This window comes from Urocampus carinirostris, chromosome 20 (assembly GCF_059441175.1).
Source record: "Urocampus carinirostris isolate Australia breed hairy pipefish chromosome 20, RoL_Ucar_1.0, whole genome shotgun sequence".
NCBI lineage: Eukaryota > Metazoa > Chordata > Actinopteri > Syngnathiformes > Syngnathidae > Urocampus > Urocampus carinirostris.
The window spans coordinates 18827235-18971413 of NC_142368.1; the positions used below are offsets into that span (position 1 = coordinate 18827235).

Genomic DNA, 144179 nt, shown 5'->3' on the forward strand with positions numbered 1-144179 from the left:
GTGGGAGTCAGGGTCGAAAAGGCTTGCCTTGTATCAACAGAGGTTCACTGACTGACAAAAGGAGAGTGACAGGACTGGGTTTAGATAGGAACAGGGAGCCAATCAGATAGCCTGCAGCGTCTGGCACCAAATGAGCGGGCACAGGTGATCCAAATCGATAATCATGACATGAAAATGTTTTAATGAAAAAGAAAGTGCCTTGGCTCGAGAAACATTGATCTAACTGTTAGATCAATGTTTCTCGAGAATCTTTTGTTAGATTCTAACATATAGTTACCAAGCCAATAAAATTAAAACATTAAAAGTAGAATTTCTACTATATATATATATATATATATATATATATATATATTTAATAATGAATTTTTAGAATAGGGAATGCATTCACTTTATAGATTGACAAATAACTTAAAACCTGGAATAAAATATGTGTTGCAATTCTCATAAAAAATATCTGGGAGTGATAGATGGCCAGAGAGAGAACGAAAAACAAAAGAAGAAAAAGAGAAATACAGAGAAAGAGAAGGAAAGAGAGATAAAAGTAGAGAGAGAAAGCAAAAAAGAGAAAAATGTCACGATTCTCTCACTTGTCCGCTAATTGCCCTCACCTTCGCTCACTCTTTCAACCCCAGCAGCCACTCGTTTCCTAATTATCCCTCTCCCTATCTAAGCACTCCATTCTAGGTCACTCTTTGTCAGTCCTCCGCACATGCAAGGCAAGCACTTTTGTATTCCGACAAGTTCCTGCAGCCTGCCTGATTCTGTCCCCGGTTTCCTGTATAGATCCCCTGTCCCTGGCTTGCCGATCGCCTCCGGTCACCTGACTTGCTTCCGATCCCTGACCACGCTTCGTTCCCCTGTCCCAGCTACCCGACTTGCTTCCGATCCCTGACCAGGCTTGCGACGCTGACTTCCCCGATCCCTTAATAAAGCATTGTGTGAACCGTTACGCATTTGGGTCCACTTCTTGTTCCGGTCGTGACAACAAAGAGAAAAAGAGATGGGATAAATAAAGAGAGTCAGCGTTTCAAAACGAGCCCGCTATTAATTAGGGGGAGTTTTGTCCGCCATTTGTCTTTTTTACTCTGCGGTTTTATAAGCATGTATGTGATTGGACGATTTTTTAAATTTTATTTTGGAGGGAATTAAAACTGGAATATTGTTAAAAAACCCATTTACAACAAAAAAGAATGAATAATTCAATCAAAATCCATCATAAAAAGTTTTATTTTAACAGTACAAGGACACATCTTGCAATAGACGGAATATGAAAAGACATAGAGGCAACTCCTGCTGTCAGTCATGTAGACTGAGTGTCAGCATCTCAGACAAATGTAAAAAAAAAGTAATAATAATAACAATAATGATGAAAAATTGAGCAGATCAAATCAAGTATTCTGTTAATATTCTATATGAAAAAAAATTATATCCAAAAAATTAACAATACACAGAAAAACAGATGGTCCACGGGAAGAAAACCTTTAAGTTATATTAAGTACATATATGGATTTATTTACATGAGAGTGAAATGGAAATAGAAATACATAATACATAAATTGACATCACAAAACATAAAAATAATTGTTGAAAAAAACTCAACAAAACCCCTATTTACATGTTGGCGACATGTAAATAAGAGCAATTTAAATTAGTCCCAACGGAATAAAACCAAAAAGCGCCCAAGAAATACATGTTGAAAACCAAAAACAGCTAAGATGCCCAAGGTAGACTAAAAACAAAAAGACGGAAGTCGATACAAAAGCTAAAATCGTATATAATTCTATCTCGGGATTATACTACAAACCGTCAGTCTGAAGCTTTGTAGGACAGGAACAACAAGAGCGTCTTTCAAAATAAAACTACTGTTGTGACTGTAAGGGAAATTATAGTTTGAATATAATGTACCTTTGTATAATTTTATCTTCAAAAGAGGCTTGACGAAGCCAAAGATTGTATCCTCTGAGGGCCTGCTAACTATTTATCAAGATGACCTTTGCTTTGGTGCCGGGAAGCCTGCTCAAGAGTTTTCCTCCCTACATTCCTTTCTTTTTTTTACTGCTCATTTATTATGCTCACACGGCGACCATCATTATTAGAAACTATAAAAACTCTAAACACACACAAACACACACCTTTAATACATTCGCCATCAGTAAATGATTTTTCGTGCTTTGCCATGCAGTGAGCAATGCGATAGCTTGCTTCAGTGGTGGCGTTTCTAGCAGTGACAAATGTTTTCAGGGTCTGTGTTTGTTTGCCGTACCTGGACACAACGCGTTTTAATGTCTCCGCCTTTCCAGATTCGTCCTTGAATTCATGTTCATGTTTCGTCTCGTATCCACACTTAACACTTGATGTGCGAGGTAGAACGCTCTCGAGGCATCATGCACAAAATGGCACGGTCATTTTTTGCACAAAGCCTCAGTCATCTGTCCACGCTGGCTGAAAAGAAAAAGATTTTTTCGCTGGAGGAGCGTTTGTGATTCGTTCATTTATCGCGCGCTGGTGTTTCTGTGGTTGGGTCAAAACACAGATCTTTCCTCCTCTCCTTGGCATCGTGCAGACACACGCTCACACACGGAGCAGAGGAGGAGGGGCGCTACCGTAAAGCCTCTAAGTAACACAGTGAGCAACTGAAAATGTCTGAATTTCACCTAAAATGCGCATGGAAAGAAAATCATTATTTTGCCGGGCGCTCGCGTGCCTCTGGTTAACCCCTTGCGTGCCACTGCTGGCAAGCGTGCCGTAGGCTGCCGACCCCTGGTCTAAACCAATCAGACTCTTTTCTTGTACCCATGTGATCTCACTTAAGCCAATCATGTGTTGTTCTATGCCTGTGCTTTCCAATAAATGAGTCTCTAGCCATAGGCAGAGCGCGATTCCTTCCTGAGACGATTCTGGAAGCACGCGCCTCTGATGGAAGGGCTATCAGAAACCTAAATCTCCGACTCAGAGTGTGTTCTTTTCTTCATCTTAATCCAATCTCAAGTTTGAACCTTGCCTGGGACGTCCGTAAGACGGATGTACGCTGTAGTGGCACTTGACCGATAGATATTTTGCAAAAACATCACAGCAGCAGGGTCGCAAAAGCCGAGAATAATAAATACTGACGTATCGAGGAAAATACTGTGTACTGGTTTCATGGGGTCTCAGGTGGGCTGGTTCCTGTGGTCCACGATAGCCTTCCAAAGTTTGCACAAGATACCGCCTCTGAACAGGAGACAAAGAGGACGATTGTCATTATAGCACATACAGTCCAGATTTCTGCGTTTTTTTCGGCATATTTATCTGAAACTTTTAGGATAATTGGTAATGAGTCTTTCACAATGCTGTGGAGAAGTTTTGGCCCACTCTTCTTTGCAAAAGTGTTTCACATCCGAGCATGTTCTAACATGAACTGCCTGTTCAAGGCCACACCACAGCATCTCAATTGGATTTAAATCCAGACTTTGACTTGGCAAATCCAGAACCTTTATTTTGTGGACTTGCTGGTGTGTTTTGGATTGTTGTCCTGCTGAATGATCCAAGAGCACTTGGGTTTAAGGACACGAATTGATGGCCAAACGTTTTCCTTCAGCATCTTCTGGTAACATCAATTCGTTATTCCGTCATCCACAGCATTGTGCTAGTCCTGAGGCAGCAAAGCAGCCCCAGATCATCACACTGCCACCACATTGCTTTCCTGTCGGCATTATGTCCTTTTTGTCAAATGCTGTGGCATTTTTTTTACAGCAGATGAAACGGGGTGCACACCTGCAAAATTTTGACTCTCAATACTCACAGAATGTGGGTATTGAGGATAATCAAGATGCTTTTTGGCAAATGTGAGAGGACTCTTTGTAAGGTGGGCTTAGGGTACTTCCCCAAAAGTGTGTATCTCTAAACCAGATCACGTTTCTGTTTCGAATATTGGTACCGCCCAAAGGGGCGTTTCTTTCTTTCTCTGTCTTAGTTCTGCCGAAATAAATGCAGTTTGGTGGGGGAAGGGCCCCCCAGAGTTAGGAGCGCGGTCAAGGAGACAGACGTGAGTAAGTTCCTCCTCTCCTGGCCCCTCCCCCTTTCCAACTGCAGTTGTAACAAGTCGAATGCCTGGTGTATCTTTTTTAGCGTTAGCAACTTGTAAATAGCTCACCCACATGTAAGAGGTCGATTTAGACCCCACACTCTTTGTGTTCTTTTGTGACAGCAGTGTTTTTGAACCGGGAACTTTCCCATGGATGCTACTTTTGTCCGGTGTTTTTCTTATAGTGTAGTCAAAAACCTACCAGCAAGGCCTGCAGTTCTTTGGATATTTTTTTGAGGTTTTTGCAACTTCCTGGATGCATCTTAGGTGGTCGACCACTCCTGGGAAGGTTGGCCACTATTCCCAGTTTTCTCCATTTGCGAAAAGTGGCTCTGACAGTGGTTCACTGCAGCCCTACATCCTTAAAAATGGCATTGTGACATTTTCCAGATTTATAGATTTCAATCACTCTTTTCCTAATTTCTTCTGGAATTTCTTTGGATGGTGGAATATGAATTGTGTTCTCGAGATTTCTTGGCTTGTGGAATTGAACTCAGCTTTACCAAAACTGTCACAGTTAACTTGGGATTTAACAAGGGGGGCAATTGCTGTTCCGCATAGGGTCAGATAGGCCTAGATTTTTTGTTTGCCACCTTTGTAATTGATATATATGCAAAAAAAACACAAAATTCTGGAAGGGGGGCAAATACTTTTTCACGGCACTGTATCTTCTTTCACATAATTTATCGGATTAACATCATTACATATTTATCATGTTCACAACGTCTACAATAAGGAATATATCCATATTATTTTTCACTGGAAACAATCTTTTCCCAGGGGAGTATTGCACGAAACCAAGATTAAGCCAGGATGTGTTTTATGTTTATTTTGGCGGAATTTACCCTCAAGTCGGTTGCAAGAAAGCGGTTTGAATCTAGTTTGGCTCAGTTACTATGGTGATTTGTCCTCTACAGCTGAGAGAGGCATGCATGGTTTAGGCGGCATGGCAAAAGGAGCAGGACACAAAGTCTTCTCAGTGAGATGCAGATGAACGCAGAGCAGGTGTCTGCTCACAATATTGTATGCTGTAATGGTTTATTCTTTGCTTCAATGTAGAATAGAGTGTTTCATTGTTTGATCATTTTAAAAACAATACAAAATAAAATAAAAGTTTGGAGCCTCACAGACTTGACCATCATGGGTTCTTTCTGGAATATAACCCCCACAAAAAAACAACATTAAAATAGTGATTATAGGCTATTGTCAGTATATATATTTCCAACTCCCATTCCTCTGTTCCATTGACACAGTGAGAGAAGCTCTTCATAAAGGATCCATGAGCCAAATATCATTACATCAATAAGAATACCTCAAAAGACTATAGTATACACACTGACCCTTTAAAATCGGGTTCAAACTGGGACAACATGAACCAAAATCAAACAAACACAACCTCAGTCCAAGACCCTTTAGATCGTCTCTGGTGACATCGTGGAGAATGTCGTGTAGCGTGTATTTCTCGCCGAGTATCTGAAGCGCAAAATTCAGGGAAAAAAAAAACAAACATCAGCGATCAATCCGGCAAGTGTCACACAGGGAAGTAAAAGGTATATCACCGTATGGACGGCGTCCTGGTCTGCACCATAAAGCCTCAGCCAGCTGCTTAGTTCTGCCTGGTGGTGTTTTTCAGAAGGTTGTGGATCCCGCGTGGGTTTGGAGAAGTTTCCTGGAGATTGGAGAGAGGTAAACGACCAAAATGTTTGTAGGAAAGGTGCAAAGTTTTTGCTTTTCTTCATTTCCTTCCTTCTTCTAATCCTTATTTCAATCCTTCCTTCATCCCTCTCTTTCTTTTTTATTTCATTCTATTTCTCCTTCCTACATTTCTTCCTTTCTCCTTACAATTCATTCTTTGTTTCTTCTTCTGGTTTCTTCTTTGTTTCTTCTTCCAATCCCTTCTTCCTTTATTTTTCCCGTCCATTTTTCTATCGTTTAGTCCATTTTTCCTTTCTTCATTCCTCTTTTCTTCTTCCAATCTCTTCTTTCTTTCTCTTTCCAATCCCTTATTCCTTTCTTCTACCAATCTCTTCTTCCTTCCTTCATCTCTTTCTTCCATTTTTCACTCCTTCTTTTATCTCTCCTTCCTTCCTTTATCCTTCCCTTCCATTTTTCATTCCTTCCTTCTTTACTTTCTTCTTCCAATCCCTTCTTCCAATTCCCTCTACCTTCCAATCTCTTCTTCCTACCCTCCATCCTCCATTTCCCTTGGTTTTTCTTTCTTTCTTTCTTTCTTTCTTTCCTTCTTTCATTTTTCCCTTTTTTCTTTCTTTCCTATCTTCCTTCATTCACCGATCCCTTTTTTCTTTCTTTCCTACCTTCCTTCATTCATCTCTCCCTTTCTTGACTTGACTTTCCTTCCTTCCTTCCTTCCTTTTTCATCCAATTACTTCTTCCTTTCTTCTTCCAATCCTTTCTTCCTTCCCTCCTTCCTTCATCTCACCCTTTTTCTTTCTTTTCATACTTCCTTTATTCATCTCTCTTTTTCTTTCCTTCCTTCCGTCATTCATTTTTCTCATTCTTTTTCATTCTTTCCTACCTTCCTTCATTCACCGCTCCCTTTTTTCATTCTTTCCTACGTTCCTTCATTCACCGCTCCCTTTTTTCTTTCTTTCCTACCTTCCTTCATTCACCGCTCCCTTTTTCTTTCTTTCCTACCTTCCTTTATTCATCTCTCCCTTTCTTGACTTGACTTTCTTTTTTTCCTTCATTCCCTTTCCTTCCAATCCCTTATTCCTTCCTTCTTCCAATTCCTTCTTCCTCCCCTCCTTCATACATCTCACACTTTCTTTTTCTTTCTTTCCTTTCTTCATTCATCCATCTTACCCTTTCTTTTCCTTCCTTCCTTCATTCATTTTTCCCTTTCTTTCCTACCTTCCTTCATTCACCACTCCTTTTTTCTTTCTTTCCTGCATTCCTTCCTTTATCTCTCCCTTTCTTGACTTGACTTTCCTTTTTTCTTTCATTCCTTTTTCTTCCAATCTCTTCTTCCTTCCTTCTTCCAATCCTTTCCTCCAATTGCTTCTTCCAATACTTTTCTCCTTTCTTCCTTCCTTCCTTCCATCATCTCACCTTTTCTTTTTCTTTCTTTCCTTCCTTCATTCATTCACCTCTCCCTTTTTCTTTCTTCCCTACCTTCCTTCATTCACCTCTCCCCTTTTTCTTTCTTCCCTTCCTTCCTTCGTTCCTCACTCCCTTTCTTTTATCCTTCTTTTCTTTTTCCCTTCCACCCTTTTTCTTCCAATCCCTTCTTCCTTGAGCCTTGTAGAACGAATGAACGAACTGAAGCCAAATTGTACTTATGCTATTGTGTGCGTTTTATTTCGACATGTCCCTTAATTACTGACCTGTAGCATTTGATCGCAGTCGTAGTAGTCTTATCTCTTGTTCCCTCTCTTCTAGGACTTGTTGCAGGATGGCCTGATATTCTTTCTCCTTCTCCAGAAGTTGTTCCAGCAGCCTGCCGTCACACAGGGGAAGAGTCGGTACGGGTGGGAAAACCCTTCCAGGGTACCGGTTTGTTTATGCTCCCGAGAACCTGTTGGTCTCCAGCTTCATCCTGCCCAGCTCCATGCTGACAGAATGCTGAGCATGATGGGACTCTCGGGAAACGGTGGAGCTGAGGGTACTGACGCCCGAAGTGACGGCCGTTTCGTCCCGGCTGGAGATTGTCGCCGGTCGCCTGCGGTTCGCCGGGTCGACGCCGGCGTCCTCGTCTTCACCGTCCTCCAGGTCGTGGGCGTCGCTCTCCGAAGCCAGGCTGAAGTGAGGCCTCAGCTCTGAAGACAAACCCATACCTTTACTGCACTGATTTTTTGCAATTCATCCATTAATCCACTATCTGCACCACTTAACCTCAATAGGGTCGCGGGGTGCTGGAGCCCATCCCAGCTGTCTTGGGGCAGTGGATAAGGGACACCCTGAACTGCATGGTAAGACACATAGACAACTCACTTGCTCACACCTAGGGACAATTTGAACCTGCCAATTAGCCTGACATGCATGTTTTTTGGAATGTGGGAGGAAACCCACAGAAGCACACAGAGAACATGCAAACCCTGTACAGCAGTGGGCAGGGGACACCCTCAACTAGTTGCCAGCCAATCGCGGGGCACACAGACGACTCACTCGCTCACACCTAGGGACAATTTGGACCGGCCAATTAACCTGACATGCCTGTTTTTAGAATGTGGGAGTAACTGGAGGAGACCCAGTCAAGCACGGGGAGAATATGCACACTCCGCACAGGAAGGCTGGTGACTGGTTTTGATCCCATGACCTCAGAACTGTGCCACTATTTAATGCAAATGACATTGAATGTGTATTTGCGAGTACACTTCGGTGTCGTGGAGGGTTTCTACAGCTAAAGCTGAATTCAAGACTTTTTAAGACTCTCTTTCTGTTGACTCTTCCTCAGTTTTTCCCCTCCTCTTTCAGCCGTTATAAGTTAAAAGGTGACAGAGGGGGAAAGAGAGAGAAAGAAATCCAAAGACAAATAGAAAGAGAGAAAAAGAGGAGAGAAAAGAGAAGGAGAGACAGAAAGAAAGGGAAAGCAAGAGAGAAAGAGAGAGCAAAAGAAGGTAAAAAGACGCAGAGAGAGAAAGAGACAGCGAGAGTGAAAGAGAGAGAGAAATAGTGACAGAGGGGGAAAGAAAAAGAGAGAAATAAATCCAAAGAGCGACAGAAAGAGAGAAAGAGAGAAGAGAAAAGAGAAGGAGAGAAAGAAAGAAAGGGAAATCAAGAGAGAGAGTGAAAGAGGAGAAAATGAAAAAGAAAGAGAGAGCAAAAGACGGTAAAAAGACACACAAAGAGAAAGAGACAGCAAGAGTTAAAGAGAGAGAGAGAGCGTGAGAAACAAGTGATAAAAAGAGAAATAGTGACAGAGGGGGAAAGAAAGAGAGAGAAAGAAATCCAAAGAGAAAGAGGCGAGAAAAGAGTAGGAGAGAAACAAAGAAAGCGAAAGCAAGAACAAGAGAGAAAAGAGAAAATGAAAAAGGAAGAGAGAGCAAAAGAAGGTAAAAAGACAGAGAGAGAGAGAAAGAGACAGAGAGAGATAGAGGGTGAGAGTATGAAAGAGAGAGAGAAATACAAGTACAGTGTCTTTGTGAGAGGCACCTGGCTTTGGCAACATCAAGTGGACATATTTCAACCTGCAGCTCGTTTTTCTCTTGCGCTTCTCTGAGTGTCGTCTCGCGGGCCGGATTCAATCCCTTAGCGGTCCTGATCTGACCCGCGGGCCACCTTTTTGACACCCCTTTTCTATATTATCCATACCTGGCACCAAGATGGTGATGGCGGTCTGCACTGCTTTTCTGATGATGTTGTCCAGTGCGAACATCCAGTGGGGCTTGATGTTGTGGTTTCGCAACACTTTGTTTACCTGAGAAACAAAATTACAAATTAAAGTTAAGTTAAAGTTAATTTAAGGGATTTTCCTTAAATTGTTATGTTCTCCACAAAATGAGGTGTACTGGATTATAAGCCGCACCCCCCAAAAGTGATCTTTTCTCAAATACGTTTCATACATAAGGCGCAGCTGACTATAAGACACATGATATTAAGACCACAATAAGAGCTACTATCTTTAAGGCAACGATTAATAAATCGATAAATATCACTGATTCAAATCTATTGTTAGCAACGGGAATCGAACTGGGATCACGGCGGTGAGGGCGCTTATCCACTAGACCACCAGAGGTATAGACGACATGTGAAAAGGCATTAGAGCAGGGGTGTCAAACAGCTAAGGGTTTGAATCTGGCCGCGAGACAATGCAGAGACAAATGAGCTGCAGTTTTAAAAATGTCCACCGGATGTCACCAGAAACAGGCACCACTCCCAAAGCAACTCTAGATGCGTTTCTTTCGCTTTCCTCTTTTTCTCTATTTTTGTCCCTCCCTTCTACTTTTCTCTGTCATTTTTCCTCTTTCTTTTCTCGCTCTCATTCCTCTCTTTATCTTTCTTTCTATCAGGTCTCTTTTTATCTCACTTTATTCATCTCTATTTTTCTTTTCTTTTTCACCCAATCTCTCTCTTTTTCTCTTAGTGTCTTTCGCTCTATTTGTTTTCTCGATATCTTTGTCCCTTTTATTTTTCTCTCTGTCTATTTTTCACTTGTTTTGTCTCTCTTTCGCCCTTTCTTTCTCCCTGTCTCCGTTTATCATCCCTCTCCTTTTTTCTCTCTCTCTCTCTCTCTCTTCCTTTTTCTCTCGTTTCTCTCTCTCTCTTGCTTTCCCTTTCTATGTTTCTCTCCTTCTATTTTCACTCCTCTTTCTCTTTCCATTTGTCTTTGGATTTCTTTCTCTCTTTACCCCTCTGTCACTATTTCTCTTTTCATCTCTTGTTTATCACATTCTCTCTCTCTCTCTCTCTGTCTTTCACTCTTGCTGTCTCCTTCTCTCCATGTGTCTTTTTACCTTCTTTTGCTCTATCTTTCTTTCTAATTTTCTCTCTGTATCTTTCTCTCATTTTCTCCATTTCTCTCATTTTCTCTCTCTCCATCTTTTTTCCTTCATTGCCCTTTCTTTCTCTCTTTCTGTCTCTCTCTTTCATTCACTTTTTATTTCTCACCATTTCCCTTCTCTCTTCATCCCTCTCTTTCTCTCTTTATTTCTCCGTTTCCTCTTACTCTTCTCATCTCTCTTTTTCTCTATTTTTGTCCCTCTCTTCTACTTTTCTCTCTGTCCCTTTTCCCTCTCTTTCTCTTCTCTCTCTCACTTCAAAATGTTTCTTTCTTTCTATCAGATCTATTTTTATCTCACACTTTTTAATCTCTATTTTTCTCTTATTTTTCACTCCATCTCTCTCTTTCTCTTTGTGCCTTTCGCCTTATTTGTTTTCTCGATATCTTTGTCCCATTTATTTTTCCCTCTGTCTCTATTTTTCACTCGTCCTGTCTCCCTTACCCCCTCTCTTTCTCTCGGTCTCCATTTATTATCCCTCTCCTTTCTCTCACTCTTTTCTCATTTTCTCTCTCGGTCTTCTCTCTCTTCATCCCTCTCTCATTTTCTCTCTATCTTTTTTCTCCAGTGCCCTTTCTTTTTCTCTCTTTCATTCTCTTTTTATTTCCCACTCTTTCTCTTCTCGCTTCATCCCTCTCTTTCTCTCTTTATTTCTCCGTTTCCTTTCCCTTTTCTCCATTTTCTTATCCCCCTCTGTCTATCACTATCTCTCTCTCTCTCTCTCTCTCTCTCTTTATTCCTCTTGCTTCTTTCCTTCTTTCTTCATCTTGAATTCACTAGTGTGGCCCCTATCAGTGTGCTTTTTCTAAGATGTGGCCCCCCAGCTAAAATGAGTTAGACACCCCTGCATTAGAGGATTGATATCTCATTATCACACTTTTTTTTTTACACGCCAGCCAGAAACACTAATTTGCATAGTACATTCTAATAGGTTATTGGTATTCTTAAGAAAAGCCTTTGGGTTTACTGCTAGGACTTTTCTTCAGTGGCTTTCTAATTTCAAACAACAGGTGGCACCAGCGCACCACTTTTTAGGCTTTGAAGAAAAGAGGGAACTTGGAATGTATAGGTTTTTTGGGTAAATTTCACACAATTTATTCTAAATAACATTAAGCTCAGTACTGGGTTAGACACCTCGGCAAATTAGGCGTTTGTGGTAGCAAACCACAAACTTCTGGTTGAATCTGAGACCATTCCTCTTGACAAAATTGGTGCAGTTCAGTTCTGACATGGACTTGTTTCTTCAGCATTGTCCACAAGTTCTCAACGGGGTTTAAGTCAGGACTAAAGCCTTAATTATAGCCTGATGTAGCCATTTCATTACCACTTTTGATGTGTGTTTGGGGTCATTGTCCCGTTGGAACACCCAACTGCGCCCAAGACCCAATCTCCGGGCTGATGACTTTAGGTTATCTTGAAGAATTTGAAGGTAATCCTCTTTCTTCATTATCCAGTTTACTCTCAGCAGAGCACCAGTTCCATTGGCAGCAAAACAGCCCCACAGCTTAATACTACCACCACCATGCTTGACAGTAGGTATGGTGTACTTGGGGTTAGTGGTCTCACCTTTTCTTCTCCAGACGTATTGCTGGGCATTGTGCTCGATTTTTATTTGTCTGACTACAGAACTTTCCTCCAGAAGGTCTTATCTTTGTCCATGTGATCAGCAACAAACTTCAGTCGAGTCTTAAGGTGCCGCTTTTGGAGCCAGGGCACGGCAGCCTCTCAGTCCATGGAGATGCAAAACACGCTTGACCGTGGACACTAACACCTGTGTTCCAGCAGCTTCTAATTCTTAACAGATCTGCTTTTTGGTGATTCTCGGTCGAATCTTCACCCTCCTGACCAATTTTCTCTCAGCAGCAGGAGATAGCTTGCGTTTTCTTCCTGATCATGGCAGTGACAAAACAGTGCCATGCACTTTGCAATTATAAACAATTGTTTGCGCTGTTTCTCTTGGGACCTGCTTTGAAATGTCTCCAAGTGACTTTCATGACTTGTTCAAGTCAGTGATTCGCTCCTTCAGATCCATTGTAGGATTCTATACATTTGACTATAAAGGATTGTATACGATTGAATACAAGTTACATTTATTGAGTGCAATGAAGATTTTCACTGAGTAGGTTATAGTTCAATGACAGGTCACGCTGTTCCAAATGCAGAATATTTTGACTAGGGAATATTGATAACAGGACGGAGGACGGCAGGTGATGTTTTGAGAACAAGGCCCTGATGACGTAGAAATACTTCGGTGTCGTTTTGAGTTATCCAGACATCGCGACGCCCAGGGGGGGGGGGGCTTCCTTGGCACGCCCATGGGAGGAGTTGAGATGCCATCTTGCGGGGAGACGTGGGCCGAGAGGAGAAAAGCTAGAGGACTTCAGAGATGGCTACACAGAGAGTCGAGCGACACTAATTAAACCAATTCGGCCATTTTCGATGGAGTACACTTAGTAAAATTGCTAATGAAATTAAATCTGCCCCTGAGTGGAAATGTCGGCTATTCTTGTTCATCATTTCCATCAAGAGTGTCAAGTGCTTTGTAAAAAATATATTTTGTTGGACAAGGACACAACTGGGTGGTTAGCACGCAGCCCATATATGCAGAGGTTCAGGGTTCAAGTTCAGCTACCTCCTCGTGCGGAGTTTGCATGTTCTCCCCTGAGCTTGCATGGGTTTCTTCCCACATTCCAAAAACATACAATTGGCAGGTTGTCCCTCTGTGTGAATGAGCGAGTGAATGGTTGTCCGTTTCTGTGTGCCCTGCGACTGGCTGGCAACCAGTTCAGGGTGTCCGGAGATGGGCTCCAGCACCCCCGCGACCCTAGTGAGGATAATCGGTGCAGAAGATGGATGAATGGACAGGTAAGCTGCGGACAAGAGGATGACTGAAACAACATTCCTTTTGGTTCGACGGGCTGGATTGATAAGCCTGAGAATGGAGCATAAGGCCCGCGAGCTGCAGTTTGCCCACCGCTTGGCTAAGTAATCTGACCTTTCTCTAGGCAAAGTGTGCCGTCATTACTGACACGTCCCCTCTTATTATCCCCCCTCTTAAAGGTGTTTTCATCATCACAATTGGTTGAAAAAAGTTTTCAAACACGTTCCTGATACTTACAGCATCCTGGAAGCCAAAGAGAACGACCTGCAGCTGGCTAATGGCCGTGCTGTCGAAATCTAGCTCCAGTTTAAGTTGCGAAAGGGTGCGAGCTATGATTCTTCTGTCGGCTGCCCGGACAAAATCGGCCAGGCTGACCACGAGAGTGGAAATGTGCTGCGGTTTCATCTTCATTTCTTCGGATCCCTGCGGGTTTCAAGAAACATCGTCAGTGGTGGGACTTGTGAGTTGAGACTTAAATAATATGTTTATACATACATCCTAGTCCAGTGACAAGAAATTCTCAAGATATGCCCGTGAAGGATTTTATACATTTGGCTATAAAGGATTTTATACATATGACTATAAAGGATTTCATACGATTGTCTCATAATGCAATGAAGATTTCCACTGAGTAGGCTTTAGTTCAATGACAGGTCAGGCAATTCCAAATGCAGAATATTTTGTCTAGTTCTGTTGATAACAGGACTCTGACGGAGGACGGCAGGCGTTGTTTTGAGAAACGCTGGGTGTTGTTCTGAGTACCCCAGACATCGGGACGCTCATCTACAAGATGGTGAAGCCCGGGGGGCTTCCTTGGCACGCCCATGGGAGGAGCTGACACACCATTATGCGGGGAGAAGATGGCCAATAAGAAAAAGCTTAAGGACTTGAGAAAAAGGGCTTCCCAGAGACTCCAACGTCACTAATTCGGCCGTTTTCGATGGAGTACACTTAGTTAAATTGTTAGGGAAATTAAATCTGCCCCCGTGTGGAAATGTCGGCTTCCTGTTCATCTTTTCCTTCAAGAAACGAGCGCATAAATTGTTGGGTGAATGTAAGTTGTGTTTGATTAATGGAGTCAGATAACTAATTCGAACAATTTGGTAAACGCTACATTTTGATATTAAATTCCAACACCCGACATATGATAGTAAATCCGAGGTTCGAGAATTTGCAGGCGCTGCCACTAGAGGGTAGCAGAGTGCTCGAGATTGCTCAGTGTCAGCACGTTTCCCGCCATTCGCACCTGACCCCGCATTCTGGTGTTGTGTCTTTTTAAATCGCATTGCTTACGTAACATAAACAGTCATTCTCCCTCCTCCACCATGCATGAACCTCCATGAGCAATCACTAACTTCCTCCATTGTAAATACTCATAATAAACTCACTTTTTATTTTGTTATTATCGCTTTATATATCTTATTACCGTATCTTTATTTTCAATTACTATTCGAGTATTTTTAGTGAACAGGGATATGTGTTTTATAGCTATTTAAGGTTAACCTGGATGATTTTGGCAGGCCGGGAACCAATTAATTTGTTTTCAGTTATTTCTTATGGGAAACATTTGTTCGAGATACAAAACATTCTAGAAACAAACTCGATCTAGGAATGGATTTATCTCTTATGTAGAGAGGCTACAGTAAATGTGTATTTCCTTCATGTCAAGAGCAGCAAACTGCATTCTACGGAGTTATGGGATTTATGACCAGATTTTTTTGCTATTAGAGACTAAAATAAAATGCTTCACACATTGGGAATAATGGTAAATAAATTAGAGTATTATCAAGATTGTATTAGGATTCTATTTCAAATTTCTATGGTGTTTTAAATGTCTTCTGATGTGTTGACCTTTATTATTGTGTTTCGTTTAGAATAGGAATAGAATTGACTATTATTAAAGACATTTTGACTATTATTAGGGACTATTAATTCACCGTTTACATCGTGGTCACTATCGGCCAATCGTGTTGCTTTTCTTTAAATTTCCAAACTCTTTAGAGTGGATCTGATTTTGTAACCTTGATGATTTAATAAAAAGAAAGGACAGGGTGGGATTTCTTATTTGAAGTTTAGGCTCCCTCCCCTGTTCTCCTTGCCAGTTTAAAATGCATTGATGTCTTCTCACCTTTTTGGAGTGTCTACTAATTTATAAGCTTATCAGTAATGCTTAGGGAAAGTTCTAAGTACATACTGCAATGAAAAATAAAGCATTGTAACTTAAGTGTAATGTAAAATAGTGCTGTAAGGGAAATTATAGTTGGATCATAGTTTGAATGTGCCTTTGTATAATTTTATCCGCAAAAGTACCTTAATGAAGCCAAAGATTGTATCCAGGTGGTGTTTGCATTCTTGCAACAATTCTATCATCTTGGGGCCCGCTAACTATTCATCAAAATGGCCTTCACTTTAGTGCTGGGAAGTCTGCTCAAGAGCTAGCCTCCCTTTCTACATTCCTTGACTTTACAGTGACTTCATTGTACCCTTTTTGTTACAAAGTTTCACTTTCCTAACTGCTCATTTATTATGCTCGCACGCCATCTAGCGACCAGCATTCTCCGCTTCATTTGAACATGGGATTTCTGTCTAAACCGATCAGATTTGTTTCCTGTTCTCATGTGCTCTCGCTTAAGCCAATCGGATGTGTTATTTTATGCCGGTAATGTCAATAAATTAGGAGCCATTGTGGGCGGGTGATTCCTTCCCCGAGCCGATGGAAGGGCTATCAAAAACCTAAGCTCCGACTCAGAGTGTGTTCTTATCTTGATCCTGATACCATGTCAGGTTTTAACCTTGACAAGTGCAATAATATTAAGCAGCATCATTATCCCTCGAGTGTTTTTAGTCCCTACGGGGGTATTCAAGAAACAAAACCAAACCTCACACGCATACTTTGAATTTCACAGACCAACCTGCGTGAGGGCCTCAGTCAAGTTGGCCACCACCTTGTCCAGGTCCTCAGTTAAGATGCGGTGCAAAGTGGCTCGCCTCTCGCTGTCTTTCTTTAGCATGAAGAAGCCTGAATCTTTCTCTTCAGGAGACGGAGGGGCACTATGGTCCTCAAAGTTCTCAACTGGGATGCTGGAAGGCCAAACAAAAGTACTTGGTGTCATCATTATGGAGCGCACAAGAGTCCGAACAAAATAATGATAACGGCATTGTCGGAAGTAATTGGGTCGTTCGGAACTGAATGAAGGGATCAGCATTGTGGGAAGTAATTTGGCCATCCTGAAATATAGTAACAAACGCATGCCCGTATGTATACAAAACGTTTGCAACTTTCAAGCTGAGTAAAAGTGAGACATCATTCTCTCTACTCTGTTATATATAGCAGCGTGACCACAAATGGTACGATGTGATAAGACCTTATGCCTTTTCATGTGACGTTGTATCTATATATAGGACAGCATATATAGGACACAATATCAACCACAGTTTACAGTCAAAGTGTAACACCTACTAACCTTGTAGTGACCAATAATTACAAAATAATATTTTATTTAGAAGATCATTAAACAATCTATGTTCATTATGGAGACACTTTATGATAAAAAGCAACAAAACAAACTTTTTACCAAGAAGCGCTAGCTAGCACCTAGAGCAATTGGATTGAATTAGCGGAAGGAATAGGCGGAGCTATACACAGGGTAGGACGCACGCACTCCTTTTTGCCCAGTGCCGTCTGCACTGAAAGTAAATATGTTGGTATTGTTGTTTGCAGTATTTTGGGACATATTTACAAAATAACTTTGCTTGCACCTTGTTTTAAAACCATTATTTTGAGAAAAAAAAATTTGAAAATTGTATTTAAGTTGTTACAAGTCAAGATATTTGTTCTTATTTGATATATTATGAGCCTCACTTTGAGGAAGCTGATTTATTTGTCCAACATCTTGCCGCTATGGGTACCTTCAAAACCCAAGAACCCTGTGAAAGACTGGGCGAAAAAATGAGAAAACATTTGTGAGTTTCCGTAGTTTTCACTCTTCTTTGTGCCTTGTAGCATTCGAATGCACTAGATCAGAGTTTAGAAACCCAACATTTTGACCTATAAGACTAAAAAAGATTTTACAGGGTGCTTGCGTTTTTCTTCTATTCAAGGATGAAAATGTTAAAATTAGGAAATGGACTGTAGGTTCAAATGCCAATCCAAACCCCCCAAATGACAAAGAACAGAGTTGAAGTCGAGCACTTCAAAGAATTTCACATACTAGCACGCGTCACAGAAGGAGCTTGATAGAGGTTGCAATGATGATTTCAGAAAGAAGGATCACAAGTAGAACATTTTGAAGTTACGGACACCAAGTTTCATTAAAAGGCTGATTTTAAGTTTTACTCACTGGGAGTATATGTAATAGCAGCACTTTATCGTTCAGGACAAAATATGTAAAAAACAAAACAAAACAAAAAAGCCATAAAAGTATGACAAAAAAATGACAGTCAGTATGAGTTTTAACACTCTTAGGTAAGAGGGAGACAAATTTTAAGTGGTGAATTTATAATCGTATGGGACACAGGCTCTGGCATTATTATTATTTTGTTGTTAAATAAGTTTAAAATGTGCTGAAGAGTAAGCTTTTGTCTGGAGAGCAGGTTTGTCGGTTTTATTGAATTTTGTCTTCGGTGTGGGACCCTTGAGAAATTAAATAAAATGTTTTGCTTTTATGGCTCTTTGGGTCAAAAAGGTTCAAATTATGTCCACTTATAAGGCGCACATTAATAGTCCAGAAATTACGGTAATTCCGTGTGTTGGAATAATACCAAATGTAGATTAAGATTCCTCAACTTTATTGTGAGGGTCTCATCTCACCTGAGGAAAAGTGAGCGGGGCCCCTTGGCATCGCGTTCGCTGTAGCAATTGATGCTAGGCTTGAAGATGAAGGGGTTGGTATGGAGGTCGTTGTCAGGGGAGACCGAGCCATATTCGCTGCTGCTGCTGGTATCCTCCACCACCACGGGCACTGGCAAGGAAATGCTTCGCAGGTACTCTGTCAAGGACCGGAACGGGATCAGGACCCAAATGTGTGACATTTCTCACACAAGCCTCTTATTTTACGAGAAATAGGGAGTCATGCACGTTAGGCAGCAGTCTGGCGTGGTAAGACGGGAAGCCAGAGACCGACGAGATCGACCCCATCTGCCAGAGCAGATATCGGACACATGGGGTCGATACCGGACAGGATGGGACAGACAGGATTGATATCAAAACAGGCTATTGAAATTAAACAGGACGAACTAGTCGGGAACGAAACTGGAAACCGATATTAAACAGGACAAAATAAACGGGAACGATACCGGACAGGAGATACCAACAGGAAACAAGAACGAGTCCAGAAAAGAGGTCGGCAACAGAGATCAGGCAGGAAAACAGGGCAAAACAGGTCGATGGCCGGGACGGAGGAGCAAAACAGAAATGGGTCCAGAAACAAGTCGGCAACAGGTATCAGGCAGGAAAAAACAGGGCAGGAGAATGTCGGATGGTACAAAGCTTGTCTAGCTGAGAGCATAGGTTCGCAGAACAGTCTGACGCTGGTAACAGGGAGCCGGGGGGTTTAAAAAGTGTCAGGGAGCCAATCAGCGACCAGGGCTGTGGGCGCCAACGGGGCAGCCGCTGGTGCCCCGAATCAGTAATCATGGCAACAGCCCAAGAAGGAAAGACACTCACCTGTGCCTGGTAACGGGGCTATGGAGAAAACAAACACAAATTACGTCAGTGCTCAACAGAGAAAAGTGATGAAGGTAGAAAACCAAAAGCACAGAAGAAAACGCGTACTCCTCACCTGTGAGGCTATTTTTACTCTTCTTCTTTCGGCTGGTGACAGTGAGGAACTCATCCGTGAGCAGGTCGAAGGCGGTGGCCCTGATGTCCGGGTCCGGCTCGAAGCAGCGCACAATAAAGGCCTTTGCTTCTGTTGACATAGACTCTGGGATCTCCGGGTGGATTTTGAACATGCCCACCTGCAGACAAACACAAAGCCTATTTTAAAATACTGAACTGAAGTTTAGGCACCAGACTCTCTTGGCAATGCACGTGCTAAAATGATTCCGTTGCTGTTGAGGAATGTTGACCTATGATTAGCAGTAAAACATTCCACAGGCACGAGGAGAGACGTAAATAAAATACCTCGAGTATGATTTACTGTTTAGAGGCTGATTTTTTTTCGGGGAAGATCCAAAAAGTATGCATGTTCACATTCGCCAATTGAGAAACATTTTTCATTTCAATTCAATTTCATTTGTTGTTTAAAGAGTCCACAATTAGACTTATATATTATACTTTATACAGTGAAGAAAATAAGTATTTGAACACCCTGCTATTTTGCTATTTCTCCCACTCGAAATCATTGAGGGGTTTCAATTTGTCATTGTAGCTGCATGTCCACTGTGAGAGAGATAAACTAAAAAGAAAATCCAGAAATTATAATGCATGATTTTAAACGATTTGCTGCAAATAAGTATATGAACACCAGTGTATCATCTAGAATTCTGACCCTGAGGGACCTGTTAGTCTGCCCATCAGAATTCCACCTGCACCCCGTGTATCATCCTGAATAAGATGCATCTGTTTAAAGTCCTTAGCTGCATAAAGACACTTGTCCACCCCATACTTTAACGTGGCAAAGACCAAAGAGCTGTCCAAAGACACCAGAGACAAACCCCACACAATCACTAAGACTTTAACATGGCAAAGACCAAAGAGCTGTCCAAAGACACCAGAGACAAAATTGTACACTTCCTCAAGGCTGGAAAGGGCTAAAGAGCAATTGTCAAGGAGCTCGGTGAAAAAAGGTCCACTGTTGGAGCAATCATTAGAAAATGGAAGAATCTAAACATGACGGTAAATCTCAATCAAAGTGGAGCCACCTGCAAAATATCACCTCAAAGATTGACCAATGACGTGCACCTTCACGATAAAAAAGGTAAAAAATTGGATTCTGTAAGGGAAAATAGAGGGATGAGGAAACCGAATCTTGTGCCTTTTCAAATGTAATTTAAATCCTTGGTGATTAAATGAAAACAGTTTTGGGCTTATTATTACCATTATTATTATTATTATTATTATTTTTATTGTGACTACTTCTAATATTATTGGTGAGCCAGCTCGCAAGATCAATATCGGACATTTAACCCATCTGTGGTACAGAATAGGTTGCCTGCCATTGGTCTAGTGATCTTAATATAACCTATTGGAACACTAACAAATATTTTCCAATATAATGTGATAAATAAAGCAATATTTTCTTATGGCCCTGTAACCATAAATGTAAGAAGCTGTTATTATTAAGTCCCCATCAGCGTCCTATATTGTTTTTTTTTAGTAAAAGTGAGCTAAAATCGCTTTATAGAAAAAAACATTAGCGATTTTCTACCATTGAATAAACTACAATAAAATCAAATCCAAGGAGAAGTAACAGTAAAAACAAATACACAATGATTCCTGGTGTATAAGCAGTGTCTGAAACTTGTGAGAAAAAGTTCCTGGACACCAGGGCAGACAACTCTGAAAAGTTGCCTGCCCAGCCATCAAGTTGCCTGCCCAATTTTCTCAACTTGAAACACAATAAGACGACTCATAGCAAAATTAAAAAAAACAATCTTGCAAAGTATTAAGGATTTGAGGATTACATTTTTGGACTTCTCTAGTGCCTTCAATACCATACAGCAGACCTGGGCAAATTACGGCCCGCGGGCCACATCCGGCCCTTTGTACGTCCCTGTCCGGCCCGCGTAAGACCAATCATAAACACCATAAATTAAAAAAAAAACAAAAAAAACTTTTATTTTGAAATTTTATTTTGACTACATATACACGTCATAGACGTAGCGCCTTTACGCGCGTATACACTTGAGTGAGTGAAGGTGATACTGTTCGCCAGGGTACCCTCAAGATGTCGGCACACCCCAAGAAAAGAAAAGTTGATAATGAATGCCGTATTTTCAACAAGACATGGACTGCCAAATATTTCTTTACATAAATTAAAGGTAAAGCAGTGTGCTTAGTCTGTGGTACACAGGTTGCTGTGTTTAAATAATATAATTTGAATCGCCACTACACGACCAAACATGAAGATGAATACAGAAACCTGTCTGGTGAAGAGCGTGCAAGGGAGTCTGATGCATTGCTAGCAAAACTACAAACCCAACAAGGATTTTTCACTAAACTTCACACTTCCAGAGATGCAGCCGTCAGGACAAGTTATGTAATTTCTCATAAAATCGCCAGAAAAAGTAGGGCATTTTCCGACGAAGAGTTTATTAAGGAGTGTTTATTGGACTCTGCTGAGCTGATGTGCCCAGAAAAAAAGGGCGCGTTTGAGAACGTTTCACTCTCCCGACGCACTGTAACGAGGCGGATTGAGGAAATCACGGGAAATTTAGAGCTTCAGCTGAAGAAAAGAGCGGCGGACTTTGACTTTTTTTCTCTGGCTTTGAATGAGAGCTGCGATGTACGTGACACCGCCCAGCTGCTCATCTTCTTACTTGGGATAACCGCAGACTTTCAAATCACGGAGGAGTTCGCATCCATGCAGTCAATAAAAGGGACAACCACAGGTAATGACTTGTTCAGAGAGGTAAATGCATGTATGGATGTATGGACATGTTAGAACTGAAATGGAACAAGCTTGCAGGTGTGACAACAAATGGTTGTCCAAATCTGGCCGGGAAAAATGTTGGACTTTTAAAGAGAATGCAGGATAAAGTGACAGAAATTAACCCTGATCAGAAATTGACATTTTTGCATTGTATCTTACATCAGGAAGTGTTGTGTAAGACAGTGTTAAAAATGAAACATGTTGTTGATTATGTCACTAAAATGGTTAACTTCATCAGAGCGAGAGCTTTAAATCACAGACAGTTTGTTGCTTTGTTGGAGGAAAATGAGGCTGAACATGGTGACATAAGCTATCACTGCACTGTTAGGTGGCTCAGCCTTGGCAAAATTCTGAAAAGTGTCTGGGACCTGAGAAACCAGATTCAGGAGTTCTGTGTTCAGAAAGGTCATGACGTCTCAGAACTTTCAGATGAAGACTGGTTGGCAGACCTCGGATTCACTGTGGATGTGACTGCACTAATGAACGAACTTAATGTCAAACTGCAGAGCAAGGGCCTTTTTGTGCATGAGATGTACAGTGCAGTGAAGGCTTTTATGAGAAAACTGCAGCTTCTCTCAAGCCAAGTGAAGGACAACATTCTGACCCACTTGCCAACACATAAGGAGACCAAAAGATCAGGCGATCACCTCCAAAAGTACTCAACCATGTTAGAAACATTGCATGCAGAGTTTTCAAGGCCATTTCAAAACTCTTGAGAGTGAAATGCACATGGTCTCTTCTCCCTTCAACTGCAGTGTGGATGATGCCCCAAGTGAAGTTCAGATGGAACTCATAGATCTGCAGTCTGACACACTTCTGGCAGATCACTTCAAGTCAGTCTCACTGCTGGATTTTTACTCCCTCAAAGAGGAGAACTTTCCACACCTGAGGAAGCATGCTCAGAGGATCCTAGTCCTCTTTGGATCTACCTATCATTGTGAACAGACATTCTCAGTTATGAAGTTTAATAAATCCAAACATAGATCCTCTATGACTGTTGACCACCTCTCAGCTGTCCTTCGCATAGCCACTTCAGACATTCCGCCAGATTCCAATGCCCTTGTTCAAGCCCAGAACAGACTGGATTATTCTCACTGAAGAGGTAACATGAGGTGGAGAACATTACAAGTTATTGTTTGTGGAAATTAACAAGTTAAAAATAAATTGCACTGGTTCAATGATTGTTTTTCTTATTTAACCAATACACCACAATTTCACATAGCCTAATATAAATATTTACAGAGTACTATATTCTTCTGATTATCAGCATCAGCTATTCAAAATATTTAATTTGAGCATTTTACAATGAAAGAAAGTTGGTGGCCCTCTGACACAATTCAGGTTTCTCATGCGGCCCCTGATATAAATTAATTGCCCACCCCTGCCATACAGCCTCTGCTACTGAGTAGGAAATTGACAGAGATGGGAGTTAGCTCACACCTTGTAGAATGGATTACTGACTACCTGACAGGCAGACCGCAGTATGTGAAACAGGGGGGCTGTACATCGGACACCGTGGTTAGCAGCACAGGATCTCCGCAGGGGACCGTTCTCTCTCCGTTCCTATTCATTCTATATACATCGGACTTTAAGTACAACTCTGAGTCCTGCCATGTGCAAAAGTTTGCCGATGACACTGCGATCGTGGGATGTATCAGAAACGGGCAGGAGGAGGAGTACAGGAAATTGATTCAGGACTTTGTCCGATGGAGCGACGCAAACCACCTGCACCTAAACACCACCAAGACCAGAGAGATGGTGGTTGACTTCAGGAGAACCAGAACTCACCCGGTTCCTGTAACCATCAAGGGAGAATGTGTAGAATTTGTCCAGACCTACAAATACCTGGGTGTGCAGCTGGACAACAAACTGGACTGGACTGCCAACACAGAAGCTCTATGTAGGAAAGGGCAAAGCCGACTTTACTTCCTCAGAAGGCTGGCCTCCTTCAACATCTGCAAAAAGCTCCTGAAAATATTCTATGAGACAGTAGTGGCAAGCGCCCTCTTCTATGCGGCAGCGTGTTGGGGAGGCAGCGTCAAGAAGAAGGATGCCTCTCGTCTCAATAAACTGGCTAGGAAAGCGAGCTCTGTTGTGGGCAAAGAGCTGGACAGCCTAACAACAGCAGCTGAGAGACAGGCACTGAAAAAGCTGAGGTCAATCATGGACAATCCATCGCATCCGCTTCACAGCATTATCTCCGGACAGAAGAGCAGTTTCAGTGACAGACTGCTGTCACTGTCTTGTACTACGGACAGACTGAAGAGATCTTTTCTTCCTCATGCCATGAGGCTCTTTAACTCCACCCGGCAGAGTAAAGGCCCACATTAAACCACACCACCTACATTGGATCTTACTGCATTATGTGTTCTGTGTAGCACTATTTAGTTAATCTATATAACATGCTAAAGTGGGCATTTGCACGTCACACTGGGTATTTGTATATTGTTTTCTTTTGGCTTTATTATTGTATTGTTCTCAGCTCAGGGATGCTGCTGGAAATGTGAATTTCCCTTAGGGGATGAATAAAGTATCTATCTATCTATCTATCTATCTATCTATCTAATCAGAATATATAACAGAACAACATTTTAAAATTAAGTTTATTAAGAATCTACTTATAACAATAATTACATGTATATGACTTGGCTGTTTTCCATCTGCCCTCAGTATGTACCTGTATTTACTCATCTTCATTCATGCAAGGTTTGCGTTGCGTCGTCTGCTACAAGCCACGTGAACTCTTTCCACGATGCTTTTAAAGTACGTTTACGTTTTGTAGCGTCATCAATGTTGTTAGCTTCTTTTGAATCGTTCCTCTGGGGCTGAGGTTTTGGCTTGATTGCTAACCACTTCTCCATTTTTCTTGTGTTCTCTTCGCATCTACTTTGGAAAATGATATGCGAATGCGCGACTTTATAACCCTCGGGAAAGTCTGGAAGCACGAAGTTATTCGATGCAGGCTTCTGATTGGCTGCATACTTTCTCATCTTCATTCATGCAATGTTTGCGTTGCATCGTCTGCTACAAGCCACGTGAACTCCTCTTTCCACGATGCTTTTAATGTACGTTTACGTTTTGTAGCGTCATCAATGTTGTTAGCTTCTTTTGAATCGTTCATCTGGGGCTGAGGTTTTGGCCTGATTCCTAACCACTTCTCCATTTTTCTTTTGTTCTCTTCGGGTCTACTTTGGAAAATGAGACGTTTTATAAGTTGTACGCCCGACATAAAAGATGCACGCCCCGGGCATCGGGGCAGACATTATCTCAGACACCGGTATAAGGCAATGATAAATCGAGATCATTTCTGGGGCCAAAGAACACCTTGGAGCTTGACTTCAACATAGGTGCCCTAAAATAACTAAATCCTGTTTTGGTGCACTCTCAGACCTTCGGCAGAGGAATGCGAGCCACGTTAACATATGGAATATTCCATGATTCACTCTTATACAGTAATGCGTTCCAGACGACCTTCGAAGAACTCAATGTTGGCACCAGGGAAAGGACTTGTGCAACAGGAAAACAAGCGTCTCATTCACGTCAGCGTGTTCAAAGAGAGAGAAACGCGAGCGGGGAGTGGAAAAACTCGTACACGTCATGCTTGTTTGTTGAGACAATAGTTCAAAAAATGTTTCTGCTTTCTCCTTGTGATAATTACGTCGACGTGTGTTCATATTACCCGAGGCGCAAAGACAAAAACGTCATGTCGTGTGATTTGGAAAACAAGTTCTGTACTACAATACTAGTGCAACAAATGGATGAATGGAGTGTAACACCAGTTACAGCCAAAGAATAACAGAACTTTGAGCTATTGGATACCAGTTCTTTCAGACCAATACCTATACTTATCGATCCATTAGTATAAGATATGAATATAGATAGAATTTAAGAATATATTGCGGCTATGGGAATTTTCCATCAAATTCTATGGAGTTAGGATAAAATTTTCATTCCTAAATTATTCCAAAATAATGTACGTACGTTGCCTTAAATTTATTTTTCATGTTATTCATTTCTAAGTCACACTTTTGTAAACAAATATCAATAAATCTACCAACTAATCAACCAACCAATCAAACCAACCAAACAACCAACCTACAAACCAATAAACCAACGTATTAATTTTGACACCGACCGACCAACCCACAAACTGACCAACTAATTGATCATTTGTTTCTACCATCTATCTATCTAACCCAAAAACCAACCAACTGATTTCACACCAACTAACTGACCAACTAAATGACTAACTAACTGACCATCTAAACTGATCATTTTCTACACCAACTACAAACTAACCAACCATACAACCAACTTAATAACCAACTGATCAATTTTTACACCGACCAACCCACAAACTGACCAACTAATTGATCATTTGTTTCTACCATTCAGGTATCTAACCCAAAAAACAACCAACTAACCAACCAACCAACCATTAAATTTTACACCAAATAACTGACAAACTAAATGACTAACTGACTGACCAACTAACCTATCATTTGCTACACCATCTACTAACTGACCAACCATACAACCAACTTACAAACCAACTGATCAGTTTTTACACTGACCGACCAACCCACAAACTGACCAACTAACTGATCATTTGCTTCTACCATCTACCTATCTAACCCAAAAAACAACCAACCAACCAACCAATTTTACACAAACTAACTGAACAAATCAATGACTAACTGACCAACTAATCATTTTCTACACCAACAACTAACCAACCATACAACCAACTTACAAACCAACTGATCAATTTTTACACCGACTGACCAACCCACAAACTGACCAACTAATTGATCATTTGTTTCAACCAACTATCTAACTAACCTCCAAAAAACAACTGATCAATTTTACACCAACTGACCAACCAACCAGCCAACCGAGCAACCCAACAATCAATTTTTCCACCAACCGCCTGAGCAACTGACCAACTAATCGATCAATATTTTTACGGACCTACCAACCATGCATAAAACAAGAAATATCGACAGATTATTTTATAATCAATAAATAAAAGACAACTAAAACATACTTTTCCTTATTTGTTAAAAATGATCTTTTTTAAAACAGCTGCCGAGTGTATGCTAAGGAAATAGCTTACTAGTGACCGTATTGTGGTCTCCTACCTTGAACATGGCAGCCTGTGGTTCCCCAAGTTCATAGAAGGGCGGTTTCCCTGTGGCCATCTCTATTATGGTGCAGCCCAGTGACCAAATGTCTGCCGGCTTGCCGTAGCCACGAGGACCCTTGTCAATAATCTCTGGAGCCATATATTGGAGTGTACCTGAAATGAATGAATACATTAAAAAACAACGAAAAAAACGAAATTTGGAGTATATATTGCATTTGCAAGTAAGGCCTTCTAAAAACAAAAGCACTAAAAAACAGGAAAATAAGTCGGCATAGGAAACGAGGTATTTTACTTTTTTTGCAGCCGAGAAGAAACTCTTGCTTTCTTGTTTGAGTTTCTCTAAATGACATCAGTGCAAACTTATTCACGCAAAAAAATGGAAGCTATAACTTGAGGGGATGTAGTAAATTTAAAATCCAACTGGTGTGAGTGTGTGTGTGTGTGTGTCTGTATGTGGAGTTAAACTTTGGAACAAATTACAGGATGAGTTCAAACAATGTCCAAATATTCAACTGTTCAAGAGAAAAAAAACAATATTGGCAAAGTACCGAGAGGAAGAAAATGGCGTCTGAATGACATGGCAAAAGGTAGATGAAAGCAAATCTACATTGTTATTATCATATTGTGTTGTTGTTGTAAATAAATACTGTCCTTGTTTTGAGCAACTCTATCTGCAGTTCCTGCCTACCCCACAGGGGTCCATTCACCCTCAAAACCTTAACAATGGCGGGTAGAAGCGGAAAGGCTTATAAAAGACTTGTCCTCAAAGTAAATTTAGATGCTTCTTCAATCCATCATTTAAACTAATGGTTCCCAAACTTTTCCAGGCTGGCGCCGCTTTGGTTCCCCAGTGAATTCCGAGTGAATTCTGAATAAAGAGCGCTCCTTCTTTGCCATATTTCCTCTCTGCGTATATTTTGGGGCGACGCCCAACGACGCCCTCTCCAAAAATCTTAAGGAAGTCAAAGGGGTAGGATTTAAAAAGCATATGCTTCTTCTTACTCCCTTTCGAACATGTACGATAACAGTGTGTCTTTTTTTTTGTTTCTCGATTTGATTCATTCATTAATTCAAGCTTTAAAGGGACATTTTGCATTGCCTCATGTTAGAGTTAGACGTCCCGCTTACAGAAATAACACACTTGTTAAACGAAGTACATTGTGTGCTAATAATAGCTTACAGATGATTTATTGTTTGTAAGAGCGTTAAAAAGAGGAGGCGGCTAATGTAAAGCAGGCCGCACTGGTATTAAACTTACTTTATGGTGGAAAAACCCAGCATATTTCCTTCCTCAATTCTTCAAAGAGAAATTTGGGAGTGGCAACAGGGGAGTCAAACCCTCTTTTAGCTCAGGGGAGGTGGGTAGGGTAGCAAAATATTTTACTCAGGTAAAATTACAGTTACTTCGGAACAATATGACTTAAGTCTAAGTAAAAGTACTGACTTCAAAACAAGGTGCAAGCAAAGTTCTTTCGTAAAAATGTCACAAAATAGTGCAAACAAGGACATCGCTGTATTTACTTCGACGCAGATTGCACTGGGCGCAAAAGAGACAGGAGTGCTGTGTGCAGGGATCTGCCCACCTCTACCGCTAACCCATTTAAGTGGAATTGTTGGGGTTTTATTCATTTACAGTTTCTTCAGTGGGTTTTTTATCATAAAGTATCTCAACAGTGAACATACATAGTTCAATGAGCATCCGTGTAAAGCACAGGTGTCAAACAGGCGGCCCGCGGGCCAAATCAGGCCCGCTAAGGGATTGAATCCGGCCCGCGAGACAACACTCAGAGAAGCGCAAGAGAAAAACGAGTCAAAGCCAGGTGCCTCTGACAAAGACACTGTACTTGTATTTTTTTTTTTCTCTCTCTCTCTCTCTCTCTCTTTCTTTTCCACCCGTTTTCTTCTACTCTGTCTCTTTCCCTCTGTGTCTCCTTCTCTTCCATTGTTGCTCTGTCTCTTTCTCTCTCTGTGTCTTTTAATCTCTTTTGCTCTAACTTCCTTTTTTCCTTTTCTCTCTTTTATTTTTCTCTCTTCAAACCCTTCGCGCTTTCTTTTCTCTTTTCCCTCCTGCTGTCTTTCTATTTCTCTTTGACTTTCTTTCTTCCTCTCTCTTTCTTTTCCCCCTCTCTCACGAGTTTTCATCTTTTGTTTCTCACGCTCTCTCCCTTTCTCTCTTTTTCTTTCTTTATCCCGCCCTCTCTCCATTTCCCTCCCTCTTTCTCTTATTTCTTTATCTCTCTTTTTCTTTCTCTTGAATCTACTAGTCCGGCCCCCGACAGAATGTTTGTTCTATCGTGTGGCCCCCGAGTTAAAATGAGTTTGACACCCCTTGTGTAAAGGGTTATTACTGCCAAAAAACGGATATGTTGGTTTGACCCTGTAAATTGTAGTTGAGAATGTGCCCTATATATACACCGGACTAAACCATTATTTAATATCATGAGAGTGTTACCTGAGCTTCACATGTACCAAGCAAAATTTTTATCCCCGATCCATATGTACTCACAGGTTCCCGACCCCTGGTACATAAAATTGCTAATACTTTTGCTTATTCTTGCTACTAATTTGAATTATTTATTTAAGTGTTTAATTAAAAAAACAATCCTAGTAAATAATATTCCCCAAGTAAGCATATGAAGTCAGGGTGTACCTGTGAACGTCTCAGTGCAGGGGTTAATCCCAGCCAAGCGCTTTGAGGTGCCAAAATCGGATATCTTTAGCACGCCGCTGTAGGTGTTGATTAGCACGTTATCGCCCTGAAGATTTCAAAAACACGCCATGACGAGTCAAGTGGGTCAACACACACATAAGGCATTCTACAACACAATTACAAGCAGCCAATCTTTACCACTTACCACTTCACTTCCAAAGAAAAGCCACAAATATAGTTTTCTCAGATGTAAATAATCCATTACCTTAATATCCCGATGTGCGATCTGATTGTCGTGCAGGTATTTGAGCCCCTCCAAAATCTGCCGCGTGTAGAAGCCGATAGTGGGCTCGTTGTTTTTTAGGGGTCCCCACTTGGACCTGAGTAGCGCAGACAAACTCCCTGCAGAGTGAAAAAAAAAAACCCTTTTAAATATACTGTATTTATTCGTTGCTATATTATCGCAAAATATTGGTGGTAACGGGATTCGAACCCAGGTCAGGGCGGTGGGAGCACTGAAAAAGCAAAAAGCATTAGGTCTTATCTCATAGTCACAATTCGTAGTCACGATACTGTCACGGTTGCCGTGGCGCCCAATTGGCCCCGCCCGTGTGGCACCAGTTACTGCTCATTGACAGATTGGCTTTCTGTGTATTTAAGTTCAGTACTCTCATTTTTCCTTTGTCAGTCCGTCAACGAACTTCTGCCGCGCATGACATGGGTTTCAACTCGGTCCCGTTCCAGTTGGTATTTCCTGTCCGGTATTGTTCCCGTTTATTTTGTCCTGTTTAATTTCGGTTTCCAGTTTTGTCTCCGTCTATTATTGTCCTGTTTAATATTTTCTCCAGTTTTCGTTCCCGTCTTTTTTGTCCAGTTTATTTTCGATATCCTGTTTCATTATCTATCCTGTCCCGCCCGGTCCGTTATCGACCCTATCTGTCCGATATCAACTCGTTCAATTGGTTTCGATCTCCTCGGCTTCTGGCTTCCTATCATTTCACGCCAGACTGTTGCCTAACGTGCATGACTCCCCATTTCCTGTAAAATAAAAGGCGTGTGTGAGTAACGTCACGCGTTTGGGTCCTGATCCTGTTCTAGTTCAAGACAGATACCAGAGACATGTTAATTTCCATGTGCATTTCACGCACTAGAATAGCAGTAAATCTGTCATTTACAATGTTTAGAATAGGTAGAAGAATTCAATTGAATTGATTGTCATTGTATCATGAAAAGCACAACAAATTAACATTTGTCTCTGGTACTGTGACTCAAGATAGCGTGATAATGAGATCTGTTGCCCTTTTTTTGTGAAATCTCTATCATTGGTTGCCCATTGGTTCACATTTGGTGTTCTCGCGGCCACAACCTGAGTTTGATTACCATCCACTGGCAAAGTTTGAGCTGAGAAAATGTGAAAGGAAATTTAAGCAAGTAATATGTTTAGCAATAGAATGAACTATGCAATGGCATATATCAGAAAATTTAATACTAATATTGCGATCATTTAAGATAAAAGTGTTAAAATCCAGTATGCCACTGTCCTACAAAGGGCAGCAGCAAGCAGATTGTTGCATTTCTAGTTATATGTTTAGCAATAGAATGAACTATGCAATTGCAGATTATATCAGAAAACTTGCTACTAATATTTTGATCATTTAAGATAAAAGTGTTAGGATCCAGCACGCCATCCTCCTCCAGAGGGCAGCAGCGAGTGATCGCAGCATTCCTAGTAGTATGTTTAGCAATAGAATGAACTATGCAATGGCAGATTATATCAGAAAACTTGCTACTAATATTTCGATCATTTAAGATAAAAGTGTTAGGATCCAGCACGCCATCCTCCTCCAGAGGGCAGCAGCGAGTGATCGCAGCATTCCTAGTAGTATGTTTAGCAATAGAATGAACTATGCAATAGCAGATTAAATCAGAAAACCTAATACTAATATTGCGATTATTTAAGTGTTAGGATCCAGCATGCCACTGTCCCCCAGAGGGCAGCAGCGAGCAGGTGGACCGGCGGATCCTCACAAATGCCTCTCATCACCCACAACTGACCCTCATTAGGGACCCTGTATATAGAAACTGTGACGACAGCACAGCTTCATGTATCCCCTTGAGTGACTCAGTACTTTCTGTACCTTGCCAACCGTGATTTCTGTCTAGACTGTGTTTTTGTTTATCATTTTCTCCTCTCCTCCCAAGAGTGAAAAGTGTTTTGTTAATTCCCAATGGCCCCCAATAGATTTGTCGATCAGCTCGTGTGTCTGCACCTGGATCCACCTCCGTAAAATGTACCAAATACAACTGAGTATGCGTTTTACCAGAATCTATGGATTTGGTGCCAAAACAAATTTTTGGGGGTACAAACTAGAGGGAAGATCTTGGCCCGACCCCGGCCCGTACTTAAAATGTCAATCATTAGGTGGGGCGGGTCGGGCTTCTCTCTCGCCTTTTTTTCCCTTTGTTGAGGTTTTACACAGCATGCACTTACTTTTGCTCAGTCATTATTTAGATTAAAAAATTGCGATCAGTTTAAGTCCAAAATCACTAAATCCAAAGAAATGTTCCTCCTCAATGTTGGGGTAAAAGACGCGCGACTTCCTCTTTCCACCTCCCTCACGTCAGACATACTTTCTCCTTCTTGCCAATAGCTTACAAGCTTGACAAACTTTTTGGCCAAATCTTTTTCACTATTTGCAGCTTGTAATCTGCAGAATTGGATTTTCTTTTCGGTGGCATTTTGTTCGGTTTCACCTGCGTTCACCGCACGTTGCCGACATGCGCACTTCGGCGCCAAACGTAGATCAGCGTGGATCAGTGAAACGGACAGTTCGGCACTGTGGTACGCACAGCCGAAGTATGGCTTCGCGTTTACTTGGACGGAAAATGAAAGCTTCGGGTTTATTTCAGCCTCGTTTATCAAAGTTAATCCGTTGGGTTCGGGTTTATATACCCGCGACTCGGGTCGGGTTGAATTTTTCAGGCCCGATTTGACCTCTAGTACAAACTGTAAGGTGGGCTTAGGGTACTTCCCCAAAAAGTGTGTATCTGTAAACCAGATGGTATCACGTTTCTGTTTCAAATATTGGTACCGCCCAAAGGGGCGTTTCTTTCTTTCTCTTTCTTTGTTCTGCCTAAATAAATGCAGTTTGATGGGGGAAGTGCCCCCCAGAGTTGGGAGCGCGACCAAGGAGATGGACGCAAGTTTCCTCCTCTTCTGGCCTCTCCCCCTCTCCAACTGGCAGTTGTAAAAAAATGTCGAATGCTTGGTGCATCCTTTCTAGCGTCTTGTAAATTGCTCTCCCGCAACATGTAAGAGGTCAATTTAAACCCCACACAAACCAAGTGTCAGCAGTCGGCTTACCTCCTGGCACCTGTTCCATAAAAATCTTTATGAAGCCATTCTCACTGATGGAGCCGAGGTACTGGACGATGTTCTTGTGCTTCAGGTGCTTGTGGAGGGCAATCTCCTCATGGAGGGGCTGTGAATACCTGGAAGCCAAAAATATCCTCATTATGTGATATGTTAGAAGAATGGGGGTCAATGTTTTTCTAATGCTAACAGAATGATTAAGTCGATTTTCACCGCTATCCTAAATCATAAGCTAACAAACACACTGCGTCTGTCAGATTTCATCCTTTCAGAATAAAACAGTCACATTTTTGCCGATTCCAGGTGCCAAGACATATGGTGTGTTAGCGTGCCAGTAACACTTGTTAGCTTGGCTTACAGACACATTTTTTTTATATATCTCTTTTTTACCTCACACATTAAACTTCCGAAGGACTAGCAGAGACGCAAAATTTTATGTACTTAATTTTAGCAAATGTATTAGCTCATGTCCTTCATGCAGTGTACAGTATTCCCTCGCTGTACTGCGGTTTGCTTTCCGGGGTTTCGCTACTTTGCTGATTTACACCATGCATTGTGTTTTGCGTTCTAATCACTGTTGGGCATAAAACTTTAAAAAAAGTAATTAGTTATACTAGTTATACTGACTGGTACCGCTATGAAGAGCTAGCATTTGCAATGGACCCCATATAAGACACACAGAAAGTGGACGAGAAGAAGAGGAAGAGACTTTGTCTGCCCATCTAAATGAAGCAAGAAATAATAGAAAGTTATGAAAAATGGAAGCGCATGTGTCGGCTAGGAGGAGGACGTAGCTATTCTTCAACAGCCTGTGTAAAATACGACAGTCTCGGAATTCGTGGAAAGAAATCACCCAGGAAAACCATCAACTTGGGCTCATGATGATGACGTCTGCCTCGCACATTTCCGAAGGGTCGTCAAAAGCCCACGTCATTGGGTCAGTTTTTCCAGAAACGCGACCAGTTAAAAGGTAAATGAAAATTTTGATTACTTCCTTTTTTCTTTGTATATCTACATTAGGTGCCTCTCATTTTATGTTTATATTGCAGTAATCTAATTTTAACACACATCTGTTTCAGGTTATAATGCTCTTTTATGATTTGTTAAATAAATATATATATTTTTGCGGGGCTTGGAACGGATTATCGCATTTACATTCAAAAGGTGCCTCACCTTACAAATGTTTCAGGTTACAAAGCTACTTCCAGATCAATTTGTAAGTAGAGGTATCAATGTAGTAAGATTACCCCCTTACTGAAAAATTATCACCGTTACGTCACGATATTTATAACGGTGTTATTCCGAACAATAAATCTGATTAACTAAAATGTCGCCCTGTCCCTTCTCTGCCTGATTGTTAAAACCATTCTGGTCTTATTTGTACAACTATGTAAAACAACTTAATGTACATGCAATTGTTTTTCAATTTGTGTTTTCCTAAATGCCATCATGTCAACAACAGAAAAAAATGAAACTTACATTTCAGCTTCAGATTCAGATTCAGATATACTTTGTCATTCTTGTACATATGTATACAGAACGAAATGTCAATACATCTGACCCGTACAGTTTCCTTGAATGTACAGATATAAATATGTAGTATTGAGTTGGAGTATTGAAATACGAAATAATATACTTAATAATTATAGCTATGAGTACTATACAGTAGTGCAAAGAGTGCAAGAGGAGCAGATGCGCAAAATGGGCAGTGAGGTAAACAAGTCACTTATTCCACAATTTAAGATAGGTGCAATGTCTCACCTGCTGTCTCTCTCCGGTATCTCCTTGATGGCCAGCCGGACCTGGTTGCTGAGATCTCTGCCTGCGTACACCACTCCAAATGTGCCTTTCCCTAGAACCACCCGCTCGCCGCGTTCGTCGTACTCATAGTCGTACTGCAAAAATGAATTTGTTCATTGTTATTGTTCATTGTAATTTGTTAAGTTGTGGTTTACGTGGTTTGTTTTCTGTTTTTATTTTGATCGTGACTCTCAGACAGGAAGTGACTTAGGAGTCATATTGGATCAATATAATTAAGACATTCTCATTGACACAAGGCACCATCACCATCACCATCAACACTCATCTGCTTCTGTTGATCTGCCAAATATATACTTTTGTTGATAAATATTTTTTATGTATTTCATCTAAATTGCGTTGTGTATTTTGTAATTCGTTTTTGGTGGGGTGTCAGACAGTGTATTTTCATTGTATGTTTCAGTTGAACTGTTTTGGATTAAAGTGGAGCTTGAACGCTCATCTTGACTCAGCACTTTATACTAGGAGACGTTAAGATACTGCTAAATTGTGTACAACACACAAGGAGAGCAGAACACAGGGACTCCGTGTGTTTATTGAAATAACCTTTCAGGACATTTTTTTTCCACAAAACCTCCAGGTGTTGTTTGTCTTTTGTTACAATTGTATCAGCTTAGGCAGTTAATCATCCCCTTCAGACCCGAGATGACTCAGAAGTCTTTCAGGGATAGCGCCTGGCTGTCTCACCTCCCTAAAATGTGCCTCTCCTCCTTATCTACTGTATGGTTCCTTAGAAATACACTGCATCATTGTTTAAGCGTACCGTAAATAATTTGCTTCTCTCTCTTCAGAGAGGACGAATCTTCCAAGGTGAGTTGAGCAGCTGGCCGGATACTTTAACCTTCGTTTCTCATTTAATTTGATAGTGTGACAGCTAGCGACCAGCATTATATCGTTTCGTGTAATCATGTGATCTTCATTAAGCCAATAAGACTTTTTGTTTTACGCCTGTGTTTTGAATAAATGGGCCAGTAGTTATCGGTTATGTGAGATTCCTTTCTGAGCCGGTCTTGGAAGCAGATCTAAGGAGGGATGCGCCTCCGATGAAAGAGCTACCCAACTCAATCTCCGACTCAGAGTGTGTTTTTTTCTTTTTAATAAAATCTCGGGTTTTAACCTTGACACTTATTTTCATGAAATTCTGACCGGACGACATTCTTAATAGGGTCAGGATACGAAACTCGTGTTGTTTATCCTACCTCTAAGGCGTCTGTATCGCAGTCTCCTTCATCTGGACCTCGCCACGCCTCCTCAGTGATGCTGTTGACTAGATTGCAAAACCTGAGAAAGAAATGGCAGCTGCTTAGTCAATAAAATAGAAAACAAAACAATAACAAAATAAATAAAATCAGACGCCGCCAAATGTTTAAGCCATAGAAATCGATTACATTTATTATAGGGTGGAGACACTAATCAATAATGATTAACTCATTGATTCTAAAATTATTCAAAACCTATTTCGAGTTTGAATATGAAATTCTTCAAGCTTTAGAATTACAGATTCTCAGCAATAAATATTCACTGATTTATTTAATGCGGGTTACGTCGTTTAAGGTGTCTTTATAAAGTAGAATAACTTCTCTATTAGGTGTGTGAAAACAAAGCCCATCTGAGTTCAAAGAGCATTTTTAATTGGTTTTCCCACCGGGCCATCTGGTCTTATATCACTGTTCAGGAGCCGCAAACCATTAAGAAGCAGGAAAGGGGGGGGCGGGGAGAGAGTAATTTCATGCTTGTGCTTGGGGATTTCAGTTAGTGTGCATGAAAATGGTGAAAATCAGAAAAGGACTGGTTCAAATACAATACAGTCCAAAAGAACAGTGTATTTTCAAATTACTGACAGCACTTTTAACCTTTCACAATAGAACATCAAAATATTTAAGAACTAAACCTCGTAGCTGAAAATCTGTTGAACTCGATTGAGGGGAATTATATTTATGAATCTTAAATGTTAAAAAAACAAAACACAAGGGCGCAGGATCGGGTCTGTATTAAAGGAAACGCTGGGACGAACTGATGTTGGCGGTAAACGGTCTCTAGTGGTAGCGTCTGGAATTTCTTGTAACTCAGATGTTCTCTCGCAGAATTTTGCTCGAAAGACGTCTTGTATCTTGAATTTCGCCTAGCTCGTATGTAGAGAGGCCACTGTATTTATAATAAACAAAAATTTGCAAAGATTTATTTTTGTTAATATCCAAAACCTATCAATTATTTTTTACTGGGACATTGATTGCCTTTGGAAAAAACATTTGCACTTTCAGCTCTCTATCAGATGCAACCAATAATGGGAAAAAAATATGCAGTTATACATAATGCCATTATTTTTTCAGTCACGGGGTAATCTGACGAATAACTTTTCCTGCTGCGACAAGGCTGTTATTTTTACGGTCAAAAGATGGTAAAAAGACACCGAGGGAGAAAGAGACAAATAGGAACAAAGAAAGAGAAAAAGAGAGACAGAGAGAGACAGAGAGAGACAGAGAGACAGAGAGACAGAGAGAGAGAGAGAGAGAGAAATACAAGTACGGCGTTTTTGAGAGGCAAATGGCTTTGGCAACATCAAATGGACATATTTCAACCTGCAGCTCGTTTTTCTCTTGCGCTTCCCTCAGCATTGTCTCACGGGCCTGATTCAATCCCTTAGCGGGCCTGATCCGGCTCGCGAGCCACCCGTTTGACACCCCTGCTCTACACCATAGGCGTCAAAATCACGGCCCGGCATACAATTATATCCAGCCTGTGAAATAATTGTATATCCATCTACTACAATGGCAGGGCTCCATGAAAGGCTGATAACTCTCAAACTACAGATTCCAGAATGCAGGGCTTCGGCTAACCCCACAAGACTTCCCAAAAATGTTCCTGCATTAATAGAGTTAGCTGTAGCCTCATGAGCGCTATCTACTGACAAACAACACGTCAGCCAGTTGAAAAGAGCAATAGTGAGTCTTTAGTGTCAAGAACTAGAGACGTAACTCCCAGGGACAAACTTCTATCCATCACGATGTAAAGGAAGGCTAAACGGAAAAAAGCAGGGTGCCATTTCTGTTGCTGTGGGTTATTTGGATGCTAAACCCTCACAACGGCCAAGCAAAAAGCTGGTCCGGAAAACGGAGCCTTTCAAAACCGAGGAGAGGCTGAATATTGTTTAACTGACATTGCCGGTAAACCTGTGTGTTTTCTTTGTGGAGCTAATTAAGGAACTTAATGTAAAACAGCCCTACAAGACAAAACATCAGATTAGGCTGAAAAACCTGAACGCAGAGCAGAAGATACAGAAAGTTGAAGAGTTTTGGCCCTCTGTGCAATTGAGTTTGACACCCCTGCTCTACACGGTAGCTTTGTAGAAGGAGACCAGAAGCTCCTGTTCATAGGTTGTTCCTCCTGAGAACCCTGGCAGACCAGTAGAGGTCGTTGAAATGTGCAAACTCAGGAGTGAGAAGGAGTTGACTCTGTCTCCGCACAGTCTCTATTGCCGATGAGTGGAGAGGGGTCTGTGTTTCCCTTCCTGCAGTTGAATGTCTCTGGGACAATGATATTGAACCCAGAGCTGAAGTCCAGGAGGAGCACACTGCTTTTCTCCAAAGGGTTCAGCTCAGCATGAAGAGTGGCATTTATCGCGTCGTCAATTGAGCGGTTTGCCCTGTAGGGCTAACTGATAAGTGTCCAGTGAAGGAAGAGTCGTCGTTTGTTTTCTGTACAGGCTGCCTTTTGAGACTCCTTGTGATTAAGGGCGTCACAAATAAACATGACTTGACTTGACTTGACAGTGTGGGGAGTAGGGAACCTTTGATGTGCGGGAACACCAACATCTCAAAGCACTTCACGACCATAGGCTTAAGTGGTATGATGAGCATTGATGAGTCACGTCCGCTGTCGTCATGTCTCTATTGTCGATGAGTGGAGAAGGGTCTGTGTTTACCTTCCTGAAGACGAATATCTCTTGGACAATGATATTGAACCCAGACCTGAAGTCCAGGAGGAGCATACTGCATTTCTCCAAAGGGCTCAGTGTCTGAGGGCTGAGTGTCCAGTGTGGGGAGGAGGGAACCTTTGATGTGCGTGAACACCAACCTCTCAAAGCACTTCACGACCATAGCCTTAAGTGGTATGATGGGCATTGATGAGTCACGTCCGCTGTTGTCATGGCGCGAGTCTTTGCATAATGCAGCGAAAAGAAGCAATAACGCCAAAATAAATCGACCCGTGCATGGGTTTGCTCGTCATGTGCGCCCTTACACACACGTGCGGCACCGCCATGTGCGCCGAAAGGCGACATGACGAGATGCTAAATCTCAGGTTGTGTATCGCAACGGTGTGAAAGGTCGGTATCTTGCGTAGGAGGTGCGCTTATGAACATATTGGAACACCGTCTGGATGGAGTATTTGACAATGATAGCAGCTTTAGCATATGCAGACACTGAAATTACACTAGCGAAAATGGAGAGTAGCAAATACTCGACATCGTAAAGGACTCTTCTCACCCTGGTCCCCTACCTTCCTGACCCACAGGGGCTAAAGGTCCAAAGGGATTAACAGGACTACTAACAGACTCAGCGACAGTTTCTTCCCTAGGGGTATTTTGTCCAGTGTTTTTGTCGAGTATTTTGTCTTTTTTTGATCTATTTTGTCAAACATTTTGTGGAGTAATTTGTCAAGTATTGTGTATTTTTTTGTTTATGTTGTCGTGTATTTTGTTACACTGGTTTCTTTTTTGTATGTGTTTGTCTTGCTGTCGGTCACCCCTCTCGAGGAATATGACCAGGGTAGGTAGGTATAGGTAGATAGATAGACAGACATATAGTATTTATTTAATATTTCGTCGAGATTTTTGTCATTTATGCGGTCATTTATGTTCTCCTGTATTTTGTTGTGTATTTTGTCAAATATTTAGTGATTTATTTGTCATGTTTTTTTCTTGTATTTGTCGTGTATTTTGTCCAGTATTTTTCCAGTAATTTGTCTAGTATTTTGTCATTTATGTTGTCATTTTTATTGTCCTGTATTTTGTTGTGTATTTTATAGAGTATTTTGTCATGTATGTTGTTGCATGTTTTTCATTTATGTTGTTGTGTATTTTATCATGTGTTTTGTTGACTATTTATTTGCGTATACAGTGGAGTATTTAGCAGAGTATTTTGTCATTTATGTTTTAGCGTATTTTGCTGAGTAATTTGTCTTTTTTTTTTATTCTGGCGTTAATTTTTTCAAGAATTTGTCAAACATTTTGTGGAGTATTTTGTCAAGTATTTTGTAATTTTTCATTTATCTGTCTTGTATTTAAAAAAAAATATTTTGTAGAGCATTTCCGAGAGTATTTTGTCATTTATTTGTGATGTATACTGTCTATTTCGCCGGATACTTGGTCAGATATTTTGTCGAGTTTTTAGTCATTTTTGTTGTCATTTATGTTGTTGTGTATTTTGTCAAGTATTTTGTTGAGTATTTTGTTGCGTATATAGTCGAGTATTTTGTCATTTACGTTGTAGCGTATTTTGCTGAGTAGTTTGTCTTTTTTGGCTATTTTGTCATTTATTTTATCAAGGATTTTGTAATTTTTCATTTATGTTGTCGTGTATTTTTTTTTAATGTTTTGGAGAGCATTTCCTAGAGTATTTTGTCATTTATTTGTTATGTATACTGTCTATTTTATCCGATACTTTGTCAGATATTTTGACAAGTATTTAGTCATTTTTGTTGTCATTTATGTGTCGCATATTTGTCATTTATGTCGTGTATTTGGTCTTGTATTTTGTTGAGTATTTTGTTGCATATATCGTCGAGTATAGTTGAGTATTTTGTCATTTATGTTGTCATTTATGTCGTAGCGTATTTTGTCAAGTGTCTTGTCGAGTATTTCCTCGAGTATTTTGTCATTTATTTTTTATGTATACGGCCTATTTTGTCGAGTATTTCGTCTGATATTTTGTCGAGTATTTAGTCATTTATTTTTCATGTTTTTTTCTTGTATTTGTCGTGTATTTTGTCGTGTATTTTGTCCAGTAATTTGTCGAGTATTTTGTCATTTATATTGTCCTGAATTTTAAAATACGTGAAAAAAAATAAAAGACAAACACACAACTACAAAATCCCATAATAAATAGATGACAAATTGCATGAATATATGAATAAAGGGTCTTTATGTCATAAATGTAGGTATGTAAGGATTTTATGTATGTAAATTTACTCATGGCATATATTTGTAGGTATTATTTTAATTTATACACCCATTTCTACATAGGGCAGGATTTGTCCTCCATAAAGTGGTATCTTTTACCGGGTTAATTACATTCTTATATTCTCAGCAGCAAATCGGATTTCAAAATGTCCATTCATTTCATTGGCGTGCTAGGCACAGTCATTAAAATATTCTCTGGGAAGACGTAGGGAAAAGTTCCAAGCTTGGTCAGAAAATTTCAATGAAGCCTTCACTTATTACAATTTGGGACAAGCTAAGACTTTACCACAAGGACCAACTTTTATCAGTTTTACATGGATATGAGAAGAAAACTGCTTTGGGGCAAACCAACCTTTTACAGTGCATCTCCGTGCAGAAATATATTTGGAAGTCCTCTGCATTGTGAAGTACGTAGAGGAAAGCGCTGCGCTCGTCAAACTTGGAGATGCTGCCGGATGATAAAAGACAGAAGTTTCGACTTAACAGAATTAAGCAGACAGTTGAAGTTATATACTATTTTATATGCTATTTTATTCCACTTATACTCAAAATACTTGTCCTAAGTTTGACCTCAGCCTTGAGTCAACTTTTTAAAAGGATGTCGTAAAAACGCCTGTGCTTTGGAATGTTTTCTTTGGTTTCAGTCTGTGCAGATAACAATGATTTATCACTTTGCCCGGGGGGGTTAGAATGTGTGTGTCGTGCCCCATTCTGTCCGGAGGGCGATGACCTATCACCCTTCTCCCAAGCTGCAAAGGACGATTGGGAAATTTGCATCAACACGGCGCGGACCAATCAGCCAGAGGCTTGGTCATGGGGTGTGTACATTCCATGTGTCATAAGAATGGGCAACCCCAGAAGCCCCCTTCATCTCCTACACACGATTGTAATTGGCAAGGATGAAAGATGTGTTCAACTCTTTGATTCGGCTAAATAAATTAATATGTGGACTATACTCGGCTCAATAACATCTCAGACATACGAGGGAAAATCCAATATACGAGCATTTCCAGATTCACCACAAGATTCAGCTTGTATCAGTCATCTCTTGCGTATCGTGTCATAATAGAACTGCTGCTGCGCTCGTGTTGTGTTTTTTTGTTGATCGCATTGTTTCGTGATTTTCAGTTACTTCCTATTGGGAAAACTCCCTCAACATACGAGCAATTTTAGTTACGAGCACGATCCGGGAACAAATTCATTTTGTATGTAGAGGTATCACTGTACTTAGAATGCGCAAAGTACAGACGATGCCCTACTTACGGACATTCGTGTTACGAAAAACGGAGGAAAATGGCAGGTTTGACAGTAATGAATTCAACATTTAGGACATACTCACAATATTTCAACTGTTTCCAACCACAAATCAAGTCCTTAATTCATACATCCATATTGAACAGCAGTCAAAAACGCTACACTTCACTTTCCGTATCATCGGCGTCAATGTCAGATCGCTGAAGTTTCCTTTAATCCTCGAGGAACAATAACAAGTGAATGCAATTTAGTCCATTACCGTGGCAACCACCAAGGACTACTACACAAAAAGACACGTCTGTATTGCAATCTGACACTATTCTCCACAGTATGCTTTCCCTGGCGCTGTTGTCTAAAAATATAGGGCTCACATTTTGTGCGATGCAGCACCTACCGTATTTTCAGCACTATAAGGCCTTTATAAAAGCCTTTATTTTTTTCAAAAGCTGACCATGCGCCTTATAATACAGTGTGCCTTATTTATGGATCAATATTAATTCGCAAAGTCTTGCAACTAACTTGCCGCCGCCGACTCGATTTTCCCCCGAACGCCAAGTAGTCCGCGGTGTATGCTGGGATTTATTTACCGGCTTTTCATTGGCTAACCAATGTGTCAATCATCATTTGAATGGATCACTATTGGCTAAAGTTATTCGGAGGTCAAGGGGAGGATTCTTTTTATCATTTACAGGCTGGCATTGGCTTGAACGGCAAAACAAAGCCTGCAATTGGCCCAAAAAGACGTGTCAATCATCAGTTGAATCGATCACTATTGGCTAAAGTTATTCGGAGGTCAAGAGGCGGATCCTTTATATCATTTACAGGCTGGCATTGGCTTAAACGGCAAAACAAAGCCTGCAATTGGCCGAAAAAGATGAATGCGTATAGCACCTGGCTGACGGCATACAGAAAGCATTTTTTTCTATTCTGTATTTGTAAATATTTTATTCTCCTGGATTTACTACCCTCACGGATATAAGAGGACATTGGCTGCACATTATTCAGATTCAGATTCAGATTTACTTTATAGAATAGAATATACCTTTATTGTCATTGTTACAAATGGGCTAACATATTGTGACAACGAAATTGGGCATGACACTCCAGTTTTACACATTCATAGTGAGGTATGAGCAAGAAGATAAAGGAACAGAGAAGATAATGTTATAAGACAAGGGGGATAAGGCTATAGTTATAATTTACATGGTATTTACACAAGAAATGTCGGCATGTGGGATGTTACATACAGGGTTGTCGTGATAACGTTGGTATCGTAACGGTTGTGCAATATTGCATTTGGTGCAAAGTCATCATAGTGCAAAAATAGTCAGCATGAAACAGGAAATGGTCAGACATTGTGCAATTTGAGCATTAAACGTAGTGCAGTCGACATGTGCAAGAACAAGACATGAGTAACATTATATTCGTATGAGGTAGTGTTGGCACGAGTTTTCAGGTTTTTTTTTTTTATTTATTTATTTTTTTTTTTGTGCGGTGTCTGTTTGAGCAGTGAACAAACATAGTGCAGACAGCATGTACGTGAGTACCATTTTACATACGTGTGAGGTAGTTTTTTGCAACAGTTTTCAGTTTTTTGTGCGGTGTCTGTTTAGGGTGGTAATGGCTGTGGGGAAGAAACTGTCTCTGAGTCTGTTAGTTTTTGCTTTGTGTGACCTGTAGCGCTTGCCGGAAGGCAGCAGGTCGAAGAGATGGTGGCCGGGGTGAGAAAAGTCCTTGATGATGTTTTCTGCTCTGCTTAGGTAGCGAGAGCAGGCAATGTCCTCCAGACTGGGCAGAGAGCAGCCGACGATTCTCTGGGCTGTTTTGTATTGTCATTCGTATACACGTGTATACAGAACGAAATGTCGATACATCTGACCCGCACAGTTTCTTTGAACGTCAGCCGGGATAGATAAGATTAACCATTATTATTATTATTAACCATTATTATTATGAACACAACACAACAAAACGACTTCGGTGAGCTACTCCGGGTTTTATATTGTCCCTGTATCTTGTTTCAGACTGAACTCGATGTTTCTGTGATAAGCGGTGCAGATAATGGATGGAAGGGAGCGTCTATTTTTAAATTAAACTCAATTCCAAGTGTTTATTGTCATATGCACAGTAAAGTTGCGAGCGAAAAAGAAAATGGAAACTAAGGAATGTTTGGCATTTCTTGAATCCCAAGACTTCAACCTTCCGAATGATGGAACGATGCATTTGAGTGACATCGTACGGACACCGCATCCGCACGTGTTCTCGACACGTATTTGCGTCTTTGCAAGCTTTGGGAATGTTAAGGGGGTAATAAGTTGGACTGAACTATCTGACTGTTTTGTCGACGTTCCCATTATAGCGCCTTATAATCCGGTGCGTCTTATGTATGTCAAAAATAGGACCAAAAACTATTTTTTCGGGGTGCGCACTATAACCCGGTGCGCCTTATAGTGCGGAAAATACGGTACTCACGTTTTCTGTCGGCGCAGTAGTAAATATGTGCCATCTTGAATGTTCCATTGATCTAAAAACAGGTGTGGTTGGCACCAGTTCTGCACCCGGCTTTAAATGTAAGCAAATTTCATGGCTGTCTCTGCGGCTTTTAAAAAGATTAAATCGAGTTTCATTCTTGAATTTGAGTGTGGGTTTTTTTAATCCAGAATTTACAGTATAAATCCGACCAAGCGTGTGACTATTCTTTTTGAGAACCGACATTTATGACGAGATAGAGACCTTTGTTATTGTCGATGAGCTATAAGGAGCTAGCGGGAGATACCATTAGCTAGATCTCCAAGAAGGCAGTGTCCATTTACAAGTACCTACAACTTGAAGCGGTGTCTATATATGGATCATCGTTGGGTACAACAAGAAAAGGACTAGCATACACTCTGTGGTACGGAATGGGGAAGCAGCAAGTGCAAATAACAAAGCCAAGGTAGAGTTTACACAGTGATTCTTCTTCATTAAAATAAAATACCCCCGTTTTGTTAGCATTCGCCGACTTCCTCCATGCTCAGTACTCATAATAACTTTGCATCTGATTGCGTTACTATTTCTGTATTTTCACGACCATAAGGCGCATATTAAAGTCTCGGATTTTCTTCAAATTGGGCGACGCACATAGCATCCATTGTTTGCGGAAGTACTCATGGATGATAAAGCCGTAGTGTATCTAGAAATTTGAAAGTCATTGTGCTAAAAACCTTACCTTCCCTCATTGAACGCTTTCAGTGTTTTCGTTCGCCATGGTGTGTTGATTTCTATGCTACGTAGATAAATTTGGAAACCGAGCAGCCGCAATATAATTGTAGATTAATGACTGGATAGTTCACAGGTGGAGGAAGCTGAAATACGATTTTATCTGTGTGTTTTTTTGTAATCAATACTTAAGTGCTCCCTGTGTACGTGTTAAATACATAAAAAGATCCAGCTATGGAGACGGTGCCTTTTATCGCGGTGCGCCCTATAGTGGTGAAAATACAGTATCTTATTTACGTTGTTCTACTTTTTTTTATCTTCAATTACGATTTAAATCTGGGCAGCACGGCGGCGCAGTGGTTATCGCGTGTGCGGCACAGTTCTGAGGTCATGAGATCGAACCCCCTGTGTGGAGTTTGCATGTTCTCCCTGTGCTTGCGTGGGTTTCCTCCAGGCACTCCAGTTTCCTCCCACATTCCCCCCAAAAACATGCATGTCAGGTTAATTGTCTGGTCCAAATTGTCCTTAGGTGTGAATGAGCGAGTGAGTAAATGTCCCTAGGTGTGAATGAGCGAGTGAGTTGTCTCTCTGTGTGCCCTGCGACTGGCTGGCAACCAGTTCAGGGTGTCCCCTGCCCACTGCCCGAAGATAGCTGGCATGTGCTCCAGTACCCCCGCGACCCTACTGAGGATAAGCGGTGCAGATAATGGATGGACGATTTGAATCTATTTTTAATGATCAGAAAGATGTGTTTCGTAGCTATTTAGGGTCAACTTGGATGCTTTTGAAAGGCCAGAAACGGATTGTTGAGTTTTCAATCATATCGTATCTGGAAAATTTGCTCATTACACAAGCAACTTGAGATACAAGAGCAATTCTGGAACAAATGAATCTTGTAGGTAAAGGTATGACAGTAAAAATAATAAGAACAACCTTAACACACCAAAAAAATCTCAATTCCCAATTCTAACCAAAGTAAAATGCACAACAAATGTTTGTGGAGCCTGCCATTGCGTTTAATTGGTTTGAAGCAAGGCTGAGTGGGCTCAGAGAAGAGCTCGTTCCCTAGCAACCTGCGAACCTCCAGATTTGTCGATGCTGAAATGCAATTCCTCAGAGAATGGCGGCTTGTCAAAACACACAGCGGCGAGTTTGTGGCAATAATATGCACCTGCTTTGCAAAGCCTTGATGGTACACGCGTTATTTGCTTGTAGTCGCTAGCGTGTTTTCGTCGTTGTTGCTAAAGTCTTTATTACACGTTTTACCCCGGAGTCCCGTTTTTAATCTTGTTGCATACATTGTTATCAATTACAAAAAAGACAATTCAATAAAACTCAATACAATAATTCAATCTAAAAATAAATCTGGCTGCAGTATTACAAAAGAAACTTTGGAATTAAGGAACGCCTTACGCTAGGGGTGGTCAATCTATGGCCCATGAGCCACATAAGGCTAGCCAAATCAAAATGTTGGTACGGTTATATACAGGTTAAGTTAAGTCATGTTTATTTGTGACGCCCTTAATCACAAGAAGTCTCAAAGGGCTGAACAGATTACGGATTATTGTTACACTGTCCCCTTATCTAAAACCTACATCAGGGCAAGGAAAACCTCAAAAACCTCAGTCAAGTCAAGTCATGTTTATTTGTGACGCCCTTAATCACAAGAAGTCTCAAAGGGCTGTACAGACTACAGACTATTATTACACCATCCCCTGAACTAAGACCTACATGAGGGCAAGGAAAAACTCAAAAGCCTCAGTCAAGCCATGTTTCTTTGTGACACCCTTAATCACAAAGAGCCTCCAAGGGCTGCTGAGACCACAGATTATTGCAAACTGCAGACTAATATTACACCATCCCCTGATCTAAAACCTACATGAGGGCAAGGAAAAACTCAAAACCCTCTGCAAGTCAAGTCAAGTCATGTTTATGTGTGACACCCTTAATCACAAGGAGTCTCAAAGGGCTGCACAGACAACAAACTATTCCAAACTACAGACTATTATTACAGCATTCCCTTATCTAAAACCTACATCAGGGCAAGGAAAACCTCAAAAACCTCAGTCAAGTCAAGTCATGTTTATTTGTGACGCCCTTAATCACAAGACGTCTCGAGGGCTGTACAGACAACAGACTATTATTACACTGTCCCCTGATCTAAAACCTACATGAGGGCAAGGAAAAACTCAAAAACCTCAGTCAAGCCACGTTTATTTGTTTAGCCCTTAATCCTTAATTAAAAGGAGTCTCAAAGGGCTGCAGAGACCACAGACTATTGCAAACTACAGACTATTACTACACCATCCCCTGATCCAAAACCTACATGAGGGCAAGGAAAAACTCAAAAACCTCAGTCAAGTCAAGTCACGTTTATTTGTTGCACCCTTAATCACAAGGAGTCTCAAAGGGCTGTACGGACTACAGACTATCATTACACTGTCCCGATCTAAAACCTACAAGAGGGCAAGGAAAAACTCAAAAACCTCAGTCAAGTCAAGTCACGTTTATTTGTTGCACCCTTAATCACAAGGAGTCTCAAAGGGCTGTACGGACTACAGACTATCATTACACTGTCCCGATCTAAAACCTACACGAGGGCAAGGAAAAACTCAAAAACTTCTGCAAGTCAAGTCAAGTCATGTTTATTTGTTACGCCCTTAATCACAAGAAGTCTCAAATGGCTATGCAGACAACAGACTAATATTGCACTGTCCTCTGATCTAAAACGTACATGAGGGCAAGGAAAAACTCAAAAACCTCAACATGAGGAAAATGAAGAAACCTTGAAAAGAAACCGCACATTTTCTCTCTGTTTATTTCTCTATTTTTTCTGTTTCCAATTCTTTCTCCTAATTTTTTTTTTTTGCTTTTCACTATTTACAAAAAAGGGTTAGCTGTTGCGGGTGTTAAAACAATTTGCTTTACCCGACAATAAAATATCTAAATACAGTAAATAAGATGGAACCACAATACTCCAAAACCGTACTGCGCAACAATGCGATCGTGTAACTGACCTCACGCCTCTCACCGACTTGGCCTTGAAGTTCCACTCGTGAATTCCCTCATTCTGCAAATAAACACACAATCAGATATTCTATCCATCTGAGGAACTGGTCAAAAGAGCATACATCATATTCATCAACTGGAATTACAGCCACTGATTGGCGATTTTCTGTGAAATTCCAGCTTTGTATTGCTGCAATCGCGGCAAGAGGTGCCAGTAGATGGCTGTGTGGCATCACTCGGATGCTGATATCAGCACAGGTTTTGAGCTGGCTGGATAGATAGATAGATAGATAGATAGATAGATAGATAGATGGATAGATAGATAGAGGGGGGTAGGGAGGGATGGATGAATGGATGGATTGAGAGCGAGAGAGAGGATACGATAGATAGATAGAGAGAGACAGAGAGAGAGGATAAGATAGATAGAAAGAGAGAGAGAGGATAAGATAGATAGATACAGATAAAGAGAGAGACAGAGAGAGAGAGGATAAGATAGATAGATAGAGAGACAGACAGAGAGGGGATAAGATAGATAGAAAGAGAGATATAGAGGATAAGATAGATAGATATAGATAGAGAGAGAGACAGAGACAGAGAGGATAAGATAGATAGATACAGATAGAGAGAGAGAGGATAAGATAGATAGAGAGAGTGACAGAGAAAGAAAGAGAGGATAAGATAGATAAGATAGATAGAGAGAGCGCCAGAGAGAGAGAGAGAGGATAAGATAGATAGAGAGAGAGAGATAGATAGAGAGATAGAGAGAGGGATAGAGAGATAGATATAGATAGATAGAGTTAGAGATAGAGAGATAGATTGATAGTTTATTCATCCCTGTAGGGAAATTCACACTACTATTCCAAGTACGGACTATCCGTAGCGATTGGTAGCAATGCTAATATAACAAGTACTGCTGTTCCCTGTAATAGTATCATATTTCAATACATTAAGTATTTTATAGTACTAGGTTGACCCCACTAGAAGTCTTTCAGTAACGTGTCTGATAAAACAAAATGGAAGCCGACGTCCATTTTTACCGATATTCGGAGTTTTCATCGGAAGTATTTCAGAATTTGCTGCAGACTGACATAGTAAACTACAGTAGATTGGTAGTATTTGGTAACACTGCGTGCGTTCATAGGAATTCAGTCGAAATACTAAGTTGGTGGAAACACATTAACAGAGCATTTAGCTCAAATGAGGTATTTGTCACTTTTATCACCTGTTTAGCTCGTTGCAATATTTCCTTTTTTGTTATTTATTTTATCTGCGTATTGGTTTCTTTCATTGCAGTGTGTCATTTAAACCTTTACAAAAAAAACAAATAACTTTCAGGACCACAACAGAAACAGGACCCAATTGCGTGACATTTACCAGACGTTTTATTAAAAGAAAGAGGAAGTGCTACGCCCACGATCCGGTGTTCGCTGGACGCGGGAAGCAAGTCGCTTTCGGATTCGGACTGGGATCCGAACACGCGGTGTCAGGGACGGAAAAACTGGTCGATAGCCGGGACTGGGAGAGCAAAGCGTGGTCGGGGTCGGAAACGAGTCGTAAACCAGAACGGGAGAGTAAATGTAGTCGGGGACAAAAAGAGGTCGTAAGCCGGGACGGGAGAACAGACGTGGTCAAGAGCAAAACAGGTCGTAGCCGGAGACAGACGGGAGCAAAACGGGACAGGTGGGAGTAAGGATCGAAAAAGGCTTGCCTAGTATACACTGAGGTTTGCAGACGGACTGACAAAAGGGGACAGACAGGACCGGGTTCAAATAGTGACAGGGAGCCAATCAGAACCTGCGGCGGTTGGCGCCAAATGAGTAATCATGACAAATAACATTTAAAATAGCCAAGATAAGTTTTTCTGTGCTAGTATACACAAATTGTAATTTAATGGCAAAAATTAAGTAAAAAAACATTTTTAAAATGCAAATGGACAATTATTTTGCCCATTTTCAAGCATATGTTCACTGCGTTTATTAAAACCACTTCCTCTTTTACAAAAATAGCTTCACATTACCACGCCATCCCTTACCCTTAGACCCTCCTTCTCACTCCATCTCACTATACCCGCTCAGAGTCTCAGCTCTATGGAGAGCAGAGCATTCAGCCGCTCTGCCCCCCAACTCTGGAACTCATTGCCGCCTGACGTCCGGGACTCTACTGTGTTTTTATTTGCTATTTATTACTTGTTTTATTGTTGTTTAGTAATCTATGTATAGCGACTTTGGGTGTCCTGATAGGTGCTTTGAAGTAGAATGTATTATTATTATAATTACTATTGAAATAGCCAATAGGGTGACTGGCATATCATTCCAAAATTTGAATACCAGAGACATTACACTCGAGTGCTTGTGAATCATAAATTTCCAGACAATGAAAAAGAATGAGACCTTGTCATCGGGAGTGACATGCCAGATAGACACGGTGTTGTCATCCACGTCTTTGTTTATAGACAAATAGGAAGGCTGGTAGACTTTAGTAGGCTCCAATATCAACACCTGGGCAAAGAATACAAACCGGTTTTAGAGACTCTATTGTCTATTCCACAATCAAGCAGGCTTTTCTTCTCTTATCCCAAAACAGTGTTGTATTTTGACACTCGTTTACTGTATTTAGAAGTACCGACTGTCTGCCTTGCGACACTTACCGGAAATCTCACGGAGGAGACATCTTTTTTTGTGGCCTCAACTAAAAAGTCCATCCAAAAGTCCATCAGTTCCAGTTTAGGGGCCGGCTGTTCCACACAGGGCTTCTTGAAGTGCTGGTAGATCAGGATTGTCTCCACCAAAGAACGAAGATACCTGAAAGAATTGTATATTTCGATTAGAGCTGGGCGATCTTGCGCCAAAATATTTTTTTCCAATTGCAACTTAGAAAATTCATTGATGTCTTCTCTCTATATTTCGGGTGTCTCCTCAACGATAGACTTCAAGAGGGAAGACATTTTATGTACCAAAGCTATTAGTGAATGGTACTGGTATCAACTATTACTCTAGATTTTGAAAAATCAATACCGGTATGATAGCGGTTATGGATTTATCAAATTCTAAAAACAACAATAAAAATGTTACAAAACTTGAAATAAACTTAAACATTTTTATGGGTGGGTGGTCTGCACAGGGTCAGGACTAATTTGCATCCAACATGTTTTAAAAATGTGCAAAACGGAAGCTTTTGTTTTGGAGAACCTATCCGATGTATAAATAAATATATACAGGTTTAAGCCATACAAATAAATGAACACATAAATAAATCACTTAATATCTAAATAGATGATATAAATGTATCACTCTTGCTGTGTCACTGCCCTGTGCCAGCACCCCTTGATCTCCAATGCCATATCTTAGAATAACGTCTTTCATACAATATTGTGAGCAGACACCTGCTCTGCGTTCCCCTGCATCTCGCTGAGAAGACTTTGTGTCCTGCTCCTTTGTCATACCGCCTAAACCATGCGTCCCTCTCTCTCTCTGGCTTGCTTCCTCAGTCAGCAGGGCTTTGATCAAATCGTTGAGTATTACTTGTGGTTAGCACAATTGCCTAACACGCGAAAGGACCCCAGTTCGAAAACAGGTGGAAACATTTCCCTGCCTGGAGAGGGATGGGTGACACCAGGCTGTACTTGCTCAGGACACACCACAGGAAATGGTGCCCCTACAACCCTAGTGGTTAAGGGCTCACCCCACCCACATTCTGTCGAGTATTTTGGATTCTGTCGTTTATCCCGACATGTGTTTATTTCGTGCATTCTGTCACAAATTCTGTTGTGTAGTATGTTGTGTATTATGTCAAGTATTATGTTGCGTAGTCTGTCAAGCATTAGCTCCTAGGGGTGCACATTACAAACAAACTCACCTGGTCCGTGAACACTGCATCACTGGTTAAGAGGGCACAGCAGCGCCTGTACTTCCTGCGGAGGATGAGGAGAGCCCACCTGCCCCCACCATCCCTCATCACATTCTACAGGGGCACCATAGAGAGTATACTGACCAGCTGTATCTCTGTGTGGTGTGGAGGCTGCAGCGCTACCGACTGGGGTAGTGTGAGGAGGGTAACGAGGACAGCAGAGAAAATAATCGGGACTACACTTCCCTCCATTCAGGACATTGGCCAGGAGCGCTGCTTATCCCATGCTAAGAACATTACCGGGGACCCCTCTCACCCCCATCATGGTCTATTCACTCTGCTAGCCTCTGGGAAGAGGTACTGCAGTGTGCGGTGCAGGACCACCAGGCTCCGCAATAGTCTAGTCCCCCTGGCCATTAGACTGTTAAATGGTCAATCTAACATATAGTTAACTTAAATCTAAACGGCTGCTAATCTGACTTTTGCACTAGTGGCAGTTTTTTTTATAGCTGGCCACTCCTTGCACATTTGCTCTCTGCACTATTGTACTTACAGTGTTATTGTTACAGTGTTAATGTTACTGTGTACCTGACTTGTTAACCTGACTGCCCATCTTGCACATCTGGTTAGCTCAGGGGTGTCAAACATACGGCCCGCGGGCCGGAACCGGCCCCCAAGGAGGTTCGATCAGGCCCGCAGGATAATTTGAAAGTGGAAAAAAATTTCCGCTTTTTTGAACCCCAAAGGCATTCCGACTTAATTGCTCTGGCGCACCCTGGGGGCTGTTAGAAAAATTGGCCGCATTGTTCCACAAGCTGTAGGGACTGAACTGCATTGAACTTATCTTGCAGTATTTACAAAAAAATCAGTTATGTGGGCAAATTATTTTAATCTTCTAAAAATGTTACTTAAATGATAAATATAAGCATGGTTTTGGACAAGTAAATTGCCTAAAACCCAGGAGCTTTTTTTTTTTTTGGGGGGGGGGGTTCCGCCCTGGTTTATTCCCGGATCCTGGCTATTTCAGCTGAAAATGAAAATCTCCATTCTGATCCCTGTATATGCATATGTGTAAGTGGTTCAAAAATTCCTTTCTTTAAAAGTCTCATTTAATCTTAAAGTGCATTACTATATTTTTCTGTACCAATTAAAGTTTTGTGCCTTTAGTGGGATCAGTTGCAATGCATATTTGTGAATGATAAAAGTAAATTGCACATTTGTCTAAGGAAATATGAGGTGTTTTATGAAATGTTTTGTAAAAGGATAGTTCATTACATTTCAATATTTTCCTAATGTTCTTGTGCTTCTTTACACCAAAACAAAGGAAAGACATGATAATTTTGTTATTTATAGCAGAGTATGGTATAATTTTAATGGTCCGGCCCACTTGACATCTCCCTAGGCCATATGTGGCCCACGATGCGAAATGAGTTTGACACCCCTGGGTTAGCTACTCTTCTTGCACTATCGGCACTATGGTAAATACTATACGAAGCCGTAACACAATACAGCTTTATTTATATCTGTACACTGAAGGAAACTGTGGGAGTCAGATCCATCGACATTTCGTTCTGTATACACGTGTACTAGAATGACAATAAAGTAGATCTGAATCTGAATCTGAATTAAGTCGTGTACTATGTCATGTATTAATTTGTGTATTAAATCGTGTATTCTGTTGTGTATTTTGGCTTGTAGTTTGATACTAAAAAAAATATTCAAAAGAGATGTGGGTCAATCCAACTGAGCTTTTTCACCTATTGGTTGATCGATGGACTCCCACACCTTTCATCATCACTCATCAAGCCAGAACGGGAGAGTAGACGTAGTCAGGGACAAAAAGAGGTCGTAGCCAAAGACAGACGGGAGCGAAAACGGGACAGGTGGGATAGGTGAAAAGCTCAGGGAACTGGGCCGCCTCCTCATTTGAATAACGTTTTATAATGACTAAATACACAGAAATATACTTGACTAAATAAATACCAAAATAAATTAAGGACAAAATATATGAAAAAATGCCTTGTTATATATTTAAGTATTATGGGATTTAATTAGATGTTTCATTGATTTATATGGCATATATGTTCATTTATACATACCTTTGTATGTATTTTGTCAACAAAGAACTGCCGTCCCAAAAAAACTACCAGTGTTTTTTTTTTCCTTTAAGCGAAATAAGAAAAACGTTCGCATATGCCAAGCTAGCTTTTCAAACTAAAAGCGGAGCACGAATTACATTCCCGACCCCTGCTGGGGATGTAAAGAAACCAAACATGTCATTTTATCTTTCTTTTCGACTCACCAAATGGGCGCTTTGAGTTTAAAGAGCTTCTCGGAGGCCTGGATGACGCGGGTGTTGTCGCAAGCCAGGATGCTAGCGCCCAAGAAGAAGCCCACATCCCAATAACTCTGTAACTTGTCCAAACTACCTTTTTTCCCCAGTAGGCTGCTTAGTTTCACTCCTGCAACAAGAAAACCACATTGTGGCTAAGGACGGCACAGGGGTTACGTTTAAATCTGCGAAGACGGGAAGAATAACATTAATAAAAGAAGAATATTTTGAGCATTTGATTAAACTAATTAGGAGGCTAATGCTATACTGCTCTTGAATCTCCATTTTTTGAGATAGATAGATAGATGTACAGCTAGCTAAATAGATAGATAGGTATATAGATAGATAGATGGATAAATGTATAGCTAGCTAGACAGAGATAGATAGAGATATATGGATAGATGTATAGCTAGCTAGACAGAGATAGATAGAGATAGATAGATAGATGTATAGCTAGCTAGACAGAGATAGATAGATGGATAGATGTATAGCTAGCTAGACAGAGATAGATAGAGATAGATGTATCGCTAGCGAGACTGAGATAGATAGAGATAGATAGATAGCTAGACAAAGATAGATAGAGATAGATGTATAGCTAGCTAGATAGAGATAAATAGAGATAGATAGATGGATAGATAGATAAATAGATACTTTTTTCATCCCCGTAGGGAAATTCACACTTCCAGCAGTATACTTGTGTTGAAAAATAAAATAAAAGATATAGAATACAAAAATACCCGATGTAACGTGTTGCTTTAGAGTAGTTAAATAGTGCTACGGAAAATTCACACTGTAATAAAAATAGGGTAATATGCAAATGTGGGGTTGGGGTTCAATGTGGGCTTTTACTCCCCCGGGTGGAGTTAAAGATTCTCAAGGCATAAGGGAGAAATGATCTCCTCAGTCTGTTCGTGGAACAAGACTGTGACAGAGGTCTGTCGCTGAAGCTGCTCTTCTGTTTGGAGATAATGCTATGTAGTGGATGTAATGAATTGTCCATGATTGACCGCAGCTTGTTCAGTGCCCGTCTCTCAGCTACGGTTGTCAGGCTGTCCAGCTCTGTGCCCACAACATAGCCTGCCTTCTTCACCAGTTTTTTTTCTTAGTACTGCCTCCTCAACACACTGCTGCATAGAAGAGGGCGCTTGCCACAACAGTCTCATAGAACATTTGCAGATGTTGAAGGACGCCAGCCTTCTAAGGAAGTACAGTCGGCTTTGTCCTTTCCTGCATAGAGCTTCTGTGTTGGCAGTCCAATCCAGTTTATTGTCCAGCTGCACACCCAGGTATGTGTAGGTCTGGACAAACTCTACACATTCTCCTTTGATAGTTACAGGTTCCGGGTGAGGTCTAGTCTTCCTGAAGTCCACCACCATCTCCCTGGTCTTGGTGGTGTTCAGGTGGAGGTGGTTAGCGTCGCTCCATTGGACAAAGTCCTGGATCAATTTCCTGTACTACTCCTCCTGCCCACTTCTGATACATCCCACGATAGCAGTGTCATGAGAAGATCATTTTGACTAAGTAATTTTGTAATTACCGTAAATTCCGGACTATAAGCCGCCACTTTTTTTCCAAATGTTCAGCCCTGCGGCTTATCCAGTGAAGCGGCCAATTTATGTAATTTTTCTAACGTCCGCTTACGATTTAGACCGGTGGAACATGTGCTGGAACACATGCGTCGAGGAAAATTTAAACTTCTTTATTTATGCAAAACCTGTCTATATGACAAAGGTTCTTTCAGGTGGTGAGAAAGAAGCCTTTGTTAGCGACGGCTTTCTGGAGGAAGATGAAGACGGCATACCACGAATTTAACAATTACGGTATGCTTTATTTAACAGATATATTGGATGCGTTGCGCGGGTGTTCATAGTAGCGTGTTGGTCCCTTTCAAAGGCACGGTTTGGGATGAAAGTTATATTATTATTATTAAAGCTTTGAAAACTCTTTCGGTGTACCGTCTTTCTTTGTAAATATGTGTAACCATGTATAATATGTATTTGCAAATGTATATTTTTGTAATGTATTTATTTGAGACACTTATGCAGATTTTCACGGGCGAATAAGAAAGAAGGGACAGAGCAAACGCGGGCTGATGGGAACTGGGAACGGGTAAAGGTGAGTGTTTGTGAACGCAGGAGACAATAGTGGATATATATTTTTCCCACCCTTACCTTTGGAAATATACACTTTTTTTCCTTGGATTACTTTCAACGGGCACCCCGACTCTGCAGGTCTGCATCAAATGATAAGTAGCTTGCTCTATCCGCTGCAAGTATCAGCCCAGTGTTGCAGTACCGCCAGGAATGGTGCATTTGCACTGATAGCTTCGTAAGCCTTTGTCTAGGACCTTCACTCAGTCCCTTGGCTGGGAACAAGTGTCACTACCCATTGGCTGTGAAATGTATCATAAATTGACTGATAATCGATATAGATAATTGATATATGACATGTAATTGATCATAGAACAATGAACCTATAAGAACTCCCCCCGTCATTAAAATTGTTCGCTCAAAAAAAAAAGCATTATTTGATGAGGACACATGCGGCTTATATACTGATGCGGCTAATGTATGTACTAAGTCGGTTTTCCTCCCGAAATGCGGTGGGTGCGGCTTATAATCAGGTGCGCCTTATAGTCCGGAATTTACGGTAGCTCAGATGCTGAAAAAGTGGGGGGTAGAAACCTATAATACTTAGCTCTCGTCTTCCATAGACTACCTATGAATACTCCTTGAATCGAGTGTAGTAATCACACAAATCTCCACTCACCCACTTTGCGGAGTTCGAAAGACGTTTCAAACTGGTGTCCAGCCGCAAGGAGCAGAACGGCGTAGTTGATGCCAGAGTGCAAGGTCGGCTCGGATTCGAAACCCATTTTGAACCTCCACAGATGAGGACAGAGAACATTGATAAACATAATTCATAGAAGAAAGGCGTCATCGCAATTCGTAGAGGGAAACAAAAGATGACTTGTCACAGCTTGTGGAGTCGGAAATTGCAATTAGACACATATTGCATTGGGGGGCCACAAAACGACAGAAGCATATTTAATCTAACGGGTGATAATGCTCTGCTGAGGCTATGTGTTGCGACAGGCCAATAACAGCCAGGTGGGACATGCCGTATGAGATACTTCTACCAAAGTGAGAAGTTGAAACCGATTTGCATTCGGAATTGCCAATTTAATGTTGTCACTGCAACAAAATGCCTCGAGCAATCCCAAATATTATCCATCCATCCATTATCTGCACCTCTTACCCTCAGTAGGGTCGCGGGGGTGCTGGAGCCCATCCCAGCTATCTTCAGGCAGGAGGCAGGGGACACCCTGAACTGGTTGCCAGCCAGTCGCAGGGCACACAGGGACAGACAACTCACTCGCTCATTCACACCTAGGGACAATTACTCATCCGCTCATTTACACCTAGGGACAGTTACTCACTCCTTCATTCACACCTAGGGACAGTTACTCAATCCTTCATTCACACCTAGGGACAGTTACTCCTTAATTCACACCTAGGGACATTTACTTACTCCCTCATTCACACCTAGGGACAATTTGGACTGGCCAATCAACCTGACATACATGTTTTTGGAATGTGGGAGGAAACCGGAGGAGAACTTGCAAACTCCACGCAGGGAGGATGCGGTAGCTGGACTTGAACCCCGAACCTCTGCACTAAGGGGCTGCGCGCTAACCACCCGTCCGCCGTGCGGCCCTGAAATCCATTCATTTTCCGAACTGCTTGTCCCCACGAGGGTTTAAAATTTTTAAGCAAATTAGACCTTGATGACAAGTACGAAAAATAATAATAATAATAATAATTTCCTTGTATTGTCATTCTGTGTAACAATGTACACAGAACGAAATGTCGATTGCACCTGACCCGTTGTAGCGAGCCGATGCAGCCGCAGCCAACAGAGGGCGCCGCCGACCACTTTTTAAGTCTTAGGAATGACTCGGCCGGGGCGCGAACCCCGACCTCCCAGTCTCAAAGCGGGCGCCTTACCAAAAACATAGAAAAGGAAGAATTAACAAACACGAGTCGGAACGTCCGCTTCGCAGTTCAGAGGGGTCAGGTTCAATTCCAGCTACGAGCCTCCCTTGTGTGGAGTTAGCCTGTCAGAATTAGAATTGTCTTTATTGCCTTTGATAACAGGACCTCACTGTAATGTTTTTTCCGCCGCTACCAGCATGTGGTGCTGTGGGAGGTCACCCAGCATTCACCCCAAAGAAGAAATCCGGCTTCCTCTTCCTAGTTCGTGTCGACAGACGCTCCCTTACTTAGCTCACTCAGCATCCACCCAGAAGAAGAAATCGGGCTTCCCAGTTCGTGTGTAAACATACCATATCTCCAGCGCGCTAAGAACTTTGACATTTTTATTGTTTAATATCTCGTGCATCCATTCAATATGGTTGGTGTAAAGTGTAAAGAAGAGGCGCTCGCCTCTTGAAATGAAAGTAGAATAAGAAAGCTTGATGCGGTTGAGAAAATGGTAGGATCGCTTTTTTTCGTCCATTCTCTACCCAGCTTTCTCGTTTGCCCACGTCCCTGCATCCTAGACACATCATTTTTGTTGGGGACGCATTGTGCCAAATCAAAGTACGTCCTCGGGATGCAACTTTTTTGAGACCAAATTGTCATTATTACCCGATTACTTTTTTTTTTTTAACAAAGATTTACCGCACTCGAAACTTTTCGTCTGGCAGATCCGCCATTGTTGTTTTGGTCTCGCGCCGATCTCGGCAAACGAGATCTCGTTTCTTCGAGATGACGTCATTGTTTTGGTGGTTGTATGTATGCCTCCGTAAAAACAGTTGGTATTAGGTGCAAATCAATAAAAAATTGGTAATTTCTTTGGTGTTTATAATAAGTCGAAACATAATACAGAAAGTGGTAACAACGGCAATAATTCCGGCACGAAAAAACAGCGGAGAAATTCTTCAGAAGACCGCGAAGGCAAGGAAAACACGTGTTTTGAAGCGAACGATTCAACAAAAGATATTAAACAAAAGAATACTCCTAGCAAGAAAAGGACTTTTCTGCCAAAATGGACTCTATTATATTCCTGGTTACGCTATGAGGAGGATGATAATGGAGAGTACATGTTCTGTGATGCGTGCACCCAGCGTGACAAAAAAAACTGGATTGCATAAATCATTTCGCAATACGAACTTTCAGAAAAGCACATTGGATCGGCACAACAACATGAAAACCACAAATTAGCTATGGAAATTCCGTTGCTGTAATTGGACATTGAGAAGGCATTACAACTGTGGCGCGACAGCAAACCACGAAGAATATATGAACTGAAAAATCTGAAGTCATTAAAACTGCATGAATATGTAGACTAATATTTCAGCAATATTATTTTGTATAATGTACAATATTTTTGTGAACTGAAAAATCTGAAGTGATAACTGCTTTGTATTACCAATTAACTGTGATGATTAAAACTGAATGAATATATAGATTTATATATTTATTTATATATTTGTCGCCGATTAAAAATTTCAACCCCGATAACACTACATTTTGGGGACCCATAGATCTCTGTTGGGACCCATAGATTTTTTAGCATGCGAGTCCCCGGGATCCATCACTTTTCAGAGGTAAAATGAACACTGTCTACCACAAAGAACATCTTAAAGCCCATCTTCCAAAAGTAAGTTAAACTTTATTTATCTTTATAGAGCATATTAGAACAAATTCAACTTATGAACGATCGTCCAGAACCTATATCGTTTGTAAGTAGGGCAGCGTCTGTAGTCAAGTCAAATTTATTTGTGATGCACTTAATCACAAGAAGTCTCAAAGGGCTGCACAGACTACATACAACCAAAACAGGTTTCTACTTAGCAGCTTTTGAGTATTGCGGGCCTTTTTGAAACGCAAGCCCCGCAAAAATGAGGGATTAAGGTGTTTAAATGTATACCTAGCTTCTTTAGCCTAGATGGTAAGGCGCCCGCTTTGAGACTGGGAGGTTCGGGTTCGCGCCCCGGCCGAGTCATTCCTAAGACTTAAAAAGTGGTCGGCGGCGCCCTCTCTTGGCTGCGGCTGCATCGGGTCAGATGCAATCGACATTTCGTTCTGTGTACATTGTTACACAGAATGACAATACAAGGAAATTATTATTATTATTATTATTTAAATACCCAAAGATACTTGACATACGAAAAGAAACACTGCAGGAGAAGGAGCAATTCACCGTCAGGCCTCAGGAGGCAGCACCTCTCCTAGCCGGCGAATGTTAAGCACATGAACTTTAAATAAATGGGGCAAATGTGAGCGCAGAATTCATGGTGTGCGCCTGGGTTTGGCGACATCAAGTGGGCATTTTTAAACCTGAAGCTCGATTTTCTCTTGAGCTTCTCTCGTCATTGTCTCGCCTGTTAGATTCAATCCTTCGGCGGGCCTGATTTCGCCCGCGGGCTGCATCTTTTGACACTTAAGGAAGAAGTCTAGTCTAATGGAGCCCAGCAAAACAGAGCAATATCTCCCCGGGGAAACAAAAAAAAACTCACCAATGTGTGCTACTGTCCCTGCTTTGAGTGTCGGTGAAATGTGATTCCAGGAACATGTCCTTGTAGATGCGCCCGACTAGGCAGTAGATGTCGGAGGCCACCTGTTCTTCGGCCTCGGCAAGGGGCAGCATGATGTCCAGTGCCTTTTGTCGGTCACCTGGCTGCTTTCTCCTGAGTGCATCATTGCCACACACACAAAAGAAAAACACGTAAGAATGAATAGGAGCCCTGCTGTATTATTGTCACTTTGAATCATTGATGATCAGATTTTTGAACCTGTATTAATGATACACATTGTTGGATTGTTCCAAGAAAGATACCTTTTTATTACTGCATTTGTTCCTTATCGCAAAAAGGAATACCAACGCTCCCCTACTTTTGAACGAGACACTTTCCAGAAGTTGAATTTGTTCGTAAGTGTTTTCAGTTCTGTTTTTTGTATGTTTTTGTATAAGTAACCTGCATTGTTTTGTACTGAAAAATAAAAAAAAATCATAGAATAATGTGCTCTATAAAGATAAATAAAGTGACGGTTAAATTACTTTTGGAAGATGGGTTCCAAGAGTTAGACTACTTCCTCTTGGCCGAAAAAAGTGATCTAATCAATCAACCGCATCAAGCTTTCTTATTCCACTTTCATTTCAAATGAAAGTGCTCGCCTCTTCTTTCCACTTTAGATAGACAGATAGACAGATGGATAATTTATTCATCCCCCTAGGGAAGTTCACACTTCCAGCAGTATCCTTGTGTTGACAAATAAAATAATAATATATATAGAATACAAAAATACCCAATATAAGTTTTTAAATAGTGCCACGGAAATTACACACTGTAATAAAAATAGGGTAATATGCAAATGTGGGGGTGGAGTTTAATGTGGGATTTTACGCCCCCGGGTGGAGTTAAAGAGCCTCATGGCATGAGGAAAAAATGATCTCAGTCTGTCCGTGGAACAAGACTGTGACAGCAGTCTGTTGCTGAAGCTGATCTTCTGTTTGGAGATGATGCTGTGTAGTGGATGTGATGAATTGTCCATGACTGACAGCAGCTTGTTCAGTTCCCGTCTCTCAGCTACAGTTGTCAGGCTGTTCAGCTCTGTGCCCACAACAGAGGTCGCCTTCCTCTCCAGTTTATTAAGACGATTTATACGACCCGTATTGAATGGATGCACGATATATTAATCAATAAAAACGTCAAAGTTCTAAGCGCGCTGGAGATACAGTACAGTATGTTGCAAACGAACTGGGAAGCCGGATATCTTCTTCGGGGTGGATTCTGGGTGAGCAGAGTAAGGGAGAGTATGTAGTAGCTATCAGGACTACATTTAACACGTTGGTTAGCTTTTAGCTAAAGAAGAGCCCTTTGCCACCTTCCATCACATTTTAGAAACAATTTTGAAATAAAATGTAAAACTAATACCCAAGTATGGACGGGTGACAGAATGACAACAGCAGACAGCCTACAATCGAACTCAGTGGAACATCACATAATCAGGAATGTAAATTCATTCAGAGCAGTACAATCCAGAGTGAGGGAATCACACTAGTAAAGACACAAACGTACCAACCACAACAGTCCGTAATCGGTTAGTGAAGGCAACCTATTTTAAATCCCTGAAACTGAAACCCAAGTTATGAATGGTAGCTACATTGTCCCGGCCCATACCTCTATCGGTATGTAATAAAACATTTTGCACAGACCCAATTCTATATCTGCCAAGGAGTAGTCACTTCCAATCGTGCTCACATAATCAACTCCTGACTGCTAGGATCAGGACAATGTTTTAACATCATCAGCCCCGCTAGAAATCATAGAGGTAAGCTGAAGTTTGGATTTTAGCACCACGCGGATCGCTGGTTGGGCACGCTTTGGCAAGGTGTACCAGAGTGTAATACTATTGCCAACACATGCGCACAGCCACAGGAGGAGTCATCCAGTAAAACGTAACTATGACCTCAGGTACGTACGTGCAATGGGTATAGCAGGCCACCGGAACTGAAAATAAAGCAGTTTTAGCTCTTGTAATGTCGAGTTCGCTCTCCATAGTGCTGCATATCCGACAAAACAATCTTATTATTGCATGACTCAACGTGATTAGGTAGTTTTTGGAAGCGACTTGGGCCAAACACGGTTTGGTGGAGTGAGTGCAGGCCAAAGAGGAATAAGCAAGGGAAGATTGCAAGGCTTCAGTATGGCACGGAAGAAAAACTTGTTCATTTTGGTGGTCTGACTTTTACATAGCCCCAACATACAATTTCTGTAGGCTTCGACAGATGAGTCAGAAAACAAGAAATTGTGTGCTACCGGTTGACAGTTAAGGGCAATATGCCATTCTCTTTAATTACAGCTTCTGATTTTCAAGTTGTCCCAATAAGGCAGAAGAAAAACGCATAAACTAGCCCGAATACCTTATAAAAAGGATTGTATCAGCACCTACAGCAATCTAAGGTATCGGTACTAGCACGTCCTCAAATTCAAACAACATGTATACAAACCTTGTGTTTTTCCACACTGCGTACTCACCTGTTCAGCGCAAATGCATAGTGGAATTTCACATGTGGATGTGCCACCAGGTCAAAGGTGGGTAGCTTCTCCAGAGTCTCCACTAACTTCACCACCGACTCATAATCCTAAAACACAAACAAATCACAAGTGAGACATGACTGAGACCTCATCAGTTTCACCACTAGTTGAAAGATACCAGTTACATTTTTCTCTTGCTTTTATGTTGACTTAAGACCAAGCGCTCAATAATTCAGTGTAACCTCCACACTCAGTCGCCATGAATGATTCATTAACACTGAGCGACGGGTGACAAAAATGGAGGTGTCGTGCGATTATTGTCCACGTGATGTATGTAGTGGTTTTGTTGGACCTGAATGTCTCTGTAGGTCAGTAGCAGGTTGATGACGATGTCCACAGACAGGCACTCCACATTGTCCAAGCGCTGCTGAATTCGACCCAGCTCAGCCGACAGTTCAGCTCCGGTGTGGGACTCCCGAGCTTTGCGGATCTCGCTCAGAATCGTTTCACGGAAATATTGACTGCGTGGGAGGAGAGGGGGAGTTTGTCGTGTTTACTGTTTTACAAATACCTTCAGCTGTATTTGACAATGTGAGAAAAGCACTCATATTTACAGATGAGCAGGTAACAATAGCATGTGTTGGTGTCAAACCTGTCCTCATATTCCAAGACGGTTATTGTATAGGTATTGGCCCCAGGCCTTTGGACAATACAGATACTATGATTATATATCATATATTTATATATTTAGCAATTTAGCTCATTAGCATTTACCATTCTTTTGATTTCTGGGGCCTGATTATCAATTGCTCCCTTTGTATTGACATGATGAAAAAAAAGCTGGTATTCACACCGATACCAATACTTAATACCTTCTGTAACTACTGTTGGGAATTAAATATCAAAATGTAGCGTTTACAAAATTGTTCGTATTAGTTATCTGACTCCATTAACCAAACACAACCTACATTCACCCAACAAATTATGCGTGCTCGTTTCTTGAGGGAAAAGATGAACAAGAAAGCTGAACTTTTCACACGGGGGCAGATTTAATTTCATTAACATTTTCCATGCATAATAGTGTGCCGACTCCTCCAATGGGCGTACCAAGGAAGCCCCCCTAGGCTTCACCATCTCGTTGAAAAGCATCGCGATGTCTGGAATACTCAAAACAACACCGAGCGTTTCTACGTCATCAGGGCCTTTCTGCATCTGGATATGCTGATTATCTTATCAGCCTTACTGTAAACAACATTTTCCACCAGGGTGCCCTGACATCGCACCACAGCCCAGCCAGTGAATATCTTTTGCATTAAATGTAATTTGTATTAGACTGTATAAAATCCTTTATAGTCAAATGTATAAAATGCTTCACTACCAATTTCCATTTTTCTTAAACTAAAACGACTTAAAATCATGAAACTAGTAATGTTTTGTGATTTTTTTTTAATACACTGGCCACCTTTACATACTGTATGAGATCGATGCATTCCCGAATCGGCTTATATCTACAACTTCTCGTATCTCAAACGAATCTCCCCCATGAGAAATAACTGAAATCCAATTAATCCGTTCCCGGCCTCCTAAAATCATCCAAGATATCCGTAAACAGCTATAAAACACATCTTCATGACACCTAAAAACACATTCAAAGAGTAACCCAACATAATACAATAATACTTTAAATGGGATGGGCATTGTTAACACATAATTAATTTTAAAACTTTTAAGGACATCTCAAACTATGCACGTCACCTTTAAACTCTGTTGACTGTATAATTGCATTTTATAGGCAAGTCAACTTGTTTAGTTATTATGAGTCTGACCATGGAGGAAGTCGGGGACAGCTAACAGAGGTGTATGCAAAACCAGGGTGGAGTAGGAGAGGGAGAGAGATGCGAGAGGAATGAGGAAGAACGACAAAAAACAAAAAAAAACAAGAGCTGGATTTGGTCTGTACAGCGTGAAACCAAGTACTTTTAACGCGCCGTCTCATACATCTGTAATATCTCCGTTTAGCTGTGAAAGTCCTTGACGACTACCCTTTATTCTATTTTCCTGCAGTTTTCCTGGAACTAAAATGGCAATACAAGACTTAAAAAGGTTAAAGGATATCAAAACTATTGTGATGTGAGTGGTTGGCATCGTTGGTGACTCGAGAATTGAGAACCGGTACTGGTATCACCCCAATATAAAAGTATCAAACATCGGAGGACACGAAACAAAAGGTGTGACTAACACAGACGGTAAATACCCCGCCCTACTTCACTGTACTTGATCCAACCAAGCTGTACCCACAAAACACAGTTCTTCTCCACAGGCACAGTCAAACAGCGCCACCACTATTGACATTGGACTTGCCATCCTACGCTAAACAGCGCTCACTTGGACAGTGATGACAATGAAAATTGCAGAGGGTTGCACCTGTATAGTGACAACTTTTCAATTATGGTTCACGGTTGACGGAGGCCTTAACCGCCTGGGTTCTCAGGGCACCACTGCGTACGTGACTCTAGACCAGGGGTCGGCAACCTATGACACGTGTGCCACCAGTGGGGTTAACCAGTGGCATGCAAGCGCACGGCAAAATAATAATGATTATATTTTAAAAATACGCATTTTTACCTGAAATTTAGACATTTTCAGTTGTGCGCCGTGTTATTAATAGGCTTTAGATGACTGTAGCTTTGTGCAAAAAATGTTTGTGCTGTTTGTGCATTATGCCTCGAGAGTGTTGTACCTCGCACGTCAAGTGTTAAACGTCATTACGGAACGAAACATGAACATGAATACAAGGATGAGTCCGGCAAGGCGGAGACATTAAAACGGGTTGTGTCCAGGTACGGCAAACAAACACATACCCTGAAAACCTTTGTCACTGCTAAAACCACCACCACTGAAGCAAGCTATCACATTGCTCACTGCATGGCAAAGCACAGAAAACCATTTATTGAATATATTAAAGGTGTGTGTGTGTTTCAAGTTTTTCTGAAAATAAGATTTTATTGATGAATGGTATGGTAGCTGTCCATATCAGTTGTTTTTTGATTGTAGTTTATTGTTGATGAAGAATGGTTGATTCTGGTTGATTCATGTTGTTCACATTAATCTTTTAGTGTGTTGATAAACAAGAATAGTGGAAGATAAAATTGGTAGTTGGTCAGTTATACAATTTCAATGTATATCCATGTGGACTGGGGTAAAATGACAGCTTTGTTGGATATACAAAAATTTTTGCTTGAGTCATTAATCTTGGTGTGGCACACTGATTTACAAGGACATTTGAAAGTGGCACACCACACCGAAAAGGTTGCTGACCCCTGGTCTAGACACTTTTCCCTACTATTGAGAGTGTCTAGCCTGAGTTTGGGTCGAGGGAAAGTGGACACCTATCTATTTCTTCATGTTTTCAGCCCAATTCTCTTTAGGTGTTCCTCTCCTCCTGCCCCCCTTGAATGATCTTGGTCGGTTCAGATGACCATACCACCACAGTTTTCCTCTGCGAAGAGTTGACAATAGTCCTTGCTTGGGTCCAATATGCCCTCTGATGGTTTTGCGCACCGTTTAATTTCTAGCATTTGTAGCTGATGCAACAATTTGACATTATAAAACAATCATGTTGAAACATGGAGTTCAGTTCAGAACACCCATCCCATTTTATTGCTGATAACCCCGAAAAAGTCAAGTTCATCGTAGCGAATCTGCAGCTGTAAATAGCGTCCATTAAATTGAACCACTTCCAGTACTGTCGTTTTCCCATTAGGTCATTGTGATCTTAAATGACAGAGTAGTCTCTCTTCTCTTAATCGACATTGAACAGATAACCTTCAGTAACCATGCTCCCTAGTCTTTCTAGCAAACCCTTGAATCACCCTCTATTACTGTGGACCCATAAAGTTGTCTGTGAACATTTTTTAGGTTGAAAAAGTCTGTAGTTCTTGAAAGAACCACGTATTTGTGTTGTGATCCTTTTTCCTACGTTCTTTGGCAGTCATAGCCGCCATTGTGAATAGCGTCTGTTTTCCCTGGTGTATGAGAGCACAGTCACATGTCGCTGACATTTTCTTAACACCAGTCATCGCCCTTAAAAAATGTTGCCCGCGAAAATACGTAATGTTCTTGCTCGATTACTTTGTCCTGGTCGCATTAGATTGGGGTAATGGAATTTGCAGGTCGCGTCGAGTAGAAACGAGCTACTATTCCTGCGGAACCCGTGATTTTAATTGAGTAAAGCGGAGTCAGGAACATTTGTTGAAACAAGCTTTTTGTACCAGCAAAATGAGATTATGTTTCACTCGCACAAACACACACCTTTCCCATTTCAATTTCAGAAATAGTCCATCGCTATTTTCCAGGGTAAGGATGACCTTGAGAGTTTCAGTTTGAGACAACCCCCAAGCACAAAAACAGGACGCATGAATGCTTCACTTCACAGCTTTAGTCACAGTTACAGTAACAAGAAGAGGAACAGAAAAAAAAGTCTTACTGGGAGCTGGCCTGCGAGACTTTGAGGAGCTGGATAAAGCGGTCCACGAGGGGCATACAAATAGGACCCAGGAGCATCTCAAAGCTGGGCTGCATCAGCTCGGTGAGACCTTTCATGAGGCTGCCCTCGCAGCAGTAGACTTTGTTGTGCGGCGTCACCATGTATGGAATGAAGGTGTAATTGGCTGAGCATGTCTGTTGGAGTTTTTATTGATAAAATTGAAAGAAAAATGAGGATCAAAGGCAGAAAGAGATTCACTAATCCGTACAACCTTAGGGTTCAGGTACCCTGCAGGCCAGTGTCAGAAGTAACAAGTTACAAAGGAACGCTAGCCTGGAACACAGTTACTTTTACAGTAGGGCTGCAACGAAAATCGATAACAGAAATAGCCGACAATAAATTTCATTGATAACAATTGTCGCAATCAACTAAAAAAACTAGAGGTTTATTTATGGATTTATGTCCCTACTGATTGGTTTGAGATCACATTTTTATCTGATTTTGTACGAATTTTGTATATAATAGGTTACACATAAGAATTGTACTAGAACAGATATTTTCCATCTTTGCAAAATTGCAAAAATTCGCGCTAGGCTGTCCCAGTCGAATGCTGAGATTATAATTCATGCGTTCATTACCTCCCGTCTCGATTACTGTAATGTACTACTCTTCGGTCCCCCCAAGTCAAAAATCAAGAGCCTGTAGCTGTGCAAAATGCTGCAGCGAGGATTTTAATTAAGACAAGAAAGTTTGAGCACATTACCCCGATTTTGGCTGACATGCACTGGCTCCTTGTCAGTTTAAGATGTGATTTGAAGGTTCTGTTGGTAGTATACAAAATCATGCATGGACTTGCTCCCTGATATCTTTCAGATTTAATTTCACACTATGTTCCGGCCTTTGCTCTGAAAATGCTGGTTTACTAGTTATCCCAAGAGCCAAGAAGAAATCCGCAGGTTCGAGAGTGTTATCCATCCCGGCCACGAAGCAAGTCCAGTGAGACAGTTAGAAGGAATATACAGACGCTGCCCTACTTAAGAACGTTCCAGAGGATCGTTCGTAAGTTTAATTTGTTCGTAAGTTGCTTCAGTGCTATATTTTGTATGTTTAAGGTTTAGATAAGTATGTTTAAGGGTTGTATAAGTTGCCTGTATTGTTTTGTCCTAAATAATAATATCATAGAGTAATATGCTCTATAAAGATGAGTAAAGTTAAGTTTAACTTACTTTTGGAAGATGGGTTTCAAGAGTTAGTCGACTTCCTCCTTTGTGGTAGAAAGTGGCCAAAAAAAAGCGATCCAACCATTTTCTGAACCGCATCAAGCTTTCTTATTCCACTTTCATTTCAAAAGAAACGGCTAGCTTCTTCTTTACACTTTACCCCAACCATATTGAATGGATGCACGAGATATTAAACAATAAAAGTGTCAAAGTTCTTAGTGTGCTGGAGATACAGTATACAGAAGTATGTTCACACACGAACTAGGAAGAAGAAGCGGATTTCTTCTTCGGGGTATATGCTGGGCAAGCTCTCAAAGCGCCACATGCTGATAGCGGCGGAAAGAAGCCCTAAAGTACTGTCCTATACTTTTCATATCTACCGTTTTTCGTAACTCGAATGTTTGTAAGTAGGGGAGCGTCTGTAATACAATAACAACAAAATATTAAATACGTTGTAAAATGAAAATAAGACAAATTAAAGAAAAAGACAGAAAATTTAAAAAAGACAGTTTTTTTCAATTTTTGTCAGTAAATCTCACATAGAGGACTGTTTGAAATCAACCTAAAAGATCCTAGCCTTTTGGGGATGGGGGGTCTATCATGCACTTTTGATGTGTTATGATAAAAAAATAAGGAAGACTCACTGTGTTCTTCTGGCAAATTATTTCCTGATGGACGACAAGAGAAAAAAACAACAACAATTTAAGAATTGAAACAGAACATTGGAAGTCTTACTGCCATCAAACATTGTTCTGCCAGGACAACAGCTATTACCTATACATCTATACTGTATATCTATTTTTCTGAAAATATGTTGTTATTCTGACGAGATCGAACCTGCAGCGATTGGAGCGACTCGGAATTGTTGTCACAGTAGAGAATGATGTTGTTGGCCATGCTGAAACTTTCCCGGACCCCGAGGTGGTAAAAGAGTGACGGTTGGCGGAAAGCGTCGGTCATTTCCACAACGGCAATATCTGACGGAGACAAGAGATACTTGTTGAGTCAGGAGTTGCGTTGAATCGAATTGTCTTTGTTGTCATTTATTATCTACCCTGGTCATATCCCTTGAGAGGGGTGACAGCAAGACAAACACATACACTAAAACAAAGAAAAGGAAAAAGTAGCAAAAAACACAAAAATTGGACTATGGCCAACCCAAATGCTCAAAGAACCAAACAAGTTAAGCACCTCAGCACCCAAGTCGGTCATGCTTTTGTCCCTCCAGAGACAGCAAAGCAAAGAAAGGGGGGCGGGAGACCGAGAGTTCTCGCAAATCCTAGTGATAGGGTCACTAAATGTGAGAGGATGTGGAAGTGAAGCGACTGAGTGGAAGTAAGAGAATATTCGAAGGAGGATGACTAAAAGGAAGGTTGATGTGTTAGCCTTGTCATTAAAATATATGTTTTAAAAAAATGTACGCAGCAAGATCAGACGTGGCAGTCCAGGGTAAAACATGTAATGTAGACTTCAAAAAGAATAATAAGATAAACAAGAATGTCTGATTGCCATTGGAGTATCTACTGCATTTTGGATTGCCATTTCCCTTTTTGTAGAGTCATTCACGTCTAGAGCAGTGGTTCTCAAATAGTGGGACGGGCCCCCCTGGGAAGGCGGGAAGGAAGCCACAGGCGCGTTTTACTTCAGGAGACTTTTTTTTAACTTACCCGGAATAAAGTGAAATTACAATTCCACTACATTAGGGGGAACGGCATTCCCGGTGGGGGAGTGTTTTGTTTACTTTTATCCTCCGTCATTATGAGTATAAAGCGTAGACACAAAGTGTAGCAGGCCCCATGAAAAAAATATTCAAGAGACAGACAGGGGTAAAGAGAGACAGGGTAAGGAATCTAACAAAAGTCTCTTCCCGTGACACTTAACCACGACCTTGGAAGTAGACGAGCAAAGACTGGTGTGCTTGCGGTGTTAAAAATGTTGGCAGCAGAAAGCCAAATTAATCCAGCTTTCACTTAAAGACATTACAACCCAAGCTCAAAGATAAGACACTTGTGTTTATTTCCAGCGAAAATTTGCATGGACGGAGATGACATGTTACCATCAATGTCGATATCGACCTGCCCGATTGTTTGTGAAAGATTCATTGATTACTTGATAAAAAAATCAATATTACAAATAACCTTGTACGGTTTTTACAACAGAATCTCATTTGTGTGACTGCAAAATTTTGTACTCTTAACAGTTTTGTTTTTTTTGTATGCACATTAAGCTAAAATTGGAGCATTTTGCTATCAGATAACGTCTTAACAATGTAAGAAGGCTTTCGAATGCCCACCACTGTGTCAGAATGAATAGTGAGCTGTGTTGAGAAGGCGGCGGGTAACATGATCTGGCCCTGCTAGCCATTAAAGGAGTCTCTATGCAAGAACTCATGCCCTCACCTCAGTTGTCCTCAATGCAACCTAAATGAGCTAGGCTAAAATCGAAAGAAAATAGAGCAAAACCAATGGAATGTGACCCTGACCCTCCAAACCTGCCACTCATACCCCAAACCCAATAGGTTTTCTCGCCTGCTGTTCGAAACAAAGCAGCACAATCATTTGACATTCAGCTTGTGCCCAGCTTGCTGCTGATGTTTTTTACCCCTTCCCCAGGACTGTTTTTGTAGAATTGTATGCCTCGAAAGACATAGAAATCACTGATCCAGAATGGATATTCTCCCTCTACTGAGAGGATCAAACAGTGGTCCGAATAGGGCTAAGAAATATGGTCCAAAAATATAAACTTGATATTATCAGTTTAGACTATTAGGATTTCAATCAAAATCAAACAATATATCTCACTGATCACACATATACTTCATAAAATGTTCAGATTGTGTGTTATTTAGCGCCTCCTAGTGACAATATTGTTTTGAATAAGAAGAAAAATGAATGTACTATTATATAAACGGGCATTTTTGAAAACTCTTACCATGAGGCTCACCTAAAGGCAGCTGAGATGATTGATGGCCAACTTGCTGCTACGGGTACCAACAAAAACCAAAGAAATTATGAACGGTTTGGGAAAGAAATTGCCGAAAAATGGTGTGGTTTGGTCACTGAGTCTCCCTAGTTTGTATTCTTTCTTGTGCTTTCTAACACTCGTTATCCATTACAATGTCATTTTAAAAACAATACAATCTATGTCAAATGCAACTGCTTTGAAATCATTTAAAAGCCAAGTTAAAACTTCCATCCATCCATTATCTGCACCGCTTATCCTCAGTAGGGTCGCGGGGGTGCTAGAGCCCATCCCAACTGTCTTTGGGCAGAGGACACCCTAAACTGGTTGCCAGCCAGTCGCAGGGCACACAGGGACAGACAACACACTCACTCATTCGCACCTAGGGACAATTTGGTTAGGACAATTAACCTGACATGCATGTTTTGGGAATGTGGGAGGAAACTGGAGAGCCACGCAAGCACGGGGAGAACATGCAAACTCCACACAGGAAGGTTCTATCTCAGGGCTGTGCCAAATAAGGGCTAACCACTGTGCTGCCGTGCTGCCTAAGTTAAAACTTATTGTGCAAAAAAGCAACAAATATAATCAGGTCTAACATTGAGTTATTGAAATTAAACTATAAAGTACTACCCTCAATTTACCATTTTCAAATCGTTGATTTATGTATTGAGAAGTCAAGGAATTCATTCGATTTATTGGCCAGCCCTAGTATAAGAAGCTGTTCAAGTAGATATCAATTTGATCTTCAACCTTTACTCAAACCCAGCCCAAAAAATAATCCACTCTATGAACAGTGGGGTCATAGATCACCCAATTTGAATCAGAAGTGGACGATCCACTACTCGGGTTTGTTTGACTTTATTCTGTTGTAATGTTGGGCACTTGAAGTACTTCTATGAACTGTTTACATCATTGTCAATATCGGCAAAACAGGTTGCTGTTCTTTGATATCTACACCATTTAGGGGAGACCTGGTTTTTTAACCTAGGAAATTGAAGACAAAGAAAGGGCTCATGGTTGGAATTTCTTATCTGAAAGTTGGGCTTGCTCGCCTGTTTTCCTTGCAATTTTAAAACACATAGGTGTCGTCTCTCTCCTTATTTTGAGTGTCAACTAACTTTAAACTTATCATTAACCCAACATCCTTTTTCTTGTTGTTTTGTCTCTTTTATAACCAATATTGGAAAACAGGTTATTTTCGAACAAATCCAAAAATTGGATAGCCTTCTTTTATAAAACACTCCCCAAAATAGGTCACTGTGTCAAAGACGACATATTGGACAAAAAAACCTGAGAAAATTGTGTCATTTCATCTTAAAACCCCAAAATTAGGTCATTCTCTTTAAACCACCCACCCAACCGCCTCCCTAAACAGATTCTTTGTGTTCAAAACAACACTGCAAATATGGGTCATTTTGCTTCAAAGATCAGACTAAAATTGGGCCCATTTATTCATAACATTCATTCACAGTGCATCCCTTATTCATAAAAAACACAAAAAATTGGGCCATGTTGTAGAGAACAACCCCAAACTGAGTAGAACCATTTTTAAGAACCCATAAATTGTTGAAAATAAAATGGGATCATATTGATTAAAGTAGAGGTTTACCGTAAAACCTGCTACTTTTTTGTTGCATTTTTAACACTGCGACATTAAATACAGAGAGGCAGCACAGAGGAAAACGGCGAGCTGCTCTTTTCCACAACGCATGCGCTCTAAATACAAATCACCGCAGTGCTTTCTGGAAACATTCATGACCCAGTTTATGGTTTTGCCAACATTATTTATATAAAACATAACAGGAGCAAAAATGGAAGGTTTGATCGTACTTGAATCAATATTTACAACCCACTCACAATATTTTAACTTTCAACCTCCTCAATTTATACCTTGAACAGTAGTGGAAGTTATCTATTAAACACCTCTCTTTATCACCCGAGTCTTTGTCAGGTCGCCGGGGTTTCCTTTAATCCTCGAGGAGCGAATGGAATTGAGTCCATCACAGGCCTACCAGCACAAAAACCACATCTGGGTGGCAATCTGGCACTATTCTTCAAAGTAGGGCTGCAGTTAACGATTTTTTTTAATAATCGATGAAGCAAGGGACTGTACAGACCAAGAACTATTGCAAACTACAGACTACTATTACACCATTCCCTGACCCAAAACCTACATGAGGGCAAGGAAAAACTCAAAAACCTCAAAAGGCTGCACAGATCATTGCAAACTACAGACTATTATTACACCATCCCCTGATCTAAAACCTACATGAAAGCAAGGAAAAACTCAAAAACCATGAGGAAATTAAGAAACCTTGAAAATGGGTCCACAGATGAGGTTATCCCCTTTCCGGTAGTTTATATTTTTACTTGAGCTCCTTTAGCACGTTTCAGTACAATACAGCAAGATCTAGTGTTCAAATAATCGCTTATATTCCCAAGACAGAACCCATTGAAACCCCAAACTCCATCAACTCGCATCCAAAGGGGCCATAAAGTTGGACAAAGCTTAGTGGGTGGTCGCCTCTTCGCTCTGTGCCCTGGGATTCATGACTCCATGAAGGAAATTGAGACCCGTGGTGCGGTAAATTTGAGAATGCAATTCTTAATCAAGCGTACTGTAGAGTCCGGGATTTACGGTAGTCAATCTTCAACACGATTTTGGTTTGGACCCAACGTTATTTAGCATCTTTGATTGGATACCCATTCACAACAAAGATGATAAACAATGAGAACAGTCTAGTGTCCTGGGTTCCTGGCGCAATAGGGCAACATGCATGCAAATATATGAAGTCTCAGGTCACTATTTGTTATTTTAAATTGCTACAAATTGATTTGTCCAGGTTAACACATCTTGCTGGTGAATCATTCGAATGACAAAAGCACTCCAGATACAAAAGCAACGGTCAAGTCAACAATGCCCACCCAGGTGGGTCAACTGTGTGGGCTTGGAGTTTGCTACGAATGAATGAAGAACACTTTATAAATCAATCACATTCGAGCAGATGAGTGGATGACGTAACCATGGAGACTGGCGGGAGAAAAATGGAGCCGTCATTTTTTATCTGTGCAGGGTTTTAATTGTGTAGGCCACCATGGACAGAGAAGAATCGAAGTTTAGGACGGCGCTTCTCAATTATTTTACATCACGCCCCTCCTCGGAAGAAGAAATCCTCTCGCGCGTTACCCAAGACGAACACCCCAAACAAGGGCTGTGCTACCTATATAGATAATTCTATAGCTTTGAGGATATTGGAGGAGAAGTGAACTATCAATCCTAGGATAATAGTATTGATCTAATCAAAGTACATACTGGGCATGGGGAACATCGATATTTGGAACAATCCACCCATCCCTACTACACCTGTCTCTTAGTACCGTCGTCGTCAATGTCAAGTCGCCGGAGATTACCTTAATCTTCGAGGAACGATGACAAGAGAATGCAATTTGGTCTGTTACCAGGGCGACCACCAATGACAAAAACACAAAAATACGACTTCCCACGGGTTAGTTTATTTTAATCTTCGAGGAACGATGACAAGTGAATGCAAATTGGCCCGTTACCACCAGTGACAACGACACAAAAATACTACTTGTCACGTGTGTGCTGCAATTTGGTACTATTCTCCTCAGTATGGTTGCCCTGGCGCTGTCACCTAGATTTATGGGGTTCACATTTTACGTTAAGCAGCCCTCAATCGTGTTTTTCTTTAAGCGCAGTAATAAATATGTGCTCGTCTATGTAAGCACCTGTAAAGTAGGCTTAAATTTATTTACTCAAGGTGTGTATTTCTAATCAGTTTGATGTTCCCTTTTGGCGTCTCTTAGTCTTCCCATTTTTGTTTACGTTTTCAGGGGGGTGGTCTTTGGTCTTTTGTCTTTGTCTTAACATACCAGTACTTTTCCATGTCTTGTGATCTCAATAAAACACAGAAGCAGACGGGGGATGACTGAGATTGAGATCGAGATTTGAGCGAGAAAGTATGGGAAGATCTCATCTCCCTCGTTGCAATTGGCTAAAATACTTAAGTCTTTGCCTGGTGCATTTTCTTCTACGGTTAGCCGATATTTTTTAGCTCTCCCACACTTCAGTGGTCGTTTTAGACCCAAAATCACCAGCTTGAATGGTCAGGAGATCGGGTGCTGGGGCTTTAAAATGTAAAAAATGGACAGGAATTAGTTCAATTTTATGGCTGTTTAAGCCTGCTTCTTAAAATCAAGACGAAATTGAGTTTTATTCTTAAATTCGAGTTTCTGATCTTTAATTATTTGCGCTCTATAAACTGTAACTCTATTGCTGGTATTAAACCTTTCGACGAATTAAATCGGACTGAGGAATTTGACCTCAACGTCAGTTAAGTATTCGCATCGTCGCTCTCTTTCCCCGAAAAACGGACGTCATGGAGTTCAAGATAGGAATTGTGGGACTTGAAATCCAGCTAACGTTCTGCACTCAAAGCAGAAAGCCTCACAACAACAGAACAGAAATTCCGTACAATTATGTCCAAAGGAGCCCCCAGTTTTAACATAACTCGGTCATAATTCCTTCATATCTTTGAGAAATATAGTCCCCCTAAGTTCCGGTTAGGAGCCTTTGCTCTGAAAATGCTGGTCTACTAGAGATCCCAAGAGCCAAGAAGAAATCCACAGGTTCGAGAGCGTTCTCCATCCGGGTTCTGATGTTGAGGAATGATCTTCCCCCTGAGATTTGATCTGCAACCTCAGTGGGAATGTTTAAATCTAAGCTTAAAAGTCACTTCTACTCTATAGCATATGAATAACTTATATTTTACGTTGACTATATGTATTATTTGTTATTGCAACATCCATTGCAGCCTGGTCATCCTGGAAGGGGGCTTACCTCATGAGCGGTTCCTTCTCAAGGTTTCTTCATTTTCCTCATGTTGAGTTTTGGAGTTTTTCCTTACCCTTATGTAGGTTTTAGATTAGGGGATGCTGTAAGAATAGTCTGTAGTTTGCAAAAATCTGTGGTCTGTGCAGCCCTTTGAGACTTTGTGATTAAGGGCGTCACAAATAAACGTGACTTAATAAATAGGGATGCTCCTCTATGAAAATTTGAGGACGAAACTGTAAACCAAAAATGAGACATGTATGACTGAAATACTGAATTGGCAACACCTAAAAATTACCAAAAGATGAAACAGGATAAACAATAAGAATCATTTCATACATTTACTTGTTTAAAGGGCAATATATACAATAATAAATGACTGACATTTTTTAAGGCCCGATCTTATCTCTAACCTGATAAGATCGCAGGCAAATGTCACCTATGTTTTAAAAAGTGTTATTTTCAAAATAAAGGCATCAACACCATTGCCTTTATCCCCTTTATAGATATGTCCTTTGTTTTTGTTAAAATATATCGTAATCCGTCCCAGATTTTTGTTAGTTTGGCTCTCTTTTGATTGATGGGCGTAAATTTCCAGTCGGATAAGTACAACCGTAATTCTCAGTAAAGCAGAGCAGAGACCGTTAGCATTGGAATTTGGTATTTCCGAGCATTTCTGCATTGGGAACTTCAGGAAAATGTGCAGCAGACTGATACTGGGCCTTTCTTGGAAAAAAGCCCGCACCCCTCCCATGTGAATGGGGAAATATTTCCACTGAAGTTCAGAGTAGAATAAACAAACTGGTGGGGGAGCTTGGGCGGTGAATGTTTGGAATCTTATGTTGGGCAGTCACTGTTACGGTACCGTTACATTTGATGGCCTGCTCATTTTATTATGGGATTTTGTATTAAAGGGACACTGTGTAATAGTTCTTAGGGGGAATAATGGTATACCAATGAATACAGCATGCTTGTTCCAGGACACTTGTGTACTATTCCAGAATTATTTTTCTTAAAGGGGCCGTGTGTATTATTTGACTACCGGATGCATTTGAATTGTGCAGCGCGACAGAAAAGGAGTGCTACAAAGCAAAAGGAAGAACACCAACTACGGAGATCAAAAGGGAACAAATTGCACCATTTTTCTTTTTTTGTCTAACCTTTCACATGGTTTTTGGGGGGTAGTATCAAGATGGCCGACAATTGTGTATGCTCCCTATCGGTTAGCCTCTTTTCATGTAAAATAATTTCTCGACTTGTGAGTATATATAATTTTACAAAATTCACGTTTATATGAAAGATCATGTATTTTGGCTTATTATTCCAATCAATACATATGCTGATAACGTTTTTTTCCTGACTACTCGGAGGCGCTAAATAATACACATAGTCCATTGAAAAATACAAAGCCAATTTTTTTTTTTTTTTACTAGACACACCAAGGGTCTTCGATGGTTTATTTTGTTTACAAACTTAATCTTATTAGCTTTGTATAGGTTTAGTCACTTAGTTTAGAATTTCATTAAAACGATCAATTAATGTAAGAACAGAAAGCGCTGTGTTAATCGAGTTATTACTTGTCTATTTGCTGTGGCTTTAGCTGCTGTGTAGTGTTCTTATGCAATTTCAGACACAAATTATACCATTAGGAGAGATATATTTGGACATTTAGAATTTCATAAAAACGATCAATTAATGTAAGAACAGAAAGCGCTGTGTTAATCGAGTTATTACTTTTTTTTTTTTTGCTATGACTTAAGCTCCTGTGTAGAGTGTTCTTGAACAATTTTAGACACAAATTATACCGTTAGTAGAGATATATTTGGACACAGTGTTAGATTTCTGCTAATACACAACCCTTTGAAAACATAGTGTGCAAGTGCATTGATATTTGTTGACGCGGCTGACTTCTGAAGTGAGAGTCAAGTCTAATCAACATGCAGCCTGATAGGGATGGGAGGCAGCTACTCAAGTCCGAGTTCTCTGAACCAAAAGCAACCTAAACTGCAGCTGCAAGCACCTACTTTCTCATTAAGAAGAGATGCAAGTACAAATAAGTTTTCTGTGACCTTTGACACGACACATTCCATCACCGTGTCGTCAGAACGGGGGGGAAAACCCCAAACACGAGTTCTCACCTGCGTTGTAGAAGACGTCCAGCACTGCAGTCTCACCAAAATCCAGTTTTCCAAAGTGGAGAGTCTCCAGTTTGCTGCCTATTGTCTCGCAAGCGTCCTTGAGGCAGTGCCAGGCCATGCACTCGGCGTTGTTCTGCTGATTTGGCTCATTGTTGAGCACGTAAGCGACACTCACCGGCCTGCTGCTGCACGGCTTGGCGACGGTCAGGAGAGAACCGTTCTCAGTTGCACAATTCCCGGAAGCGGCGCCAGCCACTGCAGAATCCTGCCAGAAGGTCCCTGCAGCCGGAACCGCCAGCGCCAAGACTCCTGCAGGGGACGTCCCGCCGAATACCCCGCTGACGTCGGATGCATTTGCAGGGCGAGTTCCAAAACGGGGCACGGCCAAAGAAATACCTTCCGGTTCTGCACTCATCTCATCTTCTTTACCGCGTGGATCCAGAAAGGAACCGTGGCAGCGGGGTCTCCATGGAGAGAACCGGCGGTTCTTGTTACACCTGCCCAAGTACCACGAGTTAAGTCTTGCAGAATCAGGAACAAGCGTCAACTAACTAAGAGGCAAAGTCATGCTATGCTGCAAGCTTTGCAAGGCTGCCTTCTCTGGAGACCTCAAGGAGCGCCTAAATAGGCAACCCCGGGCATTATTGGGCTTTTTGAGAAGAATCCACGCGAGTTACGCACTCGAAGTCAAAAGTACAAGATCCACCCGAATGAAGCCCTGCCCAGCTTCTGATGTTTATCTTCTCTTCCGTTTACATGCAGCTTAGTGGGCGGCGCTGAAAACGGGAAACCTCCTCGCTGTGGGCGGACACACATGACGGAGCACGTGTGAGGAGCCCAAAAGGCAAAGCGCAACTGGATCCGTCACCTAGCAACGGGTCTCCAACTAACTGGAAGTCTAGAAACCCCTTTCCAGCCTCTGTCATCACCGAGTCAGCACGAGACGCGTGTGCATTGTTGAGCCAAAACAGCGGGAGTACGAGTTTGAATAGAGTGGGAGAAGATTTGAATATTGAGTTCCTTTTTTAGAGTCGCAATCTACGAACACAACTTTTTTGCAATTCCAAGAGGAAACACACCTTTTCAAAAGCAATTTAGGAACCTGTGGCTGCAAGCCATTAAAACAACCGACTGGACCGAGGTCTGCTTTTATGGTATCCACTTTTCCGGTCACACTGGAACGTAACAAGAATAGACTAGAACAGAATAGAATAGAATGACATTGCCTTAATTGCCATTGATAACAGCGTAGTGAGCTCTGCTTGCAATAAGTTTAGACATGGCATTCCAGGTTGAACAAATTAATCACGTAATAATAGAATAGAATAGACTAGAGTAGAATAGAATAGAATCACATCGTCTTAATTGCTATTGATCACAGCGTAGTGAGCATTGTTTGCAACAAGTTTAGATCAGGCATTCCAAGATGCAGAAATTAATCAGGTACTGTAATAATAGAATAGAATAGAATAGAACAGAATAAAATAGAATCGCATTGTCTTAATTACCATTGATAACCGCATAGTGAGCATTGCTTGCAACAAGATTAGACCAGGCACTACAAGATGAACAAGTTAATCAGGTAATAATAGAATAGAATAGAATAGAACTGGATACTGTGTGTAAGAGTGCTCTTAGATAGGAAGCTGACAAATACAGTCACAGCAACCTAGCATTTCAGATCAGGTCTTCTATTTCATGTTGGAGAAGCCTAGTCTAGTCTAGTTATGTTTATTTGTGTCATGATGACTGATTAGTTTCACCTGAACCTGCTCGTTTGGCGCCAGCTGCTGCGGGCTGCCTGATTGGGTCCCCGTCCTGTTGTCAGTCCGTCAGCGTACCTCTGTTTCTACAAGGCAAACATTTTGACTCTGACTCCCGTCGATCACGCTTTTTTCTCCCGTTTTCCACCCGTCCGTTCCTGATTTCCCTGTTTGTCTCCGGCTACGACCTGTTTTTCGACCCCGACCATGTGTTGCTGTCCCGTCCTGGCTTACGACTCGTTTTTGATCCCGACCACGTGTTGCTCTCCTGTCCCGGCTATCGACCTTATTCTTCCCGTCCTTTGGACTGCCATCTCCCGCTCCGGAAGATCCACTTCCGCATTCGTAACACGTTCCGATTCTTCGGGCGGCTCGTTTCCCGCGTCCAGCGAGCACCGGATCGCGGGCGCTGCCCTTCCTCTTTCTCTCAATAAACTTGTGTTTCACGCATCTGGGTCCCGATTCAGTTCTGGTCGTGACAAATTACAAATTACTTCTGTTGTATTGAAGTAACAGTACCAGATACTACGTAACAAAGAATAGAAAACAAGTATTAACGAGAAATACATACACTTTAGTACAACAGTTCGAAATTGTTTAATTAAAGGACCAAGTATTTGTTCATAAAATGTAATTAAAGTACTTCAATTGGTTGTTGGTTGGTAAACGACTTAATGATAATAATGGTTATAATTATAATAATTAGCAAACATTTTATTTCGGAGGTGTCACGGTTGCCATGGCGACCAATTGGCCCCACCTGTGTGGCGCCAGCTGCGGCTGGTTGACAGATTGACATTCCGTCTATTTAAGCTCAGTGCTCTCACTCTTCCTTTGTCAGTCCGTCAACGAACCTCTGCCCCGCCAGACGTGGCTTTTGACTCTGTTCTGTTTCCTGTCTGTATTTCCTGTCCGGTATCAGCCCCGTTTGTTTTGTCCTGTTTAATATTGGTTTCCAGTTTCGTTCCTGTCTAGTTTGTCCTGTTTTATTTCGATATCCTGTTTTGACATCAATCATCTCTGTCCCGTTGTTTAATATCGGTTTCCAGTTTCGTTCTCGTCTAGTTTGTCCTGTTTTATTTCAATATCCTTTTTTGATATCAATCCTGTCTGTTCCATTGATTAATTTCGGTTTACAGTTTCGTTCTCGTCTAGTTTGTCCTGTTTATTTTCAATATCCTGTTTTGATATCGATCATCTCTGTCCCGTGGTTTAATATTGGTTTCCAGTTTCGTTCCCTTCTAGTTTTACCTGTTTATTTTCGATATCCTGTTTTGATATCTGTCCCGTCCTGTCCGGTATCGACCCCACCTGCTCGGCCAATTGATATCGATCTCGTCGGCCTCTGGCTTCCTATCATTCCACGCCAGACCACTGCCCAACGTGCATCACTCCCCATTTCCTGTAAAATAAAAGGCTTGTGTGAGAAACATCACGCGTTTGGGTCCTGATCCGGTTCTGGTTCATGATGGGAGCATCTTTAAATACACCCAAATGTCGCTGTATATAGACTAAAGACCAGTCATTTCAGCAATAACAAAGCGATATTAAAAACAGGTAAAAACAAAGACATTTTAAAAAATGGTGGTTTAATGACTTTCATTATCTTACGTGGCGAATCTTAAGACATTGACCTCATCCACGCAATCATAAAACACCCTCTCATAAATAATGAACAGGAAATAAAATTCCAAAACACGGCATCATTTCTCACATCTTTGCGTAGTATTGAGAAGTAATAAAGTAAATTAATACGTTTTTGCAACATTTGAAATATGTAAGACTGCAGTATGCGCAGCAAAAGCATATTTTGTTTCATTTCTGGTTCGGGGGCGACATCTAACGGTTTGACTATGATATTACACTGGGAATTGCAAGTGATCATGTTGCAAAACGCCAAAAATGAATGAATCGCACAAAAATGAAACACAGGGGGAGACTATCCATCCATCCATTATCTGCACCACTTATCCTCAGTAGGGTCGCTAGAGCCCATCCCAGACAACTCACTCACTTAATTACACCTATGGACAATTTGAACCGGCCAATTCACCTGACAATTTGGGAGGAAAACCCACACAAGCACGGGGAGAACATGCAAACTTTTTTAGCATTCGGTTGCACTCCACCTATGGTGTCTTTCTCTCTGTCGTTTACATTTTCCTTGTCGCTTTCTCTCTTTCTATTCCTCCTTGGATTTCTCTCTCTCTCTTTCTTTCTCCCTCCCACATTTTTCTTTTTATCTCTTTTGTTTCTCACGTTCTCTCTCTCTTTTCTCTCTCTATCTCCCTTTCTCTCTTTCCTTGTCCCACACTTTCTCTTTTTCTCTCCCTCTCTTTCTCTTATATCTTTCTCTTTTTTCCTTTCTCTGTCTTTCACTCCCTCTGTCTCTCATTTTCTCTTTCTTTGTTCCTCTTTGTCTCTTTCACTCTTTGTGTCTTTTTACTTTATTTTTCTCTCTCTTCCTTTTTTCCTTTTCTCTCTCTTTTCTCTCTTTCTCTCTCTCTCTCTTACCATTCCCTTATCCTCTTTCTCTCTTTCTATTCCTCCTTTAACTATCCCTCCCACATTTATTTGTCTCTTTTTTTCTCACGTTTTCTCTCTCTTTTCCCTCTCTCTTTCTCTCTATCTCCCTTCCTCTTGTTCTTGTCCCTCTCTTTCTCTTATATATCTCTCTTTTTTCTTTCTTTCTCTTTCTCTTCTTCCCTTTTTCTTTCACTCTTTGTCTCTCACTTTCACTCCCTCTGTCTCTCTTTTTCTCTTTCTTTGTTCCTCTTTGCCTCTTTCACTCTCTGTGTCTTTTTACCTTATTTTTCTCTCTCTTCCTTTTTTCCTTTTTTCTCTATTTTCTCTCTTTCTCTTCCTCTCTCTCTTTTACCATTTCTTTATCTCTTTCTCGCTTTCTATTTCTCCTTGGATTTCTTTCTCTCTCTTTCTTTCTCACTCTCTCACTATTTTTCTTTTTATCTCCTTTGTTTCTCGCGTTATCTCTCTCTTTTCTCTCTCTCTCCCTTTCTCTCTTTCCCTGTTCCACACTCTCTTTTTCTCTCCCTCTCTTTCTCTTATATCTTTCACTTTTTTCCCTCTCTAATCTACTAGTCTGGCCCCTAAGAGAATGTTTTGTCTATTGTGTGGCCTCTGGGTTAAAATGGGTTTGACACCCCTGCACTATATCCTAGATCTTGTGTTCAAATCATACACACTGTCCCTTTAAATATGCCCTGATGATGATTATTTCTGGCTGTTTTGTGCCAGTTTTGTTTGCAACGAGTTGATGTTCAATAAAAAATAAAATAAAAAACTTAAATCGTGTTTTGTTTGTCATATTTAGTAAAAAAATATATTTGTGTGCTTTAAATCATTTAAATAGAATTAAATCGAAGGTTTTTGTTTCACCAACACGGGGTATTTTTATCTTTATTGTATTTTATTATTATTTAAATTATAATAAATTTAAATTAATTAAATTATTATTGAAATTGTGGGTCTTTACTAAAGAAACGATTCGACAACATAGGCTACAAATAGAAAAATGTTCATGCCCCATCGACGTAGTAAATATAAATATCAGTTTTTACCAGTAGATGTCGCAAAACAACAACATATAGATCCTTACGACACTATGGCTCACTTTATGGCAAGCAAATTAGAGAAAATAGTATATTAGGTCCCTGTTTTAAGCACTTGTTATTTAGTTTTCAAGTATTACTGTAGTTTTTTTTAGTATTTCTGAAGTAATTTCATGTGGTTTAGTATTTCTGTTGTATTTTCGTAGTATTTTTGTAGTATTTTTCTGTTATTACAGTAGTTTTAGGATTATAGTATTTTTGTAGTGTTACCGTGGGATTATTTTTTTTCTGTATTTCTAAAGTTTGTTGTTGTATATCTGTAGTATTTTCGTTTCATTTTTGTAATTTTACAGTCGTTTTATGATGATAGTGTTTTTGTAGTATTACTGTAGGATTATTTTTTGTAGCATTTTTGTATTTTGTGGTATTTCCATATAAGAACGTTTGTTGAACATTGATAGTATTTCTGTAGTATTTTTGTAGTACAGTGTTACTGTAGTTTTTGTTTGTAATATCTTTTTTAGTATTTCTTTTTTTCCCAGTAGTATTTATGTAGTATTTCTGTAGTACTTTTGTAGAATTTCGAAAGAAGATTTTTGTTGTTGTGTATCTGTAGTATTTTCGTTGTATTTTTGTATTTTTACAGTCGTTTTATGATTTTAGTATTTTTGTAGTATTACTGTAGTATTGTTTTTGTAGCATTTTTGTACTATCTCTGTTGTATTTTGTAGTATTTCCATATAGAACAATGTTTGCTGTATATCTGTAGTATTTTTGTAGTACAGTGTTACTATAGTTTTATTTTTGTAGTATTTTTGTGATATTTCCTCAGGAGAATTTTTGTAGTGTAGCTATAGGTGTAATTTTTAGTATTTCTTTTGTAGACCTCTTGTAGTATTATTTTTGTAGTAACATTTTTCTTGTAGTTTTTTTTTTTACATTATTATATTATGTAGTGGTATTTTTTTGAGTATTTCAGTAGAAGTATAATTGATGTATTTTTAAAGCAGTATTTTAGTATTATTTTTTTAGAATTTTGTTAGAATTTCCATAGTAGTATTTTTGAAGTAAATAATTATGTGGTAGTATTTTGTAATATAGTATTACTGTAGTAGTATTTTTGTAGTAAGATTTTTCTAGTAGTTTTTGATATTATAGTATTATGTATTGGTATTTTTTGAGTATTTCAGTAGAAGTATACTGTTGTGTATGTAGTCGGGTTGCAGTCGGATCCAGAGACAGGCACGGACGGTACAGTCATAGGGTGTTTACTCGACTTCTTCTTCGGTAGTTCTCTAGCACAAGTACAAGGCTGCGCATAAGTATACAGTGACACCGCAGGAAGGGGAGTGTATTACACGACACCACATATTCCCTTTTTGTTAGCATAGGACACAACAGTAGCATTAATCTAAAATACGCAATAACTCTTCGGTAAGTATGAGCTTGTAGAAAACATACATTTCAATATTCATTACCAGATTAGAGGTAAATATTTATCAGAGGTAAGCAATAACGTAAGGAACTATACTGTCAATATCGGTAAGCAAAAGTGTGTAAACCTTGTAAACTTAAGCAGACTGTATGAAGATCACATCATAAACAAACATGACAATTTTTTTAACACTGAACATTCATCATGTCTTTTTTTTTTTTTTTTTTTTTTTTTTTTACATCATCACATCTTTTCTGTATTTTTTTTTTTTTTTTTTTTAGTCACATAATCTTGAAGCCATGCAGGAGCATGTCGTATTCTCGGTGCACTAGGAGAGGGATGTGTTGAGGGCACAGTTTCAGTTTCGGGTGGCTCAGCAACTTGGTCGCTTGGCAGGAGGCAAGCATCATTATCAGGAGGCTGTGGCGCTGAAACAGCAGCACAGGTGGAAGAATGGGCAAGGTGGAAAGCATTCCACACCTTTCCATCAGACAGCAGATAAGTGGCTGGACCCTTTTGAGCTACCACTGTCAGTGGCTTGGTGAACCTTGAGTGTCCTTTCGCAATGATTCCAGGTTTGCGGATGCGAACCGCAGAGCCAATCTGGAAGCTGGGTGATTTTGCACCGCGACGTTTGTCGGTGTATCGTTTGGACTTCCGTTGTTTGTTTTGTATGTTTTGTAGCATGTTGCCTTTGTCAGCAGTGGGACGCATGGAGTGAAGACCTGTGATGTGAAGCTTTGTATTCAGTGGTCTACCATGCAACAGTTCAGCGGGGGATACTGAAGTCACAGCATGTGGTGTGGCTCTGTAAGTCTGTAAAAACTCAGTGAAGAAGGCTTTCAGTGGTTTACCTTCGATGTTGGCTGTTTGTAGACAGTCCTTGAAGACTCTGTTGAAACGCTCAATTTCACCGTTGGCTTGGGGGTAGTACACAGAGCTGCGACGGTGCGTGATGTTCCTGTCACGAAGGAATGCTTCAAACTCGGTCGACACGAACTGAGGGCCATTGTCAGTAACAATTTCCTGTGGATTACCTTCTCTGCTAAACACAATGGAAAGAAAAGTCATAACAGAGGCAGAAGTAACATTTGAGCAGAAGGCAATCTCAGGCCATCGGCTGTAATAGTCAATGAGGGTGATGGCGAAGCGGCAATCAGCAGGCGCAGAGTGAATAGGACCAACAATGTCCACAGCAACTTTTTCCCAGGCAGCAGTTGGGGTAGGCACAGGCTGTAATGGTGCAGTACGCGTGGTTGCGGTTTTGTCATGCTGCAAGCAGGTGGTGCATGATTTGATGGCGAGCTCAACGTGAGAATCCGCTCCAGGCCACCAGTACAAGTCTCTCAGTCTTTGTTTTGTGCGGACTATCCCTTGGTTTGTAGCATGAGCAAGTTGGATCATTTTTCCCTGTAGCTGTTGTGGTATCACAACACGATGAGTGCCACGCACAATGACACTGTTCTGCAAGGCAAGCTCATTTTGCACACGGAAGTATGGCACGATGAGGGGGTCAAGGCCTTTTGCAGTACGAGGCCATCCCTTCTGCATGTACTGTCGCACCTTCTGTAGCACTGGACATTCCTCACATGCACTGGAGAGCTCATCAGCAGTGACTGCAGCAAAATCAGGAGACACAGCAGCCACCATCTCCAACTCCATCTCCTCGTGGTCGTCTGTGATGGGTAGAGGCAAACGTGACAAGCAATCTGCAGTAACATTCTCATGTCCCGGTTTGTATTCGATTGTGTAGTTAAAACACAGCAGTCGGGCAGACCAGCGAGCTACCCTCATACCTGCACGTCCAAGGCCTTTGGATGTGAGTAGAGTGGTCAAAGGGCTATGATCAGTCCGTAAAGTGAAGTGATGGCCCCAGAGGTAAGTACGCCACTTTTCAGTCGCCCAGACGCATGCCAAAGCCTCTTTTTCGACTGTTGAGTAATTTCGCTCGCATGCAGTCAGCGTCCTGGAAGCAAATGCAATGGTCTGCTCTATGTCACCTTTCATTTGTGTCAACGCAGCACCGATGCCATAGTCTGATGCATCTGTTGTCACGACAGTTGGCAGGGAAGGGTCGAACAAGGCGAGTGCAGAGCTAGTAGCGATGATCTCCTTCACTTTGGAAAAGTTTGCTTGCACCTCTTCAGACCAGTGAAATGTAGCAGACTGTCTGAGTAGAGCACGGAGGGGTTCCACAAGCATGGCGTAGTTGGGGATGAACTTTGAGTACCACGCAGTCAGGCCTAGGAAAGATCGCAGAGATTGAGCGTCGTGTGGAGGTGGAGCTTCAACCACAGCCCGTACATGGCCAGGATCTGGATGTATACCAGAGGCAGAGATGAGATGCCCAAGGAAGGACAACTCTGTTTTCCTGAAGTGGCATTTTGCAGCATTGAGCTTCAGCCCACTCTCCTGTAAACGTTTGAGGACATCGTTCAATCTGGCGTCATGTATTTCAGGCGTCTCCCCACTAACAATGATGTCGTCCAAATAGCACTGTACACCCTTTTGACCAGCCAGGATCTGAGACATCATGCGTTGAAAGGCACTGGGTGCTGATGCCAGGCCGAAAGGCACTCGTGTGAAACGAAACAGTCCATCTTGTGTTATAAACGCTGTAAGATCTCTGCTGCTTGGATGTAGCTGCACTTGGTGGTATGCATTTTGTAGGTCAATCGTGGAAAACATTGTAGCGCCACGGAGCTCAGTGAACACTTCCTCAATGTGTGGCAGCGGATGACTGTCGATCACCACAGCCTTGTTTGGTTCACGTAAGTCCACACACACACGAAGGCCACCTGTTTCGTTTCGTTTCGTTGAGCACTGCATCGTCGTCTCTCGCGTTCCCTCTACTGGCCCTGACCTTCTTCGACTCCTTTAGGGACTTCCCGGGGTGTCGGAGCCTGGGCACCTCGGTGTAGCGAAAACGACGATTCGCAGTGTAGCTTGGACCTCTTCGTACCCCTTTCGGGGCTCCCCCGGCACCACGTGGAGGTGGATCCAAAAGCCGGGAAGGCCACCTGTTTTCTTGCTCACGACCACCAGAGGCGACACCCAGGCAGACGCGTCGACTCTCTCGATGATGCCATCATTTTCCAGTTTTTCCAGCTCCTCCGACACCTTGTCACGCACGGCATATGGGAGTCTGCGTAGCTTTTGCTGGACTGGAGGGACGTCTGCACGCACTTTAACTTTGTGTATAAAACCTGTAGCAACGCCTAGAGCATTTGTAGTGTTGACAGTGTAACTCATCTCCGATGCGGCAGGTGTTGCAATCTGCCCATCTTGTATGTGGAGGCGAAGTGCAGTGAACAGGTCCATTCCCAGTAGTGGAGTACCGTCAGGAACTATGTAGAAGTCAGTATGTGCACTCTGGTTGCCGTATGTAGCAGTAAGTTGAAGACAGCCCAACACTGGAATTGGCTTCTTCATGTAGGTCACCAGACGCACAGTAGGCTTTGAGAGAGGCAAGTGCATGAATGACTGTCTGTAAATTCTCTCTGGCAGAATTGAAACTGCTGAACCAGTGTCCACAAGCAGGTCAGTAGTAATTCGGTACAGTCATAGGGTGTTTACTCGACTTCTTCTTCGGTAGTTCTCTAGCACAAGTACAAGGCTGCGCATAAGTATACAGTGACACCGCAGGAAGGGGAGTGTATTACACGACACCACATATACATGATGTATTTCCAAAGCAGTATTTTTGCATTATTATTTTTTAGAATTTTGGTAGTATTTCCATTGTAGTATTTTTGGAGTAAAAAATTTTGTTGGAGTATTTTGTTATATAGTTTTACTGTAGTAGTATTTTTGTAGTAAGATTTCTCTAGTCGTTTTTGATATTATAGTATTATGTATTGGTATTTTTTGAGTATTTAAGTAGAAATTTATGTGATGTATTTCCAAAGCATTCTTTTAGTAGTATTTTGTTGAATTTTTATAGTATTTCCATAGTAGTATTTTTGGAGTAAATAATTCTGTGGTAGTATTTTGTAATATAGTATTACTGTAGTAGTATTTTTGTAGTAATTCGATACTATTTTTACATTTTCAGAAGGAAAACAAAATAAAAGTCCCTGTTTTTAAGTACTATATTTCACATTTAGTTTTGCAGGTTTTGTGTAGTATTTTTGTTGTATTTCTGTAGAAGTATTTATGAGTGGACACTCAAAGTGAACCACTCTTTGGGGCCCCCTAGTGGTTGCAGCGCTTATGCCTTGGGCCGGGACCCCATAATACAAAAACACCGCATTTTCGATGGCATTTCACATTCACGTCCATGACCCTGTCCAATCATATGTTACTCAAAAATATAACGAGCTAAAATCAATAAATAATAAATCATTCAAACTTATTATTAACATTAAACAAGACGGCAATAACCGAAGCGAGAAGTAGCAAGGTGTCTCTGTATATTGTTCGGAAAAGTTTAACCTCCGGGTGCAAAGAATCCAAAGGGAAAACAAAAGTAAACTGTAGACTGGAAGCTGAAAAAATGCTGAGTCAACAAAACCAAAAGCACTGAGTCAGTTATTTTGGCATTTAGTAGCCTAGATGGTAGTGTGCCCGCTTTGAGACTGGGAGGTCGCTGGTTCGCGCCTCGGCCGAGACATACCTAATTGGTAAAATGGCGGCGCCCTCTGTTGGCTGCGGCTGCATCGGCTCGCTACAACGGGTCAGGTGTATCGACATTTCGTTCTGTGTACATTGTTACAAAGAATGACAATACAAAGGAAATTATTATTATTATTTATCTCATCTAGGGTAACCTAGATGACTTCCTGTAAAAGATTGAGATTAAATGTCACTCTGACCTGGGAGAGTCAACAAAACCACTCGTCTCAGGTTTCAATAACTCGATTGTACAGATTTTGTGCTGTCAGGACCAGAACAGGAAACTGGAAGCAGAACCCACTCGCGTAACGTTACTTACAGTTTTTTGGGGAGAAGAGAAAGGAGCGCACACTCGATCCGGAGATCGCTGGTCACGGTAAGTAGATTGCTGGGAACACGGAAGTGGTCAAAATCAAACAGATCGAGAGCAAAACAGGTGCAAAAACACAGGAAAAACAGAGATTCTCTGGGCTTGACGTGTCAAAACAGAGTTTCACAGGTTCTGTCACGAACCAGGAATGGAGACGGGACCCAATTGCATTCGTTTTACTCAGTTTTACTTAGAAGGAGGAAAGGACTACCAGATCGCTGGGAACGCGGAAGTGGCACTTCCGTGTCGAGCACACCAATGACGAGAGCGAGGAAATTTTTTTTTCTTCACATTTGTGTTTTTTCTGTTACCGCCCCCTAGACAACCATAGTTTGTGAAACCGGTGACTTTACCTAAGGCCTGCTAGCAGGCCCTGACTCGGTAACTCAGAATCCGATTGGCTTAACCAACAGCTTATCAAACACTGGTGTTATGCCTCAGGCCCTTCATAAATCTTTTTGGGAGATTACTGACCCTGGCAACAAGTAATGGCTGAAATCTGATTGGATAAATGCTTAAATATGAAAGCACACATATAACATCAAATTATTCAGATGTCTTCCCCTCGTTTGGTGGGTTTATTCATCTTAAACCTAGGGGGCAGCATTAGTTGAGAAGTTGAAGCGCTCAAGAGGTTGCAGGTTCGATTCCCGGGTCCTCCGTGTTATAGGTCGAAGTGTCTTTGGGCAAGACAAGAAAGGAAGAAAGAAAGAAAGAGAGAAAGAAAGAAAGAAAGAAAAAAAAGAATAAAGAGCAAGAGAGAGAAATGGGAGATCGAGGGAGAGCAAGAGAGAAAAAGAAAGAAATAATAAAATAAAGGAAGGAAGCAAGAAAGCAAGAAAACAAGAAAGAAAGATAGAAGAAATGATGAAACAAACAAACAAACAAACAAAGAAACAAAAAAAGAGCAAGAGAGAGAAACGGGAGATCGAGGGAGAGCAAGAGAGAAAAATAAAGACATGATAAAATAAAGGAAGGAAGCAAGAAAACAAAAAAGAAAGAAAGAAGAAATGATGAAACAAACAAAGAAACAGAGAAAAAAGAGCAAGAGAGAGAAACGGGAGATCGAGGGAGAGCAAGAGAGAAAAATAAAGAAATAATAAAATAAAGGAAGAAAGCAAGAAAACAAAAAAGAAAGAAAGAAAGAAGAAATGAGGAAACAAACAAACAAAGAAACAGAAAAAAGAGCAAGAAGACGAAAGAAAGAAAGAAAGAAAGAAACAGAAAGAAAGAAGAAACAATGAAACAAAAAACAAAGAAACAGAGAAAAAAGAGCAAGAGAGAGAAAGAGAGAAATAATAAGGAAAAAAAGAAAGAAAAAATGAATGAATGAATGAATGAATGGATGACTTGGGCAAGACACTGAATCCCTAATGCCCCCAAAAAGCAGGTAGTCGCCTTGCATGGCTGACTCCCTATTGGTGTGTGAGTGTGTGTGTGAATGGGTAAGTGTGAAGCACATTGTAAAGCCCATTGGGAGGTCTTCAATGACTTGAAAAGCGCTATAGAAATGCAGAACATTGATATTTACATTGAGATGAGATGAAGCTAAGGTAACAAACCAAGAGTTTTTGTGTCTCAGTGCAGTTCAGCGTCCACAGCCCAAATAAAGCCAGCCCCCATGAAATGGATAGTCGGCTCAGAAATGGAGAGAATAAATCATGCAACAGAAAGAAGTTCACTTGGTCGGGCTGCGCAGGTAAGCGATGGACTTATTGCATCCGGCAAACAAACATTAGGAGGGGGGCCGAACAAAATTACAGAAATCTGCTACGTTTGACAAATGGCGAGGGGTTAGCGTTGCCACTAGCTATTAGCCCGCTATGATTAATACGTGAGAAAATAATTGCACTTCATTGAGATCGATGACGCTCCATTTAACCCCCCCCCCCTGCTCGTCGAGATGAGCCCCGGACATACCGCCGCCACGCTAGCCTCCGACTCAAACACACACAAACGCTCTTTGAGTCATCCCACAGGGCATTTACTCAAACGTCTTGCGGCGCTCCGATCATAACTTCATTGTTAGTAAGTGAAAAACAATGATCTGAGCTTTAGGAGGCCTCTGGGAATCTTCCACCCCCCCCGCCAATATAGAAGTATTTAAGTCACCCACCGAGGGGGAATCGATGCCAGTGGCGCAGCCATTAACTCCAAAGCTAATGAGTTTGCGAATTTGGACTTCTTATTGGACTCGTGGGCGCGTCGGGTCGAGAGATCTCGGGTTTTTCACGAAACCAGCAAGCTAGAAAATGGACAAATCATGTCTCTCATTTACTCTCTATAAAAATTTGAGGAATCATTTTGAATAAAATATTTGGAATGCCATCAAAGAGCAAGGCCACCCTGGAATGAATTGGCTGATTCTCTCTTTTTGAGTAAAATTTCATGTCTGGATCTTTCTCTCACCATTAATTTAACACTACAATCTACTCTAATTAACTTCCTCATGCCATGAGGCTCTTTAACTCCACCCGGGGTGTAAAATCCCACATTAAACCCCACCCCCACATTTGCATATAACCCTATTTCTATTACAGTGTGTATTTTATGTAGCACTATTTAAATACTCTATATCAACACGTTATATTGGCTATTTATGTATTCTATTTCTTTTACTTTATTATTTTATTCTTCAACACAAGGATACTGCTGGAAGTGTGAATTTCCCTACAAGGATGAATAAAGTATCTATCTATCTATCTATCTATCTATCTATCTATCTATCTATCTATCTACCACTTCCTAAGACTTAAAAAGTGGTCGGCGGCGCCCTCTGTTGGCTGCGGCTGCATCGGCTCGCTACAACGGGTCAGGTGCAATCGACATTTCGTTCTGTGTACATTGTTACACAGAATGACAATACAAGGAAATTATTATTATTATTATTATTATCTATCTATCTATCTATCTATCTATCTATCTATCTATCTATCTATCTATCTATCTATCTATCTATCTATCTATCTATCTATCTATCTATCTATCTATCTATCTATCTATCTATCTATCTATCTATCGTAATTGTCCATCGTTAGAATGTGCGCAAAAACCTCACAAAAAGACTACAATTCCATACATGTCATCCACAGGAAGTGACGTCATTGGATTTTGGCCGAAGTTGAACTGGAAAAAGAAGTCAGCTTCAATTTTTACTCATCTTACTTTTTATTTGATAATAAATGTGTTATATTTGTATGAGGCATTCTCAAAATTCTACCCTGTTATGGAAAGTTACGGAAAATATTTATTGAGTACACTTTAAAAAACAACACATTAGATTTAGTTAGTTTTGTTAATCTGTTGAATGTAAGCTAGCTAAAAGTTGATCGGATAAAGAGCTAGAGTTAGATTAGCTAACTCTAGGGGGTGATGAAGTCAGGGAGTGATCATAATAATAATAAAAAGATCCTATATTATTAGTATTTTAATAATAATATTAACTTCTTATCGTATACAAATGTGTGTTTACGAATAAAACATGAAAAGAAAAAAAAAACTTTGATGGTAAAATGTTTGTTAGGAAATGACAAACTAAGAAAACAAGCTACGGGGATGAATAAAGTATCTATCTATCAATCATTAATAGAATTGTATACATCCCTGAGCTTGACCGCTATGTATTTCTCACTGTTAAACATATAAGTGTCGTAATAAAAACAAAAAAATGTGACGCGTAGGATTTATTTTTATTATTTTTTTAAAATGGTGACCCCAAAATGTTGCCCCCCTCTTTATCCCTCCCTTTGTGACTCCCTTTCCTCCCTTTCCTCCCTCTCGCCCTACATCCCTACCACCCTCCCTCTATCCCTCCACCATCCATCCATCCATCCATTCTTATATCCCTGCCCCTCCCTCCCTTCCTCTCTCTCCCTCCATCCTTATCTCCCTCCCTACCTCCCTCCCTCCCTACCTACATCCCTCCATCCTTAACTCCCCCTACCACCCTCCCTCCTTCCATCCCTACCTGCATCCCTCCATCCAAATCTCCCTCCCTACCTCCTTCCCTTTTAATTTTTAATTTTTAATTTTTTAAATTATTTTATTTTATTATTATTATTCTTTAGGCCCGCGAAGCTCTGAACCCGCGAACGTTGAAGCGCGAAGTAGCGAGGTCCCACTGTATCTATCTATCTATCTATCTATCTATCTATCTATCTATCTATCTATCTATTTATCTATCTATCTATCTATCTATCTATCTATCTATCTATCTATCTATCTATCTATCTATCTATCTATCTATCTATCTATCTATCTATCTATCTATCTATCTATCTATCTATCTATCTATCTATCTATCTATCTATCTATCTATCTATCTATCTATCTATCTATCTATCTATCTATCTATCTATTCATCTAATTTAGCTATCTATTCATCTAATTTAGCTATCTAATCCATCTAATTTAGCTATCTAATCCATCTAATCTAGCTATCTAATCCATCTAATCTAGCTATGTAATCAAGCTATCTAATCTTAACTCTCTATTAACCCTGATCCGTGTTTGTATGTGACCTATAGGCGCTGAAACATCCGACCAATTTTCGTAAAAATGTACTCAATTGTACTTCAAGCCTTCAAGACTGTCTTGAGCTTGGTTTCGTGTCAAGGCACGATATCGATAAACACTCGCTTTCGCGTGGTCTGCTTTCACGGGGTCCGTAACGCCCTCCGGTGGCCAAACCGAACACCGTAGCTCCTGACCACCGAGCACTCCGAGCGGCCAAATCCAATCCTGGCCGGGCGGCGATAATCAAAGAACTTGGAGGACTACAATCGGGCGATAACAGGGAGAACAACACAGAACCGAGCGTTCCCGAGGTTAAAAAGCGAAGAAATCCGACGTGACGAGCGTGACGGCGGCACTGGATCTGCAAAGGAACGCCGGCCAAGGTTATTAAAGAAGGATGTTGTGGCGCAAGATGGCCGCCGCCGTGACCAGAGGCGCCGCGCGGAGATAAATGGTTGACCCAGCCCGGTGTCAGGTTAGGATTGATGCCACTATCAGCACCGCTGCTTTCCCAATGATTTTCTCAAATCTCTGATAGAGTGTGTTATCTAGTTACTGGCACGAGGGCAACGGCCCGCAGGCACAGGAGAAGGTCAATCTATGAGGACAATCTTTGTCGGACTAAATGAGAAAAAAAGAACTCACAGAAAAAATAATAAAAAGCAGCTGCTAGCACTCTGGGATAAGATAAGCCAAATTACTTCTCTTTAGTCGGATAGGCCTGGGGGACAAACATTAAAAAAAAGAGAAAGAAAGAAAGAAAGGTAGCTGTTTTTTTTTTGCAATCTAACTTCACGAGAGTCTGTTTGAGGAGTAATTCATACTTGCTCTCACATAAACCATCATGCAGGCACGGCTATACTCTCATACACAGTCGTAACCTTGCGCACGTACGCTACTATACTCTCTCATTCAGTACTGTACTCTCTCACTCATTCTTTTATACTCATACACTGTACTAAACTTCTCACACTTACTATTATACTCTCATTCAAACACTACTCTCACACATACACTGCAATGGTCTCACAAACACTATTATACTATTTCACACAAACTCTTCTATCTCACATAGACTTAAAATTTTTATCACTTAGTTAAGATTGACTTTTCCGGCTCTCACATGTAACATCACACACTCACACATGGACAACTATACTCTCATATAGACACAGTCATACCTATGCAAAACACTACTATACTATCTCATGCAGTACTGTACTCTCTCACTCATTCTTTTGTACTCATACACTGTACTAAACTTCTCACACATATTATTATACTTTCATATAAACACTACTATACTCCTACACACACCACTACAATACTCTCACACACACGATTAGACTATTTCTCACAAACTCTTCTCTCTCACATATCATTACAATTTTTATCTCTTAATTAAGATTGACATTCATGGCTCTCACACATCACACAATACTCTCACACAACTATACTCTCAGACACAGACATACCCATGCACAAACACTACTATACTCTCCCAAGCAGTACTGTACTCTCTCAAACATTCTTTTATTTTCACACATACTACAGGGAGTGCAGAATTATTAGGCAAGTTGTATTTTTGAGGATTAATTTTATTATTGAACAACAACCATGTTCTTAATGAACCCAAAAGTCTCATTAATATCAAAGCTGAATATTTTGGAAGTTGGAGTGGGGCTTTTTTAGTTTTAGCTATTTTAGGAGGATATCTGTGTGTGCAGGTGACTATTACTGTGCATAATTATTAGGCAACTTAACAAAAAACAAATGTATACCCATTTCAATTATTTATTTTCATCAGGGAAACCAATATAACAGCTCAACATTCACAAATATACATTTCTGACATTCAAAAACAAAACAAAAACAAATCAGTGACCAATATAGCCACCTTTCTTTGCAAGGACACTCAAAAGCCTGCCATCCATGGATTCTGTCAGTGCTTTAATCTGTTCACGATCAACATTGCGTGCAGCAGCAACCTCAGCGTCCCAGACACTGTTCAGAGAGGTGTACTGTTTTCCCTCCTTGTAAATCTCACATTTGACGAGGGACCACAGGTTCTCTATGGGGTTCAGATCAGGTGAACAAGGAGGCCATGTCATTAGTTTTCAGACCCTTTCTTGCCAGCCACGCTGTGGAGTACTTGGATGCGTGTGATGGAGCGTTGTCCTGCATGAAAATCATGTTTTTCTTGAAGGATGCGGACTTCTTCCTGTACCACTGCTTGAAGAAGGTGTCTTCCAGAAACTGGCAGTAGGACTGGGAGTTGAGCTTGAGTCCATCCTCAACCCGAAAAGGCCGCACAAGCTCATCTTTGATGATACCAGCCCATACCAGTACCCCACCTCCACCTTGCTGGGTTCTGAGGCGGACTGGAGCTCTCTGCCCTTTACCGATCCAGCCACGGGCCCATCCATCTGGCCCATCAAGACTCACTCTCATTTCATCAGTCCATAAAACCTTAGAAAAATCCGTCTTGAGATTTTTCTTGGCCCAGTCTTGACGTTTCAGCTTGTGTGTCTTGTTCAGTGGTGGTCGTTTTTCAGCCTTTCTTACCTTGGCCATGTCTCTGAGTATTGCACACCTTGTGCTTTTGGGCACTCCAGTGATGTTGCAGCTCTGAAATATGGCAAAACTGGTGGAAAGTGGCATCTTGGCAGCTGTACGCTTGACTTTTCTCAGTTCACGGGCAGTTATTTTGCGCCTTGGTTTTTCTACACGCTTCTTGCGACCCTGTTGACTATTTTGAATGTAACGCTTGATTGTTCGATGATCACGCTTCAGAAGCTTGGCAATTTTAAGAGTGCTGCATCCCTCTGCAAGATATCTCACTATTTTTGACTTTTCAGAGCCTGTCAAGTCCCTCTTCTGACCCATTTTGCCAAAGGAAAGGAAGTTGCCTAATAATTATGCACACCTGATATAGGGTGTTGATGTCATTAGACCACACCCCTTCTCATTACAGAGATGCACATCACCTGATATGCTTAATTGGTAGTAGGCTTTCGAGCCTATACAGCTTGGAGTAAGACAACATGCATAAAGAGGATGATGTGGTCAAAATACTCATTTGCCTAATAATTCTGCACTCCCTGTATAGTCCTCAAACATACTACTATACTCTCATACACACACTACTATACTTCTACACGCACACCACTACAGCCCCTCACACACACAGTACAATACTCTCACACACACACGATTATTCTATGTCACACGAACTCTTCTTTCTCACACACCATTAAAATTTTCATCACCTGGTTAAGATTGGCATTCACGGCTCTCACACATAACATCATACTCTCACACATGGACAACTAAACTCACAGAAACAGACCCATGCATAAACACTACTATACTCTCTCATGCATTACTGTACTCTCTTAGACATTCTTTTATACTCTCAAACACACAGTCCTGTAATCCTCACATATACTACTATATTCTCATACACACACTTCTCTACTCCCACTCACACTAGTATGGACTCTCACACACTATTATACTCTCACACATGCACTATAAACTCTCACGCTATAATACAATGCCACAAAAACGTTCTTACACGCTATTTGGATTTTTATCACCTAGTTAAGATTGCCTTTCAGGGTCTCTCATATAACATCATACTCTCACACCTGCACAACTATACTCTCATACAGAAACAGTCATACACATGCAAAAACATATTATATCATCTCATTTACACTGCTATACTCTCTGACATAATAATAAACTCTCTCACACGCTACTATTCTTTCTCGCGCATCATTAAAATTGTTGTTATGATCACCTCACTTCTCAGTTATTTAACTTTGTATACTCTTGGTAACCATGGCAATGCACACTGATCTGTATGAGAAGCTGTTTGAGAAGTAAAGGCTACTTGCTCTCACATATAATATCATACTCTCCCACATGCACAACTATACTGTCATAAACACAGTCATACCCATGCATAAACACTACTATACTCTCATACACTACTATACTCTCTCACACATATTATTATACTCTAATGCACACACTACTATACTCTCTCACACATACTGCTATTCTTTCATACACACAGTACCAATGTTCCCTGTCATTTTCCACGGGTCTGAGCGTTCACACAGTCGGTGAGCAACGCTTAAAACAACGGTGAGCAACAGCAACCCCGAGTGTGGCAACTAAATCATTATCAAACATGTCCAAAACTTGACATCATGTACATTTTGCTGAGTTTCCGGCAATGCAAAATTATTTTTCTCTTTTGAATGAATTGACTCATGTACTATTGCAAAGGTTGTACGGCCTACAAACGTCGTTTGTTTTTACAACAATTCTTTCACAAGATTTCCATTTATTTTTTTTCCTGGTATCTTTTGTCGCATAATACTAACATTTTTGAGGGCTTATTTAGTCGGTTGCACAATACAGAACTGTATTTAATTACATTTCTTAATGAAAGTACAATCTTGGCAACACGATTAACTTGATATAATTGGAAATTATTTGAATAAAACACAAACTTTTTCCTCTTTTCCCCTATTTTTTTCCTAGCTGTTACTTTTTTCTTGCTTTTTGTTCTCCATTACCCTTTTTCCCTTTATCTGCTTCTTTCTTTTCTTCTGGCTTTTTTTTTCTGAATTTCTCCTTTTTTTCCTCTCCTTTTGTTTCGTTTTTTTCTCAGCGTTTCACTACTTTTTCATTTTGGTATTTTTTTCTTTTTTGTTCTATTTCCCCCCCTTCCTTTAAGTTATTTTGTGGACAATTTTACATAATATTTGGTCGTGTAGGGATTAAAAAAACAAAAACAACTTGAAGAGCCGTTTGGGATCCGAAAGAGCCGGTTCTTTTTAGTGAGCCGAGCCGAAGAAGCCGGTTGTCGAAAAACTCTACTGACTTTATTCAACTTCGTTCTACTTCGACATTGACTTCAAAATACCGCATTTAGAACACAGCGTCAGCACTGAATTTTTGCCTTAATTCGCTTTTTAATTAGCAATTTCGAGCCCTCATTTTTTGTGAGCTGGCTAGATTTCTTGTGCGCGGAAAAGCTCTGGGTAGTGCGCAATTGCACACACACGCATCCAAGTGTAAATATCAGATAACCTCTCAGTGTTGTTTTACTTTGGGTACTTTGGTAACCGTGGTGATGCACACTGATCTGTATGTACATGTTATACAATTCAACATCAAACTGGAAATGCTCCCAGTATAGTAGTATGTGTGAGAGTATAGCATTATGTGTGTGGAAGCGTGTGTGAAAGAGTATATCAATATGTGTAGGACAGTATAGTAGGATGTGTGAGAGAATATGTCAGGACCGGGACAGAAATAGGACCCAATTGTGTTAGGTTTCTCACAAATTTAATTGGAGGAAAGAGAAAGGGCGAAAGAGAAAGAGTAGCGAGCGATGGCGGTGTCAGGGACGGAAAAAAACGGGTCTGTAACCGGAACTGGGAGAGCAAGGCGTGGTCGGGGTCGGAAGCGAGTCGTGAACCAGAACGGGAGAGTAGACATAGTCGAGGACAAAAAAAGGTCGTAAGCCGGGACGGGAGAGCAGACGTGGTCAGGATCAAAGAGACAGACGGGAGAAAAAAACGGGACAGGTGGGAGTCAAGGTCGAAAAAGACTTGCCTAGTGTTCACTGAGGTAACAGGGGACAGACAGGACTGGGTTCAAATACTGACAGGGAGCCAATCACAACCCGTGGCAGTTGGCGCCAAATAAACGGGCACAGGCGAGTCACATCTGTAATCATGACAGTATAGTAGAATAAGTATGAGAGTGTGGTGGTATGTGTGAGAGTATAGTAGTGTATATGAGAGATTATAATTATGTATGAGAGTATAATGGTGTTTGTGCATGGTTTGACATTGTCTGTATAAGAGTTTTGCTGTGCATGTGTGAGAGTCTGACATTGTATGTGTGATATTGACTTCTCAAACGGCCTCTCATATAACTTAAGTGTGGTAATTTTCACTCAGAAGCTCCCTTGGACTGATGTTGACGCAGTGTCGAGAGCCCCTGGAGGCAGAGGCCGGCTCATCAGCATTCACTTGATCAATCCGATTTCCAGAATAGATCATACAGTGAGAACAAGCGGCATCAACATCTCTCAGAAAAGAGTTTGACTAATAGGCTCTAATTTATAGCTGGCGGTGACGATCAATAATCGTGTGCCAATAATGATGGAGAGGTGAGCTTGGGAGAGGGAAATGAGCCCACTCATTGGTGGAGAAAAATGAAGGTACGGACATTTGGAAATGTCCACAGGTGTTGAGGATGGAGAGAAGAAATTGGGATGGGAGTCTCAAAGGTGCTAATATTAACTGTTGAAAAGGCTAACTAAGAAAAATGCAATGAATGTAAATTCCCGACTGAAACTGCTATTTTTTTGCTCCATTTTAAACACTGCAGTTTTACATACAGTGCCGGTTATTCTTTTATTGGTGGGAGTATTGTGGAATAAAAGTAGAAACATCTGGAAGGTGCGTAACTGACAGGACTTTGGCTGGGTCAGGGCGACTCCAACTATTCCTGGGAAATCGAGTAATTTCAGAGAATCGAGCGTCCGGCTAGAGAAAAACAACACGTCATCCCTGACCGAACACAGTATAAATGCCACTGTCGCCCGGACAAACTCGGAGAACACGACTGTTTGGATGAAATAAACAACGTGTTCCCTCTCATTTCGACTCTCTCTGCTCTGTTGTGTATGTTTTGGGGCAGGGCCGATATATGTCCTGCTCCGAAAGGAGCACGGAGGAAAACAGCGAGCTGCCCTAAATACAAAATACCACAGTGATGCCTGAAAACATTTGTGAGGCCCTTCAAGAGAAATACATCCATAATTTTGCCATTTCTGGTACTGTATCTGTCTCATTTTGGGGGAGAACAACTCCTACCGAGCCTGGAGAAGGATGGGCGCCACCAATTTGTACTTGCCCAAGACACACCACAGGAAGTCTTACCCCGACAACCTAGGTGAAGGTGATTTATGTAACACATAACGGTAGCAAAACAGGAGGTTGAATATTTACAACGGACTCACGATATTTAAACTTTTTCACCTAGACAAGAAATTCTCAATTCTTGCATCAAAATTGGGCAGAAGTAGAAGTTATCTTTCGAAAACGCTACACTCCTTTTTTTGTCAATGTCAGGTCACTGAAGTTTCCTTTAATCCTCGAGGAACAATAGCAAGCCAATGCAATTTGGTCCGTTACTGCAGAAACCACCAATGACAACATCCGCCCCAGAAAGACACTTTTTTGTGACACAACCCTCTTTTGCATTCTATTTTTGCGCAGTAGTAAATAAGTGCTCGTCTTTGTAATGGCCAGCTTGAAAACACGTGAAGTAAACAACTCGCAGTAGAACTGACGCATGCTTTACTTACAAACGAGGTTCCGAACGACCGTCCGTAAGTTAAATTTGTTCGTAAGTTGCTTCAGTGCTATATTTTTTATCTTTAAGGTTTATAGAAGTATGTTTAAGGCTTGTATAAGTAACCTGTATTGTTTTGTACTGAAAAATAAACATTTCATAAACTAATATGCGCTATAAGGATAAATAAAGTAAAGTTTTACTAACTTTTGGAAGATAAGCTTCAAGAGTTAGGCGCCCTTCTCCTCCGTGGTAGAAAGTGGCCAGAAAAAAGCGTTCCGACCATTTTCTCAACCGCATCAAGCTTTCTTATTCCACTTTCGTTTCAAAAGACACGGCTCGCCTCTTCTTTACACTTTACATCAACCATATCGAGATATTAAACAATAAAATTGTCGAAGGTCTTAGCACGCTGGAGATACAGTATAGAATGTTTAAACACGAACGAGGAAGAGGAAGCAGATTTTTTTCTTCCAAGTGGATGCTGGGTGACCTCTCACAGCTTCATCACATGCCGGTAGCGGCGGAAAGAAGCACTACAGGACTGTCCTCTACTTGGAAAAAGGAGCACACGATACAAAATATAACTTACAGCAATGTCCGGATATTTTTCGACATCCTGAAATTTTTGTTCGTATCTACCGTTTTTCGTCGAATGGTCGTAAGTTGGGGAGCATCTGCACACTTCTCTTCCCAAATGATGAGCATCATTGAGCCTGACTTTCCTTAAATCCTTGAGCGACGATCACAAGCGAACTCAATTTTCTCCATTACTGCGCCAACCACCAATGCTGACAACATACAAAGATACATCTGTTGTCATTATTACTCATTAATTTCACCTGCGCCCTCTCGTTGGCGCCAACCGCTGCGGGCTACCTGATTGGTTCCCTGTCCTTTTTAAGCCCAGTCCTTTCAAACGCCTGTTGTCAGTCCGTTTGCGAACCTCTGTTTCTACAAGGCAAGCACTTTGACTCTGACTCCCGTCGGCCACGCTTTTTGCACTGGTTTTCCACCCGTCCGTTCCTGATTTCCCTGTCTGTCTCCGGCTATGACCTGTTTTTAGACCCCGATCACGTTTTGCTTTCTGTCCCGGCTAACGACCCGTCTTTGATCCCGACTGCGTTTGGCTCTCCTGTTCCAGCTATCGACCTGTTTTTTCCGTCTTCGACACCACGATCTCCCGCTCCAGGAGATCCACTTCCGCATTCGGATCACGATCCGATTCTGGGAGCAGCTTGCTTCACGAGTCCAGCGATCACCGGCTGCGCTACCTCATCTCTCATCTCATCTCATCTCATCAGCTGCACCGCTTATCCTCAGTAGGGTCGCGGGGCTGCTGGAGCCCATCCCAGCAATCATCGGGCAGTGGGCAGGGACACCCTGAACTGGTTGCCAGCCAATCGCAGGGCACACGGGGACAGACAACGCTCAGTCACACCTAGGGACAATTTGGACTGGCCAATTCACCTGAAATGCATGTCTTTGGAATGTGGGAGGAAACCGGAGTGCCCGGAGGAAACCCACGCAAGCACGGGGAGAACATACAAACTCTGCACAGTAAGGCCGGGAGCTGGATTTGAACCCACTCAGGAGGTTCCCACGACCTCAGAACTATGCTGCACACGCGCTAACCACTGCGCTGCCTGCCGTGCTGCCCTGCGCTACCTCTTTTTTTCAATAAACTTGTGGTAAACGTTACGCGATTAGGTCTACCATTTGTCCTGGCCATATCATCTGTGTCACAATCTGGCACTATTCTCCTCAGTATGTTTGCCCTGGTTCTGTGGTCTAGAAACATAGGGCTCACATTTTACGCGTTTCCTTCCGGGGCAATTGCAAGTTGCAAGTTCAAAACCCAGTGAAGTCTTCTCTCTTTATTTTGAGTGTGTACTTAACAATAAACTTCAAAAGTACTCCTCAAGACCAAAACAGTATGCAGGGCTAAAAACACAACCTTAGCTTAATCTTAACAATCTAAACATGACTTTATTTGATCATACAAGTCGATAAACTATTACTTCTAAATTGCTCAATCGTCAAATTGATCGCAGGAAATCCTCGGAGGCCACTCGGGAGCAATGGGATCTTACCGACTGACAATAGCGTCGAAGACTGGAACAATAAAACAAGTCGGTCGGTGAGCTCCTTCTAAAGTTTCCCCCTTTTCATTGTGGTCTTAAAACATTTGGAACATTGTCCTCTAAGTGGATTGGGTTCCTGTCAGAGCTGAACGTTTGGACATTGATAAATTTCCTTTTTGCGCGGGATCGATAACACTCACCTCTCAGCCCTGGGCACCGACCGGGACGTCATAATTACTCTGTCAGACTGAAGGCCTGTCTGTAGAGAAACTGCCACAAACTCTCTTTGTGTGTTTGTCACAGTGAAAGTGCGCCAATTTTGTTTTACACTAAAGTAAATATGTAAACAAGTAAGTACGTACGTATCATGTGTACTCGCACAACTGGAAAGCAAGTCAATCGGTCAACCGTCCCCATGGTGTTTGAGACGGACCGCGCTTCACTTTATTGTGATTCGATGTGATTAATTTGCTTTTATTTTTAAGTAATAATTGGTTCTGAGAAAGTTAGTGATAAGGGTGAAAGAGAAGTGGGAACGAGGGACAACAACGATCGAGTCGAAAAAATCATTGCAAAATACGAAATATGGTGTACGCGTCTGCCATCGATGTAGTAAATTGTATTACTGTTATGTTAATCTTTCTCATCTACACACTTGAATGATAGGTACACGTTTTATAATTATTTTAGAGTACATATTTCAGTTTTAGGGGTTGGGCTTATATGCGATGGAGGCTTATATGAAAGTATGAAGTTACCTCACATTACCAAAAGTGACATGATTACCGATATGCTTCACCTGTGCGCCAACTGCCTTGGACTATGATTGGCTCTCTGTTCCTATTTAAACCCCCTATCTGTCCCCTGTTGTCAGTCCGTCTGCGAAACTCCAAGCCTTTTTTTTTACTCTGACTCTAACCTGTTTTTTGCTCCTGACCAGGTCTAGACTCCCGTCCCGGCTTTCGACCTTTTTTGTCCCAGACCACGTCTAGTCTCCTTTCCTGGCTTCCGACTCGCTTCTGGAGTGTGTGAAAAAGTGGCGAGTATGTTGTGGAAAGTGGAAATGGCTAAAAAATGAGCAGGGGCGGGTGTATATACTGTAATTTACTTCATTACTATGTCTTGGTATTTGACTGTTGGTTAGTTTTTGAAATAAAATGGGAGGCCTTGGGGATTATTGCTGACACCCCAAAATCTACGGTTGACAGTAGCTAATAAACAAAGAATTTGTGAAAACCATGTCATGATTTTATTTTTTTAAAATATTTGTATTGGTCTTGGAAAACAAGATATGCTACAACAGGTCAGCTATACAGGGAGAAAGGATACAAACAGAAAACTAAATTCTGAACATGAACCCAAAACACACACTCCCTCAAACCCCCCATTTCCCCAGGCACTATCAATGTCAGTTTAAAGAGATCAGGAGCCACGCTCCTGTTCCAGGAAGGGTATTAGTGGTCCCCATATCCTTTCAAATTTTTCAGTTTGGTCCTTTATGGTGTATCAAATTTTCTCTAGGTGTAGGGTGTCTGTGTCAAGACCAGAACGGAAACAGGACCCACTTGCGTGACGTTTACCACAAGTTTTTTTGAAAGAGAGAGGAAGGGCTCCACCCACGATCCGGTGTTCGCTGGGCGCGGGAAGCAAATCGCTCTCGTACTCGGATTGTGATCCAAACACGGAAGTGGATCTTTCGTAGCGAACGATGGCGGTGCCAGGGGCGGAAAACTGGTCAATAGCCGGGACGGGAGAGCAAGACATGGTTGGGGTCGGAAACGAGTCGTAAGCCAGAACGGGGGAGTAGACGTAGTTGGGAACAAAAAGGGGTCGTAAGCCGGGACGGGAGAGCAGACGTGAACGGGATGAAAACGAGTTGTAGCCGGGGACAAACGGGAGCAAAAACGGGACAGGCGGGGGTCAGGGTCGAAAAAAGGCTTGCCTTGTATACACACATATTCGCATATAGACTTACAACACGGGATTGACATGACTCGGTTCACATTCTGACAGGGAGCCAATCACATCCCGCGGCAGTTGGCGCCAAAGGAGCAGGCACAGGTGATTCACATCGGTAATCATGACAGTCTGTCAGTTCCGTCAGCCATCTTCTCCTTGTGGGCACCTGTTATTCCAAAGATTATAAGCAGTTCAGGTTCTATCTGCCTACTAAACATTCTCATCTCATCTCATCTCATCAGCTGCACCGCTTATCCTCAGTAGGGTCGCGGGGGTGCTGGAGCCCATCCCAGCAATCATCGGGCAGTGGGCAGGGGACACCCTGAACTGGTTGCCAGCCAATCACAGGGCACACGGGGACAGACAACTCACTCGCTCATTCACACCTAGGGACAATTTGGACCGGCCAATTCACCTGAAATGCATGTTTTTGGAATGTGGGAGGAAACCGGAGTGCCCGGAGGAAACCCACGCAAGCACGGGGAGAACATACAAACTCCGCACAGGAAGTCTGGAGCTGGATTTGAACCCACGCAGGAGGTTCCCAAGACATGAACTGTGCCGCACATGCGCTAACCACTGCGCCGCCGTGCTGCCCTCCTACTAAATATTCTTAGGAAAAAAAAAAATCAACCCAAAAAGCTTGAAGTTTATGACAAAGTGTGACAGATTCACATTTCTCACATATGAGAGAGATTTCAGGAAAGATACTATGTAGTCTTACTTTTGAGTAATGAGTTCTGTGGACAACCTTAAATTGAATTAGACGATGCCTAGCATTTAGTCATGATTTTATCTAGTAAAATGTCATGATTACTGATGTGACTTCACTGTGCCTGCTCCTTTGGCGCCAACTGCCACGGGTTCTGATTGGCTCCCTGTCAGTATTTGAACCCAGTCCTGTCTGTCCCCTGTGGTCAGTCCGTCTGCGAAACTCAGTGTGTACTGGGCAAGCCTTTTTTCGACCCTGGCTCCCACCTGTCCCGTTTTTGTTCCCGTCTGTCTCCGGCTACGACTTGTTTTGCTCCTGACCACGTCTGTTCTTCCGTCCCGGCTTACGACCTCTTTTTGTCCCCACTACGTCTACACTCCCGTTATGGCTTACGACACGTTTCCGACCCTGTCAACGCCTTGCTCTCCCAGTCCCGGCTACCGACCAGTTTGTCCGTCCCTGACACCGCCATCGCTCACCACGGAACATCCACTTCCGTGTTTGGATCCTAATCCGAGTACAAGAGCGACTTACTTCCCGCGTCCAACGAACACCGGATCGTGGGCGCAGCCGTTCCTCTTTCTTTCAATAAAACTTGTGGTAAACGTCATGCAATTGGGTCCTGTTTCCGTTCTGGTCCTGACAGTAAAACATTTTTTTTTTTGGGGACTGGGCCAAAAATGGCTTCACAACAGGAGAATATCGCTCATTGATTCAAGTTGTTGATTCCCAAACCTGCTCCTCAAAGAATTTGTGTCATACAAGTTTCTGGCTTCTCCGAAGACATTAGTATGTCTATGACACCATGTGGTTAAAGTCTCGGCCTTCGGAATTAAAAGCTTACCGAGCGTTCCCCTCATAAAGCCGCCACCATAATAAAAGTAATGGGCGAGGCAATAATGCACAATAATAACCCGGGTACTCATTTCGACATCAATACTAATCATGCTCGTTTGGAGGACAATAATAACAATCAGGCTCATTTCAAGTGCCCCGTTGTCCTCAGGGAGCTTTAGGCGTCCCTCCGGCTTGGCTTAATGATCAGTTATGATTCATGTGCTTGTTTTGACACACTGCATAAGCACAGTTGTATTCGAGAAAGGAAGGGGGGGCTTGTTTTTATTTAACCTCATTGTTTGATAAATGTAATTTGAGTCTTGGATGCCTTTCCGCAAATCGTGTAAACAATTTCGAATCTAAAATCCTCACAGGTTTTCTTTGGAATATGACACTTTTCTGTCGCGTGGAATTCCTTTTCTAGATGTGTTCTATTATTGTAATTATTCCCAAATTTTATTACCATGCTATTAATGTGTTATTCTTTTTTATTATCGTGTTATTACTATATTTGTCACGGTTGCCATGGCTCCTAATTGGCCCCAGCTGCAGCTAGTTGACAGATTGGCTTCCCATCTATTTAAGCTCAGTGCTCTCACTCATCCTTTGTCAGTCCGTCAACAAACCTCTGCCCCCGCAAGATGTGGGTTTTGACTCTGTCCTGGTATTTCCTGTCCGGTATTGTTCCCGTTTATTTTGTCCTGTTTAATATCGGTTTCCAGTTTCGTTCCCGTCTAGTTTGTCCTGTTTAATTTCAATTCTGTCTGTCCTGTCCTGTCTGGTATCGACCCCATCTGTCCGATATCTGCTCGGGCGATTGGTATCGATCTTGTCGGTCTCTGGCTTCCTGTCATTCCACGCCAGGCTGCTGCCTAACGTGCACGACTCCCCATTACCCGTAAAATATAAAGCTTGTGTGAGAAACGTCACGCATTTGGGACCTGATCCTGTTCCGGTTCATGACAATATTACTCGTAAGACTATTGAAGGGGTGCTGAATTTGCACGAAAAACAAAGTCTACGGTTTAGTAGACACTCAAAATACGGAAATACAACAATGCATTTAGAAAATGCAAGGAGAACAGTAAACGACTGTATGAAAACCCTGAGGATCAAAAAATTCCAACCAGCAGATCAGCCCGGCAGATCAACCCTAAGAGGATAATCCCAAGATGATTGGACAATAGTGACAAGGATGTAAACAGTGCATAAAAGTCAAAATAACAAACAAAAGCGACAATATAAGTCAAAATAACGAACAACCTTGGCATTCAATGGAATCTCCTTTGCAAGTGTTCACTGGTAAAAGCAGAACTAAGATCCTTATTGTAAGCCAGCAGAAGCTCCTCTACACGTGAGAGTTTAAATACACGAAGTGTTTTTTTCAAACAAACCTATAAAAAAATTCCAGTTCACGAGCAGTCCCAGAGGCTACCACTAGAGGCTGCTCATAACTACTCACCATCCTCAGCTTGGTCCAGGTTGCGCATGCGCCTTACGCCATCAGGCACCTGATTCCGCACCCTTGATTGTATCTGTAAAGTTCCTGTATCCCGCATTTTACAGCATCTCCTTTTTGTGACCTTGGCCATGGGTTCGGGAAACTGAAACGGAAAGGTGTCCGATAAAAAAGCAATAAATAAGAGAAAAAAATAAGGGTTGTATTCGTGCGACATTGAACGGTTCGATCCCCAACCGGAGTCCGACGTGGTGTTGGATGAGATGGTTTTCCTTGGAAAATCCATGGGGTTGGAGTTGGATAGGGGAGATAGCAACAAATCTACAAGAACAGGTAGAGGGACAGAAAAAAGGAGGGCGAACCAGATGAACGGGTGTCTACAAAGGAGATTAAAAAAGTGCTAAGTGGGAAGAAGCTGCTGCTTTCGTTAAAAAAAATGCATCCAGAAAGTAATAGCATTGCAAGTCCCCCTAAAAGGGCAACTTGACAGATTTACATTTTGCATTGTGTTCTACATTATGATTGGCTTATCAGTCTTGTAAACCTATATCAGCTTTTATTGTAAATGGAAATTTTCAATGCAAAGTACAAGTTCAAACTAATGTCTGGAACTTTAAGCGAAAGAACAAAGTTCAGCCTGATGTCACAAAAACACAGGACCAAGGTGCAAAAACCAAACAAACCTGAAACTTTGAGAATTGGCTGATAACACAAAAATGTGCCAACGCTGGCAAGTAGAAAACTGAAGTTGCGGTTTCCTGTTGACCTATACAACGCCTCAAAAAGGTATAAAAATCTTGCATAAAAATGTCATAGAGAAAGACTATTACCAAGATTGTCAGATAGATGTCTTGCATTGCGGTAGTCTCCAGAATATATTCTGCCATTAAAAACCTTTTGAGAAGCAGTCCATCTCCAACCTCTTGATTTACCAACATTCTTGTCACGATTGCTGATTCAGGGCACCTGTGACTGCCCGATTGGTGCCAACAGCCCTGAGCGCTCATTGGTTCAAAGACTCTTTTTAAACCCCAGACCGTTTGCGAACCTATGCTCCCAGCTAGGCAAGCTCCATACCTTCCAAAATTTTCCTGCCCTGTTTTCTCTGCCTGGTACTTGTTGCCAACCTGTTTCTGGCCCCGTTTCAGCCCTGCTCTTCCATCCCGACCATCGACCTGTTTTGCCCTGTTTCCTGCCTGATACCTGTTGCCGAGCTCTTTTCTGGACTCCGCCCTTGCTCTCCCGTCCCGGCTATTGACCAGTATCCCTGCTGCCTACGATTATCCTCGCTCGACACGGAAGTTCCACTTCTGCGTTCCTGCCACCTGCTACCCGTGTCCGTCGATTATCGGATAGTGGAAGCAAGCACTGCTCCCTCTCTTTATCAAAAAAACTGAGTAAACAAACGCTACTGGGTCCTGTCTCCATTTCTGGCTTATGACAATTCTCCTCATTCAAAATTCAACAAACAAGCAAAAGACGAGATCAGAATGCTCAATCCTTCTTCAGTCTCCATATTCTTTGGTTGGTAAAGTCGTTATTTGTAAAACAAATAGCTAAATAAATAAACGATTATACAGTAATTTTATTTGTTCAACAAATGCTTAGACCTGTAAAAGGGTTTGTTCTTTGGCTTCAGTGTAATGGATTCTACTTCACGTAGTTCGCCTATAACCGGTTCTTTTTGGAACGTAACCCCTGCAAAAAACATGAGATTACTCTACACTTGTTTAAAACAACTTAAATTTGACTCATCATAATCAGATGTAAACATATAACAATAAATAAACATGACATCATACAGTAATTTGTGTTAGTCCCCCGCTTCTTCAGTCTGTCACACTTTTGCATGCTCATCAGGCAACATAAAACCCTTCCATTCTCTGCGTCCGATTTGACGTAACCTGCCAGAGCATAAAATGAGAAGCAGCTCATCCCTGCTCTGCTCTTCAGCTTTGAACTCTTCACTGTATCACTTCTCTCAAACACACAGCAAATAATCCCAATGGTCCGGCACTGATTCGCTGTGAAAAAAGAAATTTGGACAGGAGATCAGTTCCGCGCCGTTCGGAAAGATCAAAAGCTCCCCTGACAGAGTCGGGGACTATCGCCGAGCTCTCGTTTCAACCGCAGAGGAGTGTGAAATGACTTCATGCGCCGTGTGTTCTCACTTGAGACGTCTTGATGCTCGGGTGTGTGCTGAACCTACTACTGTTTCACAAGGCCAGGCGTTGGCATTGAGAGAATTCCCCATTTAGTTTAGTTTTAGTTTTCCCTCTTCAGCTTGTCCCTTTTTATCATTACTAATTGCTCAAGCCAAACATGGTTACTAAGTCCCTGTTGAAGTCCATACATCCATCCATCCACTATCTACAGCTTATCCGCCTCAACAGGGTATTCCAGACCTCCCTATCCCCTGCCACTTCGTCCAACTCGTCCGATGGAATCTTGAGGCGTTCCGAGGCCAGCCTGCAGCATAGTCTCTCCAATGTGTCCCTGGTCGTCCCCGTGAGACATACCTGGAAACCTCTGAGGGAGGCATCCAGGAGGCATCCTTATCCTATAACCAAGCCACCTCAGCCGGCTGCTTTCAACATGGAGGGAAGCGGCTCTACTCTGAGTTCCTCCCCGCATGACGGACCTTCTCATCCTATCTCTAAGGGAGAGACAAGCCACTTGTATCCGGGATCTGGTTCTGTCAGTCACAACCCACAGTTTGTGATGATAGCAACATAGATTGACTGATAAATCGAGAGCATTGCCTTTCGGCTCAACTCCGGGATCAGCATGACTCCAGACGCCGCACCAACCTGTCTGTCAATCTCCCGCTCTTTCCTTTCCTAGCTCGTAAACAAGACCCCAAGATACTTGAACTCCTCCACCTGGGCAGGATCTCGTCCCAACCCTGAAACGGCCATGCCACTCTTTTCAAATTTGAGTGTGCCAGACAATTTTAACCGATTGTACTGGCCTACGGAAAATTACTTTACATAGCTAGCCACTGCTCTCCAGAGGGCGCTATTCGACAAATGTACTACTGTATGTACCCGCACCTGGCGCTCATCAAACACCCAGCATATAATAACAGCACTGTCAGCTTTCCCTGTCGGATCGTTGGTCTGTTGGTTTGTCGTTCCTGCTTGGCCGTTTCTTATTCCTGACACTGTGATGCTTGTTTTTCGCCCAAGAAAGACTTCTTACCATTCTACCAGCCGTGAGTTTTGGACTCTGTATATGTTGCCTGTTTTCCCCCCGTTCTCCCTTATGCAGATTGCTTTTTGTCAATTCCCTTTACCCACCTATTAAAACTGTCAACTAGGCTTGTTTGTCCACGTTTGGTCTTGTTGGGAATTAATTAACAAAATGTACCGTTTACCAAATTGTTCGAACTAGTTATCTGACTCCATTAACCACTCACAACCTACATTCACCCAACAATTTATGCACGCTCGTTTCTTGAGGGAAAAGATGAACAGGAAACCGGCATTTTCACACAAGGGCAGATTTATTTTCCCTAACAATTTAACTAAGTGTACTCCATCGAAAACGGACGAATTAGCGACGTTGGAGTCTCTGGGAAGCCTTTTTCTCAAGTCCTTTGGCTTTGTCCTATTGGCCATCTTCTCCCCGCATAATGGCGTGCTGACTCCTCCCATGGGCGCGCCAAGGAAGCCCCTTGGGCTTCATCATCTCCTAGAAGAGTCCCAATGTCTGGGGTGCTCAAAACAACACAGCGTTTCTACATCATCAGGGCCTTTCTGCTACAACAGCGTCTGGATGTAATGATTATCTTATCAGCCATACGTCCCGTTCCCGCCGTTCCTGTAAACAACATTTTCCACCAGGGTGCCCTGACCTCGCACCAAAGCCCAGTCAGTGAATATCTTTAGCTTTAAATGTAATTTGTATTCAATCGTATAAAATCCTTTTGTAGTCCAATGAATAAAATCCTTCAGTCTGTACTAGTTTCAGAGTTTCTGTCCTAGGTTATACTTCCGCATGATAGCCCACAAAGCGGCTTGCTATACTCTGTCAATTACCTAGTTGAAACCTACACAGACGTGATAGAGGTTTCTTTGGTGTCGTTGAAACTTCCAAAATGTACTCACAAAAAAACAAAGCTACCATCTCAGTTGTGGTACTTTCTCCAGTTTATTGCCTCTTTCTGTATGAAATAGAAACATCTACGCTAATTAGACAATGCAGTCCTGCAATAGCTTTGCAGTATTCATTGTTAAGCCTTACACTTAAGATCTTGAAGAAGTAAACGCAAAAATAATCCGGCAATTATCTCAAACTTCTGAGCCTGAGCCACTTGAATAATTTAGAAGAGACTGTTCAAAATCCGCTTGATTATTTCAGCAATAACAATGCGGTTTCAACATCACGTACAAACCGCTAATGGAGATTGCAGCACGCTTGGCAGGAACACGCTCGTAGAGGAAGAGCGAAAGTAAAACGAGATAACGAGAGTCGAGTTATCAGCAGGATTTTTCTGTCTCATTTCATCCCTGCTCTTAATTTCCCATCTTCGTCAAAGCCGAGTCCTACACTGCGTTGGTGCGTGACGGAATAGTGTCTGTTTCATCGTCCTCCTCTCTTCTTAACATCCTCTTTAACTGCTTAAGCTGATGACAGAGACTATTGCATGTCGAAAGCCTCCTCACAACCGCACACAAGTGCATACGAGCACACCGACTCACACAAAAAACACTGTTGCCCAGAGCGAAAGGCCCCAGGCAGTCTCTTTTCCGCTAGCCAGGGGCGATCATGCTGTTTCTATGATACTTTAACAGTGAGGTGTCAGTAAACATTAAGCCTTTTCAATTACATCTCAACATACACACACAAGCACACATTTTTCAGTTTCCTTTTGAAGGATTTTATACATTTGACTTTAAAGGATTTTATACGGTCGAATACAAATTACATTTAAGGCAAAAGATATTCACTGGCTGGGCTATGGTGCGATGTCAGGGCACCCTGGTGGAAAATGTTGTTTACAGGAACGGCGGGAACGGGACGTACTGCTGATAAGATAATCAGCACATCCAGACGCAGAAAGGCCCTGATGACGTAGAAACGCTCGCTGTTGTTTTGAGTATTCCAGACATCGCGACGCTCTTCGACGAGATGGTGAAGCCCAGGGGGGGGCTTCCTTGGCACGCCCATGGGAGGAGTCGCCACGCCATTATGCGGGGAAAAGATGGCCAATAGGAGAGGGCTAAAGGACTTGAGAAAAAGGCTTCCCACAGATGCCAACAACACTAATTCGGCCATTTTCGATGGAGTACACTTAGTTAAATTTTTAATGAAATTAAATCTGCCCCCGTGTGAAAATGTCGGCTTCTTGTTCATCTTTTCCCTCAAGAAACGAGCGCGCATAAATTGTTGGGTGAATGTAGGTTGTGTTTGGTTAATGGAGTCAGATAACTAATCCGAACAATTTGGTAAACGGTACATTTTGATAATTAAATTCCCAACAATTCAATGCTGAAATGCTTTGGGTTACCCTCAGAAGATGATAACGTAAGTCATCAGTTGTTGATTAAAAAATAAGATAATTTGAAGTCATGTATGAAACTCACTTTCATTCCAGGGTCGGTCTGACCCAAAAATATTGTCAAGTGGCTAATTCAGTCTGATGTAGGTATGGCTTGCACAAAAACTTAGATTGGCCAAAATACTGTATTTTCTAGTTTTTTTCTGGGGTACTGTAATCCCTCTCTGTGTCGCGGTTTCAATACTTCAATACTTTCAATGTTTCAATGCGATTTTCATCGGGCGTTTGTTCTGGAGCAGACAACTACGGTCAGTCAAACATCGGTCAACGTGTCCACCAAAACAAACTGCAAAGCATGGCCACGACTAGTATTTTTAGTGGCTGGTTACATCGGAAATATCTTCATCAATTAAATCAGTCTCTGAAAAAAGCAAAATAAGTACACCGCTCTGTGAATTGTTATCAAGTCTGGGAAGATACTGGGAAGGGATCTGTAAAGAAAGCAATGGCGATGCTGCAGGTGTGGCCTACTGCTATGGCTAGGCAACATAACAATCAAAGGCTACCCCCTGCTGAGCCTGTATCTCACCAACGCCAGATCCATTACTTTGGTTTGAAACCATGCTCGGATTGTACCATTGATCAGCATACAGTTGGTCAATGGACTGAACTAGTTTTTGGCCAATGTTGTACTTCCGCATAAAGTTTTCTCTGGTGTTGTTGAAACTGCTCACATAGGATCTGTTCTGTTAAAAATCTGTTCTTTGGTGCTCCTTCTCTCCCTGAAACACGCCTGTTCTTCGGTTAGGATTTTTTCAGCTTGTGGTTTCAATCTGTTCAATTGGACCTTTAGCATAACCCTGTTCAATGGACTGAACTAGTTTCTGGCCCATGTACTTCGGCATAGAGTTTTCTCTGGTGTTGTTGAAACTTCTCACATAGGATCTGTTCTGTTAAAAATCTGTTCTGTGGTGCTCCTTCTCTCCCTGAAACACGCCTGTTCTTCGGCTAAAATGTTTTCAGTTTGTGGTTTCAATCTGCTCAGTGGGACCGTTGGCATAACCTTACTTGCATGACTGATGAGACTGATGGTTCTGTTAGAGCATAGTTGAATGTTTCCTTTTTTTGGTAGCATCATTAATAGAGATTATGTCCATGCAGATGGTCACTGTCCTGTTTGCCAGACCTTTCTGCAAATCTTTGTCAAGATGTCTATAGTTTACTCACCACTATTTCGCATGAGTTCTGATGGGATGTCGTTGATTCCCTGATACTTTCTGTTTTTCACTGAGTTAATTGCTGCCTGGACCTCTTTCCTGAGGATAGGGAAGTCGTCATTTTCCACTGGGCCGCTATTCTTAAGGACCTCAGGGTCTCCCCCTGTCGGGTGGATTTAGAGTTTGGAGCACTATTCTGTCCATCTATTCATATCTCTTTTTCTTAAGTTAGGCTTTTCCCAGCTACTTGCTGAATGCTGCCAACTTTTGCCTGTTTTGTTTGTCCGAGGTCTTTTACAACCTGGAAGGCTTTCTTAGAATTGTGCTTGTTGAAGGTGTTGGGAATTAATTATTAAAATGTACCGTTTACCATATTGTTCGAATTAGTTATCTGACTCCATTAACCAAACACAACCTCCATTCATCCAACAATTTATGCGCGCTCGTTTCTTGATGGAAAAGATGAACAAGAAAGCCAACATTTTCACACGGGGGCAGATTTAATTTCATTAGCAATTTAACTAAGTGTACTCCATCGAGAATGGCCGAATTAGTGTTGTTGGAGTCTCTGGGAAGCCGTTTTATGAAGTCCTTTAGCTCTCTCCTTATTGGCCCACGTCTCCCTGCAAGATGGTGTGCCGGCTCCTCCCATGGGCGTGCCAAGGAAGCCCAACATGGGCTCCACCACCTCGCTGTTATGTCTGAAATGTTCAAAACAACACTGAGCGTTTATACGTCATCAGGGCCCCTCTGCGTCAGGATGTGCAGATTATTTTATCAGCCCGTCGTCCCGTTCCCGCCATTCCTGAAAGCAATATTTCCTACCAGGGTGCCCTGAACTTTCACTGCTCATTGAATAAAGGCACAGTCAGAAAATAACTTCAATGAATGTAACTTGTATTCAATCGTATAAAATCCTTTATAGTCAAATGTATAAAATCCTTCAAAGGCCATCAGAGTAAGCCGACCATTGGAGATAGGATACATCAGTTTCGAATTCCTTTGTCAGTCAAGAGACAAGAAGCAAGGGAGAAAACTTTACTTTAGTGTTTCATTTCTACATGAAATCCCACCTGCACACAAACGCAATAGATCCACTGGGTGCATGTTTGGCCGTGGGCCCTGACAGTGTTAATTGGATAATGAGGCCCATTCGACAATGACAAATCCCTGTACTGTTGCCGCGACCACATTAAGGTCCTGCCCCCCCGCTGTCTCGGTTTAATATCACGTAATACGGTTTGGCTAGATGCACAAACACACGAAAGGTACACTTACCGCAACCTAATCCGACCCCATGCTAGACATTACAAATGAAATCTGTTTTGTCTCCGTGGGGATTCCGAATGTGTATTACAAATACGAGAACATAAGCTTGAGAGAGACTAACATAAATATAGCGGGCCGTAGCGCAGGTGAGTTATACGTAGAATAAAATAGGCAATTTCAAGTTGTCAGACATGAAGGCCAACAGCTTTATTCTGGCTGGTATGGCAACGCTGATAGAAGTACAAGAGAAAAGCAGTCAAAAAAGGAGCTGCAGTTCTAGATATGTGCACTTGATGACGCCAAAGCCACGTGCCACTTACAGAGCAACAGTAAATGTCTGTCTGTCTGCCAGCCTGCCTGCCCGTCTGTCTGTCTGTCTGTCTGTCTTTCTCTTTCTTCTTCTCTCTCATTCTGTCTTCCTTTCTCTTTCTATCATTCTTCCTTCACAGCTGTCTTTCTTTTTCTCCCTTTCTCTCTTTCTGCTATTTCTTTCTCTCTTTTTAGCTGTCTCTTCCTTTCTCTCTCCCTCTCTCTCTCTTTCTCTCCACCTCTCTCTCTCCCCTTCTTTCTCTGCCTTTATTCTCTCTTACTCATTCCCTCTGTCACTCTTTGTCTTTTTTTACTCTTTTTTTCTCTCTGTCGCTCTCTTTCTCTCTTTCTTTTTGTCTCACTTTCCTTCCTTCCACTCCCTTTTTTCCTCTTTCTTTATTTGTTTTTTCTCTCTCTCCTTTTCCCTTCCTCTTTTTCTGTATTTTCTCTCTCGTTCCCTCTCCTCTTCTTTCCCTATTTCTTTTGATTTCTATCTCTTTTTTACCATTTATTTTTTTTCCCCTCTCTCCCTTTGTTTCTGTCTTTTTTTGTTTCTCTTCCTCTCTTTCTTTTTTCTATTTATTCCTCTCTTTTCCTATCACTCTCTATTTTTCTTACTCTCTTTTTCTGTTTCTCTGTCTCTTTCTTACCAATGAAGGTCAAGGTATCCTGATTTTCCAAATATGGAGATCTGCTCAGATTGGAATTTTCTTGTGATGAAACTGTTGTACGTCCAGATCTTGGATAGATTAGCCTTCCTGGCCAGATCACTCAGACCACACTACATCAGTATTTAAGATAAATTAATCACAAATAAAACCAAACCTCCATTTTTTAAAATTCAAAAACACTTTCAATGTATTGAAATGTGTAATTTCTCGGATTACAAGTTCTCAATTCTTGATTCGAAATCTGTCTCTATAGGGAAGCCGAGTGGTGGTATCTTAAAATAGTACGTGGTATCATTCCCGTGTATCTGTACTTCTGACCATGAAGTACTTTATCTGTTCTTTTCAGGTCTTCTTGATCTTTACGTGCAGTAGTTTTCCGAGGGAGAATTAGAAACCTCTCCTTTCCTCCCAAGTAGCCAAAGTCGATCCATCCATGAAGATAGCACGTCCCCTTTTCGCTGTCTCGCATCTCCTCTACTTTTCCGATGATGGGCAATAATTCAAGGGAACGCAGGTTGCTAGAGACACGGCCATATTAATTGGATGTCCATATTAAATGGAGAATGAGAGAAAAAAAGTGGATGAGTGACTCTCTGTGCCGCCATTGACCTATAGGGAAGAGCCGCTGCCCTTTTCCAAGAGGCTCTCCCTCAGCCGGTTTTCTCTGCTACCGTCAGTCTGATAGATCTCAAAGCATTCATTTTCTGACCCCTCACCTGGAAGCAGATTAAGCACTGGGATTCGATAGAGCTCTTAATGGGGGCGTCAAAAGTTTATGAGGATTCTCGGAAAAGGCCAGGGAAATTAGATTGTAAGCTAACAGATTTATTGCTCTGTTTCAACACATTGTAAAAAGATTATAGGACCTGGAGGCAGGTTGGCTTGAACGGGGCTGTCTCTCGGTGCGAAGGAAGCGGCAGGGGGTTAGGTAGTTGGGGTTTTCCAGTCTTGGCACTCATATATTTGGTATAGTCTGAGATGACAGGGTCAAGACAAGCATGTCACCGGGTAGGAATACACACGTGCTCAGATATAACCTGAAGGTTGTTTATCCAGACATAGACAATCTCCATTTGACCTGAGGTTGTCCTGACTACACCTCTTGTACCTCACTGTTTTACCAACATGCAGCACAGTTAAAGTAGTGCTTACCTCTTTAACCTCTGGAGATAAACCTTTAACAGTTATAGGCTCGTTGGAGTCCCTGGTTCCTTGCTAGATCAGGGAGTTCACGGGCATGGTAGACTGTGGATAATAACAAGGGCTGTCATCAGAATGTGTTCTAGGTACCAGCCTTCCTGTGTGGAGTTTGCTTGTCCTTCCCTTCCTTGCGTGGGTTTCCTCCCACATTCAGATTAATTGGCATGTCCGAATTGTCCCTAGGAGTGAGTGGGCGAGTGACTTGTCTGTATCTGTGTGCCCTCCGACTGGCTGGCAGCCAGTCTAGGATGTCCCGTACCCACTGCCCGAAGATAGGTGGGATGGGCTCCGACACCTATGTAACCCTACTGAGAATAAGCGGTGCAGAAGATGGATGTTTGATAATCAATCGCCCAACCTTCTCATCCAAGTTTGTACCATGGGGGCAGCTGGTTCAGACTTCCCTATCCCAAGCCACTTTTCTGATTTTGAGGCGTTCCTAGGCCAGTCTGGGTCTCTCTAGCGTGTCATGTTGTTCGCTGGTAGGAAATGCCCAGAACAGGTATTAACTGAGGCGTTCAGGAGGCAGGTTGTTTTGGTCACGACTCAGAGTAGGTAACCACAATTTTGGTTGAACGTGAATCAACTGGTAAATCGAGAGCTTTGCCTTTTGGCTCAGAACCTTCTTCACCTCGACAGACTGAAACAGGGTCCGCATGGTATCAGACGCCATACCGAACCGCCTGTCGATCCCCCGCTCCATCCTGTCCTATTAGTAAAAAGCTCGAGATACTTGAACTCCTCCACTTGGGTAGGATCTCATCCACGACCCTCTCTTCACCTGAGTGTCCAAAGCCTGCGACTGCAAGTCTGGTGATAATCGAACTGCGGCCTTGGGTGTACTGACATGACGACACCCTTATGTTTTAACATGGTGATTGTTACGCACAAGTATGATGACCACAGAAGTCCAAAAGCATAACACCCCTCGGGTTTAAATCAGGTTCCCAGATTGGGGTGCTGAGCCATTCTACTAGCAGACCTATGCCAAAAATGGGTCACCAGTGCTCAGTCATTGTGATTTTCAAGTAAAATTATTTTTAGTGATTGGCTGAGTTTATTTAACCCTACTTCCAATAATTAACCTGATAACACCATACAAATAACATGATATGTTGTTGTTTTAGAAATGCATTTCAAACATGGTGTCATTTTTGCTAATGAGTAACAAAAAGTAGCTCTAGAAAGGTTCGAGACCCCTTATCTGGAACCTTGCATCGGTCAGGATTTTGAGACAGGGAGCTTGTAGAACTGTCAATTAGATGTGTTGCATCTCTACAGCAACATGATTTATGTTATTACCTATATTTAATGTTGTTTACTGTGTATTGTGTTTTGTTTCCCTTGCAACACACATTGCAGCCTGGTTAAGGGGAAGTACCTCATGACCCCTTCTCAAGGTTTCTTAATTTTCCTCATGCCGAGGTTTTTTGTGTTTTACCTTGCCCTCATGTAGGTTTCCGATCAGGGGGTGTTGTAATGATGGTCTGTTCTGCCCTTTAAGGCGTTTTGTGATTCAGGGATTTTCAAATAAACCTGACTTGACATGATTTGACTCAAACGAGGCTGGAACAGGAAGCCAAGCACTGAACAAGTAGTCCCGATTCGGGAGTAAAGGTAGTTCTCTTTAAAGTACACTTTAATGTTCATTTTTGCAGATACTGTTTTTGATACTTTTGTGAAACCTCCACTGTTTTCCCTACTTTGCAACCTCCAGAGTGCAAATCACAAGTAGAACCGTTGGGTGCTCAATCACTTCGACGACTCCATTTTTAAAGCAAGACCCCTGCTACTGTGTCCTATCCTTAAATGTTGCGAGTGAGTCGAAGGAGTTGTCAGCAATGATGAAGTGCTGAGTATGCAGACAGCAAACTCAGGTGAAAACGGACCGGCATTTGGATTGGCTCACCGGGTGGAAGTCTGTCCGTAGGCTAAGCTTCAGAGTCTGGGTTCAGGTCTCCGCATTGCTGGGATGCACAACAAACGCTTCAGGGTCCTTCATGGCGTAAATTAATTTACATTCGGAGCATTTTCCAAAGATGCCCGCTTCCCGCCTAGCCCGGGCAAGATCAAAGTGTCTGGTTGCATGTGTTGCCAGATGTTTGATGTTGGAGTGTGAATCTTGCTGACTTGTTCTTCTTTCTCCCAGCACAGCAGGAGTTGCTTTTTCCCGCTTTTCCCCGCGACGCTAATCCGACAAATATTTTTTCCCGAGCGGGGATTCACATTCCAATTGCTGACACATTCTTAATTTTACACACCTATCATGGTGGTCGTTCGAATAGGCTCCTATTTATACGCAGTCATGAGAATCCAATGTTTGTAATGAGGTTGATAGATATTTAAAAGTAGGCAGAGAAGACATCAATGGAGCCCTTTCTTTTTTATTACATCTAGGTTTTAATTGACATCTGCTTAAAAGGGTGTGGAATATCAAAGAACAGCAATATGGTTGGCCGATAGCGACAATAGTCAAAATAGTCAAAACGACAAACAACAGTGCGCAATAATAGTCGAAATAACGAACCGGCATTCTGTAAAATCTTTTCTCGGTGTACAATATAAAAACAACATAAACTTGCTCGTGAGAGAGCTCAAATAAACAGAAATCTTTTTTTCATCTTTTTGGGAGTCGGGGTCGGTATTTGGACTGTACTTGAAACAACCATTTTCTTGATCTGACCATTAGAATCAAATAAAACACCACACACGCATTGTGTGGTTTTACGATTTTGCAAACACCTTCAAGGTCAGGAGAATAAGTTCTCAGGCACCAAAGGATGTGCCTCTGATGGAAAAGCTACAACTTGAAGGCTATGAGGCCTGCTAGCTGGTAAATCAAGATGGCCTTGACTCCCACATTCCAAGCCGCTCGAAATCTTGCTTTTCTTCTTACAGAGACGCATTGTGTTTACAAAGTTTCCCTATCCTTATTGCTCATTTATTACACTCACACGCCATCCAGCGACCAACATTATACACTGCATTTAAATATGTGATTTCTGTCTAAACCAATCAGATTAATTTCCTGTGTTCATCCTGGAAGCACGCATTTCCTATGGAAGGGGCTATCAAAAAGTTTCAGACTCAGAGTGTGTTTTTTTTCTTCATTCTACTACAATCTCAAGTTTTAACCTTGACAAATTTAAACAATAAATGTCACGCCCAGAACGAACAGGGGACCCAAATGCGTAATGTTGACACAACACTTTAATAGGGAATCGGGGGGGATGCAGGAGAGGAGTAAACGGCGATCTGGTGCTTGCTGGGGAGGTGGAACAGGAAGCCCTCGCAGTCGCTGAAAGGTGGCGAGGCGGAAAGCTGGGGCCAGAGAGCAGAGCGTGATTGTGGATCGGAGCAAGTCGGATAGCCGGAGCAGGAGAGCGAAGTGTGGTCGCGGATCAGAACAAGTCAGAGAACTGGAGACAATCCAGAGGCCAGGGTCAGGAATCAGGCTGGAAAACAAGGTGGGCAGGCATGTCGCAGGATGCAGGAACAGGTGGGAATCAAAACGGGAGCCAAAGTCAAAAGTGCTTGCCTTGCAAGTGCTGAGGTTTGCCGACGGACTGACAAAGAATGACCGTAAAGGAAGCGCTTAAACAGGGAGAGGGATAATTAGGAAACAAGTAGCGGGCAACTGACAGACAATAAATGATAGTATACCTAATTTGGTGTATAATGTCACATTGTTTATGATAATACATCATTTTTAAAAAAATAATTTCATTGATTGACAAAACTGTCAAACAGGCAACCGTACGTGTTTTTTTTCCCCTATAGATAATAGAAACTTGTGATATTCATTATTCTCAAATATACAAAATACTCAGTATTCATCAAGAAGCAACCTAATACATCATTAAAAAACAAAATATCTGAAGCGCCATTTGGGAGCTGAACCAAAAGAGCCGAACCGAAAGAGCCGGAATTCCCATCGCTATAAATCAAAACTATATTCAGACCACATTATTTGTTTTTGTGTACCTGTAACGACAGAATACATCCATTTTAGAACGAATGACATGAGAGTGTGCTTTCACTCCCCCCACAGCATAAATATTATTGGTTTATCCCGATTTCCCTTCTCGTGTTTGTGTGTTTTGTACATGGGCGCTACCCGGGTACCGAGATGACCTCAAAGCTAACAATCTCTCCCTTCCACATCTACTGTCCTCCCCCTTTCCTCGCCCCCTTTACGTTACCTGGGGCAAAGTCTTATGTAAAACACATTTATTTTTAATGGATTTTTTAATGAATTTTTTAGCTGCCTATTAATAATGCCATTAGTGGCGGCAGAGCGGCATCAGACGGCAGCTCAGCCTGCTAATCCTGCCCGCTAGCCCTGGCAAACCTTGCTAATCCAGGCCCCTGCTTCTACTCCAAGTAGGCCTCACACAAATCGCTAGCTTGCGCAAACACACACCCGTTGACGCTCGCCACCTCTCCTTTTTTTTTTAGCTTTTAATCTTTCCGTCACTCTTTCTCTCTCCGTCCTTTGCCTCCCACCTCATTCTCCCCCCCCTTTTATCTTCACATCTCCCTTTCTTCTTCTCCCCTGGGTGCCCAGCAGGCCTGGCCTTGGTGCTTGACTCCTCACAGACGCTCCCTACCCGGGGCACTACGCGCACAAAAAACTCAAACGTGGATTGTAAGGGTGAGCGGATCGAGCCGAATGTCGATATTGCCAATACTGAGTCGGCGGAGGGCTGGGAATTTCGCACATAGGCCTTCCGAGGTCTAAAGCTGCCCTGTTCAAAGTCCAGTCCGGGGGCCAGTTACGGCCCGTGATCAATTTTTTACTGGCCTCCGTCATAAAATGAATAACGTCTGGCCCGCCAGTAATGTTGACCGCGGTATAAAACACAGAAAATCACCAGATTATAGCTGTAGCATTTTGGACACCTTGACATTGTGAGAATTTTAGCTCACGCCATTTCCGACAGGGCGACTGTAAATGAAAAAAGGAAAGTTGACTGCGAGGGCCGCCGCTTCTAGGACAGTTGCAGTATCTTTTCACCAAAATCCGAAACAACTGCGTATGCCTATTTTGCCAAGAGATTATTTCAAAGAATATAATATGAAGGGGAACTACCAGACAAAACATGCTTATTACTAAAATGCTACAAAGGTGAGGTCGCGATGCTGATCAGTAAGCACTGAAAATCTTTCAGGGTGGGTGAATTTCGGTTCAGAGAATGCCAGGCTGAATAGCCTTCACACATTTTCGGCTTACAAAATCTGGCCCGCTTTCTGAAAAGTTTGGACACGCCTGGTCTAAAGCAATCCAACCCCTTAGTGTTTAAGAGCTATAAGACATTTACAGGTAATACAGTGTAGGGTCTAAAAAAAGACCACTGACGTGTGAAAGAGCTATAAAAATTAGCTAACTCGAGTAGGAAATTCAGGCTAAGACTTGTTTGGTTTTTTAACAACTGCAGCTGGTGAAGGAGGGGGAGGAACGGATTATTTACTCGCTCTCGGCTCGCTGGTCACACTGCCTCTGGGTCTCCCCCCGTCTGCCTCTGTTTTTTATTGAAATCACAAGACATGGAAAAGTATTGGTATGTTGAGACAAAAAACAAAAGACCAAAGTACACCCCCCTGGAAAAGTACCAACACATTTAAACAAAAACAGCAAGACTAAGAGACAACATCTAACTGATTAGAAATACACACCTTTAGTAAATATGTTTAAGCCTACTTTACAACAGCTACAGCACGAGCAAAAAAGCATTAATAATAACCTGAAGGCAAAAGACAATTCAGATGTTTCGCCGTGTCTTCTTCTCATGGACCAGAATCTTCGGATTTTGGAAAAAATAGAGCTGGAAAAAAGCAATGCAGTTGAGGACATTTATTACAAAGTTTCAAAATAAAGACAAAATCAGAGTGCACTCAGGTCCAGTCGATGGGAGGGGCATCTCCCACCACGAAAGGCATCGAATATTGTTTCGGCTACTCTCTTATAGAAGAAAGGTGTGGATTATGCAAAACCTAAAAATGAAACTCTAACAAGCTCTCCTGGGAACTCGTGTTACAAGATAAAAGAAAATATCTCAATGAACAAGAGACTTTCGTTAAAACTGCACACAGCTGGATTTTAAAGATTGTATGATAAGATAAGGCTGAAACTTCAGAAGACCTTTTCTGGGAAAGTACTGATAAGAAAGGATGCAGCAAGTAAATACAAACCCCATAAAATTCCAATATTTTTCAGGAATATAGCCACATTTTATTCACCTCAAAACATTTTTTTATGTACGCTTTTCGAATTTCTGGCAAATTTTGGGGTTTTGAGTGTGCTTAATAGTCCAAAAATACAATATTCTAGTCGTCTTGTTGCCATTTTTGTGCAGTATTTGTATGTTGGCTGCTATTTATTTTTTATGTTTTACCTAAAACAATTTTTATACTGGAAGTATTTTGATATTTACACTGTAAAGATTTTTTTATATCGTATAGTTCACACTATTTGATATTTGACTTCAGTTTCACAATATTGTGCAATGGAAGGTTTTAGATCGTCGACTTTGTATTATTTCTATTTTCGTCCTGTCTTCTGTTACCATATTAGGTTTGGTTTGGGTTTGGACCCTTTGCTAGTTGTTTTAAGACCAATGTTTCTGTATCATATGTCTGCATTGCTAGAGCTAACTAGCGCTATGCTAGATTCGTGCAATTCACATCGTTTTTGTAGTTTAGAGTGTTCCATTGCCTGCACCACACACCCTGATCTGTACTCTTCTATAGCATCTTCTTCTGTGCTTCTTACCTCTGATTCTACCTTGTTAGGTGAAGAGGGAGAAGAAATAACATTATTTTCTACCACTAGTCATCCTGCTACTCCCCCTGTCAACAATATTCCTGTGGTATGGAATTCGGGCCGCATCTGCAGTCATACAAGGCACAAGACCCGGGACTGGCAGTATAACCTCTTTGAAACTGTCCAGTCAGCATTTAGGGCAAATCACTCTACTGAGACAGCCCTGGCTAAAGTAACCAATGATCTCCTTTTAGCAATAGATTCCGGTGCCTCATCAATGTTACTGCTGCTGGATCTCAGTGCTGCTTTTGATACTGTCGACCACAACATATTACGTGTTCGTGTGGAATGCATTGTTATCTCAGGAACTGTACTCTCATGGTTTAGGTCCTACCTGTCAGACAGGATGCAATGTGGTAACTATGGCAATTTGACCTCTAAACAATTTAATGTCCCCTGTGGTCTTCCACAGGGCTCTGTACTTGGCCCCCCTCTTTTTAGTATTTATATGATCCCGCTTGGTGACATTATCCGCAAGTATAATATTAGTTTCCATTGCTATGCAGATGACACTCAACTGTATGTGCCACTGGAGACAACTGGATAGTTAAGTTGTAGAAATGTGGAGGCTTGCCTTACTGAGATTCAAAGAGGGATATCACTTATTTTTTTGCGCCTTAACCCAGAAAAAACAGAAATGTTGATTATTGGTCCAGCTCACTGTCGTCAGTTGTTTTCAAACACTGCCCTGAACAAACAAATATGATATCACCTATCGTGACTCGGTCAAAAATCAAGGTGTTATATTTGATCCTAATCTGTCGTTTCAGTCACACGTGAAAAATATTACTAGAATAGCTTTCTACCACCTCTGTAATATTGCGTAGATTCGCTCGATGCTGTCCCAATCAGATGCAGAGGTTTTAATTCATGCGTTTATTACTTCTCGGCTGGATTACTGTAATGTATTGCTTTCTGGTCTCCCGATGTCAAGCATCTAAAGTTTGCAGCTGGTTCAGAATGCGGCAGCTAGACTTTTGACTAAAACCAAAAAGTTTGAGTATATTACTCCTGTATTGTCCAACTTGCACTGGCTCCCAGTCCACTTAAGATGTGACTTTAAGGTTCTCTTATTAACATACAAATGTTTGCATGGACTTGCACCCTCTTATCTCTCTGATTTGATTTACCCCTATGTTCTTGCACGGAGTCTGCGCTCGGAAAATGCCGGTCTACTTGTGACTCCAAGAGCCATGAAGTCTGCGGGCTCGAGAGCGTTCTCCATCCGGGCCCCGGTGCTATGGAATGCCCTGCCTCCGGAGATAAGATCTGCAACCTCAATGGAAGATTTAAATCAAGGCTTAAGACACACTTCTATTCCAAAGCTTCTAAATGATGCCCACCTCATATTCTGTATTGTCCTGTCTTTTTCCTACTGCCTGCCGGGTGGTGATAAGAAGGAGAAGGACGATTTGAGATGAGTCAGCAAACCAGCGTTTGACCTGAAGCATGTGAACGCCTGCATGGACCAGCTGGCAGAGATGGGAAGCTGCGTCGTGGCCGTCATAGACTTTCTGGACTAGTTTGCAGGCTGGGGGCATCGTTGCTGTCATGCACTTTCCGGACAAATTTTCAACATGTTACCTAGTGTTTACTATGTTTGTGTACAGTAATATTAATTGTGATTCACCCTGGTCATCCTGGAAGGGGGATTACCACTTGTGAGGTCCCTTCTCTAGGTGTCTCTTTTTCCTCACGCTGAGGTTTTGAGTTGTTCCTTGCCCGCATGTTGGTCTAAGATCAGGTAATTAGTTGTGATTGCTTCAGCAAGGCACAACTACATTGCCAAGTGCTGTAAGCACAACGTTAAAAAAAATTGGTAAAGGCAATATTTTAACGACTTCATATTTACAAATTATGCCAATGGTCTCATGTTGACGAGTTATGTTAATGGGTAACTGCTAAAGAGTGATGCTAATTGCTAAATGCTAACTTTTTCATGATAAAAATTTTTGGTAATGGCAATATTGTAACAACTTCATATTTACAAATTATGCTAATGGACGCATGTTGATGAGTTATGCTAACAGATACATTCTAAAAAGTGATGCTAACGGCTAAATGCTAATTTCTTCACGCTGCAAAATTTTTCTAATGCTAACATGCTAACGACTCAGCAAATTGAATGGGCTCAATGCATTCCGGATGGGCCAAGTCAAATCGAACGGCCCATTCTATTTGAACATGTATATTTTAAAAGTTTTTAAAGTGTAATAACAGTGTTATTACTATGGTTTTACCATGAATGTGTTTTTTAGACCTCCACAAGGCATATCCTTGTTGCTAACGGTTGTGGGCCCATCTCAAATGAACTTGCCAGTACCAAGTAAAAAAATGACAGAAACATCTCTAAGAGTTAAAAACTTTATGCTAACTCATAATGCTAACAACCAGGGTTACATATACATGCCGGGATCATCTTCCAGATCAATCACAACTCTTACAATTGCCGCGGAAATTGTCTAGTTGTGTCATTGTAATCCTGTGCAGTCCTTTGAGAAATTTTTGTGATTAAGGGCTATATAAAAAATTGTGACTTGACTTGACTTGACTTGACATTTTGAAAATAAATAGCATCCTTTGTCGAGCACACCTGCCTCATTTCCGGCTTTCCTGTGTTTTTGTCCACCTCCTACAAAATGTGACTATTTTTGAGTTGTTTTTCATTGTGTTGGAATTAAATTATCAAAATGTACCGTTTGACAAATTGTTCGAATTAGTTATCTGACTCCATTAACCAAACACAACCTACATTCACCCAACAATTTATGCGCGCTCATTTCTTGAGGGAAAAATGAACAGGAAAGCCGAAATTTTTACACGGGGGCAGATTTAATTTCCCTAACAATTCAACTAAGTGTACTTCATTGAAAACGGACGAATTAGTGACGTTGGAGTCTCTGGGAAGCCCTCTTCTGAAGTCCTTTAGCTTTCTCTTATCGGCCATCCTCTCCTCGTATAATGGTGTGCTGACTCCTCCCATGGGCGCACCAAGGAAGCACCCTGGGCTTCACCGTCTCGTAGACGAGCGTCCCAATGTACTCAAAACAACACCTGAGTCAACAACGTCTGGATGTGCTGATTATCTTATCAGCAGTATGTCCCGTTCTGTAAAAAACATCCTCCACCAGCCTTTCACTGCTTATTGAATAAAGGCACAGTCAGTAAATATCTATTGCATTAAATGTAATTTGTAGTCAATCGTATAAAATCCTTTATAGTCAAATTTATAAAATCCTTCAATTGGAATTAGAAGTCAAGGGTTTCAATTTTGGAGATGTCCAAGCAAAGACTATGGGTCTGGATCGAATACCCTGCGCTTGGATTCGATCGATACCAAGATCCCGGTATCGTCGAAACCTAGTGGATCGTGCCGAAATCCAGCGGACGATATCGGGAGCGCCTAATAGAATTTGAACGTGGCTCACGGAGCACAGTGTGGGGAAAAAAAAAGCTGTTAATTACTGCCGGTTTGAATGCTAATTAAATGTTTCAATTAATGGTGCGTTTGTTGCCAAAACGTGTGCGGGTAATTGGCGGGTGGCAATAAGGTATGTGAAGGCAATGAAAGGACGACACAAAGAGAGAAAGGGAGCGTGCTAGATGCGAGATGTGCCAGCAGCCTGGAGCAATGCAGCATGGGAAATCGCATTCATGAGGCAGAAAAAAGGCCTGGAAAGGATTCAATACAGCTGTTTTCCATAAAACTGTTCATGGCTTCCATCAAATTGGGTGTCTTTGCTATGTGTGCACTCTGTAAATACTAATGAGGGCACCCCGGGAACAATGCAAACACACAATCGACACAGTTAAGGTTTTTGTTTGTATGTCCTGTGAGCAGGGTCGGTAATAATGCGTTATAGAGGAATTCCTGGAATGCTATTCCTTTTCTCGTTAACGAGTAAGGTAACCTGCCGAAATTTTGTAACACACTCATTATTAACAAGGTGCTTTACTCAGTTACTTTCTACAAGCTCCATCTTCCCAACAACTCTTAACTATATTTCCAGTCCCTCCTGAAGAAAAGCAAAACCAGAGCATGATTCTACCACCACCATGTTTGACAGAAGGGATTTCAGGTTGTCTTCAGGCTGATGTGCATTGATATTCTTATGCCGAACGTAACACTTTGCATTAAGCCCAGTCTGACCGTTGCACCTTGTTCCACATGTTATATGAGTTTTGCATGTGGCCTCATGGACTGTTTCATGGTATTCAATCAAAAAGGGCTTCCACTCTTCCATAAAAGGCATATTTATGCTGGGTCCGAGTAATAGATGTCTTATGCATAGATCTCCCCACATCAGCTGTGTTTGACCGCAAGTCATCAAATGTGATCATAGGCCTTTTGGTCGCTTCTCTGATTAATTTTCTCTTTGTTTGGGCCGAAAGTTTAGACCATGTCTTAGTGTAAATGTTGCTAAATCTTCTTGTATCCCATTCCTGCTTTAAACTTTTAACCACTTTATCTCAGACCTGCCTGGTGTGTTCTTTGGTCTTGAAGGATTTTATACATTTGACTATAAAGGATTTTGTACGATCAAATACAAATTGCATTTAATGCAAGAGATATTCACTGACTGTTTTTATTCAAGGTACATTAGGTTAGGCTGTGTGAAATGCATCAGACGTATTTCTGATAACAGAATTCCTGTGAGTGCGGACGGAGAAGGCCAGACACAAGGAGAAACGTCTGGGCGCCCACGTGGGGGCTTCCCTGGCACGCCCATGGGAGGAGCCAGCACACCAGCTTGCGGAAAAACGTGGGCTGAGAGAAGAAAGCGAGAGAACGAGAGAGGAGGCTTGACAGAGACTCCGACGACACTAATTCGACTAATTCGGCCATATTCGATGGAGTTCACTTAGTTAAATTGTTTAAGAAATTAAATGCGCCCCCGTATGGAAATGCCGCTCTCTTGTCCATCTTTTCCATCAAGAAACGAGCGTGCATTGTTAGGTGAATGTAGATTGTATTTGGTGAATGGAGTCGAACAATTTGGTAAATGGTACATTTTAAATACTTTAAAACCGTTTTCAGAATGCTAGTATCTCCTTTCACAGACCTCTGAGCCCATCGGTGCATTTAAACTTGGACTAAATGACACCCTGTCTTCTTTAGTCATTCAGGTCGACATTGGATCATTCGGAAGTCTTAAAGGAACTTCTGGAGTCAGTTGGCTGAGCTTAGAGACCTCTAATGGAACCTTCTGAAAATTAATAAAATGGGAGTTATAAAAAAGACCCTTTTTAAAAGGAGTTGTTTTGAATTTGTATTTGTATATCACAACCATATCTTCTTGGAATTATAAATGTAAAATACATTTATATAAAACATTGTGAGATTGTGTTTGATCACAGAAACCTCTCCCTCATTGGAAATGAAATCTGAAAAATATGAGTCCATGCATGATTTTGTATACAACCAACAAAACCTTAAAATCACATCTTATGCAAACAAGGAGCCAATGCAGGTTAGCTAAAATTGGGGTAGTGCGATCCAACTTTCTTGTCTTAGTTAAAAGCCTTGCTGCAGCATTTTGTACCAGCTGAAGGCTCTCGATTTTGGACTTTGGGGGACCGGAGAGTAGTGCATTACAGTAACCGGGATGGGTGGTAACAAACGCATGAGTTGTAATCTCTGCATTAGACTGGGACAGCATGGGGCGAATTTTAGCTATTTTGCGAAGATGGAAAAAAACTGTTCTAGTAATATTCTTAACGTGTGTTTGGGAGGACAGATTCGGGCAGTCAAATATGACACCTACATTTTTGACTGAGTCACTCTGGGTTATATTCCATTCGTCAATATTTAGAGCAGTTTTTGAGAACAAGTCACGGCATTTAGATGGACCAATAACTAGCATTTTGGTCTTTTCAGAGTTAAGGCACAGCGAGCCACACACATGCGTAAATATTTGAATAGTTATTGACAAAAAACTTGTTGAAATGTCACGAGGTCCCGATTTGAGGTTTTCGGCACGATAGCCAAATGTTGTCAGGAGGAGAGCAAGCGGTACAAGTTGCAGCAACGGCAAAAGTTCAAATTCAGCTCAACTTTTAATGAGACAACCAGCCAGCCCCAAATTTGAACCGAACAAGCTAAATATTTTGAAGGAAACCTGCCCAGTGTAGAATTGAAACTTTTCCGAGTAGGTTTCCTAAAGTAAAGGGTGAGGGAACACTTTCAGACCCAAAACTTGATCACCTCTTTGACACGCTTAGCAATCTTTGTTTTCCTTCTCCTGTTGTGCCAAATCAACGAGGCAAAAAGGCATTAAGTCAACAACCACGGTCAGACGGCTAAAGTCGAAAGGTTATCAAACAAAGTGCGATGAGCTGATCTAAAGCGAATGTCGAAATTACTCAACACATCTCTTTGCCACTTGCTTAAAAATTACGAGGGCTACGCCTTTCTAACATCTCAACAAGGATGCAAAGCTAGTTTCTCATGCTAGGTGCCAGCTCTTTTCAGGTCATTGACCAACTCCTGTCGTGTAGTTCCGGGCTGATTCCTCACCTTTCTTAGAATCATTGAGACACCACCAGGTGATATATTGCATGGGGCTCCACTCCAATGGAGATTGACTGTCATGTTTAGCTTCTTCCATCTTCCAATGATTGCTCCAACAGTGGACCTTTTTTCACCAAGCTGCTTGGCAATTGCTCCGTAGCCCTTTCCTGCCATGTGGAGGTGTACAATTTTGTCTCTGGTGTCTTTGGACAGCTCTTTGGTCTTCGCCATGTTACAAGTTCAAGTCTTACTCATTGTATGGGGTGGACAGGTGTCTATGCAGCTTATGACCTCAAACAGGTGCATCTGATTCAGGATGATACATGGAGTGCAGGTGGGCTTCTAATGGGCGGACTAACAGGTATTTCAGGGTCAGAATCCTAGATGATTCACAAGTATGCAAATACTCATTTGCAGCTGTATCACACAAAAAAAATGTTAAAAAAATCATGCATTGTGATTTCTGGATTTTTCTTTTTAGTTTATCTCTCTCACAGTGGACATGCCCTTACGATGACAATGTCAGACCCCTCCATGATTTCCAAGTGGGAGAATTAGCGGGGTGTTCAAATGCTTATTTTCTTCACTGTATGGTTATTTGTAACTAGTTAATTACTTTTAGAGTAATACGCTACTTTTTAGTGTCAGTATTCAGGAGGTTAACTGTCACAGATTAAATGAAGTAAATACTATCCGTAGTTTCTTTCCAAAAACTGCTTCTTTAAAACAAAAAGAAAATTGTTTAGTGTCATGATTACTGATGTGACTCAGCTGTGCCCGCTCATTTGGCGCCAACCGCCGCGGGTTCTGATTGGCTCCCTGTCACTATTTGAACTCAGGCCTGTCAATCCCCTGTTGTCGGTCCATCTGCGAATCTCTACAAGCCTTTTTCGACCCTGACTCACGCCTGTCCCGTTCTTTGCTCCTGTTTGTCTCCTGCTACCACCTGTTTTGATCCCGACCACGTAAGCTCTCCCGTCCCATTTTACGACTTGTTTCCGACCCCGAACACGTCTTGCTCTCCCAGTCCTGGATACCGACCAGTTTTCCGCCTCTGACACCGCCATCGCTCGCTACGGAAGATCCACTTCATTTCTAAAAATGAACAGCCACCATTTTTTTCCGCCTGACTACGTTTCAAAAGTATTGGTGATATTAATTCTTGGTATCGGAGGAAAAAAGGCTATCAAACATACCTAATTCAGTTGATTGCATTCCTATTGTGTACATTTCAGCATCTCTGGGAAATTACTACGGGTCAGGTGTATTAAAGGAAGGTCTTATGTGATGAACCTTGTGTGTGAGTGTATGTGTGTTGGTCCTAAGGCATCGGGGATAAGGATGTAAAATTCCAGATCAGCTTTTTTTTTACTGGAGCCCCTAGGCCGCTGTCAATCCTGCTGACACACACATACACACACTTTCGCACTTAGTTTCCGGCACTTATTAGCATAATTAAGTCGTTTGTTGTAGTTTTGTATGATAAAATCATTGAATTATTCAATACCAAACAAATCACAGGACAGCTAAAGCTGTGAGTTTAGGTTTGTGTCGGCGTGAAGCTTGAAGCTCACTGGCCTGCAGTCATACCTGTCAACTGATAGGATGTGATCATATTTTACAAGATTTTTCACTAAAATATCTCCATCCATTATCTGCACCGCTTATCCTCAGTAGGGTCGCGGGGGTGCTGGAGCCCATCCTAGCTATCTTCGGGTAGTGGGCCGGGGACACCCTGAACTGGTTGCCAGACAGTTGCAGGGGACACAGGGACAGACGACTCACTCGCTCATTCACACCTAGGGACAATTTGGTTCATCCAATCAACCTGCCATGCATGTTTTTGGAATGTGGGAGGAAACTAGAGTGCCTGAAGGAAACCCACGCAAGCACGGGGAGGACATGCAATCTCCACACAGGAAGATTGAACTGTCCAGGACCTCAGAACTGTGCAGCACACGCGCTAACCACTGCGCTCCCGTGCTGACCCCTAAAATATCTCAATACAATTATATCCAGAAATGCATGCGATTTTTATTCTGTGATGACTTCAGTGCTCTTAAACATGCTGTGCCTTTGAATGACAACTCTATGTTGTCACTGTTATGCCTTAAAGGGACATGGTGTATCATTTGGTGACTCCTATTGGTGAAAAAAAAACTGGATGAAATCAACATTGATTTAAATAATTGGCAAACAAATATGAACTATCATATAAATGGTAGGGTTTGGTCACTTTCACACTCCGTAGTTTGTGTTCTTCTGCTTTTTAATGACATCTACTGGTCAAATATAACAATGCGTTCCTTTAAGACTGTCACGGTTTCCAATTGGCACCGCCCGTTTTGCACCAGCTGCTGCTCGTGAGTGATTGGCTTCCCACCTATTTAAGCTCAGTGCTTACTCACCCTTTGTCAGCCCGTCAACGAACCTCTGCACCAACAAGACGTGTGTTTTGACTCTGTCCGGTATCCTGCTTGTGTATCTTGTTCGGTATCGATCCTCTCTATCTCGCCCTTTTTGATATCTGACTCCAGTATCCAGCGTTTGGTATCGTTCCCGTCTATCTTGTCCTGTTTGATATCGGTCTCCAGTGTCTGGTATCGTTCCCGTCTATCTCGTCCTGTTTGATATCGGACTCCAGTCTCCAATGTCTGGTATCGATCCCGTCTGTTCGGTATCTGCTTGTGTAACTAGTATCAATCTCGTCGGCCTCTGGCTTCGTGTTGTTCCATGCCAGACTTATGCCTGACTCCGTCCGCCCAGCGATCGCCGAATCACTGGCGTTTGTGTTAACGTCCATGACTGCCCCATTCCCGTAAAATAAAGCTTGTGCAAGAAACGTTACGCATCTGGGTCCTTCTCCTGTTCTGGTTCTGACAAAGACATGTGCATTTGTTGTTTACATGTTCAGTTTTCCAAACATAGTGACACAGCATGTCTAAGACTCTTCACTTTAACTCTTTGCTTAAGTGCATTTGGCTCTGTAAGCTAGTTCCTTACCTTATACTGCAGTATAATTTCTGCCTGTGCTATGTTTACTGCTTTGGTTTAGTTCGTATTCTTCGCGCCTTTGTACAAATTCTGTGCGGTTATAGATGTAAAGGATATATCTGTCATTGATAAATAATTAATCAATATATTTGTTCTGTCTCATAGAAGACCACACACATACAAATATACAAAACCACAGATAAAGACATATATCAAATTACAAACAAATGATAGTCTCTTTGACCCCCAAAAGAAAATTGATGGGCTAAAAATGTACTTAATTCACCTCTTTTGGTCACTCACTTCCTAGCTCTAAGACCACCCCACACCTGGTGTCACTTTTCCTGATTACCCTCCAATCACACCTCTCCCTCTTTACTATTTAAACACTCTTTATCCTTGGCTTTGTGCTAGTTAGTTGCCTTTTTTGTCACAATCAAGCGTTATTGTACCAGACCTTGCCTGTACTTCTGTGAATTCTTAGACTGCCATCTTTGCTGGATCATCGAACCCTCTCCTGCCTCTGGGACCACGACTGTTGCCTCTGGTGATCTAGATACTATTGCCCCGAGACCTGGCTCAACGTGTACTGAACCCTGCTCAAAATAAAGACCATATGTTACAGGATACCGAGTGGTGCCCTGACATAGTATCGTTAACATCGATATTTGGATCGCCCTGCCCCAATCGGAATGTCAGGCGTCGGAAACACAAACGATGCAGCACACCCAGGACACATTTGTTTTGAGCCGCCACTTTAAGGAAACAGCAACAATGAATGAAAAAAAAGAAAAAGTTTAGCCGCAAAAACTAATAATTGCAAAGCAGCCAATTAAATTGCGCGGGTGAGATGAAACCACTCATATTTCCCCTGGTAATTTCATGCTCTAAACTCGCTTCCGCGCGCACATAAAAAGAGCAGAGAAAATATAATTTCAGAAGCTGACAGAACTCATTGTTGGTGGAATTTTAAATTCAAAAAAGTTAATAAAGGCGAGTGTGAGATGAAGGGAATTTGCATTTCTCAGATTAACAGCATGTAGAGCAGCAGCGGCGCGCGCAGCCCGGGGTCATCATTTAAGAAACCTTTGCATATTTTATTTAAGAGTGGCCCGCTTTGCAGCGTAATAAGACAGACAGATAATGATTAGAAGGTCGGGCCCGGGGGGCACAACCGGGCCGGGCGCCGCCACGCTCGGCTACCCGACCTGCACGCAAGAAAAAAAAAGCGCCAGCGCGCCTATGCCGGGGCTTCTAATTGGCTCCTGATGGTTTATGAAATGTTTCCCAAATGTTTTGAAATTGTTGTTGCTTTTATTGCTTTCGTTATTTTAATGGAACTTCCGGTCTGAGTAGCGCTTCAGCTCCGAGCCCAGTTTTGCTAACGTCCTTGGTTTTAATCAAAGTGGACTGAGCAACAATGCTATTAGCCTGCAGGGACAGCTGTTGTCATGCAGGTGAGATTCAGTGCCGACATCTGCGATGGAAGTAGGCTGTGACGGACATATTGATGTGTTATATTCTCGTGATAATTGTTACCATTTAAGTTCTGAATACTGTTGGGAATTAAATATTGAAATGTATCGTTTATCAAACTGTTCGAATTAATTATCTGACTCCATTAATCAAACACAACCTACGTTCACCCAACAATGTGCGCTCGTTTCTTGAGGGAAAAGATGAACAAGAAAAGCCGACATTTTCACACGGGGGCAGATTTAATTTCCTTAACAATTGAACTAAGTGAACTCCATCGAATACGGCCGAATTAGTGACGTTGGAGTCTCTGGGAAACCCTCTCTTCGAGTTCTGTAGCCTTCTTCTCTCTGCCCACATCTTTCCGCAAGATGGTGTGCCGGCTCCTCCCATGGGCGTGCCAATGAGGCCTAACGTGAGCTCCACCACCTCGCCGCGATGTCTGGAAAACTCAAAACAGCGGAGAGCGTTTCTCATGACATTGCCTGCCTTCCTCCGTCATCAGGGCCTTTCTGTGTCGTCAGATGTGCCGATTATCTTATCAGCCATACGTCCCGTTCCCGCCGTTCCTGTAAACAATATTCTCCACTAGGTTGCACTGACCTCACACCACAGCCCCGCCAGTGAGTATCTTTTGCATTAAATGTAATTTGTATTCGATCGTACAAAATCCTTTATAGTCAAATGTATAAAATCTTTCAATACAGAGACCCCTCGCTATTATCCCTCGTTCACGGATTTTAAATTGATATCGTGTCATTGATATCATGCATTGTGTTCTGATTAGACAGCACACAGAAGATGCTATCACAGGGGCAGGTTAGGGAGGGTTTTGTGTGTTGGGTGGGTGTGACTCTGTGTGATTGGCTGTCAAACAGCGGGGTGGGCGCACAAATGGCCACCAAAACACTCTTTGGAGCACAGTGCGGAATATCGTTTACTGGCTCGTTACACTGTCAAGTCAAGTCATGTTTATTTGTGACGCCCTCAATCACAAAAAGTCTCAAAGGCTGTACAGACCACAGACTATTACAGATTACAGACTATTATTCCACTGCCGCAACCTGGGTTCCTCCATCCATTATCCGCACCGCTTATTTTCATTAGGGTCACGGGGTTGCTGGAGCCCATCCCAGCTATGTTCGAGCGGTGGACACCCTGAACTGGTAGCCAGCTGGTCGCAAGGCACAGAGACGGACAACTCACTTGTTTATTCACACCTAGGGACAATTTAAACCAACTATATAACTTGACATGCATGTTTTTGGCGAATGTGGAAGGAAACCCACGCAGGCAAGGGGAGAACATGCAAACTCCACACGGTAGCTGGACTTGAACCTTAACTTTTGCACCGCGGGGCTGCGCACTTACCCCCTTTAGGCCGTGCTGCCCGACCGGGATTCAATTGTAAAGAAATTAATCAAATGAATTAGACTTTGAAAAAGGTCAAAAGAGCACAGAGTGACGGTGATCACCTGCGGGTGCTCTGTGGATTATTATCGGGTTCGGGAAATGGAAACACTGCTTAACTTTTTGTTGTGTTTTTAATATTGGATACCTGCAAAAGAGATTGCATATGATGCCCTTTTATTGGCTATTATTGTGCACTGTGTTTCCTTGTTTTGACATTTGTCTGTTTACATTTTGTCACTCTCGACCAATTATGGTGCTGTTCTTCGAATTACCACACCCTTTAGGACGGAACTGCTTTTGTAACCTAGGAGGATTAATAAAAACAAAGTGCTCCAGAGTAGGTTATATCTCTTATCTGTGTCACGGTTGCCCATTGCCCTCACTAGGGCCTGCCCGTTAGGTACCAGCTGCTGCACGTTGCCTGATTGGCTTCCCTCCTATTTAAACTCAGTGCTCTCATTCACTCCTTGTCAGTCCGTCAACGAACCTCGGCACTTGCAAGAATTGTATTTTGACTCTGACCGGCATCCTGCTCGTGTATTCAGTATCTGGTATTGATCCCGCCTGCCTCGCCCTGTCCGGTATTTTGCTCCAATATCCGGTATCGACCCCGTTTGTCTCGTCTTGTGTGGTATCTTGCTCCAGTCTCCAGTATCCGGTCTCGATCCCGTCTGTCTCCTCCTGTCCTGTGTCTTGCTCCAGTCTCCAGTAACCGATATCGATCCCGCCTGTCTCCTCCTGTCCGGTATCTTGCTCCCGTCTCCAGTATTTGATATCAATCCCGCCTGTCTCGTCCTGTGCGGTATCTTGATCCAGTACCCGGTATCGACCCCGTCTGTCTTGCCTTGTGCGGTATCTTGCTCCAGTATCCAGTTACCGGTCTCGATGCCGTCTGTCTCCTCCTGTCCTCTTGCTCCAGTCTCCAGTATATCGATCCCGCCTGTCCAGTATCTTTCTCCGGTATCTGGTATCGACCCTGTCTGTCTCCTCCTGTCCGGTATCTTGCTCCAGTCTCCAGTATCCGATATCGACCTCGTCTGTCTCATCCTGTCCGGTATCTTGCTCCAGTCTCCAGTAATTGGTATCGATCCCATCTGTCCTGTCCGGTTTTGATCTCGTCTGCCTCTGGCTTCCTGTTTTCCCGCGCCTGACTTGTCTGTCTCATTTCTTCCGCCCAGCGATCGCCAAATCACTGGCGTTTGTGTTCACGCGCCTGACTGCCCCATTCCCGTAAAATAAAGCTTGTGTGAAAACGTTACGCTTATGGGTCCTCTGCCTGTTTGGGTTCTGACAATCTGAGGTTTGGGCTCTCTCCTTGTCCTCAGCGCAGGTTCAAAATCCATTGATGTCTCTTCTCCTTATTTGGAGTTTTCACTGAAGTTGTAACTTATCAGCACCAAATTATTGTGTGTATACACACTGCACTGTACCTCTAGCACGCTAAGAACTTTGGCGTTTTTTATAAAATTATTGTTGACTATGGCGAATGTAAGAAACGCGCTAAACTGAAACGGTTTTACCGAAAGTTTCGAACTGAGTTAGGTTCTGTTTTAGTTCTTCCATCATATTTATCACTCACACTGAACTGCATTCATGACCTCGGATCATCAGCCTCAAAAAACACACCTAAAAACAATTTTTTTTCTAGAGCTAGCCCTAAGCATTGTACGCAGCAGTAAGAAAGCTAGAAACTCCGAATTGTTTATCACATTGTCTTCATTTTCCTCCAACTCTGCCTCAAAAATGCATTTGTTGATAATACGCTTTGACGAAGGAAAAATATAAAACCCTTTGTGGTGTTGCTTTAACGCCTGCCATACAGATAAGAAGGCGAACACCACAAAGCAATGTCACCAATTAAGAACAGCGTCGTTAGGACCAAAAGGAAGAATTGATTCTTCTTTTGTGCAACGCTTTCTTTTTCTGCAGCCCCGGAACGATGCATCTTTTTGATCTGTTCCACTCGGAAGTGAGTGTTTGTGTGCTTCCGAGGCCTCGGGGCTTTCGGAGCATCGCCGGTATCTCACAGGGGCCCCCTTCCGCGGGATCGGGGTCTTATTATGTGAGAAGGTAAAGTGGTTTCTCAGCTCCGTCACCGTTCTACTCGGATTTCTGCTCCTGTTTGTGTGCACACATCAAAGCAGCGCAAAGAGATGAGCTAGATAGTATTTCTCTGATTAATTTAGTCATTTGGGACACCGTGCTAACCGGATTACATTCAGATGTGGTGATATGACCGCATGGCCCTGGGATCCGAGTGTGATTGTGTGTATTTGGGTAATATCCGCTTGTGAGGTCCGCAAAGGAAAACTGAGGATTGAATTGGAAACACTACAGCCACAAGAGGTAACAAGTCTGTTAATGTAGAAAAAGGTTTGTTTTTGGGGGTTTGGCACTCTTTATTATGTTTAACACACAATTGAACGGCATTTACTAATGATCCCAAGAGCTAAGAAGAAATCCGCAGGTTAGAGGGCGTTCTCCATTCGAGCCCCGGTGTTGTGGTATGCTCTGCCCACTGTGATTCTGTCAAAAACCAGAACAGGACCCAAACGCGTGACGTTCTCACACAAGCCTTTTATTTTACGGTAAATGGGGAGTCATGCACGTTAGACAGCAGTCTGGCATGGAAAGACAGGAAGCCAGAGATCGACGAGATCGATTCCAATTGCCCGAGTTGATATCGGACAGATAGGGTCGATACCAGACAGGACGGGACAGACAGGAAAGATAATGAATCAGGATATCAAAACATAAACAGGACAAACTAGACATGAACGAAAACTGGAGAAAATAATAAACAGGACAAAAATAGACGGAAACAAAATTGGAAACCAAAAACAAAACCGAAATAAACGGGAACCATACCGGACAGGAAATACCAACAGGAACAGGACTGAGTCGTGTCCTGTAGTCTGGATTGCCCTTTGAGAGTCTTTGTGATTAAGGGCTAATATATAAACATGACTTGACATGACTGAGGTTTTTGAGTTTTTCCTTCCCTTCATATAGGGTTAGGATCAGGGAATGGTGTCATAATACCCTAGATGTAAAAAATGACAAAAAAGTTTATAGTGAAGAGGAAGAGGTGTGATTGGAGGACAATCAGCATAAGTAACACCCGGTTTGGGGTGGAAGTGAGTGATTTAATAAGGTAAGAAGAAGTTACAAGGAGAGAGAGAGGAAACCAGTGCAGGACTGCAACAGAACCTGCCATGACGATCTCCATGTGTCTGATGGTATCTATTAGTGGGTTTGCATTGGTAAAGACAAGGGAGAGGGAGTGGTTGGGATGATGGCAGCAAGAAGAGAGGGAGCTAGAAGAACAGCTCACATGCTAGCGCGAGATGGCTAAGTGGCCAGAGGGCAGTGAGCATGAGAGTAAGAGCCTGATTGGCTGTGACCTTCCTCACAGCCAGCTGTCAGGCTCTACCATGCACACAACAGACAATTCGCACAGCCTGTTACGGCCCTGCAGGCTCCGATTACCATATCAGCATATTCTCATTTGCATAAATCCCAGCGCTCTTAATTAGGCTCCTTCTTTCTCTCACCCTCCCTCGCTCGCTCTCGTCTTCTACTCTTTCCCTCGCTTTTTCTCACCAGCTCTTTATTTGCTCGCAGATACGGGCCGGGGTTTAGGGTTAGAATTAGTAGATAGGAGGGTCTATGAGTCCCAATTAGTTTAGCGCCGATTAGGCTAATGACAATTTCTCTTCATCAACATTTATTAGAAGAGAGTATTTTTCTCATCCCATTCATATAAACATGTCATGGTCTGACTTTCCTCTTATTCCTCGCACTTTAGCGCCCCCATACAGACCAGAGGCTGCAGGCGCTCCCGTTATCGGGTTGTCCAGCCATTCGTCTGCCGACCCTTCCCGTTCCCGCTTAAGCACATCTTCGAACCACCTTGAGGGAGTTTTGCCCAAATTTTACACAAACTCACACTTGCCACCCCCCCCCCGATGAACTGAATAGATTTTAGTGGTCAAAGGTGAGAAGTATAAGCCACTGCAGACTTCCATTCCACCGTATTTTTTAGGAATAGCAACCAGCAGGGAGTTTGATTGTATCTTACGCTGGCTTCTGATTGGACTGAAATAGGAATAGTTTAAAATGTAAGGTTACGGGTCAATGTGACTGCAAACTGCAAAAAAAATGGATACAACCTTAAAGTACTCATATGCATGGAGGACACTGTGTCTCCCTGGGTCAGGAACTACCAGTGAGCAAATAATTTTGACATTCGTGTACTCTCTTTCTAAAAAAACTTCTGGTATAGTAACAATCACAGTGATACAGACGCTGCCCTACTTACGAAAACGATCGTTCGTAAGTTAAATTTGTTCATGAGTTGGTTCAGGCCTATATTTTGTATGTTTAAGGTTTATATAAGTATGTTTTAGGCAGGGATGTCAAACACATTTTAACTCGGGGGCCACACGATAGAACAAACATTCTGTCAGGGGCCGGACTAGTACATTAAAGAGAAAGAAAAAGAGAGATAAAGAAATAAGAGAAAGAGGGAGGGAAAAGGAGAGAGGGCGGGACAAAGAAAGAAAAAGAGAGAGGGAGAGA

At 41.7% G+C, this 144179-nt stretch overlaps 1 protein-coding gene across 1 annotated transcript; it reads right to left on the minus strand.

The window, feature by feature from the left end:
- Positions 1-1209: 1209 nt before the first annotated feature.
- Positions 1210-80219, minus strand: map3k5 (mitogen-activated protein kinase kinase kinase 5). Its single transcript, XM_088324965.1, has 30 exons — positions 79507-80219; positions 70390-70529; positions 70197-70220; positions 68333-68526; positions 64199-64367; positions 63847-63953; positions 61324-61494; positions 57570-57682; positions 54771-54930; positions 51270-51423; positions 51013-51120; positions 48631-48683; positions 41514-41609; positions 36183-36264; positions 34927-35060; positions 33157-33284; positions 30058-30194; positions 29793-29898; positions 27138-27295; positions 19183-19360; positions 19068-19085; positions 18213-18390; positions 16315-16483; positions 13640-13825; positions 9335-9440; positions 7599-7839; positions 7408-7520; positions 5623-5732; positions 5460-5536; positions 1210-3210 (listed from the first exon to the last, which is right to left on the minus strand). The coding sequence occupies exons 1-30, from the start codon at positions 79919-79921 to the stop codon at positions 3150-3152; spliced, it is 4086 nt and encodes a 1361-aa protein (XP_088181091.1). The 5' UTR covers positions 79922-80219; the 3' UTR covers positions 1210-3149.
- Between the last annotated feature and the right edge of the window lie 63960 nt (positions 80220-144179).

What these genes read in the sequence shown, in the direction of transcription:
- map3k5 (XM_088324965.1), bottom strand. Translation starts at nt 79,921, where the DNA reads ATGAGTGCAGAACCGGAAGGTATTTCTTTGGCCGTGCCCCGTTTTGGA. An exon ending in GTCTCGCAGGCCAGCTCCCA is followed by an intron (nt 64,368 to 68,332) that starts GTAAGACTTTTT and finishes CCTCCCACGCAG; the next exon opens with TCAATATTTCCGTGAAACGA. An exon ending in TGACCTACAGAGACATTCAG is followed by an intron (nt 63,954 to 64,198) that starts GTCCAACAAAAC and finishes TTTGTGTTTTAG; the next exon opens with GATTATGAGTCGGTGGTGAA.